General features: G+C 46.3%; 3 protein-coding genes across 4 annotated transcripts; 2 read left to right on the plus strand and 1 right to left on the minus strand.

Annotated features, from left to right (window-relative positions):
• Positions 1-6,436: 6,436 nt before the first annotated feature.
• Positions 6,437-21,418, plus strand: FAM20B (FAM20B glycosaminoglycan xylosylkinase; the record flags this gene model as incomplete). Its single annotated transcript, XM_084266442.1, has 7 exons — positions 6,437-6,813; positions 9,499-9,585; positions 11,925-12,034; positions 14,207-14,378; positions 16,712-16,903; positions 19,019-19,078; positions 20,515-21,418. The coding sequence occupies 7 exons, from the start codon at positions 6,437-6,439 to the stop codon at positions 20,744-20,746; spliced, it is 1,230 nt and encodes a 409-aa protein (XP_084122568.1). The 3' UTR covers positions 20,747-21,418.
• A 5,859-nt stretch (positions 21,419-27,277) lies between these two features.
• On the plus strand, positions 27,278-32,592 carry TOR3A (torsin family 3 member A; the record flags this gene model as incomplete). Its single annotated transcript, XM_084265837.1, has 6 exons — positions 27,278-27,563; positions 27,833-27,946; positions 28,635-28,900; positions 29,525-29,697; positions 31,676-31,800; positions 32,342-32,592. 6 exons carry the CDS (start codon positions 27,278-27,280, stop codon positions 32,590-32,592), a joined length of 1,215 nt encoding a protein of 404 aa, XP_084121963.1.
• Positions 32,593-39,257: 6,665 nt separating this feature from the next.
• On the minus strand, positions 39,258-87,666 carry ABL2 (ABL proto-oncogene 2, non-receptor tyrosine kinase; the record flags this gene model as incomplete). Of its 2 annotated transcripts, XM_084266113.1 has the most annotated exons (12): positions 39,258-40,405; positions 40,721-40,954; positions 42,009-42,182; positions 43,105-43,194; positions 47,645-47,797; positions 48,090-48,274; positions 49,465-49,642; positions 51,307-51,391; positions 52,114-52,386; positions 53,102-53,397; positions 54,204-54,374; positions 87,489-87,666. In XM_084266113.1, 12 exons carry the CDS (start codon positions 87,664-87,666, stop codon positions 39,258-39,260), a joined length of 3,165 nt encoding a protein of 1,054 aa, XP_084122239.1. The 2 variants fall into 2 exon arrangements, with proteins under 2 accessions (XP_084122239.1, XP_084122238.1); XM_084266112.1 differs by having other exon boundaries at positions 39,258-40,954.
• Between the last annotated feature and the right edge of the window lie 15,518 nt (positions 87,667-103,184).

Genomic DNA, 103,184 nt, shown 5'->3' on the forward strand with positions numbered 1-103,184 from the left:
GCTGCAGCCTTTCCCTCAGCACTCCCCAGCTGCCAATTCCCAATAAACACATAAACTCTGCCTTCAAAACATCTACTGTTCTCTCAGATGCATTTGAAATTAGTCAATGGATCCAAAAGCTTACCAGTGAAAAGCACGATTATATGAAACTTTGTTTCCATAGGAAACCATGCTTGAAGGAAAGTTGTTCCGTGAGGAGAATGATGGAAACCTGGTTTCCTGGGGACCAAGGAGGTATATACCGAGTTGTCCTTGGCTTCTTGAGGCTTCTGTCCTCTGTCTGACCAGTTGTTTTTGTAATGCTCATGGAAGTATTCCTCTGGCAAATTTGGCAGAAACGTAGGTGATGGATTCGGAAGTTAATAAGAAATATAACGGGGCATGGTGGGGAGACAGATGAATGCAGTTGCTTCTCTCAGGAGCGATGTCAGAATATATCAGGCTGTTAGTGATTTTTGCAGTGGCAGGCGTAGTTAGATAATGCAGTAGTTAAAATGCTTGTGACCTTTCATACTTCATCTACGCTGTAGCTCTTTGCCAGGGGTGCAGTTGCACACGTGGAAAGGAAAGTTTGAACACAGGCTCTTGCAGGGACTCTGCCTGTGATAGTGGGGGTTTTAACAGAAGAAGAGATGGAGAAATAGCAGACAAGTAAACACGTGTGAAGCCCTGTGCACTGGAGTACTGAACTTGTACACAAACCAGCAGTGTACAGAGAGTGGAAGTGACAGAATGAGTCTGAAAAAAAACAAAGCAAAGACCTGTGGGAGCCTGCCTGTGAAGACTGAAATGGTGAGGCTTCCGCAGAGGGGGAAGCGTGAGCTCCCGAGGAGCTGGCTAGAGAGCGGGGTGGGAGGAAAGATTGATCTGGTGAGGCTGAAGCATGTTTTGGGAAGAGGAAAATATTGCCTCTGTGTGCAAAGCTTCTTCAGGTGTTTTCCAGGATTTACTGGAGAACTTTTAAAGACCTTTTCATAGGAGATTCTAAAAGGCATAGTGTATTTAGGAGGAAAAAAAAAGTGTTTAAGTGGTAGTTAGAGTATGTTTAGTCATGCTTATTGTTCAAGCTGTGATTTTTTTTGTGTGTGTGTCCGTCCTTGTGCAGACCAAACCTTTGCCTGCCCTCAGACCTTGTTTGTCATTTGGAACATAACAAAATCCTTGCTTGTTAGTGGTGTGCAAGTATTCTTGGGCCAGTAACTTTCTGATACAAAAATAAGATTATAATATGTGGTACAGCGTTGATCTTGCAACTCTTAATAGAAATTGTTTTCTGTGGTATGACCCTCTACTAACGTTACAGGCAGCTTACAGCAGCTGTGAGTAGGCCGCTGTGTGTAGTGAGCAAGTTTCAAGCTGCTTTTCAAAGTGGGACCGAAGTGGTGTGATGTTGGTATTTCATGCTTTAATCCAGGCCTTTGCATGTACAGTGACCCCACCAGAATGTTTGGAAGAGGCTGTTGTCTGCATATTGACTCCGGAGACTTGTTACTTGCTGGTTGTAAGGAAAGATGAAATTCACCAGGAAATATCCCAAAGAGGTAGTGGAAAACGAGAAGCATTTCCTACCTGAACCTGCCAGCTGATTATGGTATTAAGAAGCTGGGATACAGTTGTTTATTTCTGGCTGTCATATTTTCCAGGTCGATTAGGGGTATGGTAAAATGATGGAGAGGGAGGTGACTTTGTTACGTGAGGATGGAGTTTGGGTGGTAAAACAACAGAACTCTTTGGATTATGTCTTCCGTTTAGTAACAGTAGCTGGAGATAATGCTAAGCACAAGCTCAGGGGAAAAAAAAAGGGAAAAAAGAAAACTCTGAGTTACCTGGCCTTGGTAAGAGGTCAGCAGCGGCTGCCCAATGGCAGGAGGGAATGCATGTTGTTCTGGGGATCGCTCTCATTGTTAGCTCTGGTGGGACACATAAAACGTACTTCACTTCTGAAAACTTGATTTGGGTTTTGCCTTCTCTGATGCCTTCTGATTCAAAGAGCACCCACTATCACTTTGTGCACCCTTCATTCCCACATCTCTCATGTACAAGCAAGTGGTTACTCTGTCCTGTTGCCCCTTTTTGTCAGGCATGAGACCCTTGCCTTGTCCTCTGGGTTTATGTCTGCCATTGCCCTAGAGCCTTTTGTCCTTTGTTCCACAGAGTTCTGCTCACAGCTCACCCTAATATTTCCCCTTTTAAGCTTTTGGGGGGTTCCTAATTCATTTGTTTCTGTGGCTACCTTTCCCATCTCCATCCTCATTCCACAAACACCTTCACGCTTCCTGAGATTTCATAATCCTCTTCTCCAATCCAAGCCTTTCTCCAAAGACTTGTCCTTTCCTTCAAATTGTTTTCTTCCAAAACCAGGTAAACATTTTCTTATGCCACCTCAACACTGTCACTTTTGCCGTCTTCAACTTAAAAACAATAATGCTTATAGTTCTTGCTCTCTGGGCTAAACATTTTCATGAAAGGATTCATTTTTGTTGGCTTGTACGATGAGAAGCATAATGTTGATACCCGAGGAGTAACGTAGGGGCTCTGCAGCTAGCGGGTGGAATTGATTGCATAGCAACCTCAGGGGTGTTTTGTTGTTTGTTGGAGAAAAGCTGCTGATGACTCATTTTGGCAGATGTCAGTAAAAAAGAGCCAACTCACCTGCTTAAAGCTCCAGAGAGAGCAAAATCAGGGTAGGGGTTAGATGGGGGTTTTGGGAGTGAGCGTATTGCTTCAGGAGAGATGGTTGGTGAGGGTCAGTTGTTTAGTTAAGGGACTTACTGAAATGTCTGATAGCAAATATTTATGTTATTTTGGTAAATTCTGTCTACAGAATTGGAAGTTTTCAACCAAAATTAATTTCAAAGCTGTCACAAAAGATAAACTAAGTAAATACAAGTGATGGCTCTTGTTATGTTATCCTCCCTACCCCCAAGAAGCAAACCCCTGGAGAACCTCAGTATTCCTGAAAATAAGCCCAGAATAGATTTTAGGCTGCAAGAGTTGGGCGGGTTCAGCCTGGGAGAAGGCGCCAGGGAGACGTAGTTGCAGTCTACCAATACTTACAGGGGTCCTACAGGGAAGCGGGAGAGGGGCTGTTCCCCAGGGAGTTCAGGGACAGGACAAGGGGCGATGGCTTCAAGCTGACAGAGAGCAGGGTTAGGTCAGGCCTTAGGGAGAAATTCTTTACTCTGAGAGTGGTGAGGCCCTGGCACAGGGTGTCTAGAGATGCTGTGGGATCCCCATCCCCGGAGGTGTTTAAGGCCAAGTTGGATGGGGCCTTGGGCAACCTGGGCTAGTGAGAGTGTCCTTGCCCATACCAGGGGGTTGGAATCTTTGATGTCCCTTACAACTCAAAGCATCCTATGATTCTATGGTAGTGAGTGCCCGCCTTGAGCTCCAAAGGTATGAAACATTTCTTTCCAGTGCTTAAGTTGGTCAACACTGAGCTTTCTTAAATGATAGCTGTACGTGTATACGTATCTCATAATCAGGAGTAACTGTTCTGAAATTAACCGTGGTGTTCTCTGCAACTTCTTAAAACTACAATGGATTTTAAAAATGAATGAACAGGTCTCCATAACAGTATTGTTCAAAATGATTTAGAGTGATGAGTTTTAAAGCAGTGAAACTGTGAAATTGCAGTGGGCGGTACAGTTACAGCCTGATCTGCTTTGCTCGCTTGCTTAGATATAAGAATGATATTATTATTTAGGGCTTTCCTTCTGGGCAAATCTGTATTTGCAGGAACAAGGGCTTTCACATCAGGTACGTCTTCCTTGTCTGTGCCTCTTTCTCATGTGTGATACACAGATTGACACGCCTCTTGGAGACATACAGGCTGCCTGAACAACTGAGATGAACAATAATTTGTTTTAATTTCCATACAAGCTTGTGGCTTGTCTTTCATTACTAACACAAGCGCTTATTTTCTGGTAGATTAAAATCAGTATCACACACTCAACAGGGGACCTCGGTGCTAGTTCGAAGCACCCCTGAGACTTGGTAGCTTTCTTTTGCCCTACCCTCAACCCTTCACGGGGTTTTTATGTTGCTCTGTGTGGTTTCTATTAACATGAAACCTCTTGTTCACACTTCAGTTTTAACTCATTGTCATTAGACTCACTCTCTTTCCTGCTGCTGCAGACGGGTTTTGTCGAAAGTGGCTAAGAGACAAAACATGTAACTTGAGCCAAACTGAACTGAGCTGTAACCTGTGGCGGGGTAGTGACAGTAAAGTAATTCAGATGGTAAACTGGCCAAAAAGCATCATTTCTCCATCATTGGAGCATGTTGCGTGCAAGCTGAATGGTGCCCAGCATGGTAGCTGTGCAGAAAAGAGCGATTTTTTGGAAATAGGAAGATGTGACGGTTTGTCACAGAATTTCCTTTGTTTCTGAGTCGTTTATCTGCCTGTCTTTTGTTGAGCTGGCCTGGGCTGTACTTTCACCTGCAGGTATAATCACCAGCGCTGCTGCCAAGAGACACACTTGATCGTGGCCTCGTGGTGTGCCCGCCTCAGATGCTTGCGAAGCTGCATTGGCAGCCAGGTTGGGGGAAGGTGCCCCTCTGGAGGTAGGCAGGCTTAGCAGGAACTCTGTGGGTCAGCTCCTACTGTTGGAGCTGCTGTGCCGCCCACCCTCACCTCACTGCCTTGCCCCAGCATTGCTGTTTTATACTTGGGTAACAAACTGTGCCTTGGCTTAAAAACCAGCAGTAGTAACAACAGCCAAGGAAGGTGATTAATGTTTGGGTGGGTCAGCAACCTGGATGGTTGAAGTATGTTGCAGCTGGGTTGTATGAATGCTAATGCTGAGGCACAGGAAGGTGGGAGAGCCACGTAGCGGGGAGGTGGGGTGGCTCTGCTGTAGACCTAATGTAAATTTATTTAAGGTCCTGTGGAGTCATTCTTGGCCTTGGCCCTGCTTTTATACTAGGACTCCTACACTGTGCCAAGCCTGATTCTGCACTTGGGACTTGCTCAAAGGCTGCACGTTACTGTCATCTGTTCCTCACTATCGCCTTAATCTTTGGAGATGTAACCCAGCGATGTGCGGAGGCTTCTCAGAACCACTGTACCCTCCCCCATGACCTTCACACATAGGGCACAGTGTCATGCAGACACTGAAGATGGCCATGATCTGTGTTGTAGTCTGGCTGTCCTTTGGTGCCTGCTGGTAAATTGACTTAGCCTGTGCAGCTCGTTTTTCCAGTGACGTGATTAACAATGACTAGTTTATACGCTTATTGTTAAATTGCCTGAGAAGGCTTTTCTATATTAGTCCTACCACAGCTCAGGGTGCCGTTTGTGGGTTTTATGGTTAGTGGAGCTTGTGCAGAGAGAAATCTCTGGTGGCTCCTCAGAGGTGTGCTCGAGCCAGTGTCCATTTCCATTTGGGCTTTGGCTATGGTCAGCTAATATTATGCAGAAAAGTTTTCTCCTCGTAGTAGGAGTACAGTTGATTAACTGTGTGTTATGTGGTCCTCACATGGTAACACTTGTGGAGGGGGTGACGTGTCACGCAGCCCCCTGTAAATACAGAAATGCAGAAGTGGCTTTAACTGTGGCATAGGTGAGGTTTCTGAGAAGAGATGTCAGTCCTGTTTTGGGGGTTTACCATGTTAATTTGGTGTTGAGATTACAGATATCTTGTATTTTTTTTTTTGTGGTTGTTGGTTTTATGGTTGACTGCACAAAGTACATATTTAACCACAAGGAAGTAAAGATGTGTCATGTGTCCTGTTCCCCATCCCCCACCCCCTTTTTTTTTTTAAGAATGGAAAAAGCCTCAATTACAGTGATAGCAAATGATGGACAATAAGCAAATGAAGTCTATTCTGTCCTTATGTCTCATATCATCAGGACAGTAGGCTGTGTAGCTGTTCTTCCCAGTTGTCAAATGTTGGGAAATCTACATGGGACCTTGCTATTGGGGGGTGAATCTTTAGGGAACCAGACCTCATGGGTTCTTCTAGTAATGGAAGAGTGTTAGTGAAATGGGAGCGATCAACTTAAACTACAGTTTTCTCCGCAAGAGTCTTGTCCGTGGTGGTGGCAGCTGTTACAATTTTGGATATGAAGAGATGCTATCAGGCAATTTCCCCTTTCAGGTGGATCACTGGAGGGCTCCAGGAAGACAACAGACCTCGCGTGTTTTACCAGAAATATTTGGGCTTTAGGATACAAGTGCACATAAATGCAGACTTATGTTCCAAGCATAAATTTGATTTTGAGTTTGATGGGGTCTTCAGGAATGCAGTTTTGTAAGCTTGTGTTTTGTTTATTTTTAGGGATACTAGAAGACACTTCAGTTGTGATACCTCTTTCACAATGCAAGTTATGAATGAAATTCATTAACTAACATCCCCTTCCTCGCCCTGATCTCCAATAGACTTCCTGTAACGCTTGGAAGAAAGGGTCAGGGGAGAGGGGCTGAAGGTCATCATGAAGCTAAAGCAGCGAGTTGTGCTGTTGGCCATCCTCCTTGTCATCTTCATTTTCACAAAAGTTTTCCTCATTGACAACTTGGACACCTCAGCTGCCAACCGAGAGGACCAGCGCGCCTTTCACCGCATGATGGCAAACCTCCACGTAGAGCTGGACCCCCGGCTTGACCACACCTTGCAGTCCCCTTGGGAGATCGCAGCCCAGTGGGTGGTACCTCGGGAGGTGTATCCGGAGGAGACGCCTGAGCTAGGGGCTGTTATGCATGCCATGACAACAAAGAAAATTATCAAAGCTGATGTGGGATACAAAGGGACCCAACTGAAAGCTTTGCTAATACTTGAAGGAGGACAGAAGGTTGTCTTCAAACCCAAGAGGTAAATATTGCCTTCAGTGATTGAATTAACTGCTTTATGTATTACCTTGTTTTTATCTCCCTGCTGTAGGGTAAACCTTTAAGTTACAAATCTTTATGTAAACAGAAAGGCTGTTCTCTTCTTTGTGACAGAGACAGGTATGTGCTGGCACTCCAGTAGCAGTGGGTTGCTGTGTCAGCTGTCTCACACTGCATAGCTCTGCTGCTTGAAGCAGCCTGTCTTTAGGTTAAAAGACTGATAATCACTGTGTTCAGTCCCAAGGGAATGTTGGTTAAACCTCGTGTTTGGAAGCACTGCAGATTGTGGCAGGACAGGTTCCGGCAGCATGGGGACAAACAAGTCTGCCTACCGTTCTCAGGAAGGGTCAGGTCAGACTACCCTGAGAGAATGCAGTCCGAGAACAGGAAGTAGTGGTCTTAAAAGTAAATCTGGGGCTCCAGTGTAGCTGCATGAAGAGTGTAAAAAATGGCTTGGTGGGTCAGAGCGAAAGGCTCCGAGTGAATTCTGGAGGAGCAATGTAAAAACAGGCGAGTAGCGATAGTCCCTTGGTACAGCCTCTGTGTATGGTGATCCACAGGGAAATTTGGTGGGATTGAATGCTTGTGAAGAGGCTTGTGCACATCTGCAAAGTTTTTTGAACTGTTTGCTTGTGGGGAAAAGAAGTCATCAGAAAAAGGGAAAAAAAAGTAAGGCAGGTGTGTTTTATGGGAGTGCACTGCAAATGTGAAGTGTTGTCATCACGGAACGGGTATATCTCTTGGCAAAGAATTTTGGGTTTAGCAAGGTGAAGCTTTTCTGTTGTGTTCATGAGTGAGAAGAGAATGAGGGGGGAAAAAAATGTCTGTCCTCTGCTTCTTTTATTTGCAGGGCTGTTCTGTGTATGGTTAATTACTGGTCTGACTGGAGCTTGGCTGTGGGGCCAGGCAGCATTCAAACGGCATGAATCTTTCATGCAGAAGTCTTGGTGCTACAACAGGCAGCTCATCCAATAGATGTAGTAACAAGACATGGCATTTCTATAGCACTTTCTGAATAAGTGAGTGCTGTAAAATGTTTCACTGGGCTTTAAATTACATTCCTGTAATGGGATGTCTGTGCAGGCGAGCACAGTGACTACGTTCCATCAAGGGCACGTGCAGCTGGGAATGTATATAGGAGTGTGCATGGCATGGCCCTGGTACTGGTAGATTCATGTTTTGTTTGTGGCTGCTGAAGCTTGTAGGTAGTCTTATTCTGTCAGTGCAAGATAATCTTTTTAGCTTTTGACCTGAAAGGTTTGTGGAAGTTATTTCTAAAAATCATTCTGAGAAAAGTTACTGGATGGGGAAGTAAGAATTGTCTTGATTTGCCACCTTTGCTCCAGAAAGGACTAGATTCCTACTGGGTATGGAAGCAAGAAGTAGATTGTGTTTTACTGGTAAGTTTTAGCTCTGAGGCTTTCAAAATCTGACCATGTTTTCAAAAGTCTGCTGTCAGTACATACAAAAGACCAGGCTTCAAGGAAATCTTCTGAGGGTTAGCTGTCACCTTTCAAAATCAGGCCTAAGTTACTGATGACTGATAGTTGCTACCATCACATGCCAGTGGTATATGTGAAATAAGATACTCGTTGGGAGTAAGTTCAAGTTTGGCAGGAATCTCTCAAAGCCTCGTCCCAAAAACTCTGTACCATCCTGCACTGGTTAATTCTCTTTCGAGGTGTCATGCAGAATAGCTGAAGTATTTGCTTGGACTGATGAAATGGACTGTTGTCGTGCCCCAGATCTTCTCTGAGCAGGGTTAATGCATCAAAGTAGAGCACTGTGGCTTCTCTTACAGTGTTGCTGCTATTGCTTGAACCCCAAGTCCTTTGGGAATGATCTAGTTTATACAATTTGTCATGCACATGGAAGTGAGAAAATATGTAATCTAATTTGACCTTACTTTATTTGATAAGTGTTGCGTTTTACCCGCTTCTTCACTATCGATTGTGGTATTTTATGCTCACCTGAAGCATGCTGTTTAAGTGGTATCTAGACCCGATTCAGATGTCAGGCATCTTGGAAATTTGTGTTTGCCATGACTATGTAAGTAGCAGCTATTAAAAAAAGAATCCTGACACTTCACCAAAACATTCCATTTTGTTGTAATGAGTGTTGTAATTTTTACTTCTTGCTGTTTGTTGTGTCTGTCCGCTGCCAGAATAAAGGGTCTTTTTATATCCAGTATTATCCTCAGGTTCATGCTTGCTGATCTTCTAGCTTCTAAACATTGCATTTGGTATTTCTTCCATAATACCAGATTGTATTTTCATGTTAATCTACAGTCCGTCCTAACCCCAAAATTGGAGGTGGAGTTGCTGCTCTCCAGTATAAATAGTGCCCTGTTCCTGAGCTGGGTCTGTGCTCTTTGTTCTTAAATGTGACTTGGTGTATGATTGAATTAAAACTCCTGAGTTTGAATGAGCACGGCTTCCCAGGCTTTTGAGACCACTGTAATTACTGACCTTTCCTCCTTATTTACTACTTCAACAGTCTGTGTGTTCTTTAATCTCACTAATAATTTTCCCCTCTCCCGTGTACTGTCATTTTGAAAGTGAGATGGAGACTGTTTAACTCAGAACTGTTACTGCACTTGTTACTCTGAACAACAGAGTTGATGGGGAGCCTGCATCAATTGCTTTATTTGCCTTGATTTCGATTCCAGATACGCCAGGGATTATATTGTGGAAGGAGAACCATACGCTGGCTATGACAGACACAACGCAGAGGTGGCAGCCTTTCACTTGGATAGGTATGGAACTGTTGGGTTACCTGCTTTCATTGTCTCTGGTAAATGCTTTTTCAGAGCTGGGGAAAAAGGAGTCCTTTGAAGAATAAATCTCAGAGGTGAGCTATTTCTAACCTGCCAGTGTATCACATTGAAGCCAGAAATAAAAATTAGCTTTTTTGTGAAACATCATTGCAAAGATGTGTGCGAGTTTTTAACATTTAAGATGTTTGTGAAAAACTTGAAAAGGAGAATGAGCACTGAAACCAAACACCTGACACATCCTATTATATGGAAGAAACAGCTCAGCCAATTCCCGTGGAAAAGTCTGGAATGCTGAATGTACGTGCGATGTCCAGTATGGTTTTGTGGTCCTGAGCTTGGAGGTACAATTACCAGGAAAAAACCCCAAAGTTACAAGACATAGAAAGAATAAGACAGAAATTACCAAACCCTGGAGGCTGATAGTCACAAAATACAAGTTCAAGGTGTGGCTTGGGTCTCCTCATGCTGAGAGGACTGTGTTGGTACTTCAGAGAAGGTTACTGAGGATAATTAAAGATTTGAAAAATTCTTATATGAAGAGATTGAAAATCTCAGGGAAGGGATTAAGGAGGAATAAATATAATAAAGATTCACATGGTTGAACTTTAAGTGAGGCTTTAGTCTTCCTTTCCTACTACATAAATAAGAGGCTTGTCACCATGACTGAATTCGTAGGTGGTAAAAGAGATGTTAGTCCTAATTCACCTGTGGGACTCACTGCACACATAATGGAAATTAGTAATTCTAGTTGTGTAAAACTAGCAGTGCAATGTGCATCACTGGTGTTGAGATCTTTAGGTAGTGGGCCAAAATCAAGGTATTTAAGGCCAAAAAAAAAAAAAAAAGAGGTAGCCAGATGCCTGCTCTCCATTTGTGTTTTCAAGAAAAATGCAGGCTTGTGTGTCCCTGAAAAAGCAGCGATCAAACATGGTAAAGCCACAATCCAAAGCCTTGTTCCATTGCCCAAACCCCTCATTCCTAGCTCCTCTCGCTTTCTCTTTGGCTGTGTTTTGGTGCTTGTTTCTCTGTCCTTTCTCTTCTCTTTCCTCTGTAGAGGGTATACGCCTCTATAGTCTTCGAATGTACCTAGCAGAAGCTACCTGCTCACCTAACTTCTGTGTGTACCTTTGTTTTGAACAGTGGCAGTTACATATTTTATCTGAGGACCTGAAAAATCCTGCATGTTTCCCAGTAACAGGAGGGCTGTGCTATCCAGGATACTGGCCTTTCAGCTCTGAGCCTGCAAATATAGGGGCAGGTTTTTCCAGATCTTTCTTACTTGGAATGCCTGTGTTTTCTGAAGCTGTGTGTGGCTCTGTATTGGCTGTGAATATTGTCTTTGTGCATGTGTGATTTCTGCAGGCAGATATTTCGTGTTGCCTTTGCTTAGAGGTATTTTATATTTGGGGAAGGGGACTTACTCTTTGAATACTTTAAAAAATAATTTGCAGCTGTTCAAGTGACTCTCCCAGGATCTCTGTGGAGTACAGATCATTCCTTTCTCTAAAGGGACAGTCTCTTTTCAGTCTTTTTTCCTGAGATGCAAAGTCTACCAAAAGCATATCAAAAGTACATTAAGAGAGTTGGGCTGGCGTTGTACCCACCCCTGTTCGTACTCCTTTAAGCACTTTTAACATTCCCTTAGAAACACCCAAGTCATTTGTGGTTACAGAGCAGGGACTGGCAGCTGTTGGAGTGGAATCTGCATCTTGTGACTGCAAGTTTTAGGATTATTCTTTCCACCTCTCTCTCTCTTTCTCTAATCCTTTTTTTTTTTTCCAGACACTTCAGGCATTCAGTTTTCTCCTACCATTCCGTCTTCCTTTCTCCCTCCTGGTGCCAAACAAAATAACTCCTAGATTGTTTACTTTCAAGCATAATTGAATTGGGCTTAAACATGCCATTTTAACAGATAGCAGTTCCCACAAATTACAAATGATCTTTCCAGGTGACCAGCCCAAAAGCCATATGGTTACTGCTTCAGCCTGTGCAGAAGACAGATGATGGATCTTTCTGCTATGACGTCTGATTTCTGAAAGTTGAAGTGTGGTGCATCCTGTGTTGCTCTGCTGCAAGCGCTCTAATAAAGGAGCGTCGCAGATGGCCTATAGAGCAAGTCCAGGCACTTCTGAAAAATTAGTTTCCTCACTTTGCCTTGGAGGAAAGAGGAGTTGCTGCTGGGTTCCATCTTCATTCTTTGGTCTCAGCCACCTCCGTTTCAGCCAGTGGCACGGAGGCTGTGGTTTGGTTTTGTTTTAACTCAGAGCTGCTGGCTGTGTTGCAAATTCTCATGTCATGTTTTTTTCACCCCAAATCAGAATTCTGGGTTTCAGACGAGCCCCGCTGGTGGTTGGCAGGTTTGTGAATCTACGTACGGAGATCAAGCCGGTTGCCACAGAGCAGCTTCTGGGTACCTTCATGACTGTGGGTAAGTGGATTCCATGGATTGTGCAGCCCAGTAAAGAAAAATGTGTTTAATGGGGAAAAAAGAGTCGTGTGAATCTGACACAGTTATGGAACAGTTAACTATGATACAGGAAGCTGGTGACTCTCTGTGCCAAGAAAGATCATTAACGCTTGTATAACTCCGTTTGGCAAGGGAGGATGACTTGATTTTCTTCAGCTAGTTTTTCTGATGGAATTTCTCAGTGTTCCCTGATGCTGCTGTTACAGATGGGATTTTTTTGAGTAAGAACTTTCTCTCTGCTGTCAGAGGTGGTTAGAAAAGTCTGTGATTAGACTCAAAAGGAAAAAAATGGCACTATATTTACCACAAACAGAGTGGGAACTGGGGATAATTTATGGAGCTGATGCGTCAGTTGGTGTTAGATGTTGTTTGTGCTGAGCATTCATAACTAAATTTGTCACAACTTCCGTATGTTGTTTACAGTAATAACGCTGTGAAGGGCACTTAATGGGAATTATGAATGTGAACTCCTACCAGGTGGTCATTAAGCACCAAGAAATGCCTTACACTTCAGCCTTAACTCTTTCAGGCTTTCATAAAATACCCAATTACTACTCTTTCTTTTGTTTTTCCCTAATAAAAAGACTCTAGAGGTGATAGTTCAATACAGCTGATAGATACGTGTGCCTGTTTGTATTTTTAGTATAAACACCTACTACATTTGCCTACTGCTTTCAGCTACGAGGTGTAACTTTCAGCTGCAAGCAGCTCTGCCTTGCCAAACCTTTTGCATTCAGGTGGGGTGTCTGCCTCAGGCAGACTTTACTTTTTCTAATTCCAGCCAAGATAACTAAGCAGCTTTCTAGCAGAAATGCTGACTTGAAAAGCATGGCTCCAGAATTTTTCATTGCCTTTCCTTAGATTCCTTGAAACAGCCTGTTTTGCAGAGCATGAAGCAAATAAATGAGTGGGTCTGGGGAGTAGGTTGTGATCTATTGTCAACCCAAATTTGACCAAGTTTCTGAGGTTTTGAAGAGAAGATAATTCATGCATCCTCAGTGCAGAATTGTTGAGTTGCAGCTAAAATCTCAAAGGAATCTCTCTTCTTAGACCTGCGGCAGGCTGCAGGATCACAGACAGGAAGAGCGATTTGCAGGGCTTTCCATACAAATAAGAGAAGCTCTACATGGTTAATGATCATCTCCCAGATGTCCTCAAGCTGTCTGACGGAGGTAGTGGGAGCACAAGAGCTGGGTCTGGATGGAGGACTGCAAAGGACTGCTGGCGGGCTAAGGGATTCTCATGTGTGAGAATGGGAAGTGAAAAACCATCTCTGCATGAGCCGGGCTTGGTGTGGGGCCTGCTGTGTGGCATTGGATGTAGAGCCAAAGGGAGAAAGGACAGGGAATAAGTGGAGGCACAAGGAAGGGAGAAACACTGGAAGAATGTTTTGTAATAGCCTCTGTGAAGATGAAACTGGAATAACTCAGCAAGGGTCAAGCAACGGCAGGTGAGAAGGGTGAAGGAGAAAAGGCAAAGCTACCAATCTAGACTACGTAGATTACTTGACACTACAGGCTATGTAGGCCTTAACAGACTAAGGCCTCAGGGCTTCATTTTCCTCTCCTATCAGAAGATGTTTGTGAAGCATTTGACAGGTTTGCATTCCTGGATCATGTAAGCAGGGCGGTTTATTTGTGTTTCCCCTGCTGAGTCAGCTCAAGTAACTGAGACGCGTGGCAGGTCTTTAGGGCTCCAAATCCATTTGAGGCTTTCTTCACTTGTCTCTTTTTGGTTAACTCTTTTCAAGTAAGTGAGAAAACTGACACATGAAGTGTGAAATACTAAAAGAAGCAGTGCTAAAGTGGCAAAGTCAAGGTCCTAAGGATTAGGAGAGGATCGCAAAAACTTGTCGCTAGTGCAGTGTTGTATTAACTCTCAGTGTGATAAACACGTTAGAATATATAATTACTCTCTCACTTGAATATTGGTCTTTAATGTTGCTTTGAATTAATAGATGCTTGTTTAATCTCTTCTGAGCCTCTTCCTCTCAGAGATATGAAGCATGAGGTCAAGTGCACTGAAAATCCTATTGCAGGGAGGCTCTGCTGCGTCAGTATGCTCCTGAATCTCAGCTGGCATCTCTTGGATTAAGTTCTGCTCTTTTGATAGCTTTTGTTTTTTTCTTTTAAGGCAATAACACTTGCTTCTATGGGAAGTGCTACTATTGTCGGGAAACAGAACCAGCTTGTGCAGACGGGGACATCATGGAGGGGTCAGTGACTTTGTGGCTACCAGATGTCTGGCCTCTTCAGAAACACCGGCACCCGTGGGGCAGGACTTACCGTGAAGGCAAACTTGCCAGGTTTGAGAACGTGATAGAGTTATTCTTTATACATGATAATTTGTACTAGAATTGCCCTTGCAATACAGTGGAATGAAGGAGCACATGCTCTCAAAACCTTGAGCTTTGCCAACAGCTTTCTTGATACGGCAGTAGAAGTCAAGTCTAGGATGAGATTCTAATTACCATAAGCAAGAAAGAAATCTTCATTGTTTTTCACAATGGAAAGTGCTGTCCTTTTCCTCTTCCTTGCCTGGAGCAGAACTCCACCATGCAGTCTCTCCAGCTGGGGCCTCACGAGGGCCGAGCAGAGAGGGACAGTCACCTCCCTGTCCCTGCTGCCACCCCTCTTCTAATGGAGCCCAGGATACCATTGGCCTTGCAAGCTGCAAAAGCAACAACAGCTGTATTTGTACATGGTGAATTGCCTGAATTTCTTGGAGGTGTTCCTTTTTTTGAGGGGCTGTTTTTCATCAAAAGCTGCCTGCATACACAGGAGTTTATCCCAGTACCTGTGCTGATTTCATATTTGCTGTATTTTAAATTCAGTTGCTCCTGCCTCGTTCAGATGGGATCTCATAGAATCATAGAATCATAGAATTGTAGGGGTTGGAAGGGACCTCAAGAGATCATTGGGTCCAACCCCCCTGCCAAAGCAGGCTCCCTAGGACATATCACTCAGATAGGCGTCCAGACGGGTCTTGAACGCCTATCTGAGTGATATCTCACATTACTTTTGGTTTTCACCTCATCCTGTTCGCACTTTTCACTTTGAGTAAAATTAAAAGTTCTATATGTCATGCTGTCCTTCTTCTGTGCCTGGTAATTATGGAAAAATAACTGTAGGAATTATTTTCCTGATCCAGCTGCTTCTAGACCATCCTGAGTTGACCTCTTGAACATAATTCATATGGTCACATTAGCATACGTAATCTTTAATGGATGTGTAATAGATAAAATCCCTGACCTTCCAAGTCCTATGCTAATACGATATAAATGATCAGAAATAAATGTCAGGGAAAGGTCTGTCTTGAAAGACAGAATGGAAAATGCGGAGAGAGAGCATTGTATATCTGGAAACTTGTTGCAGGGTGATTAAGCACTGAGCTAACGTAAAATGAGAGAAACACTTGAGGGAAGGAGGAAGGGTGGGATGTAGCATGAAAGAAAAGCATCCAGTACAAGCAGGAGTATCTTTTGAGACTTTTGCCTTGTGCATTTGTGCTGCAAGTTTGGTGTGAGTTGGACCTTGATGCAAAACAAACCCGTGGAGACAGCATTAGGGGAGTGTGTGTGATGAAATAACAAAAACACTGAGAAGATAAATTTTTGGCCACTCTGATTTGGGTAACTGGAGATTCCAGACCTCTGGAAGATGAGGTGGGGTGTGTGGCAGTTCTAGTAGCTAAATTCTGATCACCTCCCTGCTTTTATGACTCTCTGTGCTTTGAGTGTGTCCACAAGAATCTCCTGCTTGTTTCCTCCAGCTCTGTTTCCAAGTTGCAGACGGCGTAGGGCATTTCCAACTGAACACTGATTTTGTGAAGCATTGTTTCAGTCCGTAAACAGAAGGTATTATAGATGTACACCAGATATTTGGCTGTTTTGGTGGTGGTGGTGGTGGATAGCACTGAAAGCTGTAAAGAGAAAATGAGAAAATGTCAAATCCTAGCTCTGGAAAGTTGAGACATGACATCGGTGTTATGAGACCAGAAGTACGTGCCCAGGTTACATGTAGTAGGAGAGGAAAGAAACGGCAAGTGTGAAATCATGCCAGTGGAGAAGGTGGTGAAATGCTCTGATAGGCAAGTAGGGAGGAAAGAGACAACTCTGAGTCAGGGAGAATTAACACATAAGAGGCCCTACTCCTCAGGACAGAGGAGGTCATTAGTAACCACAATGAGGTCATTAGTAGGTTATTTGCATTAGAAAGTTAAAAATGGAGAGGATGCCTGGAAAGTAGGACTTGTCCTGGGAGCAGATCAAGGCAGCAGAAACTGGCACTGTAGGGGAAGCCTTTAGGAAGGGAGGCAAGCAATGATGATAAGCTTGCAGCCCAGCCACTGCTGAATTGTGAGCAGTGAGGAAGCAAACTCCGACCTTGCTTTCTGTGGGAAGATTTAAGAAGATGTGTAACCTTGCACTGAAACTACAGCTTGCTTCATACACTAGGGTGTTAATACAGGATTTACTCTTTTAATAGAGCATTTCTGGCTTGCTCACTCTTCTCTACTTAGCCTTGACTGCTGTGCTCACCTTTTCTTTATGCACTTGTGAGTGAATCGAGGGGCAGCTGTAAATACTGATGGAGTAGTCCCTGAAGATTTGATTTGGTTTCTCTTGCTGACCCGTAGGTGGGAGTATGATGAAAGCTACTGTGATGCCGTGAAGAAGACTTCACCGTATGACTCGGGCCCTCGTCTCCTTGATATCATTGACACCGCTGTCTTTGACTATTTGATTGGGAATGCTGACCGGCATCACTATGAGAGTTTCCAGGATGATGAAGGAGCCAGCATGCTCATCCTACTGGATAATGCCAAGAGGTGAGGGTAAGGGAAACCCTGGAGACTGAGCAGTGGTGATTACAAGGGCAGAGATTAATCTGCTTTGTATCTCACCCATTTTCTTTCTCTTACTAATTGTTTCATTAGTAGCTTGTGTGCTTTCCTTATCAGAAATTACTCACCACATGTTAGGGTCCTCAAAGGCTGTGGTGCTTACTCTGTGCTCTAGATACAGTGACTCATTTGGGCAGTCTTACTCAAACTACAGAAGCTCCCAAATTAGCACAGCATGACCTTTTATCCCCAAGCAACTTTCAGAGGTTTGTGTCTCCTCCTGTCCCCAGAAAAGCCTTCTCCCTTTCATGCTTTTAATTAATGAAAAATGAAAACCTTATGATTTATTATATACTAGTGAGTATTAGTAAGTGCCATTGCAAAAATAGATCTTATAAAAATATCTCTCTGAATAATTTGGCATTCCCTGTCCTCTGAATATGTTTGCTCTGACTTTATGGAGATAGAACTGATACTGAGAGCAAAATATGATGATGTCCTGAGTGTGGACATAAACTATTATCAAAACAAAAATGAAGCCTGTAGTGATTGAAAGGAACTGATGAGAAGTCCTTCTTGAAGCAAAACTTTACTGGGTGTATGTGCTTAAAGCGTGAGCTGTTCTGTCTTTGCTATAGCTTTTGGACATGGGCTGGTACTGTTTAAGTTAAAAATTCCATTGAAAGCACAACCTTTTTAAAATTGTAAGTTTGCTTAAGTTTTCTGAAAAACAGAGATATAACCTACTCCCCTTCCTCACACTTTACTCTGGAGACTCCCAAGTTGCTTTTTTCTGATGGGTGCTGCCATCTGCACTGGCAGTGAGTTTCCCCTTCTGTGGGTGGACGGATCTTTGGAAGGCTTTGAGCTACCATTTCTTTCCCTGTTTGCCTCTCATAGAGTGGATTCCTTCCTTTCTTCCCTGCCTTCCTTTGCAGTGGCTGAGTTGAGTATTTTGGCTTTAAGCATCAGCCTGTTTGGCAACACTCCAGTTATGTCAGCAGGTGCATTCCACCTTGCGACAGCTTAATTAGTGCCACTTTCAGACTGCTTTAGGTGAATTTGGCAAAATTGTCTTTCTATAGCGCTCTTGGCATTGTGCTAGGAGGAAGTTAATGTTTTAATCACTGGAAGTGAATATGGTGGTTGAAGGTCATGTCAGACCTTCCATTGTGGTATGTGCTTACAACATTATGAGAACACTTCTCTTGCGGTTTGGCAGGCCCCAAAGTAAACTGTTGTCTTGAAAGATTAAGTAAAGTTCTTTCTGCTCCTTTGAGATAAGGACTAGGGGGACGTTTTTTCATAGAATCAGAAGATCTCAAGTTGGAATGGACCACAAAGATCGAGTCCAACTTCCTGCTCCTCACACAACCACCTAAAATTAAACCACATGGCTAAGAGCATCATCTGGATGCTGCTAGGTGCTTGACCACTTCCTTGGGAAGCCCAGTCCCGTTTTTAACAGAATTATTTGAGCAGAGCAATGCCAGACTCCTAGAGCAAGTTATCTTTATTGAGGGGAAAGTTCTTTGTTGAAAACTGTTGAGGAAGATGAAACCATAAAAAAAAAAAACAACCCAAACAAACCAACCAAATGTGTTTAGATGAAGCTTGCAATACTATGAAATCCTTTTGGCCAGCCTCCCTGAGAAAGGATGATCATGTTAGAGCGGTCACCTTGTTGGCTGAACTGTTGACCTGAGCTTGGCCATATGAAACAGCCTGTGGTGGCTCTTTCCTTTGTTCCCCACCCGGCTGTGTCAGCCAAAGCTCCCATTCTCTGCGTCCAGAATACCGGTTACTCCTTTCTCTGCCTTGCAAGATGAGCTCCATTTCTGAACTTCCCTGTTTCTAAGGTGCTTTGGTCTGATAAAGAATAAGGTACGCTGGTGTTTACCTGATACCTTAGCTGATGTGTTTGAGAGTTATATCTGTAACTGGTCATGGCCTGTTTATATTTTAATTTAAATGATTTGATCTGTTGGAGCATGAAATTGTTTAGTATTGATTTTTTTTTTAATTCTTTGCAAACCTGTTGATGTTGAGAACAACATTAGGAGTTCAGGTGCTTCACTTGGTTTTAATTTTGTTTTTCAGCTTTGGAAACCCTGCCCTGGATGAAAGAAGCATCTTGGCTCCTCTTTATCAGTGCTGCATGTAAGTGAAGTGCAGCGGTGCTGTTCACTTTACTTATATGATTGCTGTCCTTAGGTTTGCAGTATAATTAAGTTTGAAGCCTTCCGGCAACCTGAAAAGGTTCACTTGGGTAGATAGTGCTTTACTTTTTTGAGGTGCTGTGTTTGATGCAGTCAGTGCTCAAGAAGCTGAGACATATGTTTTTATTAAGATCATACATAAGATGGCAGGCTGTAGGAAGGAGTCTCACCTCCAGGTCGCTGATTCAGATCTATCCATAGCACGACTTCAGACCTGCTGCAGCTGTCTGCATCCAGCTCCTGCTGAATAGAAGTGCACATCACTGAGCTCTCCCTGAGAGAAGCTAAGGGATCAAGGAGTCTGGCAACTACCTGCCTTCATTGCCAAAAAGCCACACTGAACCACTGTTCAGGGTGCTCTTTCAAAGTGATCTTTGTAGGGTTTTTTGCAGGATTTTGTTTCTGCTTTGGCCTTGTGAACTGTGTTTCCTTGGGGGGGGGGGGGGGTGTGTGTGTTTTATTTAGATAGGCTTGTGACTTGTTGATTTCTGGTTTCTGTAGCCACTCTCTCACCAGGCCATTGCTACTTGTTGTTAACAACTAGCTAAAAGTACCAGGAAGGAAAAATACTGCTATATCAGTTTCCTGCCTATCATTCAAGGTAATATTAACTCCTCTGAGCCCTCCAAATTAAGCTTTTAGTTGAGAATTCCTTGGACCTGCCCCTGGAGGGTTCTGCCTCCCACATGCCTCAGGACCTGTGAAACCCTGCAGAAAGTCTGAGCTCTCACTCCTTGCTTGCGCTAAGCTGGGCTCTGTGTGTGCTGTGGTACACCTAGCCTAGGTTCTGCAAGACTCCTGCAAAAAAAAGTGAGTTTAGACCAGTGATGCTAAACCAGAAAAATTAGGGGGAAAGCCCCAAGAGACTGCACAGAGCAGGACACTTTAGATGGGCTGACATGAACGGGTCTAACGGCCAGTTAAGCAGAAAGATCACAACTACTTTTGCTTTTTGTGGAAGCTCAGTTGACTGACTTGTGTCCTTTGGCATTAATTGTTGGGCAGTGCTCTTCCTTTGGTAATGGGAGTTTTGGTTTTGAATTAGCAGCCAGACTGTTAATTTCCTTTCCAAACGGTGCCTGGGAGGCCTCAGGACCAAAGAACTTCCTTGCTGCTGGTTGAACATGTTCCTGTACAACACAGGAATTTCATGGCATTAGATTCTTTCTTCACCTTTGGTTATGAAGTTTCACTTAGATATTGCCTAGAATGCAATTACACCCCGATCTTCCCATCCCAAAACCTCTTTTGTAGTCAGACACCATTCTATTTAGAGAAGATCATGATGTGAGAGGCTCCCTCAAGAGGCTGCCTTTGGTATTGCTGGTGGGACTTCAGCCGGACAGTGGTACCATGACGTGTTTGTTTCTTTTACAGCATCCGGGTTTCTACCTGGAACAGACTCAATTATCTGAAGAACGGAGTACTGAAGTCTGCCTTAAAAACTGCTATGTCGCATGACCCCATCTCACCGGTGCTTTCTGACCCTCATCTGGATGCCCTAGACCAGCGGCTTCTCAGCATTCTGGCTACGGTGAAGCAGTGCACAGACCAGTTTGGGCCAGATGTTGTGCTGGTGGAAGACAGGATGACACTGTCTCACTTGTAAGCGTAGCGGAACACGGATGAAACTTCTTTTTTTAAAAAAACAAAACAAACAAAAGTGATAGAAAAGCAGCACAATCAGTTCGGAAAGGCCGTGGCCAGGATGGACTGAAACGAACAAGAAAGCTTCCAAGCCAGAGAAACAGAGGTGACGCTGGCTTTTACCTTGGGCTGACAGCTGTGAGGTGGGAAGGCTGAGCCTCAGACGGCTCAGCCCTCGTAACGGCGCCTTGGCCGTCGCAGTGTGTCCATTGCCGGCAGTGGACGTTGCACTGGATAACAATGGCTCGGGGTGCTGGTGGAAGCATGTGGAATACAGACACTAACTTGTGGACTGAAGCAAGAGGGGACAAAAGGAGATGAACGATGCGATCTTCTCCCCTTCTCTTCCCCACGTATACTCTTGCGAGTTGGATTGGGATTTTTTGTCTGATTCAGGGTTGTACATAATCAGCTGTGAGCTGGTTAGGAGTTTTACTGCTTCTTCAGAGAACGAGGAAGTGGTGAATAAAATAATTATTAGACTGAAGAGTTGTGCCACCCCCTCGGGGTGGGATGTTCTTCTGAATGCCATTAGGGGTGGGAGAGAGGACCTCAGCTGCTCAGTTGTCTTTTCCTTGATAAAAGGCTGTATCATGTATGATAATGCTTCAGTGTTTTCACTGAAGTCCTATCCTGAGATTTATCCACAGGGTTGGAGATTTAGGGGAGGACAGGGTGGTTATACAGCACTTGGTAATTAAGGGATTAAAGCAAGTTTCCATGTGTCTTGTTTTCTGTTTACAAGGAACCTGGCAAGGTCAGAGTTAGAGGCAAGAGCCTGGCTGTCCTGCGTCCATACTGACCACATTTGCATTATATTGTAGCCGAGGAAGACAGAACTTGTCCTTGGAAGCAGGTGCTGGTTAGTGACGACACGATGCTTACTGTGTGCCCTGGGTCCTTTGGGGAATCCGGGCACGTCACACTGGTGAGAGAGAGGTGTATTGCTGGACTTACCCAGCAGCTGTGGGCAGGGCCACAAATTGTGGAGAGAGCCCTGAGCTGTGCTCTTTTCTTCCTTGTCCCATGTGGAAAGAGCTACCTGCTGCTCAGTGGTGTAACCACAGCTCTCTGCTGCTGCTTGATGGATACCAACAGCTTTTTCAGCCCTACTCTCTTCCTGGTTTGGCTCATGGCTGAGCTATGTAGCTGTGAGCCTTTCCAGGAGCAGCATCCTGCAACCCCCACCGTGATGTTCTGACTGGAGCGGGTGTCATCGCTCCTCGTGGTTTCACCATAAGAGGAGAGTTGGTGTAAGTTGGCTTTGCAGGGCAGACTTGGGGCCATTGTCTTGACCTAGTCCTGTCATCCCACACTGCGGATGAGCTTGTGGCCCTAAAAAACTTGTCACGCTTGCATTAGGTCTGAATCTGTGTCTCCAGAATGGAAGCGGTTTCTTCACTACCAAACTTAACCAGTTTTCAGTTCCAACAGTACAGTCTTCAGAAGTAAGGGAAGAGCTCACTTCCCAAAGTGACGGTGCATTATTGAGCTTGTGAGCAAGAGCAGCACAATGTCAGATTAAGACCTTTTCCCAGATTTGCCTGTTGCAGTCTTTCTCGCTCTGTCGTAGTGTGTCAGGCAGATGAAGAGCTGTGTCCTGTTCTTGCACCTGAAACCATGCCTGATCTGAGAGGTGTTCCTTTTAAACTGCATTTTTATTTTAGTGACCTCTCTCTCTCGTTGCCCAAGGAGAGTATCTTGGAAGTAGAATTCAACCATTGACCTGAAATTGAATTTTATGTTCTTCTAGATCTCTTCTGGACTCGGCCACATCACAGACCCGCCCTGCAGTCAGGATGGGATGTGGAGTTAGTTATTGGAGTTACTAGTCAGGACCTTAATGCACAGCCAGCTTTTCAGGCTCTTGTGTTAAGCTAGTGCCTCTCTTACAGTACTTGATAATTGAACACATGCTTTAGAAGCCATCCATAGTCTTTCAGTGAGCATAACCCATTGGTGTGGATTGTGCCCCACAGGTTCCCATGAGGGAGGAGCAGATGGTGAGTGTGGGCAGGAGCCGTGCAGGGATTGCTGCCCACCTGGGCTGGCTGGTGGACCTAAGTGCTTGAGCCAAGCAGCATTGGGAGGTACTGTGGGCAACAGGGAGGTGCTCAGTGAATGCTCTTACTCTAAAGCAGAACAGATTGATGCCAGGTTTTCTGGCATGAACTGTTCCCCGGGAAATTGGAGATGAATTACACAACAGGGAGGTAGTGGAGCGCATCGTAGTGGCTTTAAAAGCATGTTCTCTTTGAGCTTAATCGCGAGCACTTAATATTTTGGGAAGGATTTACCAAAATTTGAAGTTCTGATTTACAGTTGGCCACTCTGGATCATTTACTTTTGATTTAATGACGGATGCAAAATAAATAATTCTGTCTTTATGAGATTAAATTAGTGTTCAGGGTTGAGGTATTGCTTGTTCGAGGGGCTCTATGCTGAAGCTTTTGCTGTCAGATGAACCCTAGGAATAAGTTTCCCTCCACTCAGTGAATGTCAAAGATTTGAAACACTGTGTTGGTTTAATTGTAAACAAAAGGTGAAGTTTGGCATCATCAGTAGGAGGAAACAAGAAATGGTTGGGGTTTTTTTCTTCTTTTTTGTCATCTTAATGCTTCTGGTCACTGTAAACACCTCTGGAGCCTGGTGTTCTGCAGCAGGAACAAGGGATAAATTACTCTCTTGCCAAAAATTGGGAAGATCTGATTTTGGCCTTGCAATAATCTCTGGCGTTCTGGCAGTGATTGTTGTTTTGTTTTAGTACAGAACCTGGAGAAATTTAAAATTGTAACCAGTGCAAAGGAAATGAGAAGCGGCACCCACATGTGAACAGGGTTTGTTTGGATCTGTGAGAAACAGCATCGCTTGTGAGGCAGGTGCTGCTCTGTGGTGAGGTTTTTGTGACACCCTTGAATTCTTGTTCACTGTGCACACTGTAAGTCGCTGGCTCCAGATGTTACAAAATGTTTGCCTTGTGGATATTAGTAATTCCAGAGCGCTTGAAGCACAGAAATCAAGAACTAATTAAAAAGAGAGCATCATCAGCCATCTGCTATGTATCTCCTCCTTCCTAAGTCAGCAGCCGGGCTGGAGGAGACACTGAATTCAGCTCCTCTTCCAGTGGCTAATGAACTGGAGTGTGTGTCTTCCCAAACAAACTTCAACTGAAAACTACTAATTTATTAAGAAGGTAATTTATTTGCTGCAGCAGCTGGAGCGAGGCGCTTGAACCAGACACCCCTCCCGGAGCCGTCAGAGGGTTGCCCCCGGGAGCGGCTGCACAAACGGAGATTGCTAATGAGGAAGCAGAATGCAATCATGACTTTGTACTTGTATCCCTGGGGTCAGGTTCCACATAAAGCAACGGTGTGTGAATAAAGATTTTAATAAAGCAACATTGAGGGATTGTTTAAGTCGTCTCTCTCTCCTGTCTCTTGTCTCCTGTTCCCACGTGCAATGGGCTGAGTGTTTGAAGTGTTGTAGTACTGGTGTTTGACAGTTCTTTGCTAATAGTTATCAGTGGCATTTGCTCTCAAGAATGAGGTCACGTGCCCAGGTTGTTTGCAAAAGACTTGTTGGTAAGGAAAGATGTATTGAAGAAACGCCCCAAAGTGATACAGAAGAAGGACACGCCTGGCTTTATGTGGTCTTCAGACAGCTTTTCAAAGCAGGTCCCCTGGCCTAGCATCTGCTGAGCAGCTGGGCTGATTCCTGGGTGGTGTACCCATCAGTCAGCTTTGTTGTTGGGAGCAAGGGAAGTGTAACAGCTTGGCAAGAGATGGGTATGGTGTTGGCAGGTGTCTGTGGTTGGCTTCTCTGGGCTTTAATTGAAGCCCTTTTATGAGACAGGGCAAGTAAACAGCCATCAGGATCTGTTCCCACAGAGTGTTGGGATTTAATCTGCCTGTGCTTGTGCTCTTCAACACCACCATTTGTCTGATGGCAGGAGGTGATGCTCACTGGTCTGTCAGGCAGCTGGAAGCATGGAGAGCTGCTCTGTACCTCCAAGGACTGCGTGAGCTGCTGCCAGCCCCCACCTACCTCCTGGGGACAGGACACCAGGAAACTGCTCCAGGAAACATGGGAATTATCTTTGACCTGGCCAGTAGCATGGTGATGGGAAACACGTGAGACACCTGCTTTTTCTTTTAAACCTAGGGTTTCTTAGTTGAAACTTAGGACTTCAGCACAGCTGATTTTTCTAAGAACTGTTTCTTGGGGTTTATTTTTGGTGTCTGGGGGTGAGGATGTTATGGGGATTATTTTTTTGGTCTCAGCATTGTGTAGTGACAATGATTTTTCATATCTGTTTTTGAGGTGCCAATTGCTCAGGGAGCAGGAGATGATTCTTCCTTGTGTAGAAACAGTTTGGTAACTTGCAGAAGGTATAGATGCTTTGAAGTTTTCAAAGGCTGAAAGAGCTGGTTTGGAGAGCTGGTTTTTACAGGTGCGTCGTTATATCACTGCTATGTGATTTTGGAGTGGTTGGCCTTTAAGTGGATGAGAATTCATATAACTGGAAAATTTTAAAGTGTTACTGATTATGTAATGAACATAATTTTCCACAAGAATGAGCAGAAACAACTCTGAGCCAAAGGAGAACCGGAGGGGTTTGAAAATTAGCACTTTCCCCTGGATTTCTTTCCAATTCTTTCCCTGCAAATTTTATTGAGTCTTATTTATTGAAATAATTTTTCATTTCACATATCCCAAGTGTGGGACTGCTGCGCTCTCAGTTTGGTTTATTTTTTTGTTGGAGTCTCTCTTTAAGAGCCTTGAATAGGATTTTGTGGGGGAAAAGAAAAATAAAGCAAGGAGGGGAGAGACTCCCCTGTAGTATTTCTTGTTGATCTTCCTTTTATTTACTCATGGCTGTGCTATACTGAGCTGCTGGGGAGAGACTCCTCTCACTGCCTTCTGCCAGAGGCCATCTGAGGATGTGCAGAAGGAATTGCTGTGTGGGAACTGGAAGAATGTAGAAGGACGGATGCTCGGCGTTGCCCGTCCGGCAGATATGGCCTGTAGTATGAATTCCTGGCCTGGAGGGTTCCCTCTGTCTGCTCGTGCTGAGGTGCATTAGGGGGGCTGAATAAGCTGGGCAGAACCACATTTTGGTGGTGCAGTTTGTTCTTTCTTTTTCAGATGATGCCTGTGGTGGAAAACAGGACTTGGCGCGTTGCTGCTCACTGGGACTGCTTCGGAGTAACCACCCTGGGGCCGTGCATATCCTTGCAGCCCCCTCTTCCTGCCAGGCTGCCCACTGAGGATAAGCAGATACTACAGTGAGTGCCAAAGATTCAGCAGAGGGAGCAAACAAAAAGAGGGGAATAAAATTGCAGGAAGGGATTCCCTACCTGTCCTAGGGACCCTGCTTTAGCAGGGGGTTGGACTCGATCTCTGGAGCTCCCTTCCAACCCCTACAGTTCTGTGTGTGAAGTTGTCCTCGGTGTAGGGCACTGGGATCTTTCCCAGTCTCCTGCAGCTTCCCTTCTAATCTGTGGGTGTAATTTCCTCCTTGAGGTCCTGCAAAGGGAATGTAATTATTTGGAGGGGGTCAGAGATGACTGGATTGCTGTTTTCCCCCACTTTTCTTCCCACCCACCCACCCCCCCACTTTGGTTACTTGTTAACCTCAGAGCTGGCCAGGGAAGGTACAGTTGGCAGGTGGCTTAACTGCTTTATTTTCCCCTCTAGCTCTTGGGATGCACAGCCTTTGAGCGGAGCTGACATCCTAGGAGTTGAGTGCCATGGTGCTGGGGTGGTGTTGAACGGTCATTTTATCTTTCAGAATTTGCTTTCTCAACCCCTTTTCCCTTGGGAACGTGGAAGCCTCTCTTTGTGAAGCCTTTCACTGTGCTCCCCTCAGCTCACGCCCTTACCCTGGGAGGGCGGGCTTTGAACCCTACAGCTATGATTTTTATATTTTTTTTTAATAAATGCATCTAAATGCTTCAATTCCGACGCTTTTCAGCTTTCAGAAGGGCTGACAGCAGCCTGACTTGCTGTGGCCACAGTGGCTTCAATTTCTAATTGTGTTTTTGTTAATGTGCAGGGGGTTTGGTTCTGTTACGAGTCACTGGGAGGGGCGCTGAGGTTTTAGCCTGGCCGGTTCCTCCCGAGGCTGGAGGGAGCCGTGATGTCCGTGCCCTGCGCTCCGTGCCTCCCAGCGCCGCGCCGGCCCCTCGCCCCCCGCCCCCGACGGGCCGGAGCCCCAGGCTGGGCGGCTCGCTCAGCCCGGCGGCGTGTGGCGGGCGGGGGCCGGGCCGAGCCCGGGGCCGGGGGGGTCCCGACTGGCGGGACGGAGCGTGAGGCCGTCCCCGGCGTGACGTGAGGCCATCCCCCGGCTTTCCCGCAGCAGCTCCCAATTGCAGGCGGCCAGGAAGTGAGATCACACCTCCAGCGGTTTAAGGGAGGCCGGGAGTCGGCGGCCACCCGGCACAGCCGGGGTAGGGGCTGCTCCCGCCCCGCCCGGGATCCCTGTCCCGCCGCCATGGGCCGGGGCAGGCCCCCGGCCGTGCTGGGGCTGGCCTGCTGCCTCCTGCTGCTGCTGCTGGGGGGCTCGGGGGGCCTGGCGAGCCGAGGGGCGCCGCGGGGGCCCTCGGAAGAGGAGCAGGGACCCGTGGCGGAGGGGAAGCGGTGGGGCAGGGCAAGGTACGAAGCCGTGAAGAAGCATTTGGGAGCTGTGGGCGCCCTTTCCAAGCAGTATTGGCAGTACCTGGCGTGCAAGGTGTGGCGGGAGGGCTGCGGAGAGGAGGAGGAGTCCAGCCCCAGGCCGGGTAAGCATCTTCCTCCTTTCCCTCTCTCTCCTGCGCCCAGGGGCTGAGCACCCCGCTTCCCCCAGCTCCCGTGGATGCTGTCCTTCCCATCCCGGGCAGCTGCTGCCCGTTAGGTGCTTGGCCCCTGCCCAGGCTGCTGTTGGGGGGCTGCTCTGATCCCCTGCAGCTGCACCCAGGGCTGCCCATAGCCAGGATCACCTGAGCATCCATGCAGAACACCAACGCTGGGCTTGCCGGCACCTCCTTTCTCAGACTGCTGCTTTTTCCAGGCTGGAGCTTACCTCTGGTGGGCCGGGATTACCTGGAGATCCTCTCCACCTGGTACTGCAGCTTCGGCAAGTGCTGTGAGACAGGAGACTGCAGGATAGTCAACAACATCACAGGTGGGTGCTGTGCTGGGAAGTGCTTGTCTCTGCTCCCAGGCATCTCTCTTGCCGTTTGCTTGTTGGTTGTTTCCTGGTAAAGGGTACTTTAACAAGTGTTGGAAGCAGAGGGTGTTTCTGAGCGGGATCTGGAGCCAGTGGGAAGACAAGGGGCTGAGCTAAGTCCTGTTTCCAGCTATTGTAGTTCTGAGACCCCTGGAATGTTTGCTCTGTGCTGCGCAGAGTATCTGCTCTGGTTTGCTGTGAGCCCAGCCCTTCTCCAGTAGCTCCCAGGCATGTGTGGCAGGACCCAAACTGGGCTGGTATCTGTCCCCAGGTCTGGAGGGTACACAAGAGCTCTGTGTAAGCCCTGTGCAGGCTTCATTGTCATTTTTCGTGGCTCCAAGGCTTCTGGTGTCTGTATGTCTGCTGGGAGCTTGTGAGGGCCTGTGGGCTTCAGCGCTCTGCAGCCATCAAACACCTCCTCCCCTTCCCAGAGGAGAAAGTCAGCAGACGACACGTCTCTCTCTGCAGGCAGGGTGCAGGCAGCCACCTCACTGGCCTGGTGGCTTTAACACCCCTTCCGACTGCTCCGGGCAGGGCTGCGGGAGCCGAGTGCCCACCACCTTCTCCCTCGCTCCCACCTGCAGCACTGGCAGGAGCTGGGCCTGCAAGCTGAAGCTGGGCTCATGGTCTCTCTTTCCCGCAGGGCTAGAAGCCGACCTCAATGGGCAGCTCCACGGACAGCATTTGGCCAAAGAAGTCGTCGTGCAGGCAGTGCAAGGGTTCCTGCAGAGCCCACGGCCACAGAAGGCCCTGGTCCTCTCCTTCCACGGCTGGTCAGGCACAGGCAAGAACTTCGTGGCTCGGATGGTGGCCAGTCACCTGTACCGGGACGGGCTGAAGAGCGAGTGTGTCAGGGTGTTCATCTCACTCTTCCACTTCCCCCATCACAACTATGTGGACTCATACAAGGTGAGAGCCAGCAGCATGGTGTTGCCATGGGCATGGCCCTGTGTACTGGGTCTGGCTGGGATGGAGTTGATTTCCTTCCCAGAGCCTGTAGGGTGCCGTGTTTTGGATTTGTGAGCAAAACCGTGCTGAAAATGCCCGTGGTGTGCTGAGCGTGGCTGGCACAGCCTCAGGGCTTTCTCCTTCTCCCACTCTGCTGCTGCAGTCAGCAGGTGTGCAAAATTTGGGAGGGGACATGCCAAAGAGCAGCCCCCAGCTGACTAAGGGGATATTCCAATCCATCCACTGTCCTGCCTGGTGATAAAAACTGAGGGGAGGGGGCTTGGGGTAGGAGGCCATTGCTCGGACACTGGCTGCTGTCCAGACGGCGTGAGCTGTTGCCTTTGCATAACTTGATTTCTTTCTTCCTTTTTCCATCACTTACTGAACTGTCTTAACTTGTTTTCTTGCTTTTCCTCCTTGTATCCTCTGCCTTGGCCCCCGGGCGGGAAGGGACAAGGGGACAAGTGAGCAGCTGCATGGCTGCCAGCTGGGGCTTGCCCACTGCGTTCAGGCTCAGCCCCTGCACCATTTCCTGCGGCAGTGACTGCTACCAGGTTCCTCACACTCCTCCCTGCTGCTCTGCAGGCTCAGCTGAAGAAGCAGATAAGTGAGACCATGCAGCTCTGCAAGCAGTCCCTGTTCATCTTTGATGAGGCAGAGAAACTTCATGTCGGCCTCCTGGACGCCATCAAGCCCTTCATGACGCGCTCTGACAAGGGCCAGGCGGATTACCGGAGATCCATCTTCCTCTTTCTCAGGTGATTTCTGGGCCCTCAAACACATGGGGAGGAACAAAGTGATGGAATTTACCCCTCAAGGTGTGTGACATGAGGGGCCTAGGCTATAGAGGAGGGCAAAGACACATCTAGCTCCTTCAGGAGGTGGTTGTGTCCACAGTCAGTTTTGTTTATTGAAGCTGGGCATCCTTCCTGGGTACAAGGCGTTTTCAGGAGGAGCTGAGGTCCAGCTTAGCTGGGACACCTGAGCCAGTGTCTTGGCTTTGAGACAGGAAAGCAGGAAGAGTCAAAACTAGTGTGGTGTCCTCCTGCTCCCTGGAGAGCTGAGTGAGGAGATGCTCTGCTCCAGGGAGCAAAGCTGGGACTGCAGGTCTTGGTGGGAAGTTCTTGAACAATGTGGCTCTGCTAGTTGGGTGTGGGAGGTTGGGGTGTCGCACTGCCAGGCCAGGGCTGCAGGCTGAGGTGCCACCTGTCTTCTGTGTTGCGAGGGCTGATCCTGGCATTGTCTCACCCCATGGTTTAGGGATCAGAGGTTGGTTTCTTTCCCATCCAGAGGGAGAAAGGATTTTGGTATGTGTGTGCCCCAGTGCTGTCCCAGATCCAGGCCTAGGTGGGATGGATCTGGGGAGCAGTGGGACATCTTAAAACCAAGATGTGAGGGACCGGATGCCTGAAGTTGCTAGTGAGAAAGGCCAAGGAGAGATGAGTGTCTTGGGCCCCCTTTGTTTGAGGTGTTAGAGCCTCCAGCTTGGCTCTGGCAAGAAGTGTTCCCCCAGGCTGGAGGTGGGCAGAGCATTCTTCTCCATCTCCCGCCCTCCAGGCGAGTGCTCTCCCCTCCAAGCTTGGTGGTTCCCTGGGGAAGTTTCTCTGCCTATGGAAGACCTGTACCTGTGCCCAGGACTTGTGGGGCAACCACATCTCAGCCCTGCCTGCATGGGGCTCCGGCAGGAGCTGTGGTGGAGGGGGCAGGGTGGACATGCTGCTGGCTGACCCGGTGTCCCACCTGACAAGTCGTCCAGGTGCGGTGGGGGGATGGCAGCCCCCCCGTGTCACCAAGCAGAGGGGAGCAGGGTGCCTTGACCTGCATCTGCGTGTAATCGGGGTGGGGTTTCATCATACCTGGTGGCAGCGTGACACAGACTGTTGTAGGAGGGCTGGCTCTGCCCCAGGGCTCCTCTGGACACCAGCCTGGTCCTGCAGTTTGGCAAGGGAAACAGCGGTGGCTTTTTGATTTTGCCCCCCCCGCTCCCTTTTGGGGAACTGGTCCAGAGCCTCTGACACAGGAGGAAAGACAGGTGCAAGGTCTGTGTCTGCCAGCACCTGCTGCCTGCGTGAGCTCCACAGCCAGCTGGTTCCCAGCATCGCTGGCTCGCTGGTGGTGGGGCATTCGGGGTTGGGGGCTGTTGGCTGGAGCTGTTGCAAACCCCTTACCAGCACATGGGGGCTGTGAGGGGCTACTCTGGGAGTCTCAGTGAGTGTCCCCCACCAAGGAGCTGCCCCCATGGGGGTGTCCAGAGGAGTCCTGGTGTGAGAACGGGACTGCTCTGTCCCTGGGGCAGGGGATGCTTTGGCAACTCCTGAGATGCTGCTTGCATCCCCGGCCCTGGACCTTCACTTGTGGTGGGGGTCCCACTGGGTGCTTCAGCTTGGGCTTTCAGGGGTGGTTTGTTGAGAATTTGGTGTAGGGCCGAGTGTCACCTGCAAGGTCAGTGGCATCCCAGCCAGGCCTGGGGCCTGGTGGAGGAGGAGGGTTCTGCTGGCTCCTGGTCCTGCCCCGGGACAGAAAGCAGCTGCCCCAGGGGCAGACCTGGGAAGGTGGCTGTGCAGATCTCCATGGAAAGGGGCTCTCTGGGGAAAAAAGGCGATTGCTCTGTGGCAGCATTCAGCTCTCAGCCCTACAGAGCAAACCCTTGGGTGCTGACAGGGCTGCTGAGGCTGGTCTGTAGCTGCCAGCAGTTCTCGGGAGCACAGCTGAGGGACTTCCCTTCCGTGCCCGCAGCAATCTCGGCGGAAACACCATCAACGAGGTAGCGCTGGACTTCTGGCGAGCTGGCCGGGCGAGGGAAGAGATCTCCATGGAGTTCCTGGAGCAGCGGTTGCAGCAGGAGCTTATGGAGGCTGCAGGTAAGAGCTGGGCTGGCTTGTAGGGCGCCGTGGGCAGGCTGCCTCCAAACCTGCCCCTGTGCAGTGGCGTGGGGCCCGTTACACAGTACCACCCTCCTGGTGCTGCACAAGCTCATGTGCTGTGGTACAAGAGTTTATTGAAACCTTTACTCCAGGGTTATTTGCGACATTATTTGTCCACATTAGCCCAGCCCCACGGGCACGGCACCGCTGCAGCGCATGAGGAGGGAGCTCCGAGTCCTCCTGCCCCCCCTTCAGCCCTGGAGATGGATGGCCAGGCTGCGAGAGGCAGCCTCACGCTGTAGGGAAGGGTCACGGCTCCTCTGGGCATTTAGGTTTTTGGGCCAACATGGTAAATCCATGGTGGTGTGTGTTCAGGCTAAGGGCTGCCAGCTCCATCCAAGACAAAGGGCAGGTTTCTCCCAGCACATGTGGCTGGATGAGGCAAGACACCCCCACAGGAGAGACAAGCCTCCTCTCACAGACACATACCAGCTCCCAGGTGAAGCTTCTGAAGTTTTTGTCTTGCTTTTTGCTACAGAGAACAGTTACTCCTGCAGCCACCTCCTCCAGGAGAACCTCATCGATTTCTTCGTGCCATTCCTGCCCTTGGAGTACCACCACGTGAAGCTCTGTGCACGGGATGCCTTCCTGGCCCGTGGGCTTCCCTACACCGAGGCCGCCCTCAACGAGGTAGCTGAGATGATGGTGTTTGTCCCCAAAGAGGAGAAGCTTTTCTCTGCACAGGGCTGTAAATCTGTATCCCAGCGCATCAGTTACTTCCTTCCTTGAACGACGGACGGGTGGGACTACACCAGAGGGAAGGTAGCTCTGCACAGTGGGAGCTGCTCTCAGGCTAGCAGATTACCCACCCAGCCCTGCACTTGTGGAGGGACAGAGACTTAGCACCTTGTCACTCCCAGGGGAAGGAGGTGCGCCCTGCCCAGCTGTGCTCACGGGATGTGGGTACAGCCATGTTGGAAGGCTGGCTCGTGTTTTACAGTTCCCTCTGGACAGACTGGTCCCGCTGAGCCCAGCAGAAGCCACGTCCTCATCCCTGTCCCGTTTTGTCAAGTCACTTTACCAGCTCTCATACTGCACAGAACTCTGCAGTGGGTGTCAAGTTCTTGTCTCTTGTGCTCTCCTGCATCCACAAGGCATCTGCTGCTCAGGGCCAGAGCGTGGTTAGTGCAGGGAGGCCCTTGCGTAGGGAAAAGGACTGAATAGTCTCTTCCGGAGAGGTCAAACCCATGGCCTCTCACTTTGGAGTATCTCTGGAGGCTTCCGTTGTATGGAAGCGGGGCCGGGGGTGAGGTGAACTTCTGCTTAAGTCATTTTTCTAAGCAGCCTTAATTGCAGAATGCAGGAGGGGAGACTAACTCCCTTTTGGAGGCGAAGGGCAGTTGAGGAGAACGGTGGCTGAAGGAAGAGGCTGCAGTGGAATTTGGGTGTTCAGGGGTGCAGTAAGCTCTTTTCCGCCGCCCCACCCCCCAGTATGTTGCACGCTGTGGTTTTTGGCTGGTATCAGCATTACTACACCAAGGGGCTGTTTGCTGTCTGGGTACTCGCCAGGTGATAAGTATGTTGCAGCGGGACCGAAAAAAAAATGTCAACAGCCTTCCGGGAATGGCTTTGTGACCTGTAGGTCAAAACTCCCTTCCAACACAGCTGGGCTGGGGAGGTGAAGCGGCACATGCCAAGGCCGGGGCTGTGCTCCCGGAACACCCCGTGCGGACCTTTGGTCTATGGTAAGCTCTGAACCTCCCTGCGGTGCCAGTGATGAGCAGCATGACCTCTGGGGAAAGATTGACCAGACAGGCTCACTGCTCCCCACAGACTTTGAGTTTGTGTTTCCCTCTGGGCACGCTGGCTCCGTTATCTAACGAGGCTTCATAGTCCAAGGCAGGAAGACAAGGTGGCTGCTTTTGTACTGCTCAACTTTAAACCTACCTGTTGTCTCTGGGTGGGACCTCAGGGCCCATGCCAGCATTGCTGAGACTCAGTTTATGGGTAAACTCTTGGTGACAAATGGTCAATCCTCCAGCTTCAGCCTGGGAAGGAGCGGAGGGAGCCATGCCCGGGGAAGGGAGGATGCAGCCCCCAGCTTGGGGTGTGTTTTGTAGCTTGGGCCAGGATGGCAGGTGGTCGTTAGGCAGCTGAAGGGTGCTTGCTCAGGGGCTGTATAAACTGGGATAACCCAGGGTTATTTTTTAAATGGAGCAGACTCTCCAGCTGTCCCGGTCAGACCGCTGCCGTTGGGAGCGGAAGGGAGTGGCTTTGCCAGCTGTTGCAGGGTGCAGGGCTGGTACAGTGGTGGCAGGTTGGCAGTACTGTTCCCATCAGGGACATGGTTTTGTCACTAATGAGGGCAGCCAGCAAACCGATGATGCAAAACTCTGGGCGCTGCCAGGTCTCACTCGTGTGCATCTGGGAATTCAGTGTGTGATTACACAACCTCAGCAGCACAAACTGCTCTCCTCTGACCACTCCCTGGCACCGTTAAGTTTGATTACTGGGGTTTTGTTGAAGGCATCAATAAAGATTCTGCTTTTCTTTGCAGCCTGGCAGAATTACTCCTCTTGTTAACAGGTTTATAACCTTCTTGCCTCTTCTACCCAGCTCAGTACTGAGCAGCTTCTAAACAGAAAAGCAAGGGGAAAAAAGCTGCGTGCACTTGGGGGTATTTTGCCAATAAAATATTGCAACCTTTATTTAAAACAAAATGCAACTTGGCAAAAATTTGTGGAACGACAGGCAAAGAGGCCCTTCCGAGGGCCTTATTTACATCAAGTTTAACACTGTTCGCAGTTCACAGTCAGACAATAGTGAGAGAATTAAATTAGAAAAACAACCAAAATATATTACAATAACAATTAAAAACAAAAACAGTTGACAACACTGGTAGAGTGATTGGTGATTAACGTGTTTTATTTTAATCCATTCCTGCCCTCAGTGAGTTCACTACTGACACAAACGGTGCGCCGAGCCGAGCGGGCTTTACCTCCCGTGCGCAACGGCCGTGTTTGGAAGAATGACCTCCTTTGGTACAGACGTTTCTTGTCCCGTAGGTACTATAAATTAGCTGGGTGCCCCATAACCTCCACTTTCCTAGACCAGGGCATAGGCTGAAGGTTTTGTTCTACACTACAAGGGTTGGGGAGCAACCCTGGTGCCCGCCCTTGCTCGATGGAGCCACCTGCACTGAACAGGTTTCCGAGCGTGCTGTAGTCACTACCCTTTGGTTTTCATGCTGGCTGCCGAGAAGCAATGGGGCCGGGCTGAGTGTTTTAAAAGAGAAGACAGGAGCCTGTTACCTTGGCAAGAAAGATCTGCTGGATTTGTGAGTGCTTGTCACAGCTCCTGACGCCCATGACACTGACAAGCAAAACACAGCGCGCCTTGGCTGCTGGGGAAGCCTGCTGCAAGGTGAGGTATGGACAGCGGGGTCTGGGCTTCCTCCCTCGATGGCTGCGCAGGGCACCCTGTCCTACCCCCTCTCCTACTGCAGTGGTTCCGGTGCAGCTCTTGTCCCGGGTTTAGTTCCCGCTGCTGGCAGAGTGGGGTGCCATAAAACTGGCTAAGCACAGCCAAGGGGGTGTCAATACGTGTGTGTGTGTCGCTGACGCAGGGCCTGTGGAGCTCAGAACTGGCCTGTGGGACAAGGATGGGATCAGAGAGCCTCCCCCCCACCCCCACTTCCCTGCCGTGTTCCCCATTAGCAACGCTGCTCCATTCAATTCCGCTTTCCCAGCGGCTCTGGCCCCACAACCCAGACCTGTCCATTCAGTTCCCCCCGTCCACACTAAGGAAAAGCTGGGTTAATTGGCAGCGCGGCACCGAGCGCAGCAGTTAAGGAGAGGGCACAGTGCAGGAAGGGGCGAGAGCCGCACAATTCCCCAGAGGCGCCAGGGAGAGAAAGTGCCCCACGTCAAGGCGTGCGAGTGCGTGCTGTGTGCCTGGGGACGGGCACAGAGTGAGGAAGGAAACCCAACAGGAGTTTATGCCTTGTCTCCTACCCTAAATAGTGGAATAAGAAGCACCCTTCACTGGCACCAGTAACGGGGCTTCTCCATCCTTCCTGACTTGTGGAAGGCTGAGAGCAGAGAAGTTGCCACAGAAGAGACCTCTAAGGTTGAACAGAAAGTCAAACCCAGCAAAAGGGAGAAGGAACGGTAACAATTTCAGGAGAGCAGCTGTGGGAGGCCAAACACCCTAACAGCGCTTTACAGCAGAACTGGCTCTCCCACACACCTTCCCTTTGTATCCTGCGGGAAGGCTGGGGGAATTCCAGCTGGGGAACACAACGCTGTTGGGCAGCAGGATCAGCAGCAATTCTGCACCTTAGCATCGACTCAGCACTACCTGTGCCACCATCTACCCACCCGAAGAAAGACAACAGGTAAGAGCAGAGAAAACGCTCTCCAGAGGAGCGATGACAAGCAAATCCCCGAATCCTGCTCTTCTGTGCCTTTCCTGCCCTGGAGGGCTCAGAACTGAAATGGGTCTCTGCACTGCCTGCAGGGGCTGTGGAGACTCCATCCTTAGAGATACCCAAAAGCTGCCTGGATGCAGCCCTGGGCGGTGGCTGTAGGTGGCCCTGCTTGAGCAGGGGGCTTCTGCAGGTCCCTGCCGGCCTTGGCCGTGCTGTGACTGGGATGGCTGCTTCAGCTGTGCCGCTGCCCATCACCTCTGCCGGGTGGGGGGAGAAACCTGCCCAGTGTTGGGGCACTGTTGGTTTCTTCAGAAAGAGTTGGAAGAGGGGAGTTAGAATACACATGCCAGGAATTGCCTGCTACTCTCTCACTTGTGCTGGGGCTTTTCTGGAAGACTGGTAGTCAGGGAAGAACAAAGAACAGAAAAGAAAGAAAATGCTTCTTTCGCGACACGCACCAGAACTGCTGGACTAACAGCCTTAACAGTTTCTGCCTGAAATACCTTTCCCCTGAGAATCGCTTCGGTTTCGGTCTGTTTGTCCTCGGCTGAGTAGGAATACAACAACGAACACCTGATTGTCTGCCAGGGCAAACAAGCCCTGCCAAAGACAGCTCCCGTCCCGCTCCAGCCCTTCTGACCGTTTAAAAGGCCGTGTGAAGCAGTACCACAAGCCTTCTCTTCCCTTCACAGGTCACCTTCCCGAAGGCAGGTTAGTCTGGTGTCCAAGGATGCACGCCTTCAATAAAGATGACTGAAAGAGATAAGGTAAACCCCAAAAGCCCTCAGCAAAGTCTACAAGATAACTGGTAGGGCTGCGGGGAGCTGAAAATCCAATTGCAGAACAGACAGGAGGCTTTGTGGGGTGGGCTCGGTGCTGCTCAGCCACGCTGTACTTTCCTTTGGCTCTATTTAGGTTCTATCTACCTGGAGTAAAACTGAATCATGCAAGTAACAAAGTCAGGGTGGAGGGCTTGCTTGCTTTATTCACTCTTTCACTTGCAGAGACAGTGTAGCTCATGGTCCATCACACACCACATACCGCTCCGCTGGTGTGCGTTCCTGCATGGTGCCACCACTTTGCTTACCACAGACCTGCAACAAAGGTTCTAAAGATTTTTCCCAGCCTCTGTTCCACTCTGCTGCACAGAAAAACCAGGGATACTGACTGAGGCAGCCCAGCCTCCTTCCAAGCTTCTAGAGAAGACACGGAAGCGCCTGCCTTCTCAATTCACAGCCGTGGCCCAGCTCCATTTTAAATGCTCAAACTAAAAGCAGCGCAGTCACACTTTAAAACCAAGTTAAAAAAAAAGCATTTTAGCCAAAAAATAAAAAGATTTAAGGTGCAGAGCAAGCCAGATCCTCCGTCCTCAGCAACAGCGTGCAGGGTAACGTGTGGTCAGAGCCTGCTCTCTTCCTCTCTCAATCCAACAGCCCGGTGAGCTCATCCTCCTCGCCAGTGCGTCTGCAGTTGTGCGTATGAGCCAATGATGGGCTCTGTGAGGCCACAGCAGTCTACAAACAGCACCTGGACCAAGGAAGACAACTTCCACCACACGACTGCTTTCGTTCTGGGATTGTCAGTAGGCACCAGCCATCGGAGACCACCAACCCAGCGGGAGCTCTCCGAGGCTGAGCCGTAACGCTTGTGGTATCTTAGCTAGAGGAGCACCCAGTCTGCACGTGTGTCCCCTGTGCCACAGCGCCAGATTCTGCTCTGGACTTTAAAATATGGGGATAAATAAAACCAGAGATGGCAGTGATCCCCCCATGCCCTGAGCCACCTCGTCACCGTCACATGATGGGGAGCTGAGAGCCTGCGAGACCAGTAAGTGCTACAAGGAATCCTGGGAAGCCAGCGGGGTGAAGTGTTAGTGTTCCGCCAAGAGCAGGGACTTGCCCTGCATCCTGCAGCAGCGAGGGCCCGTGGCAGGCAGGCTGGGCTGTATGTACTGGCTCTCCAGCTGGCCCCACAGCGCTGTGACTGCTAAAGGAATGTGGAGAACAGCCAGGGCTGGCACAGGGGCTGCCTCACCTGCTGTGGGTCCTCAAGGTGATGAAACTGAACTGGGGAGTCAACCTAGTAATGAGTGAAAAACAAGCTAGAGCTTTGAAAAAAAGAAAAAAAAACCCAACCCACCCACCCCAATAACAACACTGGCAAGTTGTGCAAGAGCCTCAAACTACTGACAAAAGACCATCAAGCAGCATCCGTGCAAGAGCACTAGAAATGGGTATCAACCAAGTGAAGGCTGCGTGGTGGGGAAAGGGGTATTCCAGTGGTAAGTCTGCCCAGCATCCCTTACGCTTCCAATACAATGAAGATGAGAACACGTGGTGGATGAGGAGGACAGGAGGGAAAAGGGACAGTTTCATATATTAACTAATTTTGCAGTTCTCGTTACAGCAGCAACAGCGCCGTGGAAGTACGCTATCTGGGCTAGTGCATCCACCTCCAGCAGCTCTGAATACTGTCAGTGCATTAGACCTTTCCCCCAACCGCAGGCGACCTCCCCCTTCAGAGCTACTCCAGCTCAGCCTGCCTGGCAGCGCAGCTGGTACGGACGGAGCCCCATTGCCTCTCCCTTGCCTTGTGAGGAGGCCAAAGCATGTGTTAGTGCAGACAGGATCTGTCCAGCCGAGTGGCCCGCAGCCACCCTGGTACTCCAGCCAGCACACATCAGACCTTACCAGAGTGAGAACCTGCCATCAATTCTCCTGCCTCTCCAAGGGAGGAGCAAGGAGCTGCCTTCCCTTGCCATACCAAGCAGATCATACTAACTAGGTAGGCACGAACACCTGATGTTCTGCCCCTTGCAGGCCTAACCTGCCCTCTCCATCCCCCTTTTTTTTTTTTTGAGATGAACCTGTAAACGTGAGGAGAACTCAGTGATGTGAGGTACTTCACATACTCAAGTATCAGTCTTTCCTTTTGAAAGCATCAGTACAGGAAAAAAGTGTCCCCATTCCCCCACCCCGCTCCCCCCACCCCCGTGTGTGTTTCTCTTACCCCGATTTGACAGTAGCTACCTTTGCACCACATCGCTGATTTCTTGGACACATGACAATAAGTTATTAAGGACGGGGTTTGCCCCGGGGACGCCAGCAGCTGTTGAGGACACCTGCAGTTCCTGCAGGCTGAGTTCCAGTTTGCTCACGGCTTCCCGGAAGGCAAATTTGTTGCGTGTATGGGGGATGCAGTCCACATAGCCTGAGCAGTAATCCAACAGCTGGTGCCCTGTGTCCACCAGCTGGCTGTTTGGTGTCGGCTCGGCGATGGCACTCGAGAGAAGATCTGCGCACTCCAGCAGCGCTTCCTTGCTGATTTTGTCTGCAGAGATTTTCTCAGCTGCCTGTTTGGTCTTTCTTAGTGCTACTTTTGCACCGGCCGTGCCGTTGGCCATTTTCACTGGGGAAGTGGAAGATGATGACAGAGGCACTTGAGGTGGAGGCATCACAGGCCTCCCAGATTTTCCACCAACAGGTGCTGCTGCTGCCGCCGCCTTCTTACTCCCTTCGCCTGATTCCAGTCCGTGCTGCGCTCCCGCCACGGTGCTCAGCTCTTCTGCTGCTTCTGGGCAGGCAGCTGGCTGCTGTAGAAGCCTCATCACTGGTGGTGGAGGTGGAGCACACTTTGGTTTTACCCGTCTGGGCCGGTCCCTGTCGCAGGAAGAAGTGACCTGATGCTCAGATAAGAGCTTAAATTTATTACCCTGAGAGTCTGTGCCAATGAGCTGCACGTCTGCTGGAGTGTGTTTTAGAGTGGGTGAGATTAGGACTGGCACTTTGTGGTTGTGAGTGGTTGGAAGTATTGCTGCAGCCTTTACTGGAGATGACCACCCCGGTCTCTCGCCATCCTCAAGGGCCCCTTGCCGTGGGACACTGTTTTTTTCTTTGCCCTTAGGAGCTGCTGCGAGCCCTGGACCCTCCTTCTCTTCTGATCCGGAGGGGGTTCGGAAAGGGAGTGCTGCTGCACCCCTCGGCAAGAGTTTTGCTTTTGGTCTCTCTCTGGTCAGAGCAGGGCCTTCTTCAAACCTTTTGGGAAGCAGGTCATTGGCCCTCCCCGTGCTCTCATCAGGCTGAGAGGAGGTGGACACTGTCCGTTCCAGCTGGATTTTTGATCTCTGGGAATTTCTGGGAAGGGTCATTGCCATCCTATCCTGCTCTGGAAGCCCTGAGGACATGGAAGATGTAGAGTTTGACCTTGGAAAAGGCTTTGAAGCTTCTTCATTGCCAGTGGGTTTTCCCGCTCGTAAACCCAGTGTCTTTTTAATCAAGCGTGGCGTAAAGAAACCAGTGATGCCCGACCACCCACCACTGGTGCTTACGCCCCCACCGCTGCTGGTACCAGTGCCATCGTCGTTGTAGAAGGTCCTCTGCACAAAGCCCCCACCATAGCCCTTGGGTGGCGCCAGGCTTGCGTCCTGCTGCGTGGGAGCAAAAGAGAACCCATCCACATGCTGCAAGGAAGCAACAGACGAAAAGTTACCCGTCAGCTCGTATTTCTTATGAGGCTGATTTTCCATCTCCCGGAAGGAACTGCTGCGCTTGGGAGGCGTGGGAGCGTTCCTCTTCTTCATAAAGGAGCTGAAGAAGCCACCTTTTCTGTCCCTGGTGAAAGTGGTCTCTTTGGCATCCTCCAACAGGCTGCTGGGCGACTTGTCCCTCTGCTTGCGAGGCAGGGCAGGAGACCCACTCGGTGGCTGTGTGCTTCTGATAAAACCTAAAGGGAAGAAACAAGCCTGAATCCAGGAATCAATTTCCACTTCCACCTCCCGACCCTGCAGTGGGTGTGTCCAGCTGCCCAGGCTCTACAGAGGTAAGACTGAGACACGAAGTGAGCACTTCTATTTTCCTGAGGCTGTTGTGTTAACTATGTTTTATTACTTTTTTTCCACTTCTGCACGTGTAACTTCTCTGTTGTCTGTACTGAGGAGGCCACTTAGGAGATTGTTCAGGAAAAATTGAGGTTGTTTTCCCCACCCCTTAGTTTATTAGTCCTTTCCTATAGCTTTCTTCCTCCTTTCCCAAATACCACAAGTATAAAAGAAAATCTCGTTGCATTGTCAACTTGAGTTTTGAAGCTGTCATTTAAAAACCCACAGTGAGATTTACAGATTCACAGGATTGTAGGGGTTGGAGGGGAGCTCCAGAGATCATCGAGTCCAACCCCCCCCGCCAAAGCAGGGTCCCTAGGACAGGTTGCACAGGGGGCGTCCAGATGGGGCTGGAATATCTCCAGAGAATGAGACTCCACACCCCGCTGGGCAGCCTGTCCCAGGCCTCCCTCACCCTCACCAGGAAGAAGTTCTTCCTGTATTGACGCAGAACTTCCTGTGCTCCAGCTTGAGGCCATCGCCCCTTGTCCTGTCCCCACAGACACTGAGAAGAGGCTGGCCATATCCCCCTGTGTCCCACCCTTCAGCTATGGGTAAACACTGATCAGATCCCCTCTCAGTCATCTTTTCTCCAGGCTGAACAGCCCCAGCTCACTCAGCCTTTCCTCACAAGGGAGATGCTTCAGGCCCTTAATCACCTTCGTAGCCTCTGTTGGACTCTTTCCAAGGGAAAAAAAGAACTACTAGAAGAAATACTAGAAGAACACTGAACAAGCTGCAGCACTGGAAATAACCAGGCTGCTGAGGTGGCCAGCAGCCCCAGCAAAGTGCCTTCTTGTGTCACACTGATCTATTTACTGTTTCTCTGGCAATTTACACCAGCAGCAAACCTGTCCCAGAACCCATGGCCTCACCATGCCCCCATCCCAGTGCCCATACCTGGTGCTGAGCTGGAGGCCGAGTGCTCCGCGGTATCTTGTGTTCCTTCAATGTTCTCCTTGTTCTCTGCCTGTTTCTTCAGTGTTCTAGTCTTGGAGGGAAGCATGGGCAACCGGGGCAAGTAAGGGACTATGGATGAGGAGGAGGCTGTTCTTCCAAGCTCCTCTGCTACCTCTGTAAGGAGGAATGAACAAACCAACCAAAATTAAAAAAAAAAGGGAATAGTTGGAACTAAGACCAGCAGGGGAGGAGAAAAAGAAAATCTGGGTCTTTACAGCAAACCCAGGCTAGCAAGAAGAGGTACATGACTGAGAGGTGTATGGTTTATGGGTTTAGTTTTTGCTCAAGTCCAGAGGTATTCAGGGTATGAAAGGTGTTTTTCATAATGCTTTCAAACTCATTTACATCTTTATAAATTCAGCAAAACAACTCCAAAACAGTGGTAGGATCTGGTACCAATCTAGCTCTCTGCTGGGTCAAGGATTACTCAAAGAGATAAAGCTGGCACTAAATGCAGCTGCCTCTTGTTTTTAATTAAAGTGCTTCCTCGTTGGCACTCTTGGATTCCCCAAAAGTTGTATCCTCTCTGGAGCTGGATCTAAGGTGCTTGTCTTGAGGCAATGTGCTGCATTTCCCTACCAGTAACGAAGCCTACAAGTTTCCTTCCCAACACCAACACAAGGTATGTAACTGAGAATGAAAAACCTCACAACCTACTGTCCAGACCCAGGCTGGCATCTGTGTGGGTCACTCAAAGTGCCTGCTGGGGATTTTCCCTGGCAGAATTCCATCTGGTGTTTTTTCTGTGGTAGGAAAGTGGATGGGTCAGCTTCACATTTGATGTTAAAATGTTGATGATGCTGATCACATCTATGATATCTTGGTTCTCAAATGAATTACTGTAGTGTCCCCTGCCTTGGTCTGTGTCTCAGTTTATTTAGTAGCTGGGCACCAATTCAGAGTGTGTATTTGCAGGCTGAGGGTTCAGAAATTAAGCAAGAGACAAAGCCCCTCTCAGCCTCCCCAGCCTGGTGATGAGCGCTCTAGGGGGATAAACTCCAGTGCTGTTTGAGAAGTAAACAAGAGGGACACTCACCCTCGGAGATGCTCGAGTCATGGAACATAGTTTCAAAGGCCTGGTGGGTCTCAGCAAAGGACGGTCGGTCTGGTGGGTTCCACTTCCAACCTACAGTGTGAGAAACCAGGGTAAGTCTCAAGGCCTGAAACAGGTAGGAGATTTTTTTTTTTAATCATCATCATTATCATTACTGTTATTATTACTATTATTATGTCTAAGGAGATAGAAAATACGTAAGCTTTCTCAACTGTGGTCAGACTCTGATCGCCTATAAATAAACAGGGTGAGGTTAGACATTAGGAAGGAGTTATTCACTATGAGGGTGGTGAGGCCCTGGCACAGGGTGCCCAGAGAGGCTGTGGGAGCCCTATCCCTGGAGGTGTTCAAGGCCAGGGTGGATGGGGCTTTGGCCAACCTGGGCAGGGGGTTGGGACTAGATGGGCTTTGAAGTCTCTTCCAATAAAAAGCGTTCTGTGATTCTATGATTCCCAGATAGTAATTCACAGCAGCAGTCACTGACCCTACCCTATCCTAACAAACAGATTTTGAGAGGAAGGAATCAATTCTAAAAATCCCAGCTCTCTCACAGCTCCACAGATTTTTCTGATCCCCTCTTCCTGATTTTTTTTCAGCAAAGAATTCCATGTTTGATACTCTGTTTGGACGGAACTCATCAAATTCAGTCACAGTGATCTCTGCCTGCAAAGCTCCAGGCAACATTTTGCTTACATGAAATCCAGGCAAAGCCTTTCGAAAGGAGGATGTGTGCACCCTGGGGGGAAGGAGGAAGAGAGTGTATTGACCCAAGAAGGAGCTTGGACAGGTATGAAACAGTATCATGACAAAGAGTGTAATTTCTGTAGTTAGAAATCTGCACTAGGGCCACATATTCTGGAAGCACTATTGGCTGTTCATATCACCACAAGGTCTAGAAACCAGCTGGGGTTCTGCTCATACTGGGCTGCACTGGAATCACATGAATTTCCTGCTTTTGGGCTTTGGTCAGCTTCCTGAAGGGTTTCTGGAGCAACATATCATAGAACCCCCGAGTGGTTTGGGTGGGAAGGTACTTCAAAGCACCTCCAGAGCCACCCTGAGAGCCATGGGCAAGGACATTCCCACCAGCCCAGGGTGCCTAAAGCCCCATCCAACCCAGCCTTGAACCCTGACACGGATCCAGGCGCAGCCCCAGCTTCTCTGGACACCCTGTGCCAGGGCCTCCCCCATCCCCAGGAAAGATTTCTGCCTCCCAGCCCCTCTCCAGCTGCCCTCCTGCAGCAGAAGGCCGTTCCCCTGGGCCTGGCCCTCCCTGCCCTTGGCACCAGCCCCTCTCCAGCTTTCCCAGAGTCCCTTTAGGGACTGCAAGGAGCTCTAAGGTCTCCCCTGGAGCCTTCTCTTCTCCAGGCTGAACCACCCCAACTCTCAGCCTGTGTCCCCATAGAAGAGGTGCTTCAGCCCTTAGATCGTCTTCATGGCCTCCTGGGACCTGCTCCAATAGCTCAATGTCTGTCTTGAACTTTTCATTCCTCAGCTTCTTTCTGTTATAACTGCAGTTCACCCTGACTTTCTCAGACATGCCAGGGATCGCTGGAGACAGGCTGCAGAATGTCCCCTTGAGGCCTGGTTTGTCTATCTTGTATGCTGAAGGCCACACAGAATCACTAGGTTGGAAAAGACCTTCAAGGATCATCAAGTCCAACCATTCCCATCCTAAGATAAACCATATCCCTAAGTACCTCATCTACCCTTTTTTTGAACACATCCAGGGATGGTGACTCAACCCCCTCTGGGCAGCCTGTTCCAGGCCCTCACAACTCTTTCAGTAAAATTTTTTTTTCTAATGTCCAATCTGTCCCTGCCCTGGCACAGCTTCATGCCATTTCCCCTTGTCCCATCTCCTGTCACCTGGCTGAAGAGACCATCGCCCACCTCTCTACAACTTCCCTTCAGGTAGTTGTAGGTGGTGATAAGGGCTCCCCTCAGCCTCCTCTTCTCCAAGCTAAACAGTCCCAGCTCCCTCAGCCACTCCTCAGAAGATTTGCACTCCAGCCCCTTCCCCAGCCTGGCTGCCCTTCTCTGCACTTGCTCCAGGACCTCGATGTCCTTCTTATGGTGAGGAGCCCAGAACTGGACCCAGCACTCGAGGTGTGGCCTCACCAATGCCGAGTACAGGGGCACAATTACTTCCCCAGATCTAGTGGCCACACTGTTTTTGACACAAGCCAGGATGCCATTGGCCTTCCTGGCTGCTTGGGCACACTGCTGGCTGATATTCAGCCTGCAGTCAACCAATACCCCAGGTCTTCTCTGCCTGACAGCTCTCCAGCCAGTCTCCCCCAAGCCTGTAGCGCTGCTTGGGGTTGTTATGTCCCATGTGCAGCACTGTACACTTGGCCTTGTTAAACTTCATCCCATTGGTCTCAGCCCATGTGTCCAGTCTGTTCAGATCCCTCTGAAGAGCCTCCCTACCCTCAGGCAGATCAACACTTCCTCCTAGTTTAGTCTCATCTGCAAACTTACTGAGGGAGCATTCAATCCCTTCAGCCAGGTCATTGATAAAGATGTTGAACAAGATTGGACCCAGGACTGAGCCCTGGGGGACGCCACTCGTGACCGGCCTCCAGCTGGATTTGGTTCCATTCACCCTTTGGGCCCGGCCATCCAGCCAGTTTTTAACCCAGCAGAGGGTCCACCTGTCCAGGCCAGTGGCAGCCAGTTTCTCAGTCAGAATGCTGTGAGATACCGTGTTGAAGGCTTTACTGAAGTCCAGGTAGACACATCCACAGCGGGTCACCTTGTCATAGAAGGTGATCAGGTTAGTTTGGCAGGATCTACCTTTTGTAAACCCATGTTGACTGGGCCTGATCCCCTGGCCATCACGCATGTGCTGCATGATAGGTCCCAAGACGACCCTCTCCATGATCTTCCCCGGGACCGAGGTCAGACTGACAGGCCTGTAGTTCCCTGGATCCTCCTTCCAACCCTTCTCATATATGGGTGTCACATCTGTCAGCCTCCAGTCGAGTGGAACTTCCCCAGTCTGCCAGGATTGCTGATAGATGATGGAAAGGGGTCTGGCAAGCACATCTGACAGCTCTCTCAGCACCCTCAGGTGGATCCCATCTGGCCTCATTGACTGGTGGGTATCTAACTGACCAAGTAGGTCACTAATCATTTCCTCCTGAACCATGGGAGCTTTGTTATTCTTCCCCTCCCTGTCAGCCAGTTCCTGAGGATGAGTACTCAGGGAGTTTCCAACTTTACTATTAAAGACTGAGGTAAAGAAGGAATTAAGGACCTCAGCCTTGTCCTCATCCCTTGTGACTAATGTTCCCTCTGCATCCAATAAGGGCTGGAGATTCTCCTTGCCCCTCCTTTCATTGTTAATATACCTATAGAAGGACTTTGTATTCTCTTTTACAGAACTGGCCAGTCTGAATTCAGCTTTAGTCCTTCTGACTTTCTCCCTACATGATCTCATTAAATTCCTATAGTCGTCCCAAGACACCTGCCCCTTCTTCCAAAGCTCATATTGCCCCCTCTTTTCCCAAATATCTTCCTGGATCTCTCTCCTCAGCCAAGCTGCCTTCCTTCCTCACCAGCTCCTCTTCCAACAGACTGGGACAGCCTGTTCTTGTGCCGCCAAGATTTCCTTCTTGAGGAGCAACAAACCCTCTTGGGACTCCTTTGCCCTCAAGGGCTGCCTGCCATGGAATCTTATCAAGCAGCTTTCTGAACAGTCCAAAGTCAGCCCTACGGAAGTCCAAGGTGCTTGTTCTGCTGTCTCCCTTTCTTACTTCCCCCAGTACTAACAATTCCATCAGCTCATGATCACTACGCCCCAGGCGTCCTCCAACCCTCACATCCCCCACTAGGCCTTCTCTGTTGACAAACAACAACTCCAGCAGGGACAGACTGCTTGAGTTAGCACCAAGGAGTCTCTTCCCACCCTGGTCATAGTGACAGGGTCTCTGCTCAGAGCTGCTGACCTTACACAACAGCATGGCCTGGTTTGCTCCCTAGGACCTTCAGCTTTTTATCAAACATATTCCCTGCTCTTGCAGGACTGAAGGAGCTTGCCCTGGAAGCTCCTGTTGCTCTCTTCCCACAGCACACCGTATCTTTTGGTCTTTTATTAGTAGATTTTCAGTTGGTTATGGAGCATTAGGAAGCTTTTCATGGCCAGTATTGAGTAGCATGCTTGGAGGATGAATTTTGTGCAACCTCACCAATCTCATCTCTTGTCTCATGTGTTTGCAGGGAACTAAATATCCTCCTACTTTGGTGATTCCATAGTAAGAGTGTCCTACTGACAAAATACCAGTAATATTAGCTACAATGTGCTATCTGGCTGTACTCGGAGATGACAGTTTTTGAAAGTAAATTCCTGTTCCCTAGAGACCAGGCTCATTTTGCATCAGTAACTGGGCACATCTCAGGTGAGGGGCCCTTTTCCACATCAGTTAGCAAAATGCAAAAAGCAAGGACTTCAGAGTTAACAACGGTTTTCTTCCACCCTTCCCAGACTTTGTCCCCCAAACTGGAAGCAGATACTCACATGCCCTCATCAGTTCGTAAACCTTTGGCGGGCACCCCTCCGGCTGTTCCATCCGATAGCCCTTTTCCAGCAGATCGTACACCTGAGAGAGGTCAATCCCGGGGTAGGGTGACATCCCATAGGTAGCAATTTCCCATAACAGCACCCCAAATGCTGCAAAAGGAAGAAAACAAAATTGCTGGTCATATGTTTGCTCATGACGTTGTGGCCCTTACTGCAGCTTGCAGCAGCATCATTTTCTTGCAGATATTTCAGGCCAGTCTAGCTGAAGACATTACGTGCTAAAACTGTTACCAATTCACGAAGCTGGGGCCTGGCATGTGACCATCTCCTCCCTGAATGTTTCTGCCCAGGCCAGAAAGCAAGTTCCTGTATATGCTGACAGAGCAAAATTAAATGGAAAAAACCCCCACCCCCACAACCCACTGAAATTGAGTTTTCTTACCCCACACGTCTGATTTGATTGAAAAGGTGTTGTAGGCCAGGCTCTCAGGAGCCGTCCATTTGATGGGGAACTTGGCTCCAGCATGAGCTGTGTAGGTGTCTCCAGTCATAAGTCGACTTAAGCCAAAGTCAGCCACCTTCACCACGTGATTTTCTCCTACTAAGCAGTTCCGTGCTGCCAGGTCCCTGTGCGAAGGACAAAAATCCACACTCCTTTACTGGAGCAAGAGCAGAGCTTTGGAATGTAGTGATGCGGTTGCACAGTCTGTCGCTCTCTTCTCATTCAGGAAGCTCCCTCTCTCTATGCAGCAATGTGAGCTTTGCTCTGAACAGTGTCAGAAACGGAGTGGACTTATTCTTACGACCCAGTAAGTAAGTCAGGATTAGGGATCATTCTTTAAATACTATTAAATTTCCAGTAGTGACAGCTGTTATGATGAGATGTTTGTTTCCTGAGAACAGGATGAGGTCAGCAGCTGATCACACACTGGTAAAAGTTTTATGGCACAGGTTTATCTGACTGGATTAAAACAGGTCTTGGGGTTGACAATGTCTTGCTCAAAAGGGGTATGTCAGACTAGGCCAAGTGCCATGGTTTCGCCCCAGCCGGGAGCTGAGCACCACACAGTTGCTCTCTCTGTCAGGGGAGAGGGCGAGTGAAAAGAAAACCAAAGGCAAACCTCTTGGGTTGGGATAAGGGCCGTTTACTGGGAGAGCAGAGAGGGAGAGAGAACAGTAACAGGGCTTTACAGCAAAATACACAGAACTGGTGATACACGATGCAATGTCTCACTGAACCCTATGGCTCAGAGCCATCCCAAAGCCAGACGGTCCCCAAACTGCACATCCTGGAGCTGTGTGCTCCTTCCCAGCAGCCCCCCTTACGCTGAGCATGACATCATTGGCATGGAATAACCCCTTTGGCCAGTCTGGGTCATCACCTGTCCTGGCCGTGTCCCCCCTGCTTTCTGGGTGCCCCCCCACTTCTCCTCAGCAGGGCAGTATGAACAACTGAAAAGTCTTTGACTGCTGGGCAACAACTAAAATCTCCCATGGGTTATCAGCACTGCTCTCATCCCAGCTCCCAAACACCACATTCCACTGGCTGCTAGAAAGAAAATTAACTCTATCTGAGCTGAAACCAGCACACCACCAACTTTTACAGCTGTCAGGCAGTCGTGTACAAGAATTTAAGTCTGCTATGGAAATCACAGGGTGAAGGTATTGCAAGACCGTATTGTAAACAGCCGATGCATAATCCAGAGTGAAACATAACTCTGGGAGAAACCTCCCCAAAAAAGAAGGAGTGCCCCTGAGCTGCCATGCTGGTGGCATTTCAATCTCAAACTGAATCAGCTCAATGTGACTTTACCCACCTGTGAATGAAGTTCTTCTTCTCCAGGTACTCCATAGCAGAAGAGATCTGAGTGGCCATGTAGAGTAGGACAACAGCACTCACTTCCTCACGGTTGCATTCCCGTAAATAGTCTAGCAGGTTCCCATAGGGCATATATTCTGTCACAATGTAAAAGGGTGGCTCCAGGGTACATACACCTAGCAGTGAGGAGAAAGGAGCAGGTGAGTCAAGCTTCCCTTTCTTCCCTAGCTTACTGCTATTCCTGATTTAATAACCTTTCATTGCATTTTGTAGTGATGAGTGTTTGTCTGAAAAGTGAAGGTTTCCATCTACCAGACCCAAACCAACTTACAATTCAGTGCTTCTGTCCATCTACTTTATGGAGAGAAATATGTCTATCACAGCACTACTATTCCCATGTAATACACAAGAAGGGGTAGGTCTGTTCTTTGGAGGGTTACAGAACAAAACAGGAATTATTTTGAACACATATGACATGCTTTTCTTCCCCTCTCTTTCTTCATAAAACTCAAAGCAGGTACCTGTCAAATAGCAAGATTTCCAGACTGAAGCATCACTACAGAGTAAAGTGAAGCCCTCCCATTTGTGCTTGCTGGGTAAGGCATGAGCATGGTGGGACCTGCTCCTAAACCAGCATCCTCACACATTCTTCAGATGACTACTTGCTACAGTCACTGCAATTCTGTACAGAATATGTATTAGAGGAGGAGGAGGGCAACAGGATACTCTTGTCAAACCTCTGTCAACTCCCACTGCAGCCCTGCTGAATGCCTGTTCATACTATTACTCAGAGACAGGAGTAAGACACAGCTCCACTGTGCATCAGAAAGGGCAAAACTGCATCTCTCTGATGAGAAACCTTTATGTCTCTGCACCTGGAACCAGACAGGGCCGGGCAGATGCTTCATCTGTGCCCATTTTTCAAATGGGTACAGGATAGCTGCCATTACTGAAGGTCTTCACATTCTCCACATTCCTCCTTTCATCCTAGGCTTGGCTTGACAGCTTTGCTCCCAAAAGCAGCAAAAGTCCAGAGGCAATTAAACACTAGTAAAGGTTTAGAGCGTCCCCTTAAGAATCTTTGTGCACGTGGAATTAACAGCTATGCAAACTATTTATTAGTGATCATCATGTCAAACAGTTGCCAGTGAGACGCACGGGGCACAGCCAGGCTGTAAAGCCTGCAGATTTCTTCCATTCACGTGCTGTTTGATCTGACTTGCATCTCCACTGCCTTGATCTCATGTACTTATTTGGTGATATTACAGGGTCCTGTACAGCAGCAGCAATCTGGTCGTCTTCTGCTTAATTCTAACTATTTTCTGTTTAGCACAGCTTTTTCTAGAAATGTCTCTGATTTGAGAAATATGCTGTTTGTTGTGCCTCCAATCTATATGTTTTTTTTTCTTTTACTTTGAATTTTCTTATGATTTTGTTCTGCTCTATTAGAAAAATAAGTCATGAAAAATAATGTTTTAAATCTGATTTAACAGAGCAGAAAAGGAATCTGACCTTGATAACGGAACCCTGGAGCATGTCTAAGGCCAAGGGTACAAACTAACATGAGACTGATGTTGCAAACTTTTATATAATGCACAGTTGTGCCTCAACAGCAAAGTTGTCTGCTGATGTAAGTGACTGTATTTGATGTTTTATTTAAAATGAGTGTCTCTCAGCTCTGGCACTAAATCAAGGAGTAAGCTGTCAAAAATACCACCCCCTAACCTGACCCGATTCAAAAAGTTACATAAATGCAGAAAATCTGCCACTGCTTTTAAGCAAAGATTTCCTTTTGGTGAAAACTCAAGTAAGAAAAGAAAGAGCAAGTAATTTTACTAACCTAACAACTGCACTAGATTTGGGTGCTTGATCTCCTTCATCACAGCAGCTTCTTTCAAGAACTCTTCTACCTCCATGGTATCCTCCTAGATAAAGAGAGGCAAAAGAAGGGAACATTTATCTTCATGACCAAGGTCTGCTTAACACCACGTACCTGAGCCAAATATAAACAATGACATCCAAAGCCAAATGTAACACCCCTGAGAAGCTGCCTGGCAGGATGGCCACATGAGAGATCTGCAGCGCCCAGGAAGAGCTAGGCTTTCTTGTTTGGTAGCTACCAAGCTACCTTGCTGGTGAGGGCAAGACTCTCAGGATCACTGACTTAGTTCCCCTGCCTAGCTGTAAAAATTGGGCTCGAAAGCTCCCTTACTGAGGGGTGCACAGAACTGTAGCTGTTAAAACAGACAGGTGGCTTTGGGAAGGAAGATAAATAGAGAAGCTCATTTTTCCAGGAACAGGGGAGAGGTGGTAGAACGTATTTCCAACACCTTTGATTTATTAAAGCTTCCACAGCTCTTCTGAGGGAAGGGAAGCGAATGTGGCAACTGTTTCTACGGACCTGACTTGAACATTCCCACAGGATCTTGCTGGTCCAAAATTCCACATTGTTGCCACATGCCCTGGGGCAAGCTTGGAACGCTAACTTTTTTTTGTAAAGCTACTCTCAAGCGTGGTTTTTATGCAGTTCAACACACTCCATGTTCTGATACTCGTTATTAGGAGAGATAACTGAGAACATTACGATTTCCTTACCCTATCATAAAGGGTGACCCAATGAACAACGTGTAACAATCTGAAAACTCACCTTTAATGTTTTCACAGCAACGGTGAGATTGTATTTCTTCCAGACACCGACGTACACCTCGCCGTACTGCCCTCCCCCGAGTTTGTGCTTCATGGTGATATCAGTCCGCTCCATCTCCCACTTGTCATGGATGGGGGACACTCCGTAGACAGTGGGCTTATTGCACTTGGGTGCTGGGTAATGCAAAGTTGTCACCAGTCCATCTGCTACTGTTGAGTGATGGTGCACCAACTCTGCTAGTGTGCTGAAACGGCTTTCTGCTGTCACGTAGACCTGTTAGGAACAAATCAGGAATCTCCTTAAATGAAGGCAACTGGAAGCTGTCAGTAACACTGGAAAACAGGTACAGTAAAAACATTTGAGGGGGTTTATTAAAGAAAAAGAGGGATCCAAACCTTAGATTATTTGTTCTCATGTCATTGGGCAAATGAATATTAATCAGTGGGATTTTTACCAGTGGAAGGCAGCCAGATATAAGCTATCATTTGAGAGCAGTGCTGTCACCTGCCTTGTGCTTTACAGGACTAGAAACTGGAATTCTTGTAGCCAAGTGCAAGGCCAGTTTCTGCAGCTCTCAACACACTGTACAGCTATTTGAACAGGGTTTCAAAACGCTGATCCAAACTGCTGACTTAGCAAAACTCTGCTTGTTCTAAGTGGGTTAATGGAAAGATACCACATCAAACCACAGCAGCTTTGTCCCCTTGCTGCTTTCAGCCAGGGCAGGTACACTCTGCACTTTCTGCCAAAGCGTGTTCAGTGAGTTACCACCAAACTCTTGGCATACACATTCTTTTTTTTTATATTAATAATGTATATATAGAATTAATTCTATTAAATAAATTATATCATTAATTTATATTAACCAGTGGACCTGTTTTCTCTCACATACACCCCTCTCTCAACAGTTTGCAATGTGAGATTCTGTACCACCTCTTAATTAATAATCCTTATTTCCTTTCCCACAGCAACATCCAGAGACCCTTACCTTTCCATCCGAGGTGGTATTGATCCTGTAGTGGTAAACACGTCCCTCGTACCTGAGCGAGATGGATAGCTGCCCCGGGCTGCTCTCGCTTTCACGCACCAGGAAGCTGCCGTTGATGAGACTGCTCAAGAGATACTCCGCTGCACTGCGTGACACTGGCCCATGGTACCATGAATGTTTTTCCAGGCTGTTCACTGGTGTGATGTAGTTGCTTGGTACCCAGCCCTGCCCGTTCTTCGAACGTACCTCACTCCATTCGCCATTCTGGTTGTAACCCAAGACTCGCAACTTTTCACCTGTGGTCAGAAAAGAAAAAGAACAAAACACAAAACCCCCAAAATAAGCAGAGTACAATCTATTTGGTCTCATTAAGGGAGACACTCGTAATCAGGTAACTAAGCCTGGGTTTGCAGTTTAATGATAAAAATCTACTGCAGTGATCCTGTAACTAAACTGCTGTATAGAAAGTATTTACGAAGTAAAGTTTCAGACAGAATTCCTAGGGTCCTGTTCCCTTATTTACTGCAGTGTGATTGACTAACTCAAAAAGCTGTAGTGTGGCTTTTTAGACCAGAAAAACTATTTTTTTTTCTTGAAGGGATGAGGCTTGTCTCCTCCATGAAGCCCAAAATGCCGTGTGATGTAAATCAGTTCTGCAGCAGATCATGTTCCTGCACATATACAGGACTGAAGCAGAAAATCTGCGTGTGATTCTGAACTCCTGGTTTTGCCCCAGTTGAAACTGATGAACCCTGTTACCATCGATAATGTAACTGTTTTCCTCTGCTCCTCTCTAAAATAGGTGTCTCAACAAGCTGGTGAACTAGGGAGCCTCTAAGAGGAACAACTTTGGCTGGGCTCGACTGTCCCGCAGCATTACACAAAGCTGTCCCTGCACTAGGGAACTGCCCGGCAGGTGTCCCTCCCGCACAAGCAAGAGAGAGACACCGGCTGCTTATTAGCATCGCTCCAGGGCATTCTCTTCTCCAACTGCACTGGCTCCTAATCCTATCCAGGGACGGAGTCTGTTCTCTTCTCTGCTTTGCGTTGCTAGGTTTTCAGCCGAGTAGCTGTTCGGCGACTCAGCGCCTTACCGCCTTACCTTTGGTGATGCTGAGCGTGTTGTCACCGCTTGCTACAAAATCGTAAAGTGCAACAAAAAGATTGGGATCGCTCTCGGTGGCTCCAAGCAGGTTCTCCTTGGAGCTCCATCTGATGGCTTCATTCAGTGCCTGGGGTTCGACATCGCAACCATAGGGGCGGTGCAGGGCCTCTGGGGAAAGAAGGTAAGGGAAAAGACTTTAGTGTACAATTGTAAAGAGACCAAAACCCGGAGCAAAGCTCCAACTGCACAATATGCCCTTAATGGAAAGGGTACACCACGTCTGCACATCTTAGATCAGCGGTTTTCAATCCCCACTGTGCTGACTCTTCGTCCTACAGATTGCTTCTAACAGGCTGGAAAGGGTGACTGCCTGTGTACCGAATACAAATGTTATATATGTTGCTTGCTATTTAAAATTTATTACACGTACTTCTCTTTAGAGGCACCTGTTCGACTGTATTTGGGCATTCATAGATAAAAAACAGGTAGGGAATTAAAAGTCCTTTGCTTGAGTGTGAAGCAGTGAAGGAAACCTTTCAACGCCAAGATGTGGCGGGTTATGTCTTCATGTGTCTGTGGCTGAAGTAGCCAGCCTGGATCTGACACCGACACTACAAACGCAAGTAAGAGAGACTGAATTACAACACAAATGAGATCTACAGGTTGGGACAGTCACTGATTCAGCATTAGGAGGAATGATGGTGACTTGTAACACGTTACAAGACTGTAAATAAGAGGTGGGAAACTGTCAGGGACAGAAAGGAGCAAGGGTGATGTCAGGTGTTTGGCAGCAGTATTTCTGAATGCCCAGGCAGTTCAGCTTTGCTCTTTCCAAGGACAGCTGGTACAAACTTGATAGTACAAGGGAGTGGGGAGAAGAATCAGGCTTGGTTTATAAACAGAAATTCCCACAGTTTCTGTGATAATAAAAACCAATCTAAATACACAGGGGGGTGGTGGTGGCGTAAAGAGCTGTAATAAGAAGCAAAGCTGTGAACACTTCATGGCAGTGCTACGCCAGGACCACCCTTGGCTTTCTAACACATAGATGGATTTTCCAGAAGCACGTAGCAGAATAGATTTCAGTATTAAGAGTAAGAGCCATGATGTGGTTTCATGCACGTGGGCTGCTCAAGGGGGCAAAAAACTATGAAGGTTTAAAGATACAAGACCTAAGTTCCTGTCCTGACATATTACTTCCAAATTCTCTTGTTGAACTTGGAGAATTTCACTGTAAAAGGAAGTGAGTAAAAACACCAAACAAAAAAGAAAAAACCCTCCTCTTTAAAAAGCTGGGTGGTTTCTTCACGTCACAGTCACTGCTCTGGCCCAGTTCTCCAGGGCTGCAGAGTCAGGTTCAGGCTGTTCCTAGGCAGATGCCTGCCACAGAACGTGTGTATGTAACACCCCCTCTCCCCGCACTCCCCTGAGATTTACATCCGTGAGTGAGAGCCAGTCTATACGGCACAAAGAGAACAAAGAGCCCAAATGCAATATAGGACAGGAAAACTGGGATGTCAGTGAGACACCAAGCAGAAAGAGGCCTGTGCCAAGCACCAGGCAAACACAGGTCAAATCCACGTCACAGGACAGAGCTCCAGCCTGGAAAACCAGGACAGAGGGGAGTTCCTATCATCTACCTGCAATTTTTTGACTGTATTGTAGGTACATGGGAAAGTAAATGTTTTGTTTTGTTTTTAAACCCATAGCTGAGTGGCTTTTAATTGTATTTCTGGCCATCAGTTGGAGTTATACGCTTGTGTAACCTGCTTGTCGTGCAGCTCTTCCCAAGCCTTGCCCAAGTAGCACCCTCGCAAGGGGCAGAAGTGACTGGAGACTAAGGTACCAAAATGTTGCCTCTTCGATTTCACTATCTGCAAATATAATATTTACACACGCTTCTTGTTCCTAACCATCAACTGCAATTAGTTTTACAATATACTAACCAATCAAACTGGGTGCTGTTATGGAAAAGAGAGGCAATCCACATGTTCGCTCAGCGACCAGCATCACAGCATGGCTGCCAACATCCCATTTTAAGTTTTTAGAGCTGGGTCTGTACATACACATGCAGTTGTTAAGCATCAAGAAAGACCACGAGTTCCTAAATCCAGCTCTCTTTATAGAGCAAAGATACCTATTTAATTAAACAATACATTCTTTATGCTCCTACAGCACCTTGAGTTACAGAGTGTTTCAGTGCCTTAAGCCAAGCCCCCCAGCAAATGTGCCATACAAGAAATCTGACTTGCGCATCTCCACTAAGGACCAAAGGCAAGAGCAGGCAGTGTTTCCAAAGAACATCTGACCTTTCAGCTCCAAAACACTTCAGTGCTGTTCAAATAGGTTCTTATTTTCAATTAGGTATCTGTCAAAACATGAAAGGCCTTAAGTAATAGAGATACGCATGCATTCTAAATCAAAGCATACTTAAAGTTTCTTTTTCAACCCCTACTTAACAGTCAGCACAGAGTTAATAAGCATCTACCCCTGCAAGCCTCAATCAGTCCGGTATCAGCTCAGCACTGGAGCTGCTGCAGCAAATCCTGTGGCCAGCTAAGCCTGCCCACACCGAGCCCCACAGCGGGCACTTAAACCCAGGCAAAGCCAGTTGAAATGCCACCTGCTGTGTAGCGCTGAGCGGCTCTGCCCACATGAAAACCATTTGTGGTGCCGGGCTGGCCCAGAGAGGATTCAAAGCAGATGTGCCAGCCTCCCAGACATTCCCGAGGAAGTGGTAGTAGTCCCACATGTTCTTAACACCCACTTTAAGTACAAAAAAAAGCCAGCAGAAGGTAATGTTTGATGAGGAGGTTCAATCACTTAGCTACAGTGCTTACCTAAAAAAAAAAATAAATCACATCACCTAAAAGCCAAATGCTTTTAAGAGTTTGTGTCTCACTAACTTCCTTCACTTTCATCTTTTAGAGTGACTTGGATGCTTGAATTAACTGCAAAGGTTACCCAGTATCCACAGAAGGGGTGTTTACCTGGATATAAAGTAACCTATTTCAGATTATTTTTACATAACAGCCTTTGCTGCTCAATACGGTGTGGGAACTATACCATCCAACACATAAGCATAGGAAAGGTCAGTGAAACATAGTAGTTGCATAAACCTCCTTAAGGAAAATAAGATAACCAAAGCATATTGCAATTGATACCCCTCCAACTGAGTCCACCAGCTCTATTCACACCAAGCACGAGGAAATGAGCTGGGAAGTTCTGTTTTATATTGGCTCCTTTCAAAGGCTAACCATAAATCATCATAACCACTTTCATTTCCTATACAATGGAAAACTTACATCATCGTTTAGTGTAGGAGTAATACACAATCACCTGAAGAGATTACGCTTCATCCATCTCCTTCCTTTTCTTTATTCCCACAATACAACTTGCTTCTCTCCGGATATGAATGCTTTCCCTATTCAGCCAACATGTAAGGGGTGTTTTGTCCCCCACCCTGCGCTACCAACACAACAATTACCACCCTCTTCGTCCCAAGAGCCCAAGGTGGTATACATTAAATCTTAAATTTCAGAATCACATCAAGTGCTGGAGTGGTCTCTGTTTCTGAAATACTGTGTAACCACTCGTAAAAACAAAGCATTTCAGTAATCCTAAAACCCGGATAAAAGCAGGCGGTCTCAGTCCTGTCCATGGCTCCATGGCTCATACTACAGGATAGCCTGAGACTTGGAAGCACCCACACCCTCCCTGAAGCAGTCACAGAAACACAGGTGAGGAACAGCACAGCATTACAACCCTGAACATCATACCTGTGAAACTCAACACGCCAGGCTCGGAGGTTTCCTCACCAAGGCAGCAGAGCAGCTTGCCCTCTTTGCCATAGCTGCTAGTCTGGAAGAGGACTGTTCCCACAATCATGCTGTACTCCACAGAGAGCAGAAGATGCTGTTTGACTGGAGAAGTCCTGGACTGCCACTGCCAGCACAATGGCCACCACGTGCGGACGATGACTGCTCGCAAGGGCGGCAGCCAATGGACAAGTAAGCGCTGCCGAGCAGGCAAAGGAGAAACTGGGAAAATCAAGCTGTGGATTAATGTGGTTGTTAGCTGGAAGTGAGGGTGGAGCTTCCAGGGAATGCTGAACAAACAGAGGATGTGGGGACTGGACTGCAAGTTGAAACAGTTTTGAGATGAGCTGTGAAGACAGAGATTTGTTCCACTAGGAGTTAAGCAACAAAGTGTTTGGGAAGAAAACAAAAGAGTTTCCTTGGAGAAATGCTTTCGCACAAATTACAAAACAGATCACCCATTAAGGGGACCGCCCAGATTGACTCATTTTTCCACTCCACATACCACTGCTGAAGCACTATTTACATAAATCAACAGGAAACGATCTTAGTGAAAATGCATGTCTAAGATGTACAAGCACTGAGCGAGTCAACACTCTTGGGTGCTCCAGGATTTCAGAAAGAAACAGAACTCAAGGGCAGTACAGTGTGTCCTGTCAGATCTGCTCATCTGCTGATTTAGTATGACTCGGGACATCTCCCTGAAAAGGCACCATCAAATTACCTCTCAAAACCCCATCACATTTGTTGGATGAACTCTTTAAAATCCTTAGTTTTCTAGCAAATGCTGCAAGGTTTGTAGCATGACAGGCTCCTCTCCTAACCCATGGATGAGGAAGGGTTAAAGAACAAGCCATCACTCAGCAGTCTCACACCTGGGAGGGTGGTGGGCCTCACAGGGGTATAAAAAGGCAGCAGGGAACGGGAACCAAGTGGTTTGACCTTTCTTTTGTAGGGGGAGAGGAGCTCTTACAGCTCAGCAAGAGAAAAAGAAATCCAGCAGCATTTCTGTAATTCCATCATTTTGTGAGAGAGGCAGCTGCACCACATGATGAGGACTCCAATCAGGCCAAAGGTAAGAAATGAACAGTCTGGCTTATTCCAAATGTTTGTATTTTGTAAGGCTGTGGAAAAACACTGTGTAAAACTGTAGGTGTCTCATAGTTACAAGGAGTTGGTTTTCCCTATGTAGTCTGTGACATTAGTTATTTCTCCTGCCACCATCACCTAATGTATATGGAAAACATAACCAGACAAAGACAATACCTTGGGATACCTACACCCCTTTTCCTCCTCCAAAGCCAAGCTCAATGACTCCTGCAGCACACTCTCCAGTAGTTAGAGACTGAGATGCCTTTACCAAGAGCTCCTAGGCTTTACTTCCTTAGCTTTGTTTTTGCCTCTTGCAGTTAATTGTTGTCTCCCTTATTTGCTCTAATTACTCTTAATTACACTCACATTTGTACTACTATTAGCTCAGAATTTGCAGGGAAAGGCAGCACAGTCTCAGAAATGTGTGGATGAGCTTTATGACAAACACTTTCCAGGTGGGTCTGAAATGGTACCAGGAAATGTCAATTTACATACGGATTTGTGGCTAAATTAGTCTTAGCTGTAACAGTTTTTAACCTGAAGTGAAACAACAAAGGTACTTCTTAGTTAAAATACAACAGATGAGTGTTTGGGACAAAGAAGGCTTAGCAGAATGGTAGGTTGGATTAATAATGGAGCTTGTAAATAAATCTATGGACTCAATCAGCATCAGTCTCGGTCAGTCAGCTCACCTGCTAGGGAGCTGAGCTCCTCTTGGGAGTCTGGCTGTGGCCAGTGCTGCCTTTCTGGGCAAGTGATGTTTCGGCCCTAAGTTCCCTGTAACAGGGCAATTCTGTGCCTGCACCCTTCCAGGCCCCCACGCCTGAGGGGGGGAAGGACGTGGGGTTTCCCTGCACAGTGTGTAGCTGTTTGTAATATCCTGCACTCAAGCAGAATACAATCAGGCCTCTTTCTACTTTGCAGCTGAGCATTATTTCTCTTAGAACTGATTTTCCTAGATAGCTGTTTCATGCTGTAGGCCCATAGCCTTAGCATCTGCACCCAGCCCATCTGCATCCTGTTCCCATTCCCTTCACAGTAAATGCACAATATAAAAATCTCAGTTCCGGTGTGCTCAACTTCCTCAGTGGAAGAGTCCACCTTTCAGGCACGGCAGCTCTTCCCAGCTCTTTGCACTATTCCCTGTGGTGCCCTTCAGAATTGTTTCCTGAGAGTTACCCTTCCTGTACAACTTAAACCATCCATTTAGAAGCATGTCTCTAGTTCTTCCAATGGTGGGAAAAAGGTTGAATAGCAGGAAATCTTGCTGACTTTGCTACTTTGAAATGTACAGTTCAGGGAGCCTCTAAAAAATTCACTACACTCTGAATTTCTGAACCAAGTGTCAGTGTCCCTTAATCAGACAGAAGAATGCATAGGTAGAAATAGAGCTCTCAAAAGGATTTGGTGGTGTTGGCAGCAGGCCCAAGCCACTGGCTTGTCAATGGAAGGGGGAGAGACACAGGAAGGGCTATAGGGTAAAGTCTGGTTACTGCATAGTCTCAGTCTGGTATCTTAGAGTTTCACATCAAAATCCATCAGGGGGGTGTGTGTATATATACATAGACACACAGAAAGTTCTGGCTCCTCGCATGCCTGTGTCCCACAAAGGGACACCTGAATACAAGGCCACCAAGATCCCAACATATGCCACATCTTTCACTTAATTTTCAAACAAAATACTAATAGAAATATCCACGATGCTATTTTACACACTGACTCATTATATGTGCTTGCTTTTAAGACTACCAAATAGTAGGCATTGGTCAACTTAAGAGCAGAGAAAGCAGACCATCAAGTAACTAAAGACTGCTAGTCTAATTGGTATTTTCTCCTGCCTCTTCAAAACATACATCACTAAACTTCAAGATCTTTAACCAGCTTGTTAGTGGGAGGATTTCTGCCTTAATGAATACAAGGAAACGAAATTGATAACACAGCAGCAAGTGGGCTTCCTATTTTGCTGACACGATTGGAACAGTATCAAGTTCTACAGGAGCTTTGTTTCTGAAGCCAAGTCACTTCCTACTATCCAAAAATACTCTGGGCAAACTACATAGTAAAAAGCAAACCGATGCTGAACAGGCCAAGTTCCTGCTGTCTAATAATGTGGTAGCATAGAAGTAGACCTATGAACTTTCTTTACCCTGTAACAAACTATAGGTCTTGCCTAAATGGACCACCTAGCCTTTCTGCTGACATACATGTGGCCAGGAAAAACACCAGCTTAAAGGGGTTCAGACAGCTCACATATGGCTTTGGTAAAATGCAGGCAACCTAACTAAATGCTATTCCTAGGTGTTCCACTCCTGTGAGCAACCAGACTCTTAATAAGGTGGTTTGCTTGAGCTAAGCACAGATCCATAGTTAGTCTTTGGGCCTCCCACAGAGGAGTGTGAGGTTTAAGTACTGTAAACAACCCACTGAATAAAGCCAAGAAACACAGCTCCAAGCCAAGAACTTGGGCAGGGTAAGGAATAGGTTTCTATTTATGGTACAGGGCTGAGAGAGACAGAATGGGAGGAGACTTCAGAGTCTGGGACAAAAACTGCATCATGAAGAGCTCACATCACTTAAATGCTGGTAGCAATGTCTTACCTCAGTTATCAAAATATATCTGAAATCAAAAAGGGTAAGAAAAGGGATCTTTGGTACTGGAGATAAATACATGGAGAAACCTAAAAGTTCAGTTTGCAGCACACTTCCTAAATGCAGATTTCTTTGGGCAGGTACTCCCCTACACTTATTTCACAGGTAAAGTGGTAGGTCTTCACCTAGACATGCTTTTTGGGAAGCCTGATGTACAAATCCAAGGGAAGAAAAGGTTTGGGGGTTTGGTGTCAATGAATTTTAAGCAGTAGGAGAGACAGATTGATCTTGGGTAGTACAAAGAATTCAAGACATCGTTGGTGTACCAGAACATAAGAGGTTAGCTACCTTAAGATTTAAACAAACTGATGTGGGCAGAAAGAACTGTCTCCTGTTTCACTGCTTCAAATGAATCCCTTCCTCTGTTAGGAATGCTATCAAACTTTCAGAGGTGTCCCTCAGCCTTGCTCAGATGTCAGTAACACACAGGCATACCATTTCTCCCAATAGCAACCTAATGCATCCCTTTCCTATTTTTTCTCCACTTTTCTGGTAAAGAAGCTTTTTTTTGGTACAGAACCTAGAATGAAATAAACCAAGCTTAAGGTCCCATGTATTCATTTGAAAGATCTTAATTCATTCAATGGAAGATGCATAAATATCTTCATGGATCAACAGCTGTCTGGGCTGTAAGTGACCAAATCTACTGAAGCATTTGGTAGCACTGCTGTTTTAAGAGAGAATTCAAAGTAGATGAAGATTTCATCATCTTCAGCACAAACACTGCTAATTCAACAGACTGGCTCTCAGCACCTTTAAGATTTTCTGTCTTCACAGAACTCTGGCAGGAATGTGACTCTGGGATAAATGCAGCTAGCAAAATAATGCAGGTTTTTAGATGCATTTAAAAAACACTTTAGAGCGAGGAGCTCTTGTGAGCACAAGAGCAACGAACCTAACAGTTTTTAAAGGGTACAACAGATGTTTCTTGTCAGAGGAACTGGGAATGCTCAGAAGCACCAGAATCCACTCAATGTACCAATCTGACTTCTTTGAACATGCCTTTTGATGAGGAACCAAACCCCAGCAGCACAACATATAGTAAGAAAATCACTTCCCTGAATTGATTTTTTTTTAAAAATGCAATTAAAGTGATTTTTAAAAAGAGGATTTTACAGCAAAAATCTACAAACATAACCTGTCTGCAAAAGCCTGCATACTTCATCAAAGCATTTGTAACTGTAATTACTAAGGGTTTGTTCAGTTTCTCTAAAGCTAGTCAGCTTTGCTGGTATCTAGAAACAAGCAGAGACCACAACTTCAGATGCTCTGTACATACCTCTTTCCATCAAGTACTGAGGTGATGAATTCCAATCTTTGTTCCTCTGAAACCTGCTTATAGTGGACAGTAAGGACTCCCACAGTAATGCTTTTAGGGAAAGGAGTGCTATGAAGGAATACCTGGATTTCAAAGGTAAACTGGAAAACTGCATACATGTAGATCAATGACATTCTTCCTCTGTCATGGTAAATTCCAGTAAACCTCCACAGAATGAAGGGTAAGCAGGATTAGGTCACCCAGTCCTTCTCCAGGAAAGGTGGGATGGCCAAACATTATGACAGTTTACAGCAAGTCATTTAGCTTTTTTTAATCAGCACAGTGGGAGAGAAGTTGCTTAATGTGGATTACACTTCAACAGAATTCCCGAGGAGTCATAATACTGGCCAGATCAAGGTGAAGATATTATCTACTTCTAAGCAAATCAAACTAATAGCTACTTACTTACACGGAGTTAAGACAAACATTTGCAGTAAAGGCTCTTCTGCAAAAAGCATACTTGAAAAATCACAGCTCAACCAACCCCTAAGCAAGCCAGAAATATCTACACTGACAAAGTCTAGCTGGAGAGAGGTTTATTTTGCAGATTTTAAGCACTGACTGATCAAGCCTTTGAGTTAACATGACACAGATGCCCATGCTGCTTTTCAAGTGACATAATTACATCTTATTAGAAGTCCTACAGCATTAAGTACTCTCCTTAGGCTCAGCACCTGGAACAATGACCGCATTAAACTGCTTCTCAGCTGGCTCTTTGAAACTTATTTTTAGCCTTCCTAGTTAGAGCGAAAACTTGGAAGGAGCGGGTAGAGCCTCACTGACTTGTGATCTCAGGAGTGAAAGAAAGCATCCATCTAACAACCCAAGTTCGAGCTGATGTCACAACTTGAGGTCCACATAATTATTTTCACAAGTGCCCTGAACAGGCAGCACTGCTTACCTTTCAGAGGATATTCGGAGAGCAGAGCTCCCCAGGTGAGCTGATACAGCTTCTGTCTCCAGTACATGAGTTTAATGGTTTTAATGCAATCCTGAAATGCTTGTTAGCACAGATGCGACTCCTCAGTTCCATCCACCCACACTGAATATGCAGCAACTGCCAAAGCTATGCAGTACTCCCGTTTTAAAAAAAAATTCTAGCTAAAAGTAAATCACAAAACTATCAGACTCATTTGTCACCAACCAGTATGCTGTTCAAGCCATTGTCCACAGTCATTTTCTTCTCCTGAATAAAGAAGGATTCTCCTTTTCAAAACATTTACTTCATCTGAAATGCTCCTGGGAACTTGCCTCCTTTGAAATATATTTGTCTTAGAAGACAAACCAGCACTTCCTTTCCTCCAAGAAAAGCTGATCTTTTGCATGAATACTTGCCCAAAAATTGCATGCTGCCTTGTTAACTTCTGAACCAGGGAAAAGTCTTATTATGGATGCTTGTCAGGAGATCCTCAGTCTGGCATTCAGCTGAGCCCTGCCTGAGGGAGGTTTAGTTCTCCCAACTGATTCACTACTTTTTTTTTGGGGTGGTGCAGGGGGCACTGTGAACACAAAGTTAAGTCAGGGAAACACATCCATCTCAGGGGAACTCAGTCAGCTGTGATGCCGCTTTCTGTTGGTGAAACCCAGCCATTCTTATTGGGCTCCCCGACCAGACAAGGGACTCCATTCACCAGCGCTGTTTCCAACAGCTGCTCAACAACCAGGGTAACACAAACCCCAGCCTTGGCAGCAGGAAGTTTCCTAGCTCAACCCTGGCAGCTTTGCAGTTCCAGGCTGCATCACAACATTTGCTGTTTCCCATCTACTAACAGCAGCATCCAGCCCTCATGTCCGAGGCCGGTATTCGGACCAGAATGCACTCGCTCAGATCACGTTGTTGGAAACTCCCTTCTGGGTTACTGGCAGAATTAATACAGCTTTGAAGGGAAAAAGATGATGGTGAGGCTGAGCAAGCTCAATGCTCCTATTCTAGAAGTAATCAAAGCTACAGAAAAATCACTGTTTGAATGGCTTTTGTAGCAATAGAATTGGTTTTATTACAAAGAAGGGTAACTAAATTAATAGATGAAGATGAATAAGAAGTTGTGCGGATCTGGACTGAAAATGCCAAAACAATAAAGTAAGTTTGTGACTGACATTATTCAGTAGAGATCCAAGATGTTTTGGATATAACAATAAAAGGAAAAATGTGTGGTTTAAAAATAGTTAACTGAAGAGAGGGAAGACTAGCTGATATATTCAATGTGAAGGCATCTTATGCAGCTAAGATACAAACATGTATTTTATGTACATCCACAGTGGGAACATCTGCTGTAAAGTTAGGTATCACTTTTTCTTTTTCAGGAAGCATTTCTTGACTGTTAATATAATAACTATAGTACATTTAAAGGAAGTATCACAGGAAGAACAAATCCTGTCCCTCGGACTTAGCAGAATTCTTAATGTCACAAGCAAGTCAGCTAGCTGACAACTGGGATTCTTCAGTCCCAGAACCACCACCATACTGGCTCACTGACAGCCCAACATCCTGTCGTTACCATTGCCAAGAGGAGTTGCCTGGAGAAAGGTTAATAATATTATTCCAGAATACTTTCCAAGCCTCCAACATGCTGCAGCTCAAGGTCTTTCTGAGCCAAAGCTGGTGTTGCTGCAGTTAAACTTTCTAACAGGCTTCTTCCATTATTTTTATCCAGTTGCTGCCTGGAGTAATGCAAACTAAACTCATCAAACAATATCCTCCTGCAATGTCATCAAGAGCTCAACTGCACACTGCAGAATAAAGAACAGACTCTCATTTGTTTTGAACATGACAGCTGCTAGTTTCATTTGAGGATCCTCAGTCTCCACAGTGGCAGATCCTGCATGACTTCCTCTGCTGCTAGTGATTTTTATAGGCCTTTATCTGATTCTACACCTTATGCACCTCTCTTCCAGGCTGAAGAGCTTGTCTTGGGCAGTGTGATGTTGTTGTTGCCTTTGATCATCTTTAAACGAATACTTCTTTGAGTTTCTTCTAGCTCCACCATACACCCCTCCATATAACCAGATTGGAATTACATGCAGTATTTAAACCACAGCTTTGTACAGTGGCAGAACTAAATATTGTTCTATTCCTAATGCTTTGGGTTTTTGGACTTCTAAATGCTGTCACGGTGCTGTCTCACTTCTATTGTTACAGTGGTCAGCTCAGAGGTAAATACCTCACATGCAAAGCTAGAATCATTTTCCTCTCTGTACCTACCACCATCCATGTGCTCACACTGCATCTTGTACCACTCCTCCAGTCTGCAACCTCCTGCAATTCTTCAGTCAACTTTTGTCCCTATTGTCTTCAATAACATTAGCAACTTTATCATCTTGCTATTTGCTTTCTTCCTCTTCACATCTTTTGTCACAGTCCTATAGCAGCTTTTATTTAAAAAAAAAAACCAACCCAACAGGTGAATTAAAAGTTAGAAAGTTGAGTCAAAGTCATTTTCTTTACTCCTATTTGATAGCTGCTTCATTTCTAGCATCTTCTCACTGACAGACATTAATGCCTTCCAGCAAGTTATATACTATAATTGGTGCTTAGTACCATGTATGATCCAGTTAAGTCATCAGATATTGCTATCCTATGGTGAAGGGCATTAAAAAAGGACAAAAATGACTTTGCAAGGGAAAGTGTTGAACTAGAAGACTGCTTAGAGAAGGTAGAATCAGCTCTAGGGAGAAATACTCCAGGAGATGGGAAACTTGAATGTGCCTGGATGCAAAGAGCAGAAACATCCTCTAGATGATGTTTTTCTCTTCTTTATTGCTCTGAAAACAAATTAGTAAAGCAAACAAAGTACAACAGTGTGGAACCAAGTGACTTAATTCCACAGAAACATTTGGCCACATCTTTTGACTAGGTTAAAGATGCCTTTTTCAAAAACCAGAAACTGCATGGGAAAATGCAGGTTGCCCAGAGAGGTGGTGGAGGCCCCGTCCCTGGAGACATTCAAGGTCAGGCTTGATGGGGCTCTGAGCAACCTGATGTAGTGAAGATGTCCCTGCTTACTGCAGGGGTGTTGGACTAAGGTCCCTTCCAACCTTACACATTCTATGATTCTATAAAATGCAGATTAGCCTTAAATTAGGCTAGGAAGGCCAGAATCTGATCTACAAATAAACATCATAATGGAGATAGATAAGCTTGCAACTGGAGCTAATAATTTGTCAAAAGACAAATCCCCATGAAGGCCAAGATGTGCTGCCAATTAATTACCATGCTAACTTGAACACTAACAGTTTGGTTTCCTGTAACCCTGCAAACATCTCTTCCTTGTGAAGGGGAAATATGGAAAACAGTTGTAGAGATTTATCTAGGGCTGCGAAAGGCTTGGAGGCAATTCTGACTAAATGAAATCCGTTTTACTGATTTGGTACCAAGAAGCCTCCTATTCACCTGGAAAAGGAGACAGACAATGTAAACTACATACAGGAACCGAAAAGCACCCTAAGATTAGCAATGAGAGGACAAGAGACTAATGCTGCCTCAGACCCCTCAATATGATGATGCTCTAAAACCAAAATACAGATAGATGAGTGTTCCTTTGGACTGTTTCAGCAATCAAGCTCATCTGAGTGCTACTCGCCTGATTTTAGCCAAACCTAGTCCTCTTTTGTCCTGATTTTCATCATGTTGCTTAGAGGTTTTGGAACAGACATGGAAATGACAAGAAAAACATTCACTTCCTTCTAAAACAGATCCAGCAACTAGGAAAAAAAAAACCAAACAAAAAAGGATTTCATTTTGTCACTTGCTTGCCACACAATTACTTTACCAATTTTTCCCATTCAGAGGGTGAAACAACAACTCAGTGTTGACACAGTCAGGGAGTAAGACCCACTGCTAGTTATTTAAAGAGCCTTCCTCCCACTTACTACTGGGCATAGCTGTCTGAGACACCTCTCCTGCTGCCAGGGCTTGTGGTGGTATGACTGGGATGCTCGAAGGATTGGTCAGTATATCATCAGCTGGTTTTACCTGAAGACCACTCTAGCCTCTGTTACTGCTTCTGCCCTTGGGTGCCACCTCCCTCAATGCTTAATTTACTCCATTTACTATATATATATTGAGAGAGGAAGGAAGAGGGAAAGGGCTGGAAATTCCCAGTGGGAGACCTAACGTTGTGGCTCACTCAGCAGTTCATTTCCTCTCCCTCTGTAAAGTACTGGTTAGTTCCTAAATTGCATCCATCTAAAACATCAGGTTTTGTGGATTTTACTGTGGCTTTTCTGTAGAGCCAGGAGTACAGCACATCAACTGGGAGGATGCATCAGTATTACATGGCCTCTTAGGCACTGATAAGAGCTTCTACACCTATAGCAATGGTAGCAGTGAGGTGGAAATGCACAGAAACTGCCATTCTGGTTAGTACCAGATATAGCTGATAACTGACTTGCAGGAAAAAGACAAAACCATGACTCTCTAAGTCATAGAAAGCAGAGAAATCAACCCATTGATATGGCTTACAGGAATACTTGCAGCCTGCAGGAGGAATGGCATCTGTACTCTGCTATCACCATCAATCAGAGAATGGGGAAATTAATGAAGTGGAAGATGACTTGACATAAACTAGAAAATAAGACCTCTGACAGCAAAGTGTCAGCTACGTTTGGTTTGGCAGCAAGGTTTTTTGCCAGTTGTGCCATACAGCATGCTGCAGGGGAGGTATGTATAAATGCTGCTTGGCTTAGCAGTGCTGTTCTATGAAATGTAAATTTTGAACTGAGATTGTGGCCAAAGTCTAACCGTGCCAATCCAGAAGGGAACTTGCTTGGAGCATCTCCACATCTTCTGGTTTGAAAGACCAAGAAAGGTCCCTTTTATCTTGCTAAGCTAAAGTAGGGTTTTTTAGTTTGACAGAGTTCTACCTCATTCCTCCCACTCCACAGAAAAACATTCCCAGCTGTTGCTGGCCTAGATAGGCTGTCAGGACAGCTGATTGCTTGGATTACACAAGGCTGCATTGTATCCCCCAAGAACCAGGCATATGAAGGGCTTCCTTTGGGACACGGGCTTGCTCCTGGGCTGATACCAGCACACCAGGTGCCGATTTGCAGCTGGAAATGGCAAGACAACAGGCAGCCCTGCAAATGCTCCTCAAAATCGTCCTCCCTCTTGAAAACATCTTTGAAATCAGACAGCTGAGTAGCCAGAGATACGGTGAACTTGTACTCCATTCCTTCTGCCCAGGTACTGGAAACTAAAGCAGCTCTGGCTTTTGGTAGCTGGGGAGAAGATCTGCCCGTTACCTGTGGCAATCCTGTATTTACATATATTCAAAATAACTATAGCTCACATCAATGCAGTAGTTAGAAAGCAGAACATCTACCATCCCATGTAGATACTGCTATACTGCTGCCAGTCAAGGGCTTCTCTATCTCATCCTTACAGGGACCTCTTATTTAGTGCTACTGCAAGACAGTCAACCACTGCCAGCTTCTTGAGATGCCACTAAACCCCTGCCTCTCCTCCATGGCATTCCATGTTGTTCTGACATGTTACTTAACTCTCAAATTTCTTTGCAAAAGTACCCTTGAGAAACTGCAAGACACACCTCCGCTCAAGAGCTGCTACTTGGCAAGCAATGGAGCATGCAAAAGTAGATACTATTAACTTCAGATCGAAAGCTGCTCTAGGCTTCAAGTGGGCCTTTCAGCTTAGGACTTTATATCATCAGAAGCTAATTAATATTTGAAAGTCATTTGAATGGTCTTTAGAATTAATGACATGATTCCCACTCATCTACATCATTGCCAGAAACAGTCTTCCCATTGCTTTCAAGCTACTTTAAGCACTTAAAGCCAATATAACTGTGCTGCATGGGCTGCTTAGAAGAAAGAACTTCCTGGACAGGTTACAGAATTGAGCAGATGCCAAAACTGTCAAAAACACTGAGAGAAGTGAGCAAGTAAAGATGTTTATGTGGACGTATTACTGCTCTGAGTTTCAAGTCTCTTACAAGCTAATATAAACCACACAACCATACCAATGTTGTATTTTTATAAAGTCTGCGTGGTCAGGCCCTGGAAAACTGAACCAAGAGCTGAAATTGAAAAATCTGGAAGCATCCAGCACATTTAAGCTCCTCCAGCAAGGATGCTGGACTCCCATTTTAAGCATCAGCAGAGATTCTGGAGTAAACACCTCTTAAGGTCATGCTTTCATCATCATCAGTAAATTGTCTATGCCTCAAAAGCAAGGAAAGCACCCACAAAGGCTAAGTGATGGACCCTGAAGATGAACAGCATGCACATCAATGACTGAAATACAAGGGATGAGAGCCTGGAGAATGTACAGCAGAGACCTCCAGAGAGTAGAAATTTTAGAATTTTTTTTATTTTCACTAAATAGACCAGTACATTAAACACACAGGGTCACACCTCATGTTCTGAAGGTGGAAAAGCTGAGTAATGGCAAACATTAAATTGTCATGACCAAATATACCAAGCAGAATCAGCCCCCAGGAGTGACTAATCTAGGCTGGCATGTTGTCTAATTAGTAAGATCAAATATGACTGTTTAGTAAGGCATTTATATTGAGAACTTGGTTTAATTAAAATGTAGCAGGAGATAATCAGTGTTAGAACTTAATTTCTATATACTGAAGAAACCAGACTCAGATTTATTCACAGAACTGAGTCTTTTGGCAGAAATATTGGTCCAATAATCCGTTTGGTTGTCCAACATTAAATTCACGCCTAGTTCAGCTTGAAGGACAGGCAGCCTTTTCCTTAGCTGTCAGTCTCACCAACCCAGTGACTGTGGTGAAGCGCTGCTGCTCATTCAAGGCATATGTAGGATGGTAGAAAGCCATGAAGGCCAAGAACTCAATGAGTACCAAAGTAAAATATATGTTAAAAACCAGCACTCATGTTCATTTGATGTGGAGAGTCAGGGCACCAAAGAACCACTTCCAGAGCATTCTGTTAGTTTAGCTCCCTGCACTGGCTGATCACTGGGCTAGACTAGAACTTGTGCCATAGTAGTGGTGGGGACAAGCTTCTTCTGACAAGTTTTCATCACTTCAGCCATATGATGCTGTAATTTGGATGGCTGGAGTTCAAGCAGGCTATGCCCTGTAAGAGCCTACTACAAGATTACATATTTTCTAGATCAATTTAAAACCCTCTCAATCTTAGGGAAAAGAAATTAATTCCAGTATTCTCACCTTGATAATTCCTGGTGAGTCTTTTGAAAATCGGGTCTTGTGAATGCTGTAGGCAGACTGTTTATAACGGACTTCATACTACTGGTACCGCTCAACTGCTGGCCCCATTAAGGGGAAATTGCATTAGGCACAATAGACGCACGCTGTAGCAGCAGGACTGAAACCAAGTGACTCACCCAAATAAAATACATGGAATCAAATGATTTTACTTCTGAAGAAAGGGCAGGGCTTCCTACATAATGACAGGTACAATTTAATTATGGGGAAATCGACAGTCATGGCTTTGTTCTTAATACATGGAGGTGGCTGCTTTAATCTAAGACTAATACAGAGAATGTCTTTCCTTTAAACTGAAGAGGAAAAATACTCAGGTCTGGGTGTGGAGGTCTCAAACCAGTTTTATTGGGCACTTTGCCAATGTGATGAAAGCAGTGTATCACACGAGGGTGGTAGCCTAACGCTCGAGGAAAAAATCCCACTGGAAAATCAGTGTGTACAAAAAAAAAAAGGTGCACCCTGGGCTCAGGGGAAAGAGGAAGGAGAACTGAGCACACACTGGTGGAGCACAGCCTATGCTCTATATGAGCATTATTTATGTTTAGAGTGATGTGGCTTCCACACAGGCTCAGACCCCTGGAACTCCACCTCTGTAAAGAGGTTAGCGTTATCTTGACAACTTGAATGAGGGTATGTAGCCCTTACAACCATCATTAGAGACTTATGAAAAGAAACACTTCAAATAACTCCTTAACCTAATCAGGTTCATAAACTGAGCCTTCTGCAGCTGTTGAGATTCGTCTCCTGGCTTTGTCTGGAGATTTGGGGTGGGGATCATTGTGGAGAGCACAGACCCCAGCGGACACGAATGCTAACTGTGCAGCTGTCTTCAGAGGCACGCTGCTGAGAGGACTCTGCATTCCTCCTCTGAGATCAGGCCTGAGATGCACAGTCGTATTTTTTTCAGCTTTAAAATTGCATGAGTGCTAACATACAAAGTTGAGAGCCAAACACATGTCATCCAGTGACGTGCCTGCTCTCTTACATAGGAGGAAGTCAGGAAACAGCAGGATGAAGATCTCATCCCAGTTTTTACAAGTCTAGATGATTGCTCTCTGGAGGTTGACTTGTTCTCCCAGACTTGTGACAAGATGCAGTGATATTCTTCTGATGTCTATATGAATTCTAGGAAGATTTATTTCCAAATGATCTAGTAGGGAATCCATCTATCCTCCTCTGATGCCTACAACTAAACAGTAAGGACCACAGCTTTAGCTGAAACACTCTGTTAGTAATTTAGGGAGAAAGGAGAAAGATGATGTATCAGATCCCAGGCTGCAGCCATACCTGGTTTGTGGGTGAGTACCCTCAGTAGAGCTAACCATGCTGTCCCCTTCACTGGCAGGACTTGCTTCTCACATGCATTAAATTCACAGCCCACAGAATATTCAGAGTCAGGGCATACTAATATTATGACTTGATACTACACGGGATATTTTTGTAGCACTTTATCTAGAGTGCCTCACAGTTTTGGTATTTTATTCTCTTGACAGTCCTAGGGAGTAGAGTAAAATTTGTACTACACTGAAGGAGGTCTAGAGCAAAGAAACAGAGTCATTCGGTAAGCAGCTGACTGGAAGCTGTGGCAGAGCAGGGCTCAAACTGGTGTTGATCACCCATCCTTCCTGATATGCAGTACTTCAGAGCTTTCACTACAAAATCCTTACAGTTCCTCTCTAATAACTAACCTTTCCATACAAAGACAAGGAACACTCTGAAAACAGCTACTGTCTCAACTACTGATGTTCTCTAAACAAAACCTCCCACACTTCCTGACACTAATCAAGTGGGATTAAATCAAGTATCTTTAAATTCAAGCATCAAAAAAGGGAAGGAAATCTGTCACAAGGCAAAGAATAATACAAAGTCTTTATAGTCAAGCTTGGAAAAGAAAGTGTGCTCCTCTGGAAAGGGTGCTGTGTTGGTTGTTCTGCTAGAAACCTACTGCATAAACCATCTTTTTGTATTCCTGCCTCTCTCATACCTATATGATAAAACACCCTTACTTTTATAGATTTACTAGGTTACCAGTGGGGGGAAAAATCAGATTAAATCACTAACTACAGCAGAAAATAGTTTTCTTGACTGCAAGGATTTTTACTCATGTCAGTAATTCTTTTTTTAGTGTTTCAACAAAGCTGGTACTTTTTTTTTGGGGGGGGGGGGGGCATGGGATGGGAATGGGACCTTTTTCCCAACCACCCCCAATTGTTGCACGTCCATGTTTCTGGTTTTAGAGCTGATATCCTTTCTTTGTCAGCAAAAAGAAGGAATTTGGGAACAAGCTTTCCCAAAGAGCAAACAGTTAGATAGAAAGACCTTGGGTGTCACCTGTCTCATATATTCAGAACAGATACAGATCCAAATGAAGATACAGGCAGCTGAGTAAAAGTGTTAAATACTCCTAGGAAAGAGTCCTGCCTCACTTGTCACCAGCACTGATTCCTGGGCATCGATTCTCTTTCCCTTTAAGCCTTGTGCAACCTCATTCCATGCTGTATTCACCATGAATAACACTTGTTCCAAACATGCAGGACCATTATCTCATTTCTAAAAGCACAGGAGGGACCCCAAGAAGGGTAATCTTCAGCTTGATATGAAGCCCTGCTGTACCAGAGCAGTTTATTCTGCTTCTCTATTAACAAACCAAGATGTTGCTTCTATAATAGCTTTTATGATTCCAGAAATTACAAGCGCACCCCCCTGTAGGCTCAGGGGGTGAAGCACAGGGGGTAACTGTACAAAGAATGTTTTAATCTTTCCATTTGAGGGAATAACGGGTGGGTGGATGTAACAAAGCCAGATGCTAAGGCCTGAGATGCGTGCAAGATCTTGACTTCATAGCAAACTAGGAAAGTGTGGAAGAGAGAAAAAAGGACAGCTAGGTAGCAGATGCCATGTCTTTGCTTTTAGAGGACAGTACACATGACAAGAAGTCTGCCTTGGTGTGTTTTAAACACATTGTCATATCGTCTTCCTAGTAGTCTCTTTTTCAGGCCTCATTAAAGCATTTATTTCAAAAGTGTCTTTTCACTCACTAGCATTAAAGGGAATGAGAAGTGACTTTCAGAAAACACAAACCCATCCCCATTTAGTTTAACTACCCCGCTGCTGAGCAGTCAGTGATGAAGACCCACAGCAGTGTCAGGACATCTTGGGTTTTTTGGGAATTACATGCCCAAAAACTAACAGCCAGGTCTGGCATCTCTTTGCTGTGTTCCATCCAATAACCCAGCTGAACAAAATTCACCCTAGTTTGTAATGCTCTACTCTGAGCAACCAAAAGACAGTATGCTAAAGCTCTCTGGCTGCTGTAATTCACTACAGCTTCAGCCTCTTTAAGATGTTTGATAGATAACATTCAGCAGAGCACAGTGCTTTTAGCTTCCATTTCAAGGCAAGTCAAACAATTAATACAAACACTGATCTTCTTTCAGGCCTATTACCATGCAGAAAGTATTTTGAAATACAGGCTAGAACCACAACAAATACATGTTTCTCTAACAGCTAACATGATGAGACAGGACTGCCTGGCTGAACATCCAGCCTGCAGACAGCTTTTCTGTGTTTGTTTATGCAAAAGTCTAAACATCTCCATAAAATAAGCAAACAATAAGCTGTCACTTTACAGATGAGAAGCGACCAGAAGCACTAAGAGGGCTCAGATTACCTAGCAGAAGTATCAGTGTCTTTTCAAGCACGAAATGTTGCCTGCATACTTGCACATAAGCTGGAAAACCTCTCTTACTGGCGGGTGAAGTTATCTAGGACAAAGCCCAACAGAAACAAAACAACTGAAAAGGAAGGAGGTCAGCTCTAAAGGCAAAAGCAAAATAAACGCGTCGTCCCTTAAATGTTAAAGCAGATACATCTGCCTTTTGATATGTGAACCTTGCCTGCTTTCATACAACCAACAGTGATTTAGAACACTCTTCCCTGTAACACAGTAATGTTGGGAAAAAACCCTCCACTTTTCCCAACAGAAAAACCTTTTAGCCACAGATAAATCAAGTCAAAGCCTTGCAGCACCCTCTTGCGGTAGGCTGGAAATTCATGTTCTCCGTATGGAGCCGCAATTGATCTTTTTACCTTCTCATTTTCCCCCAGCTTCCTGCACCCTGCCCGGGCTCCTTGGCTCCCGGAGCAGTTGTGGCTAGCATGAGGCTGTGCTCCTTCATCCCTGCCTGCTCCCCGCTGACAAGGCGGTGGCGGTTCACAGCCTGCCTCCCTGCTCCAAGGTAACAAGGTGAGCTTTGTGCAGAGAGGGGAAGGCTAAAGAAAGTGGAAAGACTGAGAGGCAGCTTGTAGTCAAGCACTGTTCGTGTCCGGGAACAAAACGCTGGCTGGCAGTGCCTCACTGGTGTGCGCTGCGGTGTGGCTCTGTGAGGGGCAATGCGCAGCACAACGCAGGCTACCGATCAGCACCTGGGGATGCCACCCCCATGGATCAGGCAAGAACACCAGCACAGCCAAACAGGCATTAATTCTGTTGCCCAAGGCATGCCGGTTTCCAGAGCCCCTAAGGCAAGGGAGTGTAACACCAGAGCTAAGTCCCCCCGCCTGTGGCTCAGGAGGTACCACTGAACACCGTTCTGGAGCCAGGCTGCACCCAGCAGCAGTTTCGTGCTCTGCCACCAACCCCTAACAGGAGAGAAACATTTTCTCTAGCAGAAACACCACCCAGGCACGCAGAAGTTGTTACTGCATCTCTACAGCCATGGTGCAAGCCTGGGTGTTGGTATGTCTTTCCATCAAGTGTCTTACTCAAACTCAAGCTCACCATTTGACAAAAAAATAGATGGGAGTTACAGAGACAAAGTCACTTAAAAACAAGACTTGGAACTTCTGTACGAGGCTACAGACAAGCTCAGCTTCGACAGGCTTGTGGCCTGTTTCAACCTCTCAAAGCATATCTGGATTTCTAAATAGTGCGGGAATGAGCACACATTTAGATGACTCAGATTTAGAGGGCAGTGTCCTCTTGAAACATTTTACCCCTAAAGAAGTCAGATACGTTGAATTACTGTGACATAAAACCAGAAAATGAAAACCTTTTCTGATGAAACACATTTAGTACTGTTAGGGCAACAGCAAGAACTAAACCTGCTAGCCTTCTGTGTCACAGGATAGCTATGGCAGGCTACCCAAAGCATTACTTGAGCATCTCCTGATTCTGCACATCAATCCTAAGATACCTAACACACCCCTGGAAGAAAAAAAGAATGAGAGGAGCAAGTTGGTCTTCTATATTTCGTATCAGGCTCTTATTTATAACTCAGAAAAATACATCTCAGTTTCTTCTAGCATGAAAAAGCCAGCTCCTTCCTCACACTAAACCTTAATATCCATATTTTTTCGAGACTCTGAAGAAAAAGACCTAAATATAAGTTTAAATACTAACACTTCAAGGCACTATACACCCTTTTCCTCCTTGTTCTAAGGATCTTCTCTACACAAAGCCTTCTTAGTACCTCTGCTTTCTCTGTTTGTTCTTAGGATTTCAAAGAAAGCAAACCATAAATCAAAGCTAAGTAAAACAACAAATACCATCCTAAATAACAAGCACGCGATTCTCCAGGGCCTGCAAGAAGTCAGCTCTCACTCTGCATTATATATGTTATGTATATTATATATATGTTATGAGCTCATCGTGGCTCACTTGACGCCAATCCAGTCAGTAAAAAAGCAGGTTTGAAAACAAATGAGAAATGAGTGATTATTGTCCCAAAGTGATCAAAGAAACAACTTCCAGAGCATCTGTTCAAGGTCTTGCCTGTACTACAGCCCTTATGCTTTGATCAAGGTGCCATTTGATGAGAAACTTTATGGAGACTCAAGTCTATTAATATCAACATTGTTCTAAAGAGCACATGTAGGACATTCAGCAATTTAAAGTTCAAGTTGAAGAACTTGCTATTTTAAGATACTTCAGTATCTTAAATCCAAGGCCAAGAGCTGTCAACTAGTAGGCTGATCTTTTTCTTATTTACCAGTTGATAGATGAAAAGATAAAAAAAATTATAAGAGAAAAGGAAACAGACATCATCTCTCAGACAAACAAGGCAATTTTTCCTTCACTTGTACTGAAGTGAATGGGGGACATAAAACTTGACAATTAAAACCCACGTTTGAAGACAAAACTGCATTAAACGTAAGCATCTAAGTCCGTGCTTAAACAATCCAGCTCAGGCAAGTGTAAGCTTGAGTTCATGGAGGAAGGAAGGAAGCTATGCCACAGACCATTTCCAAAGAGTTTCAAGGTTAGGCAGATCTCTAAGAAGAGTCCATTGCACGCTTCCTAGATGACATAATTTGTATCAAAGTTTGAATAGTTTGCATAAACAGATTTTTTTATTGCTAAACAGTCACCACAGTTTCATTAATTGGAGACTTCTGACATATTAGATTGCTGGACTGAAAAATAACATTTGAAAATTCTTTCTTTTTAAATCCCCTCATGGCTAATCTAAATTTTTCCAATTTTCTTCTATTATGAAGTAAATTTCAGAGACAGGAGTATAGCTGTATCTTGTCTCCACTTCTGCTCTTGGCTTTTCTAAGCAGCAAACCAAAATTGATATTCTCATCAGTTGCACAGCCTCCCACAGGTTTCTGAATAGCAGCAGTAAAACTGAACAGTCTCCCTAGCTCTGTGACACTGCTGGTTAGCAGAATGAACCCTGAGCAGCAAAGGCTTGGAAATAATCTTTGAGAAACTGAGTTGACCCTGTGAGCTAAGGAAAGCCTCCTTCTATTAATTTACACTCTAGCTTGTGTTTGAAGGGTTAGCATCACAATCCAGGGGCTACAAAATTAGAATGTACAAATGGGGGGGTGGTTTGCCTAGAAAACAGATCCAAGCTCTGTAAACACCTTTTCAGACCCCCGATGTTGAGGGTAAATGTACTACTGGCAGACTAAGATACACCAGCATTTAAACAAGCTTCTAGGACAGGCCATGTTGGAGTGTATACAGATTTGTGATGATGGAGTGTTTCTTCACTGTGCAGTTCCCACATGTTTTGCTGGGTCTTCTGTGCAGGCACACTGCTCCTAGAGTCAACTTTTCAAATACTTTTCAAATTAGACCTGTAATTAGACCTGTAAGGTCTAATTGGACACAATCTGAAAAACAGAACACTTCATGCTACCACCATAACAGCCAACATTAATTTCATTTCCTTCACCCAGAAGTAAGCCTGACACCTGTTGCAAAATTAGGCAGGGTGCTAAGCACACTTAACCTGCAACAAAAGTGATTACTGGTGTCTTACACCAACCCACTCTAAATCCCACGTGTGAACTCTAAGGAGCACATACATGTATTCCCTCTTCAATCGTACTATATTCTACCTCTGGTAAGAAGGGAACAGGAGGAGGAGATCTTGTGTGTAGCAATGCATTTTGGTTCTGTGGCCCACCCAGATTTATTTCTGACCCCCAGATAATCAGGCCTGGGGAAGCTAGCAGAGACATGTCAGTATGCAAAAACAGGAGAGCAGATGACTGGGAGAACAGCAGCTTGCAAGAAAATCTATGAGAGAAACTGCAAGAATGTTAACAACTGCCTTAGAAAGGAACAAAGTGACTGTGTAGTCTTAACCAATTATTAGCAATAGTGAGACACATGTAAGGCAGGTAAACAGAGCATCTAACCAATAGCAATGTCAAGTAACTCCTGTACTGGTACAGAAACCTATATAAGCTCTGTGTGTGTTTCAATAAAGGAGCTCAGCACTTGATCACATTGATCCAAGTTGAGTCTGCAAAACTTCATCTCCAGCACTTGTGGGTGGGGTTTTCCTTCCCAAAAACAAACAGTCCTTCAAATTAATATTCAGTTGTGCTCCAGGAACCCAGAACTCTTCATCTTGTTGTGCCTGCTATCAGTCATCAGCTATGTGAGGAAACCCCCCAGCCAGTGTGCTGCTAGTCACAGGGCCCTCAGTCTGTAATCCACTTCTAACTTCACACAGATCAGTTCAGAAGGCCCACCTGTCTCATTCAACAAGCATTAAGTATACCCAAGACTGTATTTTAAAAGCATTATCTCTGAAGCTGAACAGTTGAAACAAAATCTCCAGTGCACTTAAATGCACTATGAGGGAGAAGCTGCAAAATCATCTTTTATCTTTTTCTCTTTTTCCAGTCTCTGCTTATTCCTGTTCTTTCCTCACCAGCATTAGCTGTCTTTATGGAGATACTCTTCTCCATAGTTGCTCATCCTATATACTCTAGTAAGAATACGAGACACACTTGATATTTTGTTGTTGGGATTATTAGAGGACTTCAGGGCTCTCCACCATAAGAAGGACATTGAGGTCCTTGAGCAAGTGCAGAGAAGGGCAACCAGGCTGGGGAAGGGGCTGGAGAGAAAATCCTCTGAGGAGCGGCTGAGGGAGTTGGGGGAGTTTAGCTGGGAGAAGAGGAGGCTGAAGGGAGCCCTTATCACCACCTACAACTACCTGAAGGGAGGTTGTAGAGAGGTGGGTGATGGTCTCTTCAGCCAGGTGACAGGAGATAGGACAAGGGGAAATGACCTCAAGCTGTGCCAGGGCGGGGACAGACTGGACATTAAAAAAAAATTTTTACTGAAAGAGTTGTGAGGGCCTGGAACAGGCTGCCCAGGGAGGGGGTTGAGTCACCTTCCCTGAATGTGTTTAAAAAAAAGGGTAGATGAGGTACTTAGGGATATGGTTTAGCTTAGGTTGGACTTGATGATCTTCTAAGGTCTTTTCCAACCTTGTGATTCTGGGATTCTGAGAATGGAAAGAGAAATAGACCAGGAGATGCATAAGGACACAAATCCAGAATGTTCTCACCCTTCTATCACCTTATTTCTTTCCTAATTTGACCCCAACAGCAGCAGGAGGTGGTTACTATACCTTTGCTATAAATAGCTTATAAGGATGCTTCAGGTTCACTTCAATATTAAGTAACAACAAAACCAAATAACCAACAAAAATAAGCATAGAAATCAGTAACATTATCAAATTAAAAGGATGAGGGGATGCAGGAGTGTGCTACAGAAAATGACGTTTTCTTCACAGAAAAGCCACTTTTCTTATGTAACTGTAGTCCCAATTCTGACATCACTCTTGTCATAGAATACTTTCCAATCAACATAAGTGAAGGTCCAGGTTTATTCACATATGTAACTTTGTTTAATGGAAGTCTCATCGTAAGACTAAGATCCTAAGGACAATGTCTGGGCAGGAGGGACAGGAGAAAGGAAAGGAATTTCTTGAAAAAAGTTCCATCTTAAAAGAAATAAGTTTAAATGACCTTTAAAGAGCACTAGAAAACGTAAGCGAAACGGATTTGATTCTTAGTGAAATACCGTTAGTCCTTGTCTCCCCTTCAAAAATGTCAGACTTACTTTTGAAATTCCTCTGCTGATTTAGCTGTTATGGAAAGCCACCTATTAGAAAGTTAATTTGTAGAGAGTTGGAGATAAGCAGTCGCTTTGGGAGACACACACGTCTTTACAGAAAGACCACAAAGCACATGAAACTTCCTAAGCAGATATGGGTAATATAACCAAGCTTTGTTGTTGTGGTTTACAGTGTTACCAACAGGAAGCCTCAATGGTTTTGTAACAGTCACTTATTCTAGAGAGAATAATCTCTATGGATAACACCAAGATCAGCCTTTAAAATGAAGTATTTCATAACCACAAAGCCAGAGTAATGTCAGGGATGATGCAGTAATGCTGAGAGAACTGTTACTTCGGACCCAGCAAGTCAATGTGTTACTCCACTCAGCACAAGCTTTTGTGTCTTTCCTGCTGTGTCGAGGGAATGAGAGGCTGCTGGTGGTCCAAACAACTAGGAAAAATACTTATTTACCAGTAAATGTTCTTCTGAACACTGTTAAGAAGAAACCTGTGTGTCTGCTTTGCAGATCCACCTGTAAAGCAACTCAAGGGCCATTTACACTACAGCTACCAACCTTTATGTCATTCATAGACTCAAAGAATGTTTTGGGCTAGAAGGGACCTCAAAGATCATCTAGTTCCAACCCCCTGCCATGGGCTGGGACACCCTCACTAGCCCAAGGCCCCATCCAACCTGAACACCTCCAGGGATGGGGCTCCCACAGCCTCTCTGGGCAGCCTGTGCCAGGGCCTCACCACCCTCAGAGTAAAGAATTTCTTCTTAACACCTAACCTAACCCTGCTCTCTGTCAGCTTGAAGCCATCACCCCTTGTCCTGTCCCTGCACTCCCTGGGGAACAGCCCCTCTCCCACTTTCCTGTAGGATCTCTGTAAGTATTGGCAGGCTGCAACTAGGTCACCCTGAAGCCTTCTCTTCTCCAAGCTGAACAAGCCCAACTCTCACAGCCTGCCTTAACAGGAGAGGTGTTCCAGCCCCTTGATCATCTTCATGGCCTTCTTCTGGACTCACTCCAACAGCTCCATTTCTTTCATAGTAACTCAGTGTCAAAAGGACTAGGAACTGTTTGGTTGGGCGAGCCATGATTTAGCATCTCAGATTTTGAAACAGTTACAATGCAGGTGAGGCTTTAAGTCTGCAGTCTTAACCCATCCTTGGCTTTCTGAAAATGAACTCTGCAAGTCACTGAACAAAACCTAACTCTCTTACCTTCCACACGCATCCCTACTGGAATAAGAATAAACTGCTGTTTCTTGGGTTATATTAGGATTTTAACGTGGTTTCTTATGAGTGTGAACTAGTCAGCTGTCAGTGGCATTTTGAAGACAGTCTGCAGATAATGAGTATAGCAGAAACATTAAGCTGTGACAACTAAGAGAAACGGGCTAGAATAAATCATGCTACTGATCATTTAGCTTCATCTATAAACCACAGATCTAAAAAGTATGAGTTGACTTCAGCAAGGGCTGTCCCACTTTAAGAAGAAACAAACATGACATACGGTGAGGTAAGTGGGTCACAGAACAGGTCACTTCTCAGCACTAGTGAAAACATGATTTCAAGCCCACTGTCCCAGAATCTGTAACTAGTACCAGCCATAAAATACTCCTGAAGCCAAACTGCTCCAGGATCTCCAGGAGATAGTCTACCTACCTTCCAACTCTTAATTATGCGAGCTGTCAGTCCTGCTAGATTAAAGAAAGATGATTTAAGCCACTTGTGACAATTTGCTTTTATGTCCAGGAGCCCACACATTCACTTTCCACTGATTTGTTCACTTGGCCACGTCCTTATTTCCACCCAAAAAAAAACAAACAACCTCACAATTATTTTTTTTCCCAAAACATTGCACTTGCAAGCAATAGCAAGTTTGTGAAATATTGCTAGAACAACTTGTACCACACCATCTGCTACACGTGGAGAACTGAGAAATGAGAGATCTGTCTGGGCTTTGAAATTCACTTTTTAAGTCAGTTCTGACTAACATCTTTTGGAAGTAACTTAATTTCAGTCTTACCTTCTTCAGACTACATTCTCCTGTCTCTATGAGAAGTCGATAGGAAATACTCGTACGCCAGGAACTGTAACAGATCAGTAGCCTGTACTGCACTCTCCCTTCCATCGAGCTGGTTGAGTTCTCATTCGTAAAACAGCATGCAAAAGTCCCAACTTAAGGCAAGGTATAAAAGTATTGAATGCAAGGGAATCTGCAGGACTAATTTAGATATCATGGAGAACGATGCAACAGAGAGCACGCCTGTAATTTCATGTTCTACAGGAGATGTTCCTCCAGACATTTAGCTGAACAATCCTTTATTCCCCAAATAATTAGTTGAGAGTTATTTATACATTATGGTCCCACAAGATTTCTGATTTACAGTACAAAGAGTCAGGCACTGAATACAGTGATTATATTCCATCTGCACGAAGCATTTACTGACAGGAAAGTCTGCGGGCAAGTAGCTCTGGCCCAAGCCTGCTGCATTTCACTGGGATGAGAAATAAAGGACATTTTAGGCGGCTCACAAAGTGTGGTTGTTAAACTGACCCTATTTTCTCTCCTCCTTTCCATTTTCCTGCATCCAGCCCTTCAGTTTCACTGAATTTCAAAGGGATAATGTTACTTATGCTTCTTCCTATTTTAGAATGTTTTTATCATGTGGCATAGCACTCCAACTGCCTTAGGGGAGCTTTAATGATAATTTTATTTTTAAAAGTATAGGCTTATCTTGCCTGACCTTGATGCGCATAGTAAAAGGTTGTTAAACTCCTCCTCTAGAAAACAAAACAGGGAACAAATGTCCTGTGCCTGCTGGATCAAAAGCTCAAGTGTGGCAGAGCCTTCCGCCACCCCAAAATATATCACCAAGGCAACTGTAGCAGTGTTGCAAACAGGTATTGCAAAGGCTCCCTAGCCAGGATTTAAATAATCTGGTTTTCCTGTAGTATGTTTTCTACAACACTCAGCAAGTCTTTTCTGAGATGAAAAGCATGCTAACACCATTCCAGAGAGTATCTCGGTACAGCAGGCAGCTATCGCTGCTCTTCAGGAAGAAAATTAGAGTGTGTCACTCTTCAAAGGTCATACGAGGAGCCAAGCAGAGCCCGTGCAACTTGGAGGTCGTTGATTGTCAGCAGTTGTGCCTCTTCCCTCAAACTACTGAAAGGATAAGGAGATAACCTACTTTCCTGTTTTCCTCTCTGCCTTTCCCTGAAAGGGAATGCAAGCTCATCCTGCAATGGCACCAAGTACTGCTTATCTCTCTTGGTTGCACAGAACTGTAAGAATTTTATAATAGCTAGTGTTCAGACCAGCTTTTCCCTCTTGAGTTGTTGTCCCTGTGGTACTAGTCAGTTCTGGTGGAAACACCAGTGTTTGAATAATCCTTCTGTTTACACTCTTCCTTTCTAGTACATCACTAGCAACCGACACCACTTGCTTTTATAAATCACAGATTACATGCTAAGAATGCTGGCAACGGGGCACTTCAAAAAGGGCTAATTGCAAAAGGCTGCAAAATCCACAATTATCTTTTGCATCTTGGTAGAACTCTGCTCCTAAGGCTAACAAAAAACATCAGTATATTGGCTTGCTTAGGACTACTCTGCTCAGGTAGACAGCAGTGCTCACAGAACTCAGCACTACAGTGACCTGAAGCCCCCCGGGAGCCTCAGTGTCTGTTGCCATGACAGAACAGCAAGATGCCACAGTACAGATTTCCCTGTTCTTTCTGCAAAGCAGAAAACATCTTCCAATTCCTCACCTCTTCCGAAAGCGCATCCTAAAGTAGGTAGTCCCTCTGTACCTGTAGTTCTTCTACACAACTGTAACACAGCAAACAAGCTTGGGACAAACTTGTTCAACTCAATCTCTCCATTTTTCAAGAACAATTCAAATTATTTGTGTAAAAATGCTCCCCTCAGGTTTTCAGTAGCCCAGCATGAGAGATTTTACACTCCTGATTTGACACCAGCTATTCTTCAAAACCCTATAGCTGAAAACATTGTCTACTTCCATTCTTTTCTTAAAGGATCAAACTGAGCTTTGGCAAAAGTACTTAGTTAGGTTCATGTAATTCCTGTCACAGTACAGCATGAAAGGAGGCCTCCAAAAGGAGGCGAGATGAGGATTTACACCTGTAAGGATCTAGGACCAGGCTGTCTTCCTCTGATCCATAAACATATCAAGGTATATAAACCAGGCTAAGGAAGGTTGATAATCTAGGCTCAGCCTTAGACTGGCTGGTTTAGTCAGCGGTCCAAGAGCACTAACTAGCCCATAATCCTGTGCTTCTTCCATCACTTTTCATATACTGTGAATAAATATCTGAGAGATGGGGTGGAAGGGGTCAGGTTCAAAAAGGAATGACTGGAATAGAGGAATGTCCATCAAGTAGTATCTCCAGCAACTACAGCATCTCAGCAAAAGCAAAGCAAGCTAGCAGAAAGCCAGGTGAAGTAAAGCAGAACTAGGTCAGTAAATGAAAACTAAGAAGAAAAGTTGAGAGTGAAAAAAATCTGTCGGACAAGGACATTCAGGAACATAAAATTTCTCTGAGAAAGCAAGTGAACTCCAGATTCAGGTACAACATGACAAAAATCTTTGGTACCAAACCTTGACTAGCATTTGAGATGAATTATTCACAGTGAGTTGTTCGCTTACATCAAGTAAAACGTGCATAGACTCAGGGAACAGCTTAACACAGCTGAGGTGTTCACCAAGATGGGATAGGAGTTTGAAGTCTGTCTTGGAACTGTCAAAAACTGGACTGCCAAAACCCCACCCCTTTTACAGAATTGAAAAGAATAGAAAGCTGTGTCTTCTCTTCAGTAGACACATCTTCCTTTGCAGTCTGAACAGCTAATAACAGAAGCAACAAAAAACTAAGTAAAATTATATTCATTACCTTACCGCTGAAGCAGATAAACTAAGCAATATAAGTAGTAATTATTTTAAAAGACACAATAGCTGTTATCACAGAGAAATGTTCTTTTTATATGCCACTGAACAGTTTTATTCAGAGCGTGTTAGCCTTCTAGGCTCAATCTTGTTTCCAGGTCTAGTGAAGACAGGACAGAGCCCATCTATCTGGTAGGACAGGACAGAGCCCATCTATCTGGGGTGTGTGCATGCTCAAGAAAGGTTTTTCCCTCCGTTACCCTGCCACTACATATAAATCATTCTCTCCACCTTCTACCTTTAAAATTTAGTAGGGTGGAGGGAGGAGCTAGAAGGATTTGTTCAGGATGCTGAACTAAATCACTACTCATGTGTTAATAAATTAAAGGATGAGCTCGTGTCAGCTTTAGCTGTGTTATTCCGAAATAACAACACATCCTCACATGCTGTACCCTACCTCCAGCAAATGTCCTTTTGGTCTTTGCCTTGTGAAAGCAAGAACCAAATAGTCCTCTCTGTACCAAAACACGAAAAGACAGACAGTTTGTCATAGCCAGGAGTGCTCTCGCCTGCTAAGTCACACTTCGCAGCCTATATGGAAAGGCTTACGACTTCAGCATACTGAAAGAAGCAGGGGGGGTGTGTAACTTTTAAACTAACATTGTGAATTTACAGTATTAGTCCATTTTGTAGCAATTTTTTTTCTGCCCAAGTGCCTTTGAAAGTACAGAAATAGAGATGACCGAGTAAGACATGAAGTTGATGATACTACTGTTGAAAGATGCAATAAGATAGTACTCCTTGGTTTTAATCATAGTAATATCAGGTCAGGCATTTCAGCAAGTAGGGAGTTCTGTTTTGGTTTTAAAGTTGATACTGCTCCCCGAACTCAAAAGCTGTGATAACACTGAGATTTTAAGAACCAGATTTAGTGTGGCACTCTTGTTTTGATAGATACTTATGTGTCAGCAGTCACAGCAGATGATATTTACATTTAGACTGCTGGCTGCACGTTCCTTAAGCCTATTCTTATTCTATTGAGCAAAAGAAATTATGTATTGTCAGAAGCAGACTTGCTTAAAGGCTGACATACTTGCTTGTCAAGGCAGTGGGGTTTCAGTTTATCAGAACCTCTAGAACTTGTGCATTATACTCAGATGTTGCCAAATAAGATATAATAGACTAAAAAATCCCATAGTTAAAAAGGGAGGGTTGAGGAAGCTAATCACGTTGCATTAAACATTTCTGCTACCGGTTTACAGCAATAAGGATAGAAGTGGACAGGCACAAACTTAAACCAAGAATCAGATGGCAGCTGTAATACCTCGGCCAAAACAGAATCGCCTTGCTCTGCCAGGCGCTATACAGCAACAGAGACTTACACACCTAGAAGGGCAAGTTATAAGCGCCTCAGTAAACAGGCAGACAAAGCACATGTAGCGTTTACCTTTGTAAAGGAAGCCAAAGCTAGGAACCGCTGCAGTGACAGCTACCCAGCGCTGCAAGTTCCGATTCCCGGCGGGGCAAGCTCGCTCCCGCTGTGGACGGCAGGGAGTCGCCGTCCCCAGCTCCGGGGGCGGGGGTTTCCCTGGCTCCAAGCTGGGCTGAGACGAGCATCCCCCGGGACGTGGCAGCGGCAGGGGCTGCCCCGCTCTGCCCGGCCCGCAATAGGCGCCTCTGCTCACCCCGGCAGTTCCCGTAACCCTCCCCTCCCCCAATTAAACCACCAACAACAAAAGAGGGAGGAGAGGAAGGGCGATCTTGTTCCTTTTTCCCGAGGCCCCCCCACCCGATCCGCTGGAAGGGGGCGAGCGCAGGCGGGTCCCCCCCCTCTTCCTCCCCGGCCCGGTCCCTCCCGCCCGGCTCCGCGGCACCCGGCCCGGCCCCTCACCGTGCTGGGTGAAGATATTGAAGCCTCCCTCGGCGGTACGCCCGGTCGCCTCCCGCCGGCGGCCCGCCGGCCGGGCCGCGCTGCTCCCCCGCAGTCCCCGCGGCTGCTGCTGCTGAGGCGGCGGCTGCTGCTGGAGCCCGGCGCCCGGCTCCCCGACGCGGCCCACCTGCTGCCCCATCGCCGCGCTCCCGGCCGCGGCCCGCGCTCACATGCCGCCGCTCCCCGGCCCGGCAGGCGGAACTCCCGCTCCTCCCCCCGGCGCGGCGCGGCCCGGCGGCTCCCGCCCGCCTCGCCGCCCCCGCGGCGCTCCGGCCTGGGACTCACGGACTCGCCCCCTCAGCCCCCGCCGCCATCTTAAACCACAGAGCGCCGGGAGAGAGGGGACAGAGCGGCTCCCGCAGCCACCTCCGGTCCTCCGAGGGAGGCCGCCCACCCCGCGCCCACAGCCGCGCGCAGGGACACGCGCAGGCGGCGGGGCTGTGGCAGGGACGGCGGTGGAACCCCCGAGTGGTTTGGGTGGGAAGGGACCCAAAGCCCCCTCAGAGCCACCCTGAGAGCCACGGGCAGGGACATCCCCACAGCTCAGGGTGTCTAAAGTCCCATCCAGCCTGGCCTTGAATCCTGACAGGGATCCAGGGGCAGCCCCAGCTTCTCTGGGCACCCTGTGCCAGGGCCTCCTCCATCCCCAGGAAAGATTTCTGCCTCCCAGCCCCTCTCCAGCTGCCCTCCTGCAGCTGAAAGCCGTTCCTCTGGGCATGGCCCTCCCTGCTTTTGTCACTAGTCCCTCTCCAGCTTTCCTGGAGCCCCTTCAGGTACTGGAAGGGGCTCTAAGGTCTCCCTGGAGCCTTCTCCAGGCTGAACCAGCCCAGCTCTCCCACCCTGTCCCCATAGCAGAGGTGCTCCAGCCCTCGGATGACCTCTGTGATTTCCCTGGACTCGCTCCAACAGCTCACATCTGTCTTGTAATGGGGACCCCAGAGCTGGACGCAGTACTGTTGAGGGGACTCACTGGAGTGGAATAGAGGGGCAGAACCACCTCCCTGGTCACACTGCTGGGGATGCAGCCCAGGACACGGTTGGCTTTCTGGGCTGCAAGCGCACATTGCTGTGTCAGGCTGAGCTTCTCATAAACCAACAACGCCAAGCTCTCCTCAGGGCTGCTCTCAATCCATTTTAGGCCCAGCCTGTAGTTGTGCTTGGGATGGCATGGACTGAGACCCCAGTTTACTTGCCAGATTGCTCTCCTAGAGGTTCTTCCCATCTTAGCCATGATTTGAGGCCAGGTGTGGGCAACCTGACCAAAGGCTGTGGCCCCAAGGCTGTCCTGCTCATAGCAAAGCTGGGCCCCAGCCCCATGAACAATGCTTTCCCTGTAAGATAAAGCCTGTCTGGTTCACCTGTGAACCCAAGCAGGAATGTGATGTGAAGCTGGGGTTGTGTACCCAGCTACAGAAGGGAGCGGTGGTCGGCTTTATCCCAGGCTGTGTGACATCTCTTTCTCCATGGTTCACCAAGCCCTGGGCAAAGTCCCCAGAATCTGATCTCCTCCTCTTGCTCTCCTGCTGAGGGTGTGGAGGAAGAGTAGGGCACAGCTGTATGAACAGTACTGGGCAAGTTGATAGCCAGGCGTTGTTGGCACCAGCGTCTTGTCATCAAGTGGCTGAATTCTGGTTTGTGACTAATTGGACAACTCTCATCTTTCAGTTTCTGTAATATTAGCATAAGGTGCTCCAAAGCAGAAGGGAGGAGGTCCCACCCTGAAACATAATGGTGCTTGTTGCAGTTTAGAGGACCTAGGCACTTGGAAGTCTTTCCCTGTCCACACTAGCTACTATTTCAGCAATGCTGAAGCAATGTTGCTTCATCGTGGATGAACCACAGTGCAACTCATCTCAGATGCCCTCACCACATCACTGAGAACTGACACGACAGTGATAAATCAGCTTTGTAATGCTCAGAGCCAGCCAGATTCCAAGGAGCCACAGTGCCCTGCAGCTGGACCAACCTTTGCGTGGATGTCCTGGGGTGGGACAGTGAGGAGAAGCTCCTCTCTGAGCTACACAAAAGCGAGTTTTCTAACATGAAACTTCTAGCAACAAGAATTCTAAGGTCATATTCTCCTTTTCTAGTGTTGTGAGGTGCCACCAAAATGCTACCCATACTGTCAGATGCACTCAAACTGCAGCCCATTGCAGTAATAATTCTGTTAAAATAGGGGTGCCTCATCCAGTTGGGCTGGGGTGTACTCAGATACAGGCTGGAGGAAATGAGAGTGAGGAGCACATGGAGCCAGAAATGCCCTAACTCACTAAATTAATGGACTAAGAACATCAGGGAGGTCAGAAATTACAGACAGACTCACTGAATAACACACAACAAACAACAAAACAGTTCTTAAAATAGCTCTGAGAACATCTGGGGCATAGCATGGGGTACGCCTTGCCAAATCTGGGACCTTGTATGGGCATGGTTATGTGTCTATGAGCAGAGGGCATCTCTTCTGGGTGGGCAGTCTCTGCCAGAACTGGCCCACACGGGTAAACTGCAGTGGAGACATTTCCTGGTCTCGTTCCAGCCAGAATTTGCAGGGTTTGGCATTTGTAAATGGTTTGCCTTGTAAACAAAATGTATCTTCTCTGGAGACTGCAGAGAAACAACAAACATAGAACTCCCAAGTGCCATTTGCAGTTGCCACTCATTAAAATAATCAACAGAAGTCCTATTTTTCTTTCCTGATGCCTTTTACTCACCGATACAATCCAGAGGAAGGCTGTTAGCATTTTAAAAGAAGATGCCAACATCAATAGGCCGTTGTATGTAAGTGCACTGAGGAGAATTGGGTTTAAATGTTGTTCTCCTTCCTCAGATCTCATGAAATCCTTCATTGCCCTCACCAGCAGCTTGTGCTCCTATTGTGGCTCGCTGTGGGTTACATTGATATCCTACTGCATGGAACTGGTCTGATGCACAGAAACAACTGGTGATGGAGTCAGGTAGGGGCTTTCTAAAAAGTCCTGGTGGAAGGGGAAGAGGGCTGCAGCATGCTTGCTATTTGCAAAGTATAATAGTGACCTAGCTGTAGCATAGTGCCCCAGCCACTGCTGGCTGCAGACAGCATACTAAACCAGCCCTACCCTCAGACCGTACCTCGCTTGATCCTCTCAGCAGTATCGTTTATATAGTATTGTATAAACAGGGGATGCCAAACCCTGGCTGATGGTTGCTTGTCTGAAGTGCCTGCTAGAAGAGCAATGAGAATATAAACAATAAACTCCCCAAGCTGAAAAATGACTCCATGCTACACTGAGTCACTGCTGACACTGAGCTGCAATGTTCCTTAGTGTTAAAACAGGGACTAATAAGTATTTACTTCCCGGAGTGTCATAGTTACTAACCACACAAAGATTACAAAGTGCTTTGAAGAGGTAAAATCTGCATCAATGCTACCTGTTATTATCAGCTGTGATGCTATCAGCCTCGTGTAGTATCAGGAATAGGTTACTTTTCAGAAGGTAGTTTCTTTTGAAGCGGTCTGGCACCGTGCACTAACAAGGAATCAGTAAGTTACCATCGTCCTGGTGATTTTGGGGCTTCCAGTCAATCTGCCATCTCATGAGCTGCTCGGGTAAGGGATAAAAAGGACCAAGGGACAAAGGCAGCATTGAAGTCACAGTAATGTGCCTGACGAGAAATGTGTTATTTCTAGAATCAATTCTGAATCGACTTTAAATATTCACCATATATCCATCTCTTGAAGGTGCTTCTAAGCACTGATGATGCATTGCTCCACATCCACAGAGTGCTACAAGAATCACACAATCAAATGACTGCTGCCTGAGCACTCTTATGTACTCAGCGTTACACGTCACAAGCGTGCTGCTCTCATCTGCCCGAAGTACGGGTTCCGTGCTGAAAGAAGCCTGTGGACAAATTGGAGACTCTTGAGCCTTAGTACATGTTGAGTCAACCTGGCAGCTTCTGTTTGTAACTTAGGAAAAATTAACTAGTAGTATTCTGTCAGTGGTGGTTTGAAAATTAATTCTAGGTGCAATCTTTACTCTTCTTCTGGCTCATATGCCTTCTGTGTACCAGAGCCACGCAGAGAAGGAGATCTGTGCTAAGCATTTAGCTGGTATTTCAGATATGGATTGTATTAGTTAAAGTATTTGTTAAGTGACTAGAACAAGAGAGGCCTGATCAAGGCATTTGGAGAGTTCTCAAGAGTCAGGGATATGTGTGCATAACATGTCAGGATTTCTGTGCTTTTCTTGCAACAGCAGAGGAAGTTGTGGAGCTCAGGACAGCTCTAACTGCCTAGGGTGTCTGCAGAGGCTAACGTGGGTAATGTCCCATGGTGCTGCCGCCTCAGAATCCCTCTAATACCCCTGAATTCACCTGTGTGAAAACCAGGCAGTCGCCCCTTAGCCTTAATGGAGGAGTTCTGGGGGAAAACGTTATAGAAAGATAAATTGATTTAAAAATCTGGAAAAGGCTTCGTGGCACAAGGTTAGTTACCCTGCAATAAAGGCTAAAAGTAAGTTGCAAACACTGAGCTGTTTCAAAGGAGAACGTCATTTCTTGGTGTGACGGGTACAAGCACTCCCCCTTTCATTTCTGATTGACAGTTCTTAAAATATCCTGTCTGCCCAGATCTTTCACAGCACAATAGGTAGTGTTTCAGTGTTGCCTTAAAAGTTACTACAATTTGTTATTATGATTTAAATGAGAATGTACGTACCCTGCATGCAAGATCATTCGGGGTACTCACACGCCTGTTTATGAACATAAAAGCTTTCTGGGGAAGTTTGGTTTTCTAACATCTTTTGCCCAACAGCACAGATGGGTTCACGTGCAGCCCTCAACAGATGAAATTTCCTCTGTTAATAATGATTCTTTCTCCCACCATAGCTAAACCTAAAAACGCCCCCCCACACACCCCCACCCTAAACACTGCGTCCCACCACCCAGCTGCAGCCTTTCCTCAGTGCCACCAACCCTTTGTTATCTCTTTAATGCTGCTGCAACATTATCCTCATTTCAAACTACTCTCTTCACGCTCCCAGCTACTAGTCTAAACATTGATGCTTATCAGGAGAGCGAGCAAACGTGAGGCTCAGTGCAGAGGAAGCAAAGGGCCTGGGTGTATGGTGTTGTGGCAGAAGAGATGAGCACGTGTGTCTGCATGTAGAAACAGCCAGCTCACCACAGCATCTCAGGCATCTCGACTCTTCTTTCACTAGGTCCTGTGTTTTTGTGTTAGGTACACTCTGTAAGTAACCACCCTCGCAGGTCAGAACTGTGTGGCCAGTCCTTGTGTATGTACCTATTAATTGCAAGACAGTAACTGCACTGAGGTTTTGCAAGGGCTATACCCATCATGGTATAACCCCTAACCTTTTCATAGCTTCCATCAGAGTAAAGCCAGAGGTGGGGAGACATGGAATAAGCAGATGACAGGACTTGGTCAGTAATTGATTTCCTGTCTGATGTATTTCTGTAACTGCTACAGCCGTGCTGTCCTTCCCAAGCTTGTGTTTAAAGGCAGGAAAGGTTGTATGCATGAAGAGTACGCTAACAAGAACATTAAGAATGTTGTTTGTTTGCTTTTTTCTTTGAAAAATGTTGCTTCTTCCAAACAAAAATGATGACAAGTCTTCGCATCTGCTGAGAATGGCAAATTAGTACTCAGGTTGTACAGTGTGATCACCAATAAAATACATTTGCTGAGGTAATATGAGGTCCCTTGACAGTGCTGGTGATGATTCAGGCTTTTAGGCATTTGTCTGCAGGTGGGTCAATAGGAGTGTTTTGCCACCAGAGTTCCAAGGTTGCCTTAATTTATGCTTAGGAGCCTAATATATTTTTTTTGTTCCTAACTTGAAATTTTACTATCTCATTGGACAGCGAGGGGGGTCTCTAGTTTGCAGATGGAAGCTTTTCTTCCTGTGTCCTGTTTTCTCTCCCTGAGAGATTTGTATCTGGGAAGCTGACATTCAGATAAGGGGTAGCTTCAGAGCATGATACTGTACTGCAGTACCTCCAACGGTGCCTCTGAGACCAACCTTGTCCCACCTGAAATTCCTCTGATGATTCCTGTACTGCCTTTGAATTAGAATCACCACTGCCATCATCCAAAACAAAATAAAGGCTACATTAGTGATAAAAAGTATCCTTATCTTGTTTTTTTCTACAATGTGCAGGTAAAAAAGATGGAATTAGAATCAGATCATTATTTAGGTTGGGAAAGACCATTAAAACTCCAGACATAGCAGCGCTTCCTCCCCATGCTCTTTGCCTCATGTGCTAGTTTCCCCTTATACCTCCTCCACCTTTATCTTCTCACCTCCTCACGCTGTCACTTGCCCCTGGAACACTTTGCCAGCCAGTGAGTTCACAGCACCATCACTTTCCTTTTCAAAGTCATCCTGGAAACTGTGTCTTCCACTGTTGACCTTGCTACAATAATTAATCTCTCTGTGATTGCACTCCTGGTGTTGTTTTGAGTTGTACATGCTTCTGAATTTAGTCTTTGATCTTGTAAGGAAGCCTGAGGGTGCAAATTTCAGCAGGATTGGTGCTCTGTTATAAATTTAGGATGGCAGGGATCCAGCCTTGCTCTGGACTACTTTGGTAAATGCCCATGTGCCTTGGCCATGAACGGTGCCATGCTCTGTGCAATGGCCCTAAATAATTAAATAACTTTAAAAATCAAAGTTTGGTCTAAAATATTGCTATTGTTCCATTTTACGGAGTCCAAAGAGATTCTTCCTTGGCAGGCTTTTTTTATTTAATTATGCAAGAACTGCAAGCGATTTCTTTATCTTCCAAATGAGATTGTGTTCCTTTCTCACACAGTTAAGCCATATTAAATATCCATGCTTTTCAGCTTCCAGCTTCAATGTTTTTTCTTTTAAAAATGCTCAGCAGAGTGAAACTGCTCTAAAGAAAAAGGTGATTGTACAACAGAAGTGGGAAAAAGCTTCAGGGGTTTGGAAGATGTGTCTGTGAGCGCATATGTGTGTGTGTTTGTGCACAGAATAGACTAGTACCCAAGAGAGCAGCATAGACATTTGTAATCAAGTCTCACTTAGATTTGAAACTCATTCCTTCTGTTAAACATGCAAATATTGCCATTCTTTTTGCAAACTCTGCCACTCTGCTCATTACCAAATCTTTCAGAAAAGATACAAGCCTAAATCTTCCTCTGATAAGGCTCTTAATGTGTTTTGTGTGGTCTTTATTTAGACTGAAAACTTGCTGAAGTAGGAAAAGTCTTATAAAAAAAACCCTACACTGTCTCATTTCACATCCAAATTCTTCTCCCATACCAGCTGTGTGTGTTTGCCTAGCAGCAAGTCTTCTGTTAATGAATGACTTGTTCTCATTAGCTTGTCAGGCTTGATATGTAGCCTGTAGTTCCCACTCATACAGAGCAGCGCTCCTTCCCTTGTAGCTTCTGCTGAATCAAACAATGAGATACACAAAGCCTTGTGTCTCTGAGTCTGATCTTTGTACTTGCAATAATTAACTGACACAAAGTGCCAAAATAAAGTAACTAGCTGCTGGTTAAATGTATTTAACATAAGCTGAGTCCCGTGGACTGCCTGGTGTGGGGAATTGTTGTGGGCTTTATCATCGGCTGCTGCTTTCTTTTAAAGAGGGGAAAATTAATTCCCTGATCAGCAGAGCCAAAGGACTTGCACTTTATACGTTTGTTTTGTGGAGCTGTGGTCTAAAGTGAATTCTCTGACCCCCTCTGAGGTTTCAAAAAGCGAGGCCCTGAGCAGCCTCATCTCACTCTGAAGCTGGCTGTGCTTTGAGCAGGAGGCTGGACCAAGCGAGCTATCTGCAGTGATCCCTGCCAACTTAAATTCTTACTCTAATAAAAGTAGAGTTCATCTGCAGGTTTCCTCCATTCAGAGCATTAATTAAGACTCCATCCTCTAGCTAGGCTGAATTTTTCCCAAACTCACATGAACTGAATATTTCTGGAACCCCCGACTGTCCATCTGATTTGCATAAAATTGGCTAACAGGTTCAAATATTACTGGGAGGTAAATGACAGCTGGGGCAGGCAGACAGACACCCCCTTCCCCACACGCATAGGACAACTGTATAAGCCTTATTTTCTTAAGAAAAAGCTTTCTTCCCTTTATTTTTGTGTGGAAAACTTGTCATGTGTGCATCTAATGAGGCCTGAAGTCATGCTACGTACTCCCAGCTGCAGCCAACCTGAAATAATACCTCCCCAGAGCCAACAGCACATTTCATACAGCCGAGGTATTTACTGTGCAATCCAAACTATGCAGAGAAGTTGAGACATTTAGGAGTGAAACCCGGGCATCTTCTTTCTGACAGTCAGAGATTATATCGTTGTGCTCACACGTGTGTATGTTTAAGTCTGCCTGGTGCCTTGTTCGTCTCTGCCAGCAGACACAGGAATATATCTGTTACCTCCCTGTGTCATCCTCAACTTTCTCATACCCGAGAGTGACAGAAAGGGGAATTTGACCTCAGCGTGCTAGCGACCGCCCGGCTGTCTGCCTTTCCCTTTTTGTCTGCTCTTTCTTAGGATGCAGTCACACTACAAAATTACCTTGAGTCATCTGTCTTGCAAAGTTTGATTGTGATAAAGGGCAGACATGGTAGGTGCATTAATAATCTGTGCTGCTAGGGGACACGCTGATACGGCGTGAATCCACTGTGGATTGTACATGCTCTGGAGATTTCTGCCTACCGGAACCAACTTCACATCCCCCCTCCACCCCCAATCTCTTCTGCAAGGGACCAGTTCTGTGGCCTCAATCCACAAAGCTTGCCAGATCAGCCAGGAGACTTCTTTAGCAGCCGTGGCAGCAGATTATTGTGTTTCCCCATCATCCCATTTGCAGAGAACGCACCTTTCTTCCTCTGCTTTTGATGTCCCTGGAAAACATTATTTCTGTGTTCCCGGGAAGAGCTTCGAAGCACTTCTATTTTCTCCCTCACAGGGAAGCAGAAACTGTGAAATTATCAGCATCCTCTGTATGTTCCCTGGAGCCGTTATACTGCACGGTCTGAAATAGAGCCCCAGCCTCGGGGATTTGCTAATGATGCATTCAGTCTCAGCATGGCACATGCTCATTCCTGGGGAGTTACTGAGTTAGCATTTATAGTCCCACACTTTTCCTCTGAGTAGATGAAACCCTCTGATTTTCCTTCAGCGCTGAGGTCTTGCGCGTTGGATTTTCTTCTCATGACAGCTTACTTGGAATGCCACCAGAAAGTTTTCAGCCTGGATCCTTCCTCCTAAAATCACAGACTACAGTAGCATCATGCCAGTGATTCTCCCATAATGTGGTGCCTGATCAGCAGGCAACACTAAAATGAGGTCTTGTTAAACACGTTTTCAAAATAATAGAGACTTCTGCTGCGCTGAAGAAGGGTGATTGTTGTGGTGGGCATTGGAAGCCTTCTGCAACTGGATGAGTAAGCTCTCAAGTAGGAAGCAGAGAGCAAGCAGTCAGTGAGGAAAGCACCAGTGGAAAAACTGTGGGAAGTGAGCACTGCTGGTTGTTGTGATGGGGCTAACGTGGGTCTCCACTGTAGGGAAATGGCAGCAGTAAAGGATGAAATGAATTCACTCGAGGTTTTACCCTTTTTACAGGTAAGCTTTTTACAGTTTACCCTGGCCTCTGGTTGGTTTATCAATTCATGTTCCTCCAGCCACTTCATGCAACGAGGGATTTTTGTGTGAGAGCGTGGGCAAGGGTTGAACTAACAGGAACACTTTTACTCTATTTGATATGAACTTGCTAGTGAAGACAAGACCTCTCTTGCATGACCTACATGCCTGAACTCAGAACCCCTCTCCTGGGTCTGCCATCTTCAGATTTAAATCCTTTAAACAAGCTCAAGTTTTCATCTCCTCATCCATATTTCCAAAGCATGTAAGCCTCAAGGCACTAGGCCAACAACGGAATAGTGCTGAGCACAAAGATGTTTTTGTAACCGCATCAGCTCAGCCCAATACAGATTAACTGCAGCAAACCCTGCGACTGCTTCACCTCCCAGCGTAGCTCCATTATAACCTCCCATTTTGCCCATCCTGAGCTGATAGCAAAAGCTCCTCTTTTAGCTTTCTAACTCTGACTCTCTCTCTTTTTTTTTTTTCCACTTTCAGTGAAATGCTGTTGAAAGCTGCCAGAGACTCAGCTGTGACATAGATCTATCTGAATTCAGGGGTTTTGGAAGTGTTCCTTCACACTTGTCATCTTCTTCAATAAGCACTGCATTGTACCAAGACTGTACATTCTTTACTGCTCTACTTGTTGCTATGGCCAAAGATGCCAAGTTTCAGTTTGATTCTTTTGGGAGACTAGAAAGAAATCTGGATTTTCTTTCTTTCTGCTTTGTTTATGCTCCTGGCCCCTACAATATTCTCCCTTACCATCACCCAGAATGTCTTTCCAAGGCAGGAAGGTTGGAAGCCACTGCCCTCTCCAGTCCCTCAACTTGTATAACCAGCAGTGCTCCCTCCTTGGCCTGAATCACTGTGGCAGAGAAGTGAACACAGGGATGGATTCCCTCTCTAGCTAGGTGTTTCCAGACTCAAGGAGAAGCACAAAGGAACAGATGGGATTGGCCTTGAATGGAGAAAAGGGACGTTTTTGGCAGGGGAGCTACGAACGCATGGCATTGTCAGTCCATATCTAGCTTGGGAAAGGCTTTTGCAGAGGGGAGAGCAGCAGGACGCGCTGCATCATTGCCATGGAAACATCCAAAGAGCTCCCTGGACAGATTTAGAAATGTCTTCTGCTTGGGACTACTTTCAGTCGATGTCATCTATCTTTGCAGAGAGTAAAACAAGGTGGAAAAGAGGAAAAGTCTGTGTTTTCTTTCTTGGTTTACAACGGAGAGTCAATCTTCCATGGCTTCAAGAGAATATTTTCTCTCCTCTGAGAAATATGTCCTGGTTTTGATGGGAGGGATAATTTTCCCCCTTGTCCTCACATTTTTTGGGGGGTTTCATCATCCACTTCTGGCATTATGATTCTAGCTGCCATTTTGATGCTCCTAGACTTCTCCATGGTGTTCCCCACGAGCCTCGCAGCACACTGGCTACCTAAGTGACATTTTTAATTAAGATGTCTCCTTGATGGCTCTACCAATCCCATACTCCCACAATGACCTTGATCTGTTCTCAGCATAGAATCTCAAGGGTGTTTTCCTCACACCTTTCAAGTCAAATACTTTACACATAGCCACATAATGTTATTTTTGGGACATCTCATGTATGAAAGCCCTGACCTAAGAACATGCTTCTGTTTCCAGACCTGGGGAGTAACCCAAACTGCTAATTCGTGACCTCTAGTAACCTTGTGAGCAGAATTTTGGGTCAAGTTGACCTTGAGTAGATGCCAATTGCTAATTGATGACCTCAAGTAACCCCATGAGCAAAAATTTGGGTCAATTTGACCTCTAGTAACCTCATATGCTAATTGATTACCTCTAGTAACCCCATGAGCAGAATTTTGGGTGCAATTTTAATAAGCAGCAGAAGGTGCTGCAAATGATTTGAAAGCGGTTTGAGCTGGTATCATGATAATAATGTGTCATGTGGTTGGGACCCAGGTGAAATTCTTTCTGCCCCTAACGGAGAGAAAGCCTGTACGTAGCACAGAGTAAAGAACACCTTTTGGGAAAGACAGTTCAGCTTAGCAGGGTTTGACAGTAGTTACAGGGAGTCAGTACCTTCTGTGATTTGATGTTTAGCCAGATTAGAAAGATCTTTTCCTTTTTAAAGATACTGAAGAAATAAACTTACCAATTTCAACAACAACAAAAAAACAACCCCAAAAACTCACCCAACTCTACACCAGCTGGCAAGACTCATTCTATTACTTCAGAATGATAAGGAAAGGAAAAATTATTTGCTCCTCAAAGAACAATGCCAGCTTCCCTTTCCAAGCAAAAGGACTCACAGCAATGAAGCTGGCTGCTGTGCCTCCTGCTTGGTCGTGGCAAGAAGCTTGGCACCTGAATTTCCGAGCTTGGAGAGGAAGCCAGCAACCTGCCGGCTGGCAGTAGGGCTTCGCTTCTTTTATTTTTATTTTTTTTAAACAAAAAGATTCTTTCAGTTCGGTAGGAAAAAAAATCCAAAAACCCAAAGCGATGTGGTGTTTGAGTAAGGATACCACTGCCCTCTGCCGAGAGAGGTGATTTGTTTCTGACAGTTTTATCTGCCAGCAGAACCAGCAGCTTCTTCGTTTGGAAAGTAACTGGGAATAAGGCTTGATGAAGTCAGAGTTTAATTCCTGCTGCTTCTGTCTTTTCGCTGAAGTTTGCTGATTTTGAATCTCTTTCACCAAATATTTTGAAAGCTTTTCACCTCATACAAAGTAAAGAAGATCAAGGGTAATCTCATGCAAAATCTTGGCACGATGATAGCAGGAACTGTGAAAACTTGAACCTGAGGTTTTAAAAAGCAGTCCTTATGATTTACGAACACTTCAGGCCTCCTCAACAATGTGATATCTGCTGGAGCTAGTTTTCCTTTTCCCTGCCAAAAATCAATCATGCATTATCAGATCAGGCTGAAGTCTCCTAACAGTTTCTTAACTTTTTTAACCGCGTCACTCGCCTGACTCGAGTTTTGACCTCAGTCTTACATCCACACCATTTTTTTCTGGTTACACAAAAATGGGAGCTCCTTCACTGCTACGTTTATAACCGGCTTTATGCTGCAGATCTAACATTGCTGTCATTTGCTTTTTTGCTTTGTTTGGTTGTTTTTTTATAAGTTTGACACATGTAACAATATTTTTAACCACTCGAGGGAGCTCTGTCATTGGTACATCAGGATGTTACTGTTGGGAAATCTCAAGCCATACCTTTAAGCAGCTTATTACAGGGCATAGTACACTGTATTGAGGCTCTTGGGTGACTGGCTTTAAAGGCTAGACAGACGTTTTAAAAGAATTAATTATTCTGGTCAATAAATGCAGGCATCGATCAAGGCTACTTACTCTCTGGGAGGGACACCAAAAAATCTTCAAATAGAAAATAAGTTAGAGTTCAAAGTAAGCAGCGTTAATCACATCTATTTTGCAGCAGTGACAAAAATTACAGGAAAGAAGAGGACGAGGCACAGGTTTTACAGAAGGGTTGTGAAAGCTGCAGCCCTCTGCCTCACCTCTCCCACTGTCCCCACCTCTCCAGGCCATGCTGCTGCCTCCCCAGTGCCTCCCCTGTGCTGTGCAGACCCCTCCAGTCAGCATGTGGATGTGTCCATCCACCCTGGTCAGCTCTTATATGTATGTAAGCATAAAAGTCTTTGCTCCCCCTGAGCTGACAGGCATGGGGCTTGTTCACCCAGCTACTGCTGCTGTCAACGGTAAAATGATGGTACACAGCATGGGGACAAGAGCTGTGGATTGTTATGTAGACTTCCTGGGGGGGTGTAATAGAGGAAAAAAAGGAAGAAAAAGAAAGAAAAGTAGGGAAACAGGCAGTGCTACAGAGATCAAGTTGCTGCCTGGCACTGGGTAGGTGAGAGCGAGTAAAGTGGAAGCAAAAGATTGGGGTGTCATGGCTAGAGGTTTCCATGTCAACAAAGGAGAGCGACCACTGTGATTCAGCCAGAAGTGCTCGGGAAGGGTTGGGATTAGGCAACCGTTGAGCAATGCAACCCATAGGTTTGATGTAAAACACCCTGGAAAATCAAGATTGCGAGCACTGTGGTGACAAGCAGAGTAAATGGTGTAGCTGATGAAACAGCGCAGCAGTTTGGACCAGTGAAGACAACAGCAGATGATAGGGGTGACTGGCAGGAAACAGAAATAGCAATCCCTTCTTCCAATGCCTCGTGTAGAGGTTGGTACGAAAGGCGACAAAAGCAGTTCATTTGCTTGTCCCCCTTGGTAAGCTGTGCGTAAACAGCCCCTAAACAGAAGGGACAGTAGGCTGTGAAACACCTCTGCTAGAGAAAGACCAGGGAAGGAGCTCAGTGCCCACCACACTGAGGCAAAACATGCAAAACATGCGAAAATCACTAGTTCCAAAGGTCACACACACTCTTTTTCTGTTAAAGGTATCTCAATTTCTTACCACACAGGCTTGGCTTTTACTACTGCGATGAAACAGGGGGTTTTTTTTGCTTTCCCACTTGCTCACCCAGCCAATACTGGCACCTGCAGTGTAAATAGCCAGCACAGTGTTTTCAGCATGAGGGCACCAGTGATCATGTATAGCCAGACTCGGGAGTATCTCTAAGCAGCGTTGTGTGAAAATTGACTTTGTAAGAACAGGGGCAATGTTATGTGAAAATTCCTGGTGCTATCGCCCTTGCAGGTATTTGCTTTTTAGCAATTATATTATTTTATTTTTTTTTCTTTTAATTTTTACAATAGTTGTCCTGTTGAGGAGGATGAAAGGTGAGTGGTGGGATACTAGAATGAACGCACACTGCAAACTGAAGCAGTTTCAGACATTTTTCACTCAGCAGCTTTGCTCCAAGTCCACACAGGTTGTTTAAAAGCACTTGTAAATAGTTATGTGTAAAACAGTGTGTCTCAGGTATCTGCTGGTCAAAACAAATCTGTTTTATTAATGGGTCTGATGAGGTGAAATGTGATAGAAATGTTTTAATACCTCATCGTAGCTTTGCACCTTGGTTTGAGGCAGTGCTTCAGGGTGCACCTGGATACATTACCGTGTATAGCACAGCCCTGAAGTTGTGAGGAGAAGGAAAGACGTGTACCTGCCAGTAGGAAAATCGGTGGCTTGCTTCTCCTGACTCTGGGAAAACATTCTCATTTACACTGTGAAACGCAGCTACCGAGAGGTTACTAGAGTTTGTTTGCTGGTGACGTGTTCCTGTGACTCATCATCTGTCACGAGCCTGTGTCTGCCTGGAGAAAGAGAGACAACAGAGGTGCAAAGCCCAGCCTTTCACCCAGTTTTTGACCCTGTGGAGCACAGGCTGGAAGGAGATATCTCCAGCCAGGCCCTGGCTCTCGGCTCCCACCCTTGTGGTAAATGGAGCTAAATCAGCTGGAGGCCAGTCACAAGTGGTGTTCACCAGGGCTCAGTCCTGACTCCAGTCCTGTTCAATATCTTTATCAATGACCCAGATGAAGGGATTGAATGTTGCCTCAGTACATCTGCGTACACTAAGCTGGGAGGAAGTGTCGATCACTTGAGTGTAAGGAGGCTCTACAGAGGGATCTGGACAGGCTGGATCCATGGGCTGAGACCAACAGAATGAGCTTCAACAAGGCCAAGTGCAGAGTCCTGCACATGGGACATAACAACCCTGTGCAGCACTACAGATTTGGGGCAGAGTGGCTGGAAAGCTGCCTGGCAGAGAAGGAGAGAAGTGTTGGGTGACTGCAGGCTGAACATGAGGCAGCAGTGTGCCCAGGTGGCCAGGAAGGCCAAGGGCATCCTGGCTTGTATCAGACACAGCGTGGCCAGCAGGGCCAGGACAGGGATTGTGCCCCTGTACTCAGCATTGGTGAGGCCTCACCTTGAGTGCTGTGTCCAGTTCTGGGCTCCTCACCATCGAGGTCCTGGAGTGTCTCCAGAGAAAGGCAACCAGGCTGGGGAAGGGGCTGGAGAGCAAACCGTGCAAAGAGTGGCTGAGGAAGGTCTGGATGTTTAGCCTGGAGAAGAGGAAGCTGAGGGGAGACCTTGTCACCACCTACAGTTACCTGA

The sequence above is a fragment of the Gallinula chloropus genome (genome assembly GCF_964237585.1).
Source record: "Gallinula chloropus genome assembly, chromosome: 6".
NCBI lineage: Eukaryota > Metazoa > Chordata > Aves > Gruiformes > Rallidae > Gallinula > Gallinula chloropus.